Raw genomic sequence first — 144,179 nt, forward strand, 5'->3', positions numbered from 1 at the left:
TACGTACGTTACTGCGGCCAGCAAAGCCCACGGATAAAACGTACGAGGTGTGTAAGAAGGCATTAATGGCTCATTTCTCGCCAAAACCGCAAAGGGCATCCAGAGGCAAGGAGGCCTGAACTAAAGAGGGCAGGGAGTCCCTCAAAGGGCAAAAGGTCATGTGCAAAAGGACAAGGGTCAAGTCCAAAGGGACAAAGATCAAGTGCAAAGTGACATGGGTCAAGTGCAAAGGGACAAAGGTCAAGTGCAAAGGGACAAAGGTCAAGTGCAAAGGGACAAAGGTCAAGTGCAAATGGACACAGGTCAAGTGCAAATGGACAAAGGTCAAGTGCAAATGGACAAAGGTCAAGTGCAAATTGACAAAGGTCAAGTGCAAATGGACAAAGGTCAAGTGCAAATGGACAAAGGTCAAGTGCAAAAGGACAAAGGTCAAGTGCAAAGGGACAAAGGGAAAATGCAAAATGACAGAAGTCAAAGGAAAAGGGAAATTGCCATCCAGAGGGCAACCCTAGCTATTCAAGCTGCATTCAGGGGTATGAAGTTACAGAGAGAGATCCGGAACAAACAGAAGGCAGCAACCGTAATACAAGCAGCATTTAGAATGTACAGAGTATACCGTCAATACATGGCAATGAGATTGGCAGCTATAATAGTACAAACCCATTATAGGGCACACCTTCAAATGGAAAGTTATATGGTTATATGGAAAGTGATCGCAAAACTTACATGAAGGTACGCAGCAGCGTTGTGCTGCTTCAGACTACCTACCGAAGCTTATTTGAAAGCAATTGCGGTGCATGCACAAATCTGCCAAGTCATACAGACTTATTATCAGATGCATAAACGTCAGTATTTTAAGAAACTACGCTGGTCTGCCATTGCGGTACAGCAACGACACAGAGCATGCCAGATAAGAGATGTCCAAGTGAGACATTATAATAGTTTGAGAAAAGCAGTGGTTTGTATTCAGGCCTTATACCGCGGGGTCAAAGCCAGAGTATTGGTTGAGAAAATCAAGGCAGCACGCAATATTGTCATTCATAAGGATGTGCATTACAAGAAAGCATTTCTTGATGCAAAAGGCGGCTGTAGTCACTCTGCAAGCTGCATACTGTGTTTACTGATTAAGGGTACGCTACAGAGCTGTGCGACAAGCAGTCATTTTGATCCAGAGATGGTACAAAGCATGCAAAATAGGGCATTCCCAGTTTGTGCAATGTCAGTCAATGAGGGATGCAACTATTACCATTCAGGCTGCCTACAAGAGTATGGTGGTTAGGCAGTGGGTTAAGTTCAAGAGAGCTACTATAAAAGTGCAGTTAATACTCCGTATGAGTTGGTAAAGACTTAAGAAGACAAATAGAGGCACAACAGAAAAGGCTTAAACAATACAAAGACATCCTCAAACTGAAATATACAACAATTGTAGTGCAGTCTCACTACCGCGCTTATAAAACAAGAAAACTATACAGAGCACAAATCAAAGCCACTGTTGTATGGCAAAGACAATATAGATCTTACTTCATGATGAAGAACCAGAGACTTAAGTGGTCTTGTGCAAGTACGCATGTGCGGGGGAGACTCAAGGTGGCGTCCTGGAATTAAGAAGCTTGTTAGATTACTACCGTGTCCGAGCCTTATTAAAGTCTATTCCAAGCATCCAAAGACACAACAATCATACTGCTCCTCTGTCCTACGCAAGGCAATGTTGTTTTGCACAAAACATGATTTCCACCAGCTAGCTGTCTGACAACATGCCTGTTAGTTGCTATTCTTTGTCTTGATTTGGTGAATATTATGCCTAATAGTGACTTGTGGTCGGGTCATCTTGTCGACGTAGCTTCACTGACAGCTTACTTGTGATATTTGTTCTTGGCATGTCCAACTGCCTTTTCATTATGTTTATTCCATTTATTGAATAGCTGGTTGACAAACTGCCCAAGTGATTTCCTGTTGTTCACAACCAAGACACAAGGTAAGCAAAATACGCCATCCACATGATCGCTATATACAAACCAGGGGTATGCTCCACACCAGTCAGGGTTGAATCTTCGCCAGCATCCATACTTACAGAAGGCACAATATTTGTATGTTGGACCCGGTTTCAAGTGATTCTGTATGAGGTACAGCTTCTGAGCATCTGATAGATTGCCAATAGCTTTAGCAGCTTCTTCATTGGTTGTGGTAGAATTAAGGAGAGTACCAATGTCACTCTGTTGTTTGACAGAGGCGCAGGAGGTGCTGGCTGGCTACCTGTCGATGCAGGCATAGGAGGTGCTGCCTGGGTACATGACGATCCAGGCACAGGTGGTACTGGCTGGCTACCTGTCGATCCAGGCACAGGAGATGTGGTAGATATGGGTCCAGATGGCATATTGGCTGATGAGGGAGGCATGGCACTTGAGGTGGCTAGAGATGGCAGACAAGTAGGAGAGGATGAAGGAGTCGTCTTTAGAATTTCTTCATCAGTCAACCGTTTCCAATGGTACCTCCTTTGGTCCTGAAATAAAATTTAAAACAAAAACTTTAATCTAATTTAGAACCCATTATACGCATAATCTCTATAATCATACACATGACTCTTCATAAATAGGTCAGAGGTCATGGTCTTTCTTCTCAGGGCATATCCAGACTACTGTACACAAACTCCATCAGATTGCAAGCCACATATAACAGGACTTAAGACATCGCATGTATGCAAAAAATATTTTACTAATGTCTAATAGGCTACCCATTGACACCAAACTCTGCATATACGAGGAGTTTTCACAATTCTTGTAATAGCTTATGATGTAGAATCATAACACGTTTAGAAGACAGATTAACAGAGAGAGACAAAATTCGGCACAAATTGAGCCCACATTTGTCAAAGTTCAATATAAAGTACGCTCACAGGATCTTGTTTAATGCAAAATGATCAGTAATTTATAAAATTCGATAATTGAAAAATCAATATTTCTGATGAAAATTGGCAATGTTTTATCGAGAATTTTAATGGAAATGCTCATATTTTCATTAGTAATGCAATACATTACAAAGTATAAGGAATATAAGGTAAAAATAAAAATATGTTGCCAATTTGAATGATGAAAGGACTTTTTGGTTCCTCAAAAAAAACTAATGTCTATGGCATCAATGGGTTAGAATAAGTACAAATGTAATGTCATTTACCTTTTTAGAAATATGATGTAATTCGGCTGGGGATCCCCATGGCCTTTGGTGTTCGAAGTTTTCTTTCTTTAGAATGTTCCATTGCAGGATGCCGATGTACACTTTAGACCACCTGCTGTAATGAAATAATACAGGATAATGCTATGGATTTTTTTCATGTAATGATTAACATGTATTATATGATACGATACCTTGGCACTTTATTGTCAGACCGAGGTCTGAAATTTGTTTATGCATACAGCCATACAATAAAATAAAGAACACAACACACAATAGAGTCCAACATAAAACATCCCCACACAGCAGAATCAAAATGTTTCGCACTGTGAGGGAAGGCACCAAATTCAGTCATCCATATCTGGTGATCATGGATTTCAGCAGCTGTGATGGTTTCTGTAAAATATATATATTTGCATTTAAGGAAACTTACGTCAAAGGGAGACACAGCCACACACATTTATAACGTGCCAAGGTATACACGTGTATGCCTTGGCTGGAATGAAAAAGTTTACTTAAAAAGATAGACAAAGTACAACTTCTTAAGACCATACAAAGCTTTGATTTAACGTCTGACGGGTGTGGACTTAGAGACCCAGAGGCAACAGTTTCACGTCTGAATCTCCAGCAGCACACACACAGAAATACCAGAAAATCCGAGTTTAGATACGTACAGATATAAAACCAATTGCATGATGCAATGTACAAAAACCATCATCCACCTCCAAATATGGAGTTGTTTTTCACTCTTTGCCGAAAGCCAGTCATCCCAATGGCATCCTCTGGGCCCCTTCTTATCTGATTAACCTCTTCAACTTACATTAAAAAACTTGTAAGAGAGCTGTGAACTATTCAACTTAAGTTAAAAAAAACCCTTGTCATGATGGGAGTTGTCCAAATCCCATCATGCATTACAATTGGCCTTTTACAACAGGAAAGCTTAAATATGACAACAATCAATTAATAACTAACTCTTTCAGGAACATGTGATGTGATTGACGTACGTATGGGCGTGTCTCCCCAGACTACAAACGAAGCAATCGACGTAACAATGCACGATTTTCGTCGCAGGCCGTCGCGTCGTGATGAAACACAGTGTACGGTGCAGGCGGGCTTAATGCGTGATAAAGCTATTATGGCAGTGTATACGAGCTTGTTGTGTTCATAGTAAATAAAACACCATTAGCCAAGGGGAGGTTCTAGTATTAGTAGTGACTTGTTGGGGGTACCAAATCAAAATATATTGCGCCCCATTTTTTTTTTACTCGGGGGAAAAAAAGGTGGAGCAATCGCACCTATCGCCCATCGCCCCCCCCCCCCCCCCCTTCGGACGACCAGGTAAATGCACCTGTTTCTGCTAGTAAGAGACCTGTATTTGTCTTCACTAATCTTTTCCTTTTCACATCGAAATGTTTAAGGCGTTTTTTGTACTTCTGGCAAGCTTTCTTTCATGCTCTATTTTACCCTCTTAATTACCCCTTTGTCTTCCTGTGTTGAATTCTAAATTTCTTCCAGTCCTCTGAATTGAGGCTTCCTCTAGCCAATTTATTTGCCTTTTATTTGGATTTAACACTATCCCTACTTCCCCTCGTTAGGGTTGAGCCCCCTTCCCCCTTTTATTTTTTACGTCAGACAGGATGAACAATTGTTGTAATTCATCCATGTGATCTTTAAATCTTTGCCATTGCTTCTAATCTGTCAACCTTTTAAGTATCATTTGCCAGTCTATCCTAGCCAGTCCCATAATATCAAAGTTACCTTTCTTTACGTTCCCTCGTCTCTGAATGAATTGTTTCACTCTCATTTTAATGCAGAATTCCACCATGTTATGGTCACTGTTGCCCAGGGAGCTTTGCACAACAAGATTGCTAACTAATCACTCCTCATTACACAATACCCACTCTAGGATGGCCTGCCCTCTCGTTGGTTCCTCTAAATGTTGCCCTAGAAAACCATCCCGGAGATATACACTCCAGGAGATGCAGCACTGTTACCAATTTGGTTGGCCCAACCTATATGTAGATTAGTCGCCCGTGATAACTGCTGTACCTATACTCCACGCATCCCTAATTTCCTGTTTGATGCTATCCCCAACCTCAATACTGCTGTTTGGTGGTCTGTAGACAACACCAACAAACGCTTTCTGCCCATGACTATTTTGCAGCTCTACCCACGCAGCATTCAAGCTAATGTCTCTCCTTACTATTACATTAATCTCCTCTTTAACCAGCAGTGCTACCCTACTTCCGCTTCCTTTCTGTCTATCATTCCTGAATATTGAATATCTCCGCATATTGAACTCACAGCCTTGGTCACCCTGGAGCCACATCTCCATAATCCCAACTATATCATATCCGTTAACAACTAATTGTCCATTCAATTCACCTTATTACAAATGCTTCTCGCATTAGGGGACAAAGCTTTCAGGTCTGTTTTTCCTTTCTACCTTCTACACTTTGCTTCTGCCATCATTTTACAGCCCTTTATAACCATATAACAATTACAGCACGGAAACAGGCCATCTCGACCCTTCTAGTCTGTGCCGAACAAGTATTCTCCCCTAGTCCCATACACCTGCGTTCAGACTATAACCCTCCATACCTTTCCCGTCCATATAACTATCCAATTTATTTTTAAATGATAAAAACGAACCTGCCTCCACCACCTTCACTGGAAGCTCATTCCACACAGCCACCACTCTCTGAGTAAAGAAGTTCCCCCTCATGTTACCCCTAAACTTCTGTCCCTTAATTCTCAAGTCATGTCCCCTTGTTTGAATCTTCCCTACTCTCAGTGGGAAAAGCTTATCTCCCTGAATTGGTTCCATCCCCTTGCCATATTAGTTTAAACATGACCATTATTACATTCTCTTTCCCATTATGATAATAAGATTAGATATGTTAAGATTTAACCTGCAATTTGGGTAGGAGATAATAAAATCTGATGTGTGAGTATTACCGCTGAGCAAAGGGGACCACTGACGCTTGAGGGAGGAACTGGCCAAAGTTGACCAGAAAGTGACCCCAGTAGGAATGACAGTGGAACAGCAATGGCAGGAATTTCAGGGAATAATTCGGAAGATGCATACCAAAGAGGAAGAAAGATTCTAAGGGGCGAATTATGAGACCGTGGCTTCCAACAGGACAGTATAAAACTCAGAGAAGGCATATAACATTGCAAAGATTAGTGGGAAGCCAGAAGAATGGGAAGCTTTTAAAGAACAACAGAAGGTAACAAAAAAGGTAATACGGGGAGAAAAGATGTAATAGGAAGGTAAGCCAGTCAATAACATAAGAGTTTCTTCAGTTCTATAAAGAGTAGGAAAGAGAGAAGAGTGGACGTTGGACCGCAGGGAAATGATACAGAAATTATAATGGGAAATAAAGAAATGCAGAGGAATTAACAACTTTTTTGCACCAGTCTTCACAGTGGAAGAAACCAGCAACTTGCTTAAAATTCAAGAGAGTCAGGGGGTGGAAGTTAAAGAAGTGGCTATTACCAATAAGGAGCATGGGATGCCAAAAGGCTTTGTCAGACAAAAGGCAGAATATTTGAAATTACAAAGAAAAGGATATTGACGACTGGGAAAAAAACAAGGATGTAAGACTACAAACAGAAGTTGATCACCAATTAATTATCTCAAAAATGTAAAATCCGCATAGAACTATTGTGTTGCGAGTGTTTGGAAATTTTGCGGGCGATGTGAATCAGTGAAATACTTTGCGTTCTCTCGGATGTTTTTCACTACATTCTTAATATCACGACAAGTTTAAAAAATTCACCACCACTGTATGAGATATTCTTTGTGACTGTCCCGTACCGAGCATTAATTACAGAGAACAGCACAGCACAGGAGTGGACCCTTCGACCCACAATATTTGTGCATGAAAACAGTTGGGTATCGGCTCAGGTAATCCTGCCATCCATTCCTCTCCCAACCTTGTACTCTTGCTCACTGAAATAGCTCTTGTACGCTAGAATGAAGCCGATATTGGTGGTGAATCTCTGGAACTCTCTGCCGCAGAGGGTAGTCGAGGCCAGTTCATTGGCTATATTTAAGGGGGAGTTAGATGTGGCCCTTGTGGCTAAGGGTATCAGAGGGTATGGAGAGAAGGCAGGTACGGGATACTGAGTTGGATGATCAGCCATGATCATATTGAATGGCGGTGCAGGCTCGAAGGCACGAATGGCCCACTCCTGCACCTAATTTCTATGTTTCTATGTTTCTATATTCTCCACTGCCTCTTCAATCGCCTCTGCTTGTTTCGCATGGTAATAATTTGTTCAATCGACCAGCTGCGATTTAATTACTTCTTAAATATTGAGAAAGTTCCTGCCTCAGTTTGTTCTGTACATCTACCACCCTTTGCATGAAAACGGTATCTCTCAAATTCCTATTTAACATTTTCCCGTTCACCTTAAACCTATGTCTTCAGGTCCTCGATTCACCTACTCTGGGCAAGGGACTATGCATCTACCCGATCTATTCCTCTCATGTGCTGTGCTTTATACTCTATCTACCTTTGTTGATAAATGGATCAAATTGCCACATATTCTTTTCCTTTTGGCCTTGTTACTTCAAACATGTCTATTGCATGTCCCGTAATCCTGATGATATAATGCAATGTTATTTAAATGACCAATCTTAATTTTTCTTTTCCAAGGTAGGCGTTTCAATTATTTCTCGCTCACTACTTGTAAGAATCACAGAGGTCACACAACACAGACCGAGGTGCTTTTAACCAAACCCTGAGGTGTCAACCAAGGTGCCCAATCTATTTGTCAGTGTTTGCCATTATCGCTCCAACCATTTCTTGTCCATATCCCTGCCCAAATATCTCTAAAAATGGTCTTGCAAGTGCATCAACTGGCAGCTCATTCCATATATCCACCACCCTCTGTTTCCAAAGTCTTTTTTAAAGGGGAATTGAAGCAATAACTAGACGGCAGATTTCAGACGACAATGGAAGACCACGAGTTGCTGTATGAAAGATGAACCCTGGAATTCCAACCAAATATACTTTCTAAGCATAAAAGTGTAATTCCAATGCTGAGATTTCCCCCACCGTCATTTCCAGCTTTACGGAATATTACAAGGTGCAGCCTTCATAAAAAGTCAATATCAGGACGTATTTGACATCTGTGGGGAGGTGGGAGTGAGGGGGGTGGGAAGGCTGAAAGAAATACTGGCCACGCTGAAGGTCCCAGAGAAACCCCTAAATGCTCTTCCTTTGTTGAACTAAAATATTAAAAACGTTTCTCCAGAGTTTTATAACGATAGAGCGAATTGGCGATGGATGCTGCAGCTCAGTGGACCCGATATTTCTTTCCATCAACAATAAAATATTACAAGAATGATCGCAGGAATGAGTAGGTTAACCCATGATGCGCATTTGTCAGCACTGGGCCTGTACCTCGCTGGAGTTTAGAAGAATGAGCGGGGGACCTCATTGAAACATACAAAATAGTGAAAGGCTTGGATCGAGTAGATGTGGAGAGCATGTTTCCACTAGTGGGAGAGTCTCGGACGAGAGGTCACAGCCTTCGAATTAAAGGACATTATTTTAGGAAGCAGATGAGGACACATTTATTTAGTCAGAGGGTGGTGAATCTGTGGAAATCTTTGCCACAGACGGCTGTGAAGGCCATGTCAGTGGGTATTTTTGAGGCAGAGATAGATTCTTGATTAGTACAGGTCAGGCACGTGATTACTCAGGGTAGGCAGTCAGCCGGCTTTAAAAAAAAATTTAAACCGCACATGCGCAGATTGTTCACTCCGTAAAAATAAAAAATTAAATAGTAAGAAAATAATTCAATTTGCCCATGGCTTCCTAGTCTCCTTTATTGATAATTACTGAATGGGTGGGGGTGAAGGGTGTTGGCAGGTGGAGAGATAGTGGGAAAAATGGGAGTACAGGGTAAAATTGAATCAGTTGTCATCTTATTGAATGACAACACTTGTTCAAGGGTCCATTGGGGGGAGAGTTCCTTTCACAGCGTGTGTAGAGTCTGTGCCTGGGATAAAGTTGTGGGGAGGGCAGGAGTGTTGAGAAGGAGGGGGTCGGGGACAATGCCAGTAACTCACTCACTCACCGCTGCCGCAGCTCTCCGGGCGCCACCGCATTGTAGCTGGGGATAGAAGCAGCTCGGGTAGCTGCGAGTGGTCACGGGAACCCGTCTGAACACCTCTCACCTGCCGCTCACTCATGGCAACCGCTTTCTGCAAAACCTTAAATTCCCACAGTCGAGTAGCCAGTGTCGGAATTTAAGGATTTGCTGGACAAGAGGCCAGCGAGCGGCAGGTTGGGGTTTTTTTAGACGGAGAGCTGACAGAGGTGAGTGGGGGCCGGCAGAAGGCCACTGATTCTCCCCCTCCCCCGCACCCGCCTCAATACTGTGGCTCCGTGCAAGGAGCCTCGCGAGTGGCATTATCCTGATTCCCTCCATCACAACATTCGTGCCCTCCCCGCAACTTTCCCCCAGGCCAAACTCCCCAAAAGCTGTGAAAGGAGCTCTCCCCCCCCCACCCCACACCCTGGGGAATACGGTATTTGAAAACATCAACAAGATATGATATGATATGCCATTTATTGTCACTATACATGTACAGTGAAAATGAAAGCTGCTCGTACTCAGTGCATACATACAATTTAGCACAAAAAACAAGAAACAGAAAAAACAAAAAACAGAAGGGAGAAGGGGGGGGGGGGGATGGGGGCGTAGGTGCACAATTTCTGCGGCGCTATATACATATATACATATATACAGATGGAAGTCCGTGGTGTTGCGCAGTGAAGTCAGTGCATGTGTGAATTAGAATTAATAGTAGTTATAATTCTCGGAAAGCAACTATTCCTGAGTCTATTTGTCCTGGATTTGATGCACCTATAGCGCCTTCCAGAGGGCAGCAGGTCGAACAGTCCAAACGCAGGATGGGAGCTGTCTTTGATGATCTTCTTTGCCCTGCTAAGGCAGCGGGAGGTGTAGATGTCCATCAGGGAGGGGAGAGGGCAGCCAATGATCCTCTGCGCTGTCCTAGTTACCCTCTGAAGCCTCTCCCTGTACTTACCACATCATTGGTACACAAGCTCCATTCTTCTCTGCAGCAGCATCTCCATGGAGCGAAGGAGATAGGTAACGTTTCGGGCCGAAACCCTTCTTCAGACTGAAACGTTACCCATCTCCTTCGCTGCATAGATGCTGCTGCACCCGCTGAGTTTCTCCAGCATTTATGTGTACCTTCGATTTTCCAGCATCTGCAGTTCCTTCTTGAACACTCCATTCTTCTCTCTCCGTTTCCTAAGATACACTTAAAATATTGCCAATCCATATTTGAAAACCCCGCAAATAAACGTGCGGCGTATGTGCAGTAGGCTGCTGCGTCTGCGCAGTGCCGCAAAGGCAGAATTTCTGCTTGCCTTCAGCTCCCCTTGAAACTGACCGCTACCAGCAGCGCTGACGGCACGTGGGCTGCACAGAGCTTCCCGTGTTACAAGTACTGCGGCTGAAAGGCATGGAGAATTATGCCTCCCTAAGAGATCTATCTCTTAGATAGGCATAATTCTCCCATGCCTTGACTATTTATATTTAGTTATTACCATTTTATAATTTTAGTCAGGGTAGGCAGTGCCTACCATGCCTACCCTGACGGCACGTGCCTGGTACAGGTGTCAGCGGTTATGTAGAGAAGGCAGGAGAATGGGGTGAGGAGGGAGAGATAGATCAGCCATAATTGAATGGAGTAGACTGGATGGGCCGAATGGCCTAATTCTACTATGTCAATTATGACCTTATGAACATCTGCGGGCTAATGACTCACAAGAAACAAATGGGAAAGTGTAGGAAAGAACTGCAGTTGCTGGTATAAATCAAAGGAAAAGCCAAAACTCAACAGGACAGGCAGAATCTCTGGAGAGATGGAAATGGGTGACGTTTTGGGTCGAGACTGATGTCAGGGGAGTTGGTGGGACAGAAATAGACTGTAGTCAGAGACAGCAAGGCCAGTGGGAGAACTGGGAAGTGGGAGGGGATGGAGAGAGTGGTAGCCAGGGCTATTTGAAGGTAGAGATTCCGCTGGGGTGTAGGCTACCCAAGTGAAATATGAGGTGCTGTTCCTGCAATTTGCACAGGGCCTCACTTTGACAATGTAGGAGGTCCAGGACAGAAAGGTCAGATTGGGAATTGAAGAGGACATAAAAGTGCTGAGCAATCGGGAGATTAGGCAGGTTAAGGCAGCCTGCGCTTGGTCTCGCTGGAACAACGGATACAGTAGATGAGGTTGGAGGAGGTGCAAGTGAACCTCTGCCTCACCCAGAAAGTCTGTCGGGGTCCTTGGATGGAGTGGAGGGGAGAGGTAAAGGGACAGGTGTTGCATCTCCTGTGGTTGCTGAGATAAGTACCTGGGTAGGGGGTGGGAAGGGACTAGTTGACCAGGGAGTTGCAGAGGGAACGGTCTCTGCGGAAATCAGAAAGGTGTGGAGATGGGAAGATGGGGCCAGTAGTGGGATCCCATTGGTGGTGGCAAAAATGTTGGAGGATTATATGCTGTATGCGACAGCTGATGGGGTGGAAGGTGAGGACAATGGGGACTCTGACCTTGTTAAGATGGGGGGGAGGGGATCAAGAGTGGAGCTGCTGGATATCGTGGAGACCCCAATGAGAGCATCATCTATAATGGGACAGTGGAACCCGATTCCTAAAGAATTAGGAAATCTCCGATGCCCTGGTATGGAAAACCTCATCCTGGGCGCTGATGCAGTGTGGATGGAGGAAGGTAGAGTCTTTACAGGAAGCAAGGTGGGAAGATGTGTAGTCTAGATAGTTATGTGAATCAGTGGCTTTGTAGTGGATGTCGGTCAATAGTTTGTTTCTTGTGATGGAAGACGGTGAGATCCAGAAGTGGTAGGGAGATGTTGGAGAAGGTCCAAGTGAATTTGAGTGCAGGATGGAAATAGGTCGTGAAGTTGATGAAGTCAGTGAGTTCTGCATGGATGTAGGAGGTAGCACCAATGCAGTCATCACTGTAGCGGAGGAAAAGTTCGGGGATAGGGCTCCTTGAACATTGATTGTTCAACGTACCCGACAAAGAGGCAGCCATAGCTAGGGCCCATGCGAATGCCCAAAGCTACACCTTGGATTTGGAGGAAGTGGGAAGAATCGAAGGAGAAGTTGTTGATGGTAAGGACCAGCTCTGCTAGGGCAAGGACCAGCTATGCTAGGGCAAGGACCAGCTCTGCTAGGGCAAGGACCAGCTCTGCTAGGGCAAGGACCAGCTCTGCTAGGTGAAGGATAGTAATAGTAAAGGAGACTGGTTCTGCGGTTGAGAAGAAACGGCGGACTTTAAGACCTTCCTGATGGTGGATGGAGGTGTAGAGTGACTGGACATCCACAGTAAAGATGAGGGTGTGGGGGCCTGAAAAGGTGAAGTCATTGAAGAGACAAAGAGTGTGTGAGATGTCTTGGACATAAGTATTGAGAGATTGGACCAGGGGGATAGGATGGAATTGAGGTATGTGGAAATTAATTCAGTGGGACATGAACAGGCAGAAACAATGTCTGCCAGGACAGTTCTGTTTGTGGCTTTTGGGGAGAAGATAAAATCGGGCCGTGCGGTGCTAGGGAACGATAAGATTGGAGGCTCTCGAGGGCAGAGAGTCGGAAGTGATGAAATCAGAAATGGTGTGTGATATTAAGGTCTGGTGCTCGTCTGTGGAGTCATATTCCAAGGATAAGTAGGAGAGTTGTCGCCTGGCCTCAGCCCGTTTGGTCCATATCCCTCCAAACCTATCATATCCATGTTCATGCCAGTTTAAATGTTTCTTAAATGTTGCCATAGTACCTGCATCAACTACAGGTATAGAGGTCAGCGCACCAGACTACCACGGCACCTCCGTTGACTCCTTCCCATAGAAAAAGGCACGGAGGCGGAGAACTCTACATCGTGGCGGACCTAGAACTCGGTGAGGTGGGGGCAGAAGGGAACAAAGGTGAGGCCTCTGCTGACGACAGACCGTTCCGTATCCGAAAGGGGGAGGTCAGAGGGGATGGTGAACACACGGCAAGAGTGGGGGTTGGATACATTTTCTAAACGTGAAGCAGCAATTTCAATGTTTGTTTTCACCTGATTCAGACCTTGGTGCCTTCAGTAAATCTACTGTCAGTTGTAGTTTAAACTTTAACTGAATATTGAATTGTGCTGCATCAGCAAGTCAATTAAATCAACACAATGATCCAAATATACGTCAGGAATACATCAGGCACTATATACATCACCGAACATTGCATTTTATAATGAAAATTTTAAGTTTCTTCTTTCATTCAGTTAAATAATTGAAAATGTAGTTCATTCAAGTATGTGTAAAGTACAAGACAATGGCCAGAGTCACTCAGACCAGACTGTGCAAAGTCCACCACACAATCATCAGGGGACTCTTTCCTAAACGAGGATAAACCAAACATAGCTGAGTCCACCAAGAACCTTACACAACAGCATTCATCCAGAATCAAACTTCACATAAACACAAAAAGCTGGAATAACTCAGCAGCTCTGGAGAAAAGGAAGAGATGAACCCGAAACATCGTCTTTTCTTGTCTCCAGTGATGCCGTCTGGCCCGCTGAGTTACTCCAGCTTTCTGTTTCTATCTTCGGTTTAAAGGAGCGTCTACAATTCCTTCCCTCACAAACAGCAAGCTTGACTGTTCCATCACAATCCCTGGGTACATCCTGTGCCAGAGAGGGCACTCCCTGCAGTGGTCTACAGATAGGGGGTTGCAGTTTGGGGACAGGACCTTAAGTCTAGATAAAGCAAAACTTTTAGGGGCAGGCAGTGGCGACCAATATTCACGTCACAGTCAGTCAAAGAACATTTCCAACAGGACACAGTTGAACCACCCACAGTTGATTCTTAAAGGATTGACGGTGGTTATGCAATGGGAGGCATTTAAAGACTGCATGGATGACCTACAATTGTTCATTCCAGTTTGGCAAAATAATAAATCAGGGAAGGTAGTGCATCTGTGGATAACAAGGGAAATTATGGATAGTATCAAAACAAAAGATGAAGCATACAAATTTGCCAGAAAAAGCAGCCTACCAGGGGACTGGGAGAAATTCAGAATCCATCAGAGGAGGACAAAGGGCTTAATTAGGAAAGGGAAAATAGATTATGAAAGAAAACTGGCAGGGAACATAAAAACTGACTGCAAAAGTTTTTATAGATATGTGAAGATGAAAAGATTAGTTAAAGCAAATGTAGGTCCCTTGCAGTCAGAAACAAGCAAATTTACAATAGAAACATAGAAAATAGGTGCAGGAGTAGGCCATTCGTCCCATCGAGCTTGCACCTCCATTCAATATGATCATGGCTGATCATCCAACTTAGTATCCTGTACTTGGCTTCTCTCCGTACCCCCTGATACCTTTAGCCACAAGGGCCACATCTAACTCCCTCTTAAATATAGCCAATGAACTGACCTCAACTACCTTCTGTGGCAGAGAATTCCACAGATTCACCACTCTCTGTGTGAAAAATGTTTTTCTCATCTCGATCCTAAAAGATTTCCCCCTTATCCTTAACTGTAAACCCTTGTTCTGGACTTCCCCATCATCGGGAACAATCTTCCTGCATCTAGCCTGTCCAACCCCTTAAGAATTTTGTAAGTTTCTATAAGATCCCCCCTCAATCTTCTAAATTCTAGCGAGTACAAGCCGAGTCTATCCAGTCTTTCTTCATATGAAAGTCCTGACATCACAGGAACCAGTCTGGTGAACCGTCTCTGTACTCCCTCTATGGCAAGAATGCCTTTCCTCATATTAGACCAAAACTGTACGCAATACTCCAGGTGTGGTCTCACCAAGACCCTGCACAACTGCAATAGAACCTCCCTGCTCCTTTACTCAAATCCTTTTGCTATGAATGCTAACATACCATTCGCTTTCTTCACTGCCTGCTGCACCTGCATGCCTACTTTCAATGGCTGGTGTACCATGAGACCCAGGTCTCGTTAAATCTCTCCTTTTCCTAATCGGCCACCATTCAGATAATCGTCTACTTTCCTGTTTTTGCCACCAAAGTGGATAACCTCACATTTATCCACATTATACTGCATTTGCCATGCATTTTCCCACTCACCCAGCCTATCCAAGTCATCTTGCAGCCTCCTAACATCTTCCTCACAGCTAACACTGCCCCCCAGCTTCGTGTCATCCGCAAACTTGGAGATGATGCATTCAATTCCCTTGTCCAAATCATTAATATATATAGTAAATAGCTGGGGTCCCAACACTGAGCCTTGCGGTACCCCACTAGTCGCTGCCTGCCATTCTGAAAAGGACCCGTTTACTTCTACTCTTTGCTTCCTGTCTGCCAGCCAGTTCTCTATCCACATCAATACTGACCCTCCAATACAGTTTGTATACTAATCTCTTAAGTGGGACCTTGTGGGATCATGGGGAACAAGGACACGGCAGACCAATTGAATAACTACTTTGGTTCTGTCTTCACTAAGGAAGCCATAAATAATATGCCGGAAATAGCAGGGGACCAGGGATCAAATGAGATGGAGGAAGTGAGTGAAATCCAGGTTAGCCGGGAAGTGTTGTTAGGTAAATTTAATGGATTAAAGTCTTATAAATCCCCAGGGCCAGATAAGTTGCACCCCAGAGTACTTAAGGAAGTAGCACCAGAAATAGTGGATGCATTAGTGATAATTTTTCAAAACTCTTTAGATTTTGGAGTAGTTCCTACACCAGTCATTGAAAGTACGCATGCAGGTGCAACAGGCAGTGAAGAAAGCGAATGGTATGTTAGCATACATAGCAAAAGGATTTGAGTATAAGGGCAGGGAGTTTCTACTGCAGTTGTACAGGGTCTTTGTGAGACCACACCTGGAGTATTGCGTACAGTTTTGGTTCAGAGAAGGTTCATCAGACTGATTCCTGAGTTGGCAGGACTTCCATATGAAGAAAGGCTGGATAGAATCGGCTTGTTCTCGCTAGAATTTAGAAGATTGAGGGGGGATCTTATAGAAACTTACAAAATTCTTAAGGGGTTGGACAGGCTAGATGCAGGAAGATTGTTCCCGATGTTGGGGAAGTTCAGAACAAGGGGTCACAGTTTAAGGATAAGGGGGAAGTCTTTTAGGACCGAGATGGGAATATCATTTTTTACACAGAAAGTGGTGAATCTGTGGAATTCTCTGCCACAGAAGGTAGTTGAGGACAGTTCATTGGCTATATTTAAGAGGGAGTTAGATGCGGCCCTTGTGGCTAAAGGGATCAGAGGGTATGGAGAGAAGGCAGGTACAGGATACTGAGTTGGATGATCGGCCATGATCATATTTAATGGCGGTCCTACTCCCGCACCTATTTTCTATGTTTCTATCAATTTGAGACCAAGCACAGACTTGGTGGCCACATTGCTGAACACTTGCGTTGGTCCACCAAGGCCTACTGGGTCACAAGGTTGCTAACCACTAACTCCCCTTTCTATTCTCCTACTGCTCTTTCTGTACTGGACCTCCTCTATTGCATGAGTGACGACACATGCAAATGGGAGGAACAACACCTCATACATTGCGAGGGTCGCTTCCAACCCAACAAAATAAACATTGAATTTTCAAATTTTAGGTAGCTTCTAAAAGGTCCTCTCTTCCCCTATTTCTCTGCCCCCCCCCACACCTCCCCACCCCTAGTTTCCCCTGGACCTTTGCTGACCTTGCACCAGTTTCTTCCTTCCCCCCACTCCCCTCCCACACCCATTTCCCCTCCCTCTCCCTCACTAATGGTCAATTATCAAGCTTCTCAGCTCGCAACTATGTATCGCACTTTGGCTCACTCCTATTTCTACAAGCTAGTTTGGTATTCTGAAAAACGCAAGGAATCATGAGATTTGTGATTCACCATATAGAAAAAGAAACTGTGTATACATTCTTATCTTTATTCGTAATTTATGTGTAAAGGACCAGGTAGCGGAAGAGCGGGGTGTAACAGCGAAAGAGAGAGGGGGCAGATGCGAGACAGGGGAGAGCGCGCACACGGACCCGCGCCTCACACAGCCAGGATCGAACCCGTGTCCCCGGTGCCGCAAGAGCTACCGAACCACCACTGGACCGGCCCTCCTCCCCCCGCCCGCCCCCGGAGTGTCCCATCCCCGCCCGGGGGGTGGCCGGAGACGTGCTGCGTGTCCCCAGACCAATAACAACAGCGGTGCAAGGCCCTGTGCCAGCGCGGAGAAGCGCCAACCCAAACTCAATTACGCCTGTCCCGTCAGGCCAACCGACAGCCCGGAACGACGAGACACCAGGCCACAGCCAGTGCGGAGAAGAAGCACCAACTCTAGCCCAGGCCGGCACTGAGGGAGCCAGCCGACAGCCACTGGACAAGGAGAGAGGCGCAGCCGACGGTCCCCCAGGAGCCGGAGCCAGCGCCTTCTCCCTGCGCCGGCTGCAAGCCCTGCCCGACTCCTCCGGCCACCTCCAGACGGGGACACGACATCCGGGAGGGGACGAGGATGGCCCAGCAGCAATTCAATAGCGCCCGCAGAGCCGGAGACCCGGGCCCGACCCCAACCACAGACGAGCATGATATCGCTCACTCAGCAAAGCATAAAGCAATAAAAACAACAAAATAATGTTAGCTCTTAACAAAAGAACAATAAATACAACTAATTCATAGTTTGAAAGGAGTATTTTCTTACTTAGAAGAATCAAAGCTGGAAAAAATGGATGAAATGAAGGTCAATAAGTACACAGCTCCACTGCTTCCAGCAATGTTCATGCAGTGTGACCTTGACCTGGGCATGCGCAGTCAGAACACAGAAATTCTACAGGATGAAAAAAAAATGTCACATGCAGGTTGTCAAATAATTAGAAAAGCTAACATAAAGTCAGTGTTTATTTGCACCAGTTTGGAACATTAACATAAAGCTAGTTTTGCTGCAAATTTACAGGGTGCTGGTCAGACCACACCTGGGGAAGTGAGTGTAGAGCTTCACATTGAAGTCCGTGTAGAGAAGGTTGACTGGACCGATTCCTGGGATGAAGTGGGTGATGGTTGAAGATGTTGAGCCTATACTCACGTAACGTTTAAAGAAAGCCAATTTTATTGAAATGAAATAGAGGAGGAAAAACTTGATGGCAATGAGGACATTTCTCCTTCTGCAGGTCTATACAACTAGGGCATAATTTCAGAATCATGCATTCATTCTTTGTAACTCTCTGCCAGAGTTATGGGGTGGAGGACATTGAATATATTCAAGCCAGTGACACCAAGCATTTCAACTGAAAAAGGACCAATGGATAGCGAGAAAGTAATCTCAGTGAAGAGCTGCAATCTGAAGAGGTCAGTTAGCCTTCACCGCACATAAAGTACACAGTGAATAGCGAGACCCTTAAAAGCATTGATGATCAAGGGTATTAGGATAACAAGTCCACAGCTCCCTGAAAGTGCCAATACAAGTAGATAAAGTGGTAAAGAAGGTGGTAAAGCAGCCCTGTACAATTTTGGTTAGGCCATTTTTGGTGCATTGTGTGCAGTTCTGGCTGTCCTATTACTGGAAGGATGTGGAGGCTTTGGAGAAGTTGCAGAAGAGGTTACCAGAATGCTGCCTGGATTAAATTGTATAATCTATAGGGAGAGTTTGGACAAACCTGGATTAGTTCCTTAGTAACGTCAAAAGCTGACGGGAGATCTGATAAAAGTATATACAAGTATGAGAGGTACCACTGGTAGACAGAGTGAGGAAGGCAGAAACCCAAAGCACATTTACACTGGGTGGAGCTGGGCAGTCACTGGTTCACCATTCCTCAAAGTCAGAAATAGAGTCAGAGTCAGTCTGGACTCTTCACTCATGGGAAAAACCAGGAGTCAAGTTTTAAATCCTTACTTGCAGCTTAACAAAACAAAACCTCCAGCATACATCCAATATGGGGATGTTTCATTCAGGTCACCCCTCGTTCCACCAAGCATTAAAGAACAGAGGCTGAGCACTCGGTCTCCCCACACACGGCAGACCTGCAACACCAGTCTGATGAAACTTTATGCAATAGTTATTCCTCATTTAGATCGGGAGATCCGCGGATAAATCTCATGTCTGCACAGTAAAGAGTGAAAGGCGTGAATAGAGTAGCAATGTTACAAAATTTTGAGATTAAAAAAATCAAGTCTGCAAATTATCCCATCAGATAAAGCATAAAAAGAAGTTTAATTTGACACCTAATTCGCTTTCATATCTTTAGTATTAAAAAAGTTATGGCCATTTTCATACTCAGAAATTAGCACCTTCTTCCCTCTTTTCCATTGACTTTACACAAAAGCTGTGATCGAGGACGGTCAAAAGCCCATAACTTTCTTAAAAATTAAGAGAACTGAATGAAATTTTCAGTTATTATAGATCGAAGCATTCTGAAACAAATATGAAACATCTTACTTGGATGACCTGAAATTAAAGCATATAATTAGTTAGTCACCTAATTGTAGCTAATTGCAAAACTGACCATTATGACGGAAATAGTAATAAACACCCAGACTGCCTTGAAAATTCAAAAATGTGATATTCTCAAGATCAGAACTTTAATATTATTGTATTATATGCTGTAAGTCCGTAACAGATAGGTAAATACATTTCAATTTCTAGCAATTGAACAAGTCTTTATGGAGAAGATCAGTTGTGAGCTGGTACATTGGCATCATCATACTCCTCAGATTGTAACCAATAAGCAACTCTGTACATCTTGTTTTTCCTCAACTTTTCAATGTTGGCATTGTAAACTACAGGTTTTTGCTCTTCAAACCACATATGACATGCCTTTCTGCCTACTACTTTCCCACTAAGAATGTCCCGTAGATTCAATTTCTTAAGAAAAGGATATTTGTTTTAAATAGCCTAAGTATCCAAATAACAAACTAATCCCATTCGCACAAGAATTCGCAATATAACACGATTTTAAAATCTCACTGCCATGAATTTATATGCCAGATGGAAGGAATTTAATGTTTAATTCCCATAAATTAATCCAGAAACATCCACTCAAAATATAATCAAAATTATTGATTTTTGCATAATACATATGACTCAAACTGTTGTGAATATTGAGTTTAAAAATAATGATCATGGAGAGAGAATAACACAAAATATAGACAATTTAGACAGCTTATGACATGATTGTTCAAAAAAGAGCATTTTAATCATCTTGCAAGTGGGTAATTCTGGAACGCGATCGATTGGAACGTTGCATTGTGGTGAATTCGAACCCCATATCCGCAGGAGACACTGCCGGTTCGTATGGGGCCCAAATAACATTTTCGCAACGTAAAATTAGATTAAAGCCATCCCAAGAAGCAAGATTCTATGTAAAATACACGACATACCCCTTGTTTTGTCCCGTTCTTGCGATCCATCACATTGTCGGCGTTGAGGGCATTAGAAGTCGTCTTTTATTTTAATCCAATTATTAAATTGTCCTAGGAATTAAAAAAAAAAAAACAGGAACGGAGCGCGATAGATTTTGAAGAGAATGTTGCCACCATTGGGGGAGTCTAGGACCAGTGGCCATATCCTCAGATGTACCTTTATAAAGAAGAGGAATTTCCTTATCCAGAATCTGTGAAATTCATTCCTGTTGAAGCCAAGTCATTGGGTATGTACAAGGTGGATTCTGACAGATTCTTGATCAGTACGGGTATCACAGGTTACGTGGAGAAGGCAAAAGAATGGGATTGAGAGGGAAAGATAGATCAGCCATGATTGAATGAGTCATAATCACAGAGTGTAAAAAGAGGCTCTGGCCCAACTCCCCCACACCGGCCAACAATGTCCTAGCTACATTAGTCCCATTTGCCTGCGCTTGGTCCAGATCCCTCCAAACCTGGCCTATCCATGTACCTGTTTAAGAAGGAACTGCGGATGCTGAAAAATCGAAGGTAGACATAAGTGCTGGAGAAACTCAGTGGGTGCAGCGGCATCTATGGAGCGAAGGAAATAGGCAACCTTTCAGGCCAAAACCCTTGACTGATGAAGGGTTTCAGCCCGAAACGTTGCCTATTTATTCGCTCCATAGATGCTGCTGCACCCGCTGAGTTTCTCCAGCACTTTTGTCTACTATCCATGTACCTGTCCTATCCATGTACATTCACGAAGGTCTCCTCGATATCCCATAGCCCCGTTCTTACTCCCCCCACCTCATAACAAGGACATAAACCCCCTAGTCCTCACCTTCCAGCCCATCAGCCGTCGCATACAGCATATAATCTTCCAACATTTTTGCCAACTTTGCAAAGGGATCCCACTTCTGGACTGGCCACATCTTCCCATCACCACCACTTTCTGCTTTCCGCAGAGACTATTCCCTCTGTAACTCCCTGGTCAACTCGTTCCTTCCAACCCAAACCACCCCGTCTCCAGGTACTTTCCCCTGCAACCGCAGGAGATGCAACACCTGTCCTTTTACCTTCTCCCCTTCACTCCATCCAAGACCCAAACAGTCTTTCCAGGTGAGGCAGGTTCACTTGCACCTCCTCCAACTTCATCTACTGCAGCTGCTGTTCCGGGTGTCAACTTCTCTACATCGGCGACACCAAACGCAGCTCAGCGATCGTTTCGCTCAACACCTCCACTCAGTCTGCATTAACCAAGCTGATCTCCCGGTCGCCGAGCAGTTCAACTACCCCTCCCATTCTGACCATTGTCGGAGTGAGGCCCAGCAAAAATTGGAGGAACAGCACCTTATATTTTGCTTGGGTAGTTTACACCCCAGCGGTATGAACATTGACTTATCTAACTTCAGACACCCCCTGCTTTCTCTCTCCATCTCCTCCCCAGTTCTTCCACTAGTCTGAAGAAGGGTCTCGACCCGAAACATCGCCTATTCCTTCTCTCCATAGATGCTGCCTCACCTGCTGAGTTTCTCCAGCATTTTTTGTCTACCCCCGACCGGTCCTACTGTCTCCGCCTACATTCTTTCTTGGTCTTAAGGGGTTGGACAGGCTAGATGCAGGAAGATTGTTCCCGATGTTAGGGAAGTCCAGGACAAGGGGTCACAGCTTAAGGATAAAGGGGAAATCCTTTAAAACTGAGATGAGAAGAACTTTTTTCACACAGAGAGTGGTGAATCTCTGGAATTCTCTGCCACAGAGGGTAGTTGAGGCCAGTTCATTGGCTATATTTAAGAGGGAGTTAGATGTGGCCCTTGTGGCTAAGGGGATCAGGGGGTATGGAGAGAAGGCAGGTACGGGATACTGAGTTGGATGATCAGCCATGATCATATTGAATGGCGGTGCAGGCTCGAAGGGCCGAATGGCCTACTCCTGCACCTAATTTCTATGTTTCTATGTTTCTATGTTTGGTCGTGCCCCCTCCCCTGACATCAGTCTGAAAAAGGGGCTCAACCCAAAACTTCACCAATTCCTTCTGCATAGATGCTGCCTCACCCGCTGACTTACTACAGCATTTAGTGTCTACCTTCGATTTAACCAGCATCTGCAGTTTTTTCTTAAACATGTACTTGACTAACTGTTTCGTAAATGATGGGATAGTCCCAGCCTCAACTACCTCCTCTGGCAGCTTGTTCCTATGTATATATCCACCACCCCCGATGGGCCGAATTATGCTGCTACAGTTTATGAATTTATGAGCTTATGAACATTCCCGCTGCTGAAGCCTTCTGATTCTTCTTCTATGTAGTTTTTTTTGGCGGTTGGCAAACAACTTTTTAGTGCATTACCGCCACCAACTGGTATGGAGTGTGGATCAAATAACATTATTACTTATATACTAATAACCTATATCTTTCCGAACAAATTGGTTACCCTAAGAAAAAGCAGTAGCATTTGATAGCACTTATATGATTTCTTTTGTAAAATATCTATTAAATCAAATTGTACTTTTTCTTTTCTGAATCGTTCACTCATTTGTCTTCTTTCTGCCTCATACCTCTCACAATGTATAATGACATGCTCTATTGTCTCTTCTTGCCCACAGTATTCACATCTGCCTGTATTATGCTTGCCTATTATAAAAAGTGTACTGTTCAGACCAGTGTGTCCAAATCTAATTCTTGAAATTACTGTCTCCTCTTTTCTGTTTTTTTTTCTGCACATCTCATTTCTCCCACTTTCCTCTGGACTCTGTAGAACCACCATCCTTTCTGCTCTTCCTCCCATTGCTTTTGCCATCTTTCCTTCAGTCTTTGCTTAATAATGTCTTTGATTTCAGTTTTACCTATGTTAATACTTAAATCAATCTTACTTCTTTTTGTTACCTTTTTTGCTACCTTATCTGACATTTTGTTTCCTCTAATGCCAATGTGTGCTGGTACCCATAAAAATATGACTGTAAGCCACATGATTTGAATTCTGAATAGTCGCTGCTGAAGCCTCTCTGCACCGTGATCTATAAACTCGGGGCCCCTCAGGGAGGCTCAGCTGCGGCCACAGAAGCCGCTTCATTGATGAGAGGGTACCCGGTTCACAAACTGCCCCAGTCCAGCGCAAAGATATCTTTGGTCCAGCGCAAAGATCCTATAGCGGAGCAAGATAGGCTACTCCTGCTAAATGCAATGGACTGACGTGTAGAACGCTATGGAGGGGATCATGGGCATTTTTCCACGCCCATTTTAGCAACCTGAGCCTACCTAACCCGACCCGACTCGCACTGTAATCAATGTTGCGGGGCACCAGTTTGTGTGGGTCAGATTCATAAATCTGTCAGTTCAAACTTCTTGTCAAGAATAAAATTTGATTCTGGTAATTGTCTTTTTTAATGTTTTTTAAATAATTTCCTTTTAAATGGCTCACAAGCAGTGTTTGAGTTGATTTTGTAGTAACCGGAACCGACCCGACTCGCAGGGTGATTGACAGGGGGGGACTTTTTGTGCGTGATTATAGGGTTAGATTCAAAATTTTGTTAGTTCATAATTCTGTTGATTCTTGTTAAAGAATAAAATGTTTATAAACACACATACATGAAAATTATATAAATGTATATAACACACACAATTATATTTCTTCTAATCCAATAATTTATTTCAGACTAGACAAGGGACATTAAATAAGAAACATTGTAAATAAGAAACATTGTAAACCTCCCTGCAACTTCACACACACTAGGCCTTATCCCCCCGGCAGAGGGACGGGTGTGGCCTGCGCTGACGGTGGGAGGGTCAGTTGATCGGTGCCTATGCACGCGCGGCCGTGAAACCATCTCCACGCCATCCGAGCCGCGCCTGCGTGACGCGCACGCGCACGGGCGCGCTTTCGGGCGGTCACGCGCTGGATGGCGAAGATGAGTAAGTTGCCCTGTGATTGACAGCAAATAGGGGCGGGATCATTGATTCAGGACCGCCCTGAATCTACAGCGCCCTTCCCCAACTCAACTCATCCGGCGTCAGCGCTCCAGCGTCGCCCTAGTGAGGCAGGTTCGATTCCCAGACCCGACTACAGAGACATAACACATCCAATGCACATATAATAGATATTTTTTAATTAATGGAAACTGAAAGTCCTCTACTGGACCTTGAGAGGCCTCATTAAAAGTCCAGATAACGGCAAATATTCATATAATTCACTTAGAGTCAGTCATACAAGACGGAAAAGAGGTCCTTCTGAAGTTGCCCTAATGAGACCACATCTGGAGTATTGTGTGCAGTTTCGGTCTCCTAATTTGAGGAAGGACATTCTAGCTATTGAGGGAGTGCAGCCTAGGATTACAAGACTAATTTCCAGGATGGCAGGACTGTCATATGCTGAGAGAATGGAGCGGCTGGGTTTGTATTCTCTGGAATTTAGAAGGATGAGAGGGTATTTTATTGAAACATATAAGATTATTAAGAGTTTGGGTATGTTCCCGATGTTGGGCGAGTCCAGAACCAGGGGCCACAGTTTAAGTAATAAGGGGTAAGCCATTTAGAACGGAGATGAGGAAACACTTTTTCACACAGAGAGTTGTGAGTCTGTGTAATTCATTCTTCTACATTCCAGTGAATTTCATCATATGTCAGTCCTGCCATACCGGGAATTAACCTGGTGAACATATGCTGTATTCCCTCCTTCCGCAAGTTAGGAGACCAAAATTGAACACTATACTCCAGGTGCGGTCTTGCCAGGGCACTGAACAGCCGCAGTAGGACCTCCTTGCTCCTAAACTTAAATCCTCTTGCAATGAAGGCAAACATTACATTAGCTTTCTTCATTGCTTGCTGTACCTGCATGCTTCCTTTTAGTGACTGATGTACAAGCACACCCAGGTCTCATTGCACCTCCCCTCTTACTAATCTGACACCATTCCGAACGTCACCTATTCCTTTGCTCCATAGATGCTGCCTCACCCGCTTAGCTTCTCCAGCATTTTTATCTACCTTCGATTATTCCAGCATCTGCAGTTATTTCTTAACCATTCAGATAATGTGTGAGAAGGAGCTGCAGATGCCGGTTTAAACCGAAGATAGACATAAAAAGGTGGAGTAACTCAGCAGGACAGGCAGCATCTCTGGAGAGAAGGAACGGGTAACGTTTCGGGTCGAGACCCTTCTTCAGATTCAGAGTGAAGAAGGGTCTCAACCCGAAATGTCACCACACCACAGCACCGAGACGGCTCTTGTGAAGGTCTTCAATGACATTCACTTAAACACAGACAATGGCAAAATTTCAGTCTTAGTATTACTAGATCTCAGTGCTGCATTCCACACAGTCGATCACAACATATTGTTTCGGGCACAGCATTTAAATGGTTTGAATCCTACTTGAAGGACAGGGACTACTTTGTGTCTGTAGGTACTTACACATCTGAGCGTGCAAAAATTACATGTGGAGTTCCCCAGGGCTCCATTCTGGGGCCTCTTCTGTTTAACATCTACATGCTTCCACTGGCTCAGATCATGAAAAACATCAAAATATGTTACCATAGTTACGCAGACGACACACAAATCTACATAACAGTATCACCTGGAGACTATAGTCCAATACAAGCACTGAGTAAATGCATTGAGCAAATCAACGATTGGATGAACCAGAGTTTTCTCCAATTAAACAAAGATAAAACTGAAATAATTGTTTTTGGAGGCAAGGAAGAATGATTAAAAGTTAGCACCCAGCTTCAAATGGTAATGCTAAAAACACCAAACCAAGCCAGAAACTTAGGAGTAGTCATGGACTCAGACCTGAACTTCAACAGCCACATAAAAACAGTTGCAAAGTCAAACTACTATCACCTAAAGAATATATCAAGGATTAAAGGACTTATGTCTCAGCAGGATTTGGAAAAACTTGTGCATACATTTATCTTCAGCAGGATCGACTACTGTAACAGTGTCTTTACAGGTCTCAATAAAAAGTCGATCAGACAGCTGCAGTTAATTCAGAACGCTGCTGCTCGAGTCCTCACTAAGACCAAAAAAGTAGATCACATTACTCCAGTTCTGAGGTCTTTACACTGGCTTCCTGTCTGTCAAAGAATTGATTTCAAAATACTACTGTTGGTTTACAAAGCACTGAATGATTTAGGGCAAAAATACATTTCAGATCTTCTGCATAGCTATGAACCACCCAGACCTCTCAGATCGTCTGGGACAGGTCTGCTCTATGTCCCCAGAGTCAGAACTAAACACGGAGAGGCAGCATTTAGTTTTTATGCACCACATATCTGGAACAAACTCCCAGAAAACTGCAGGTCTGCTGCACCTCTCAGCTCTTTTAAATCTAGACTGAAGACTTTTCTGTTTGCCGCTGCCTTTCAGTAAACAATACAATTTATTAATTACCTATACTGCACTGTAACTTCTATTCCTGGTTTTATTCTATTTTAAATATTTTATTTGATTGCTTTTAATTTTGTAATGACTTTATCTGAATAATCTAATAATCGTTTTACATCTAAATGTCATTTTATATGTGATTCTTTCAAATGCTTTAAATGTTTTATGTAAAGCACTTTGAATTACCTTGTTGTTGAAAGTTGCTATACAAATAAACTTGTCTTGCCTTGCCTTGCCTCTCCCACTGAGTTATTCCAGATTTTGGGTGTATCTACCATTAAGATAATAATCTGCCTTCCTGTTCTTGGAACCAGTGGATAACCTAACATTTATCGACATTCTACTGCAACTACCATGCATGTGTCCACTCACCCAACCTATTCAAGTCACCCTGCAGCGTAATAGGATCCTCGTCGTAGCTCACTCTGTCACCCAACTTTGTGTCATCTGCAAACTTGGAGATGTCACATTTAATTCCCTCATCTAAACTTTGATATATATTATAAATAACTGGGGTCCCAGCACTGAGCCTTGCGGCACACCACGAGTCACTGCCTGCCATTGTGAAAAGGACCCGTTAATTCCTGCTCTTTCTTTCCGGTCTGCCAACCAGTTCTCTATCCATGTCAATACCCTACCCCCAATACCATATGCCCTACTTTTGCACGCTAATCTCTTGTGTGGGACCTTTTCAAAGGCTTTTTGAAAGTCCATATACACCACTTCCACTGGCTCTCCCTTATCCATTCTACTTGTTACATCCTCAACAAAATTCCTGAAGATTAGTCAAGCATGATGTCCCCTTCATAAATCCATGCTGACTTTTCCCGAACATGTCACTGCTTTCCAAATACTTTGCTATAACATATTTAACAATTGACTCAAGCATCTTCTAGCATCCCCCAACTACAGACCATTTACCCTCCTACCATCCGGGAGGTGCTACAGGTCTCTCCGTTGCCGGGCCAGGAACAGCTTCTACCCTGCGGCTGTTACACTACTCAACACTGTACCTCGGTGATTGCCAATCACCCCCCCCCCCCGGACACTCCTCCCACCCCAAAAAAAATATACTATGACTGTATGCACATAAATAGATTTATTTATTGCTCATATTTATGTCGCTCTTCAAGGGAGATGCTAACTGCATTTCGTTGTCTCTGTACTGTACACTGCACATTGACAATAAAGTTGAATCTGAATCTTCCCCATCGCAAGGCTAACTGGACAGCAAATCTCTGTTTTCTCTCTCCCACCTTTCTGAAAAAGTGGGTTTCCATTGGCTACCCTCCAGTTCACAGAACTAACACCTATGAGAGAGAAGCGAGTGTCACCAAACATCTGAATTCTCTGCGGTGGAACCCTCTCCAAGACAGACGTGAAGCTCACCGTTTGACCTGTTTTTACAAAATGTTAAATGGTCAGCTAGACATAGATCACAAGACCTACACCAACCCCAAACCAATTAGGAGCAGACGAGGGCATTCGATCCAATTTGTGATCCCAGCTACAAAGACAGATGTGTACAGCAATTCGTTCTTCCCACGCACAATTAAAGCATGGAATAATCTCCACCAAACTATAGTTACCCAACCAGATGCAACTAAATTTAAAGTAGCACTTTCTTCCCAATAACCCTTTCTGGCTTAATCCCTCCCTTCACCACCTCCAGTTTAAATTCCAGTTGGAATATTTTGGAGGACCAAGTAACCAAGAACCAAGAACCAAGAAGAACTGATCCAGTGCCGAGAGAACATTGGAAAATGATCACCAATGCATCCACGATTTCTCGAGCCTCCTCCTTCAGTATTCTGGGATGCAGACAATCAGGCCTTTGGGATTCATCTGGACCTTCAGAAGGCTTTCGACAAGGTCCCACATAAGAGATTAGTATACAAACTTAAAGCACACGGTATTGGGGGTTCAGTATTGATGTGGATAGAGAACTGGCTGGCAGACAGGAAACAAAGAGTAGGAGTAAACAGGTCCTTTTCACAATGGCAGGCAGTGACTAGTGGGGTACCGCAAGGCTCAGTGCTGGGACCCCAGCTATTTACAATATATATTAATGATTTGGACGAAGGAATTGAATGCAACATCTCCAAGTTTGCGGATGACATGAAGCTGGGGGGCACTGTTAGCTGTGAGGAGGATGCTAGGAGACTGCAAGGTGACTTGGATAGGCTGGGTGAGTGGGCAAATGCATGGCAGATGCAGTATAATGTGCATAAATGTGAGGTGCAACGAAACCAAAAACAGGAAAGTAGACTATTATCTGAATGGTGGCCGATTAGGAAAAGAGGAGATGCAACGAAACCTGGGTGTCATGGTACACCAGTCATTGAAAGTAGGCATGCAGGTGCAACAGGCAGTGAAGAAAGCGAATGGTATGTCAGCATTCATAGCAAAAGGATTTGAGGAGCAGGGAGGTTCTACTGCAGTTGTACAGGGTCTTGGTGAGACTACACCTGGAGTATTGCGTACAGTTTTGGTCTGCTAATCTGAGAAAAGACATTCTTGCCATAGAGGGAGTACAGAGAAGGTTCACCAGACTGATTCCTGGGATTCAGAACTTTCATATGAAGAAAGACTGGATAGACGCGGCTTGTACCCGCTAGAATTTAGAAGACAGAGGGGGGATCTTATAGAAACTTACAAAATTCTTAAGGGGTTTGACAGGCTGGATGCAGGAAGATTGTTCCCGATGTTGGGGAAGTCCAGAACAAGGGGTCACAGTTTAAGGATAAGGGGGAAATCTTTTAGGACCGACATGAGAAAATATATTTCACACAGATAGTGATGAATCTGTGGAATTCTCTGCCACAGAAGGTAGTTGAGGCCAGTTCGTTGGCTATATTTAAGAGGGAGTGAGATGTGGCCCTTGTGGCTAAAGGGATCAGGGGGTATGGAGAGAAGGCAGGTACAGGATACTGAGTTGGATGATCAGCCGTAATCATATTGAATGGCGGTGCAGGCTCAAGGGGCCGAATGGCCTACTCCTGCACCTATTTTCTATATTTCTATGTTTCAGTCCCAACAGTTTAGCAAACATAATTTCCTGACTATTGTGGATTCCCTTCAGTTCCTCCCTCCCACTAGATCTTCGTTTTCAGTTATTATAGATTGAAGCATTCTGAAACAAATATAAAACAATCTTACTTGGATGACCTGAAATTAAAGCATATAATTAGCTAGTTACCCAATTGTAGCTAATTAAAAAATTCAATTACTAGTTCTAAACAACTATCCATTTCTTAAGAAAAGATAAACATTTTTAAATAGCTTAAGTGTCCAAATAACATTCACACAAGAATTCACAATATAACATGAATTTTGAATCTCATTGTCATTAATTTATAGGCCAAAAGGTAGGAATTTAGTGTTTAATTCCTGTAAATTAATGGCCGTTTAAATCATCTTGCGAGTGGGATTTTGTGGAACGCGATGGTTTGGAATGTAGCAGTTACGGTGAATTTGAACCCCATGTCAGCAGGAAAAATACTGCCGGTTCGGATGGGCCCCAAGTCACCTTCTCGTAACTTACAATTTTGATTAACGGCATCTTAAGAAGCTCTTTTTAATGTAAAAATAAACGGCGTACCTTGCCTTGTCTCCTACGTGAGATCCATCCCGTTGTCGGCGTTCACGGCTTTAGAAGATGATTTTTAAATTACTCTAACAATTAAATTATCCAGCGATGTTTAAAAATAACTGCAGAGAACAAATGTCGGAGCGATTTTTCTTTAGCAACTAATCAGGCTGACCAACATCGATTTGAACAGCCTGGAGAAAACGGCATTTTAATCCTGCGCCCCTCACAAAGGCGCCAAAGTCGTGCACACGGGCAGTGACAGAACTGCAGCGCTGCTGAAGGTAAGTTTTGTAACATACCTAATTGTAAGGGACCTACAACTACACAGTCAACTTTCCAAGTTGACTGTGCCTGAACCCCTCTTCTGTCGTTGGTGGATCACCAGCTTCCTGACAGACAGAAAACAGCATGTGAGGCTGGGAAAGCACATCTCGGACCCGCAAACCCTCAGCGTAGGAGCACTGCAAGGCTAGTACTCTCCGCTCTCCTCTACTCTCTCTACACCAATGACTGCACCTTCATTGACTCCTCTGTCAAGCTTCTCAAGTTTGCGAACGACACAACCCTGATTGGACTGATCCAGGGTGGGAAGAAATCTGCCTACAGACAGGACATGTCACATCTGGCGTCCTGGTGCCATCGCAACAACCTGGAGCTCAATGCTCTTAAGGCAGTGGAATTGATTGTAGACTTTAGGAGAGCTCCCCCTTCCCTCACCCCACTCACCATCAACAACACCACAGTCACATCTGTGGAGTCTTTTAAGTTGCTGGGAACCATCATCTCCAATGACTTTAAGTGGGAGGCTACCATAGACTCCCCAGTCAAAAAGGCACAACAGAGGATGTACTTCCTGCAGCAGCTGAGGAAGCTCAATCTGCCACAGGCAATGATGGTCCAACTCGGAAGAGGAAAAAATTAGTTAAGACCAAAGTTGGACCCTTGAAGACCGAAAAAGGTGAAATTATTATGGGGAACAACGAAATGGCAGATGAGGTGAAATGGTACTTTGGATCCGTCTTCACTAAGGAGGACACAAACAATCTGCCTGGTATAGTAGTTGCCAGAGGATCTGGGGTGACAGTGGAACTGAAGGAAATCCACATTAGGCAGGAAATGGTGTTGGGTAGACTGATGGCTGATAAATCCCCAGGGCCTGATGGTCTGCATCCCAGGTTACTTAAGGAACGGTCTTGAGAAATCATGGATGCATTGGTGATAATTTTCCAATGTTCTATAGACTCAGGATCAGTTCCTGTGGATTGGAGGGGATCTAATGTTAACATAGAATCCCACTTTTTGTTATCCCACTTTTTAAGGCGGGAGAAAGAAAACAGGGAATTGTAGATGAGTTAGCCCGACATCGGTGGTGATGAGTATGCTGGAGTCAATTATAAAAGATGAAATAGCCGCACATTTGGATACCAGTAACAGAATCGGTCCGAGTCAGCATGGATTTACGAAGGGGAAATCATGCTTGACTATTCTTCTGGAGCGGCTGGGCTTGCACACTCTGGAGTTTAGAAGGATGAGAGGGAATCTTATTGAAACATATAAGATTGTTAAGGGTTTGGACAACATGTTCCCGATGTTGGGGGAGTCCAGAACCAGGAGAACAGTTTAAGAATAATGGGCAAGTCATTCAGAACGGAGACGAGGGAACACGTTTTCTCACAGAGAGTTGGGAGTCTGTGGAATTCTCTGCATCAGAGTACGGTGGAGGCCGGTTCTCTGGATACTTTCAAGAGAGAGCTAGATAGGGCTCTTAAAGATAGCGGAGTCAGGGGATATGGGAAGAAGGCAGGAACAGGGTACTGATTGGGGATGATCAGCCATGATCACATTGAATGGCGGTGCTGGCTCGAAGGCCCAAATGCCCTACTCCTGCACCTATTGTCTATTGTCTAATTCTATATGGCCATTGTAGAGTCTGTCGTCACTTCTCCATCATGGTCTTGTTTGGCTCAGCCATGAAGCACGACACCCAGAGGCTGAGAAGGTTATTGGCTGCAACCTTCCCTCCATTGACGAATTGTATACTGAAAGGGCCAGGAAGTGTGCGGGCAAGATCATCTTTGACCCTTCTCACCCTGGCCACAAACTCTTTGAATCACTTCCCCCTGGAAGACGACTCCAGACTGTCAAAGCTGCCACAGCCAGACATAAAAAACAGCTTTTTTTGCCCATCAGTAGTAGCTCTACTCAATAGCCAAAAATCTGTAGCTTCCTTTTGCTCTGATATTTTGTTTGGTTCACATCTTTGATCAATGGTGTTTTATTATTGTTTAATGTTTTATGTGACATTCGTAACTGTCACTGTATGTCATGTTGTCACTTGGGCGAGCACCAAGGCAAATTCCTTGTATGTGAATATTTGGCCAATAAACTTATATTCATTCATTCTTTCATTTATGTTCACTAATTTTTTTCTCTTTACATATCTAAAGAAGCTTTTACAGTCAGTTTTTATATTCCCTGCAAGATTTTTTTCATGATCTTTCTTCCCCTTTTAATTAACAACTTTGTCCTCCTCTGTTGTGTTCTAAATTTCTCCCAGGCGTCCGATTTGCTGCTTGCTCTGGCCAATTTAAATGCCTTTTCCGTGGATTTACCACTATCCTTGATTTCCCTCGTTCGCCACGGTTGAGCCGCCTTTGGAGTTCATCAATGCAGTCTTTAAATGTTTGCCATTGCATCTCCATTGTCAGCCCTTTTTAAGTATAATTTGCGAGTCTATCCTACAGAGTCATACCTTCAAAGTCTCCTTTCTTTAAGTTCAGGACCCTAGTCTCTGAATTAAATGTGTCACTTTCAATCATAATGCAGAATTCCACCATATGATCACTGTTGCCCAAGGGGCTTTGCACAACAAGATCGCTAACTAATCCTTCCTCATTACACAATACAATACTAGCAATGTTACAACATTTTGAGATTTTAAAAATCAAGTCTGCAATTTACCCCATCAGATAAAGCATTAAAAAAAGTTTAATTTGACACCTAATTCACTTTCATATCATCAGTATTAAAAAGGTTATGGCCATTTTCATACTCGGAAATTAGCATCTTGTTCCCTATTGCTTTTCCATTGAAATAAATTTTCAGTTATTAGATTGAAACATTCTGAAACAAATATGAAACAATCTTACTTGGATGACCTGAAATTAAAGCATATAATGAATTAGTTACCTAATTGTAGCTAATTGCAAAATTCAATTACTAGATCTAAACATTTATCCATTTTTTAAGAAAAGATTAACATTTTTAAATAGCCTAAGTGCCCAAATAACATTCACACAAGAATTCACAATATAACACAATTTGTAAATCTCATTGTCATGAATTTTTTAGGCCAAGTAGAGGGAATTTAGTGTTTAATTCCTGTAAATTAATGGTTATTTAAATCATATTATGAGTGGGATTTTGTAAAACGCGATTGATTGGAACGTTGCGGTTTGCAGTGAATTTAAACCCCATATCGGCAGGAAAAACATTGCCAGTTCGTATGGGGCCTAAATCATTTTTTCGCAATGTAAAATTTGGATTAAGACGATCCTAAGAAGCATGTTTATATGTAAAATAAACGGCTTACCTTTAGCTCTCCCGTCATGAGAACCGTCCCCTTTGTCGGCGTTGAGGGCGTTAGAAGTCGCTTTTTTATTTTACTCCAGCAATTAAATCCAGCGATGTTTTAAAAAAAATTAACATCACGGCAGCCGGAACAATTCTTCAGCATTAGCTAGTAGCCCGAGAAAATATATCTCAGACAGACGATAGAAAATGGCATTTTAACCCCGCCCCACCCGCTCAAAGCGCCAAAGTCATGCACACGGCCAGTGGCAAAACTGCAGCGCCGCTGAAGGTAAGTTTTGTAACATACCTACAATACCCAGTTTTGGATGGCCTATCCTCTAGTCGGTTCTTCTACATATTGGTTAAAAAACCCATCCCGTATACATTCCAGGAAAGCTTCTTCCTCAGCGCTGCTACCAATTTGGTTGGCCCAATCTATATGTAGATTAAAGTCGCCCATGATAACTGCTGTACCTTTGCTACACGCATCCCAAATTTCCTGCTTGATGCTATCCGCAACCTCCCTACTGCTGCATGGTGGTCTGTATACAATTATAACAAGCGTTTTCTGCCCTTGGTTAGTTTGCTATTCTACCCATGCCAATACTACATATTACAAGCTAATGTCTCCCCTCCCCTTAATCTGCTATTTAACCAGCAATGCCAACCTACCTCCTCTTCCTGTCTGTCTATCCTTCCTGAATATCGAAAACCGCTGCATGTTTAGCTCCCAGCCTTGGTCACCCTGGAATCATGTCTCTGTAATTCCAACTGTATCATACTAACTGTACATTCAATTCATCCACCTTATTACAAATGCTCCTTGCATTAAGGCACAAAGCTTTCGGGTTAGTCTTTCTTATCTCCCTTCTACCTTTTATGTCCCTCTGTCTCCTTGCCTTGGTTCCCATCCCCCTGCCCAATTAGCTTAAACGTGACCTTTCCCACACTCTCTTTCTCTGTAACTGCATGCATACGATTCCACTTACACCATAACGCCTAGCTGACTGGATCCTCTATTTCCGGGTACACGAGCGGAGACATACATCTTCAGCTCACTGCCAGTTGAACACGATCGAATCTTTGCCCCACACCCAAAAAACAGCCTGTGGTTACTCAGGACCGAATCAAGAACAATGCGTAGCGAGAAAGGTGGTCCCCGATTAACTACAACAGTTAATGTCCATAAGTTCTAGGAGCAGAATTAGGCCATTCGTCCCATCACGTCTACGCCATTCAATCGTGGCTGATCTATCTTTCCCTTTTAACCCAATTCTCCTGCACGTAACCCCTGACAATCATACCAATCAAGATTCTGCCAATCTCTGCCTTAGCCTCCACAACCATCTGTGGCAATGAATTCCACAGAATCGCCACCCTCTGACTAAAGAATTTCCTCCTCATCTCCTTACATATTATAATTCTGAGACTGCCTGAGGCTCTGGACCTAGACTCTCCCACTTGTGGAAACATCCTCTCCACATTCACTCTATCTAGGTGTTTCACTGTAATGTTTGCAGCTTTGGCTTGTATTAGAAGTGAATTCAGTGTATAATCGGAACTGTGATAGATTCACGGGAGCGAGACCATAACAAAAATATATCAGCGGGAAGGAAACCCGCTGAGACCTTGCCAGGAATGTAGCAGAGAGAATTTATACAGTGGACGTTTAAATTCGAATGGTGCATTCCCTATAGAAGAAAGGTTTAAATGGAATTTTAAACTAATTTTTTTCAGAATTGATCTTAATTGATTTCAGCAATGAGACCCCGCTCCCTGTTCTTAGGAATTTGTGTGTTGGCATCTATTCTGTGGACAAGCAGTTCCTTTTACACAGAGACGCAAACTTCTGCGTCTCACATAACAACAACCTACATCTCCCTTAAGTGATTGGCCGGAAACGTCACCTATTACTTTTATTCAGATGTTGCCTGTCCCACTGAGTTACTCCAGATTTTGGTGTCTATCTTCAGTTTAAACCAGCATCTGCAGTCCCTTCCTACACAATTCGTCTGTCTTTAAGTACAGGTCAGTTATATATACCGTATTACAAACAGCAGAGGTCAAGTCAAGTCAAGTTTATTTGTCACATACGCATACGAGAGTGCAGTGATATGAAAAGTGGCAATGCTTGCGGATTGTGCAAAAAAGCTACAAAACAGAATGGATCAAAATCAGTAATCACATATTTGTGGGAGAAAAAAACCTGAAAAAAAACAGCAATTTTAAAAAGACACCACACAACAGTAAATTGGTACAGTAAGTTAGTCCCTGGTGAGATAGGAGTTTACAGTCCTAATGGCCTCTGGGAAGAACCTCCTTCTCATCCTCTTTGTTTTCACAGCATGGCAACTGAGGCGTTTGCCTGACCGTAGCAGCTGGAACAGTCTGTTGCTCGGGTGGAAGGGGTCCCCTATGATCTTGTTCCCGTGGATCTCCACTGGTTCAGAGACCACCAGCATGAATATTGCCCAACCATCCGTCTTCTATCAGGAAGTCAGTTCTGAATCCATGTGACTATGTCACTGTTAATGCGTGCCCTGCCTTCCTTCCTTTAAATTTCTCAAAGGCCCTATCTGATTCTATGCGAGTGAATCTTGCACGCGCTTCCTTTTTCTTCTTTTTTTTAAAATATTTTAATTTTTTTATTAGAAGTACAGTAAATTACAGTAATACACATCACATATATCTGATTACATTTTGTTGTACCACTCCATTTTTCGAACTTTAAAAAAGATAGAAATAAAAGAAGTAACGAAAGTGAGCAAGAATCGTGAAGGTGCAGGAAACTGTTGGGAGAAGAAAGTCCCTTAGGGAGGAAGTTAGAGAAGGAAGTAAAGAAAGGAAATAAGACCCTAGAAAGAAAAGAAAAAAAAAGGAAAAACAATCGCTCTATTGTAACACAAAACTCCGCAAACAAGGATATACCAACCGTGTTTTGTTTTTTTTAATTTATTTTATACCCCCCGTTACCAGATCCTGGTACCATTTATATTTTAAATTACTATTGCACCTTATGCTTGTAATAGTTCCGTAAATGCAGACCACGTCTTTTGGAAATGTTCTGCTTTGCCTGCTAGGAGGAGTCTCATCTCTTCCAAGTGTAGTGTTTCGAACATGTTTGAAATCCACATTTTTATTGTTGGTATTGGAGATTTTTTCCAAAATTTGAGTATAAGCTTTTTTCCCCATTATTAGCCCGTTATTAAGTAAGTTCTTTTGAAACACATTTAATTCGGGGTTACCTTCCGATATTGCAAAAATGATCCATTCTGCTTTTGGTACAAGTTTTATTTTAAATCATTTTGTGAAGATTTCAAATATTTCGTTCCAGAATTTTTTTATTTTTATACAGAAAACAAAAGAGTGCGCTATGTTAGCTTCTTGTGACTGACATTTATCACAAATGGGTGAGACATTGGGGAAAAGTTTATTTATTTTAGTTTTTGAATAATATAGTCTATGTAATGTTTTATATTGAATTAGAGTATGTCGTACGTTGATCGAGCATTTATGCACATATAGTAAGTGTTTATCCCAGCTCTCTTTTGAAATGTTTATAGCTAGTTCTTGTTCCCAGTCTCTTCTAATACCATCGGTTGTAGGTATTTCTATATTTAAAATAATGTTGTATAAGTATGATATTAGATTTACTGATTCAGCCTTTGTCTTCATGGCTTCATCCAATAAGTCTGGGGGCATGTTATGATAGTCTTTTGTGTATTTTTTCAGATAGTCACAGATTTGAAGATATTTAAAATATTGATTATTTTTCAAATTATATTTCAGTTGTAATTGTTGAAATTATAATAATTTTCCTAATTCATACAAGTCTCCGAGCGTTTTGATTCCCATTCTTTCCCATTGTGTAAATGATTTATTTATAATTGAGGGTTTAAACGATGGGTTATTGACTATTGGCATTAAAAGAGATTGATTTCTTCATTTTAAATTCTGTTTTATTTGTTTTCAAGTTCTAATTGTACTATGTATCATTGGATTTTTATTATAATTTTTGTTATTCAGATTCATTGGTGAGAGGAGAGTCGCTCCTGTATTACACGGAGAGCAGTCCTCTCTCTCCATTACAATCCAGTCCACCTGCTGGGCAGAGTTGTCCAGCAGGTGAATCATATTTTTAATATTTACTGCCCAATTATAGTACATAAAGTTAGGGAGCGCTAGACCACCCATCTCTTTTGGTTTACTAAGGTGTGCTCTTTGTATTCTGTGGGATTTGTAATCCCATATAAAATTTGTAATGTCTGAGTAGTTTTTTGAAAAACTTTTTTGGAAGATATATTGGAATTGATTGAAATAAATATAGGATTTGTGGTATAAAGATCATTTTTATAGCATTTATTCGACCTATTAAAGACATCGGGAGCGTTTTCCAGAATTTGATTAGATTATTTAGTTTCTTAAGTAAGGGGCTATAATTGTCGTTAAACATAGCGTGATAATTTCTAGTGATTTCAATTCCTAAGTATTTAAATTTTTCTGTGGCTATTTTAAAGGGGAATTTCAAGAGATGTGTTGAATCTTTCGGTTTTATCGACATAATTTCACTTTTGTTCCAGTTTATTCTGTATCCTGAGTAAGATCCAAAGTCCTCAATTAGATATAATATGTTTGGTATACCTGTACTGTTTTGGGGTTTTGTGATATACAGTAGTACATCGTCTGCGTATAAGGATATTTTGTTATTTGAATATTTTGTATTATAACCGTAAATATCCAGACGTGTTCTAATTTTTTCAGCTAAAGGTTCAATTACCAGAGCAAATAACAGTGGTGATAATGAACATCCTTGTCTATTGCCCCTTGTTAATTGGAATTTCGTAGATAGTATATTATTAGTTAATATTCTAGCCGTGGGTTTGTTATATAATAATTTTATCCATGCGATGAAGTTCTCTCCCATTTGAAATTTTTGCAATACTTTAATCATATAATCCCATTCTACTTGATCAAACGCTTTTTCTGCGTCCAATGAAATGATAGATAACTCTTGTTCTTGAGGTTTGTTAGAGTGCATTATGTTAAGCAGACGTCTCAGGTGATGAAATGAATGTCTCTTAGGTATAAATCCCGTTTGATCCTCATTTATTAAGTTACTCACATATTGACTTAGTCTTCTAGCTAGTGTTTTCGCTAATATTTTTTGATCCGTATTTAACAAAGCAATAGCTCTATATGAGCCTGGTTCTTCTATATCTTTATCTTTTTTAAGTATTAATGTGATCGTTGATTCTGCTAGCGTTTCAGGTAACATTTGTTCTTTAAAAGCGTGTGTATACATTTTCTGTAGACGTGGTGTAACTATGTCGTAAAAACATTTATAAAATTCATTACTGAATCCGTCTGATCCTGGTGTTTTTCCATTTTTAAGTGTGTTTATTGTGTCTTCTATTTCCTTAGCTGTAATTTGTGCTCCCAGTTCCTCTTGTTCCTTCAATTCTAGTTTTGAAAGGTTACAATTGTCCAAAAATTCTGAAACTTTATTATTGTCTATTAGCGATTTCGATGTGTATAAATTCTTGTAATATTGAGAAAATCTTTTATTGATATCATTAGGTAGTATTAATAATTCCCCTCTATCTGATTTAATCTTTAAAATTGCATGATCTTTTACCTGTTTTTTCAGTTGGTGTGCCAAAAGTTTATGGGGTTTATCCCCAAATTCGAAATGTTCTTGTTTTGTAATTTGGAATAATCTTATAATCTTCTCTGATAATAATTTATTTAGTTTAAATTTCAATATTAAAATTTTATTATGTATATTCATAGTTGGGTCTTTAGCATTACCTATATCTAGTTGTCTGATTTGTTCTTCTAATTGTCTTTGTTCATTCTTATTCTTTTTGTTTTGAAAAGCTTGATACGAGATAATGATTTCTCTAATGAATGCTTTGAAGGATTCCCATAATAAAGTGGGCGATATATCTGGTGTATCGTTTGTCTCAAAAAATAGGTCCATCTGTTTTTTTAGATATATACTCCCTTGTGGGTCTTTCAGAACTTGCGAGTTAAACCTCCAGAACGATTTGTTCGTAGACATTCCTTCTAATTTTAGAACGAAAGTTAGCGGGGAGTGATCTGAAATCGTATTGGTGTGATATTTAGGGTTCATAGTATAAGGGATTAGTTTTGTATCCACTAGGAAGTAGTCTATACGTGAGTATGTTTTATGTACCATTGAATAGAACGAGTATTCCCTTCCAGTCGGATTCGCGATCCTCCAGACGTCTGCTATATTTGTATTTTTTATATATGTATTTAAGAGTTCACTAGTTTTAGATTTCATATTACCACTTTGTTTTTGCATCAATTTATCTAAGTACGGATCTAAAACACAGTTGAAGTCTCCTCCAATTAAAACATTTTGGTAGTTAAATTCTGCGATTGTATTCAGGATTATATTAAAAAATTGAGGATTATCAAAATTGGGCGCATATATGTTTACCAAAGTGATTGGCGTAGCATGGATCTCTCCTGTAACTATAAGATATCTCCCTTCCTTATCTGATATAATGTTCTTTGATTTGAATGGTATTCCTTTGAGAATAATAATTGCAGTGCCTCTGGATTTCGAAGTATATGAGGAGTGACATGTTTGGCCTATCCAATTCGCCCTCAATCTCATCTGATCTTGATGTTTAAGGTGCGTTTCTTGTAGCAAAGTAATGTCTATATGATTTCAACCGAGCTAGTATTTTGCCCCTTTTAATTGGTTCATTAATACCCCTTATATTCCAGCTACACAGTGTGATTCCTCCCATTTTCTTTTGTTTATCATCTTGCATTTTCTCTGATTTTAATACCCTTATTTATTACGGTGCATCCATACCTCAGGACTCTGGATATTTGGGGGGCGTTTATATTATTAACTTCCTTGGTAGATCCCTTTTGCGATTTTCCTTGAAAAAAAACCACATAATAGTGACATATTGTGATTTAAAAAAAATTGAACAAGTAAAATTACAGTGTCTGAAGTATTCAACACTGTAGTGTGTGTCCCACGCGTCTGTGGGGTTCGACATCTATTCAGTCAGACTTATCAGATCTGTGTTCAGCTACTGTGAAATTTATTTAACACTTTCATCTACTAATTATTTATAATTAGTTATATCTTTGATAATAGTAAGCTGTTAGCTGTAAGGGTTAACCAGAAACAGGCTCCTGGAATTATGCCAGGTGCCTGAGTCTCCTCCCTTCTCCACACGAACTACATAACCTTTCAGTATTATCTACTTTAATAGAGAGATTAAACGAGTACTTACCAGTACGAAGTTTGATCTGTATTTTATGAGGAGTTACGATGAGGGATTACGTGAAGAACCCACCCAGTGCGCAGGCGCGGCATACTTCCAAGCAGCGGTGTGGAATCACAGGTAGACACAATATATGAAGTAAAGATAGTAAAGATTAAAGAGACATCAGCTCGAGTTTGATCCATATACTGAGGGTGGGAGCGGAGGGCACGTAATCCCTCATCGTAACTCCTCATAAAATACAGATCAAACTTCGTACTGGTAAGTACTCGTTTAATCTCTCTATTTTACTTCGGAGTCACGTGAGTGACTACGTGAAGACTTCAAAGATCTGTGATTTCAAACCGTGTAACAGCTATATCACTCGCTGCCGAAGTTATCGAGGGAGGAAGTGGTATCTAAAGACCAACGAATCTGTTTGTTTTTTGAAAACAAAAATGTTTATTAAACAATAACAAAAATAGCTCCCTTGGGCTTAAAATTATAAGTTTGCAGTTTCTAAAATTTTCTCTGCAAACAAGTCTTTCTGCATCAGCGGTTTATGATAAAATATCCGGAACGTTGATTCCCTTGACCATCCTGCTGTGCTTAGGATGTGGTCGATGGGAACATCCATCCGTTCCGCAGCTGATGTAGATGCTGCCCTGATAGAATGGGATTTAAAAACATCAGTGTTAATCCCTGCAGCTTTCAGGACCTGTTTTAACCACCTGGATATAGTTTGGCTGGTTACCCGTCCAAAAGGCTTCTTGTGGCTGACCCATAAGGCTTTTTCACTCCCTCTAAGTGTATGGGTTGTGTCTACATAGTTGTATAAATGGGTCACTACACAGAGCCTAGGTTCTGGAGGGTAGGCCCGGAAGATTAATGGCGAGTTGGACATACCTGGCCTGCTTTGTTTAACTAACCCCGGCATAGTAAATCTGATGCAGTCTGGGGTAGTTACCATGTTGTCCAGTCGTAGTTGATGTAGTGACTGGACCCTTTGTGCAGAGACGAGCGCCATTAGCATGAGGGTCTTGAGTGTGGATTGCTCTAGACTGAGGGATCCCACCGGTGGCCATCCTCTGAGGTGTGATAGCACGACACTTATATCCCATACATGGGTATACCTGGGTGTAGGGGGTTTGATATTGTAAATCCCCTTGAGGAGTTTTATGACTAGCGGGTGGGACCCGATGCTATGGTGTCCTGTTGGCATAAGATAAGCAGACAGGGCACTTCGTGCTGCATTGACGGCACTGTAGCTAATCTTCTGGTCATGGTGTAAATGGGCCAGGAACTCCAACACGTCCGTGATTGTGGCTGTCTTATACGACGTCCCTGCATCCAAGCAGTACTGCTCCCATTTCTTGATGTATGTCAGGTACTGCTTCTTGGTTGAGTCTCGCAGGGATGCCGACATGGTGGTGATTGTTCTCTCTGATAAACCCAGTTCCTGGTAAGGCCTGGTTAAAACCTACAAACCAGGAGTTTTAATTTTTTATGGCATGGATGACTTATGCCGGATACTGGGTGAGTCAATAGCTGTGGGTGACTGTTAAAGACCATAGGTGACTCTACCACCATGTCGTGAAAGACTGGGAACCATGGTTGGGTAGGCCAGTCGGGTACGACCAAAATACCTGAAGCAGAGTCTGACTGTATTTTCTGGAGTACCCGGCTGATGAGGCAGAAGGGAGGGAAAGCATAGAAGAAGAAATTTCCCCAATCCAGCGTGAAGGCATCTACCGCTGCTGCCTCTGGGTCTGGTTCCCAAGCCACATACATGGGTAACTGGTGATTCAATCTAGACGCGAACAAATCTATATCTGGCGTTCCATATTGCTTAGTAATTTTTGCAAATATTTTTGGATGTAACATCCATTCGATGTTATCATTGAATTTTCGTGACCTGGTGTCTGCCACTGTGTTTAGCTTACCTGGTAGATAGGCAGCTGATAGCCAAATATGTCTCTCGACACACCATTGCCAGATTATATTAGCCAATTTGTCGCATGATACTGATTTTATGCCACCCATGTGCTTGATGTAGGCCACCACCGTTGTGTTGTCAATCATTAACCTAACATGCACGTGCTGCATATTGGATGAATATGCTTTTAGCCCATAAAAGGCGGCCAGCATTTCCAAATAATTTATGCCTAGTGAGTGTAGTAGCGATGTCTCGAGATTAGTCCATCTGCCACCTGTGCTGGATATAGAGTTAGTAGCTCCCCAGCCTAAAGCACTGGCATCGGTCGTGATGACTATGTTAGGATTAGTGATGGCAATGGGACTGTAACTGTGCCAAATATTTTCTGACCACCACTGAAGTTCTGATATGGCCTCAGTGGGTAAATACATTGTTCGGTCATAATGCCCCCTATTTTGGTGTAGTGCATGTGTCCTTGCTCTTTGTAAATTTTGGTAATGCAAGGGTCCATATTGTGCAGCTGGAAATGCTGCTACAATACTCCCAATGACTCTGGCAACATGCCGGATCCTTGGTTGTGTATTTGCGATTAAATTGTTGCATGCTTGCGCTAATGCAACCTTTTTATCCCTTGGCAGAGTAACAGTCATGTGGGTAGAATCGATGGTGAAGCCTAGATAGTCCATATTAGTTGACGGCTTCAATTTCGATTTATCTGGGTGTAGAACAAATCCCAACATTTCAAGGAGTTGTTTAGTAGCTGAAACTGCTGCGACAGCTAGTTCCTTGGTTCTCCCCATTATGAGAATATCGTCCAGATAAGCCATGACTAGGTATTTTTGTTCTCTCAATATTTTCATGGCTACTTTAAGAATTTTGGTAAATAATCTGGGAGCTGTTGTTAACCCATTGGGCAGTGCTCTATATTGCCATAGTTGCCCCATCCAGATAAATTTCAGGTATCTAAAATGATCCTTGTGAATGGGTACTAAATAGTAAGCATCTTTGATGTCTATGCTTGCCATGAAGTATCCCTTGGAGATCAGTTGTCTGGCAGTGACAAATGTCTCCATTTTGAAATGTTGATACTCAACAGATTGATTTAGTGATGTTAGATCAATGATGATGCGACATCCACCATCTTTTTTGGTTTTAATAAATATATTTGATACAAATTCCAATGGCTCATGTCTGGTCCTTTCAATGACTCCTTTAGACATGAGCCTATCTAGTTCAGCCTGTCCTTCCTCCTTCTCTAGTTCAGTGGGAAGGAATACCCTTTGGGGTATATGCTGAACCGGCGGTATTATGCCTGTTTTAAATTCAATTTTGTATCCACTAATACTGTTGAGTATGTATTGGTTGTTAGTGATAGTACACCAAACATGTTTAAATAATCGTAAACGCCCTCCTGTTAGTAAAACACCCTTGGTTATTGTATGTTGACAGGAACCAGACCCACCTACCTCCATGTTCATTTTTGGGAGCGTCTTCGTTGGTGGGTTTGGCTCGCGGGCGTTTTTGTTGGTGCTGTCACGGGGCGGCGTATCTTCCCACGGCTCCGCTCTGGGCCCCTCTCTAAAAAAGAGCTATGGGGGTAGTGAGGAGCGGTCGCCAGGCTTTCACCAGTCCGGTATCTGCTGGTGGATGCCGAGGGGTGCTGCCAACTGGGTGTCTTCGCCCTGCTCGGCGCTGGTCCTGCCCTCATGAGGCCTACTGGTTTGGCCGCCTCTTCAAGTTCTTTGAGCCTTTTTCCCAGGTCAGCCCCAAATAGCAGCGCCTCCTTCTCTGGCGCAGGAGCTTTGCAAAGCCCTGCATATTTGGGGTTGAGGGCAGGCCTGATGTTTTCCCGCCTTAAGTTGTTCATCTCAAAGTGGGTGTTACACATCAGAGCTAGGACATCCTGTTGAGGTGTAGTGAGGTCCGTGTGCTCTGCGGACCGAGCAAAGGCGGTGATGGCAGCGGTATGGAGCTTCAGGATGCGCTGCATTTTCAGCTCTTGGCTCCTAATATGTTGGCCTAGCTGGCTCCATATCTGGCCATTGACGGTCTTAACCCGCAGCGCCTCACAGTTCTCGGGTGCCGTGTATGTCTCGAGAGCCTCCTGGATTACTTTTTCCTGGAGAGGCTTGTTGGATAGCCGGTTTATGCTGGCCGCCATTTTTGGGGTCAGCATTCTCCCGGCCTTCGGGGGCGCCGCATACCTGTTGACCACACCCAGCAGCTCTTCTTCCTCCTGCTCCCCTGGCATACTTGTGCAGTCGTCCGCCTGCCCCTGCGATAAGCCAGCCCAGTCCTGGCCTCCCTTGCTGACCTCAAACAAGGAGGGAGCAGAGGGGTAAGGTGACGGTTTGGAGGAGGCCTCAGCCCGTCCTCCCTGGAGATGCCTTGCCTGCATCTCCTGCTCGAACATTTGTTCGAGGAGCTGCCTCATGCAGCTTAAGCGGCTGTCTCCCCGTTTAGCCGGTGGAGAATGTTCCCGTTCCTCCGACGAGTCAGAGACCACCGGCCGGTCCGTTTTACGGGTGGATTTCCTCCCTGTGCGAGGTGTTGAAGTCGGCAGCACAGGGAGCGGCTCGGGGTCGGGTGTACGGGAGCGCTGAAAATGCTCCTCTGCCGCCGGTGGCTGCCGCCCAGATGTTGACCCTTCCTCGGGGGGAGTTGGGCAGGCAGTCCGTTTGCTTTGTCGCTTGCGGGTAGCCATGCTAGCGACTCTGTAATACAAAAGACTCACTTACCTGAGGTCTTGTCTTTTATCCTGCAGCTGGAGAGCCTGGCTCCAGCTGCCGCCGCTGTTGCGCTGCTGGCGTAATGCCGCGCCTGCGCACTGGGTGGGTTCTTCACGTAGTCACTCACGTGACTCCGAAGTAAAATTCTAAAATTTGTTATCTCTATATATGAGTTAGTCAGTCTTATTAGCAGATTATTACATTTTGCCCATTATATAGTTCAGGTTAGTTTCCATTTATATTTCTATATTAGTATTGTTAATTATTATTAATTCTCTATATTTTGTAAAGCTGTTTTAAGATCTTAAACCGCCATTTGTCCTTGTAGTGTTTTCCACATTCGGCTCTGCTGTTCATCTCTGTGTTGCTTATCAGTCTTTCCTTCATTTTGAACTAAGAATGTCCTTGAGTTGAATTCCAAAGCATCCAAAGGAGATAAGGTGTCTAGACCAGCGCACGTGGAAATGCTCTTCCATTTTAAACTTTTAGAGAATGGTGTTTCTTCCCTTATCTTCAGGTGTTCTCTGTGAAGTAATAAAAGGAAAGAAATTGTCCATATCATCCCGCTGCCTTGATTAATCTTCTGTTTCTGCCACAATCTCTTGGGCATATTTATAAGATGCGTCCGAATTAGTGAAAGTTTTCTCTTTTCCCTTGAAAGTAACGCGTATCCTGGCCGGATAAAAAACGCCACATCTGACATCTTTAACTCCATGGAGAATCTGTCTTGTCTGTGCAAACTTTCTTCTCTTTTGCACGATCTCATAGGGATAATCCCGGAGGAGTTTGATAGAGTCGTTTCCAAAGGTCATCTTCACTCCATATTTGATTTTTTTCATCAGCTCTTCAAGTGCTGAAATGTCCCGAAGTTTGACTATGATCTGTCGTGGGTGGGCTGGATCTGCTTGTGATCTTGGCTTAAATCTAGGTATTCGATGTGCCAATTCAATTTCCGGTTCCACAGGTAAATTGAGTACATGTTTGATTAAGTTGGCAGTGAACTCACGGGCATTGTTCCCCTCTGTCCCCTTCTGTTACTCCCAGTATTCATAAATTTTGGCGTCGTGAGCGAGCTTCGAGATCAAGACATTTATCTGAGACTTTCGCCAGTTGACTCTTGAGACTGTCGAGTTCTAGCTTCATTCACTGCATATCTTCAGCCATTTGATCAACAACTGTTTCCATGTCTTTCATTTCAGTTACATGTGAAGAAACAATTACATGCACAGCCTCAAACTTCTTCTTAGATTCTTCTTCCCCTTTATTAATTCTCCCCATTAGCTCTTCATGCACATCCTCAATTCATTTTTGTATAATGCCAATGCAGTCAATAACTTTTTGATTACCAGCGTTAAAGTTCGACATATTTTCCATCAATTTAACATTAATATTTTCCATCATTTTTGAGTTTCCAGCCTCAATATCCTTTTTCAGTTCTCTTACCGAGTTCTTTATCTCCTCCATTTCATTTTTCTCCTTAGTAGCCATCTCAGTCTTGACCAGCCATTCCAGAATCCACTTCAGAGGTCTGTTCTTCAGTTTTCTGTGTTTTCAGCAGTTTTGAGATTGTTCTCTGAGGGCTCTGAGCTGAAGACGGTTTTTTCATTTAAAATCCTTTATCCACCGTTTTAAATCGCAGCGCTTACTGATGATGTCATCAGCGCGGCGTCCTGGGGCTCCGGTGAGTTTTTGAATTGGTCCCGACCTCCAGACCCGATTTTAACGCGAAAAATCGCGATTTTACAGCAGCGGAGCTAAAAGTTGCGACTGCTAGTCCAGCATGGCGCCACCTTTTTCTTCGTGAGTAAATTTGTAACCTGTTTGGTCATCCAAGGTTCCCTTACTCTGCCATCCTTATCCCTCCACCTCACAAGAACATGCCGATTCTGAACTTCTATAAAATGCTCTTTAAACAACTCTCAAATTTCAAATGTGAACTTACCTGGTAATAATTTCTCCCAGTCTGCCCTCTGGAGCTGCAGCCTAATAAATTTTCCATTTGCCTTCATCCAATTGCGTATTTTTTCTGCAAGGTCCAGGCTCCTCTCTATTTAAAACAATCTTAAATCCTATTGAGTTGTGATAAATAACCCCAAATGAAACAGCATCATCTGGCCAGGCTCATTTCCTAACATAAAGTCCAGTATGTCCCTTCACGGGTTGGCCTATCCACATAGTTTCAAGAAACGCTCTTGGTTACACCTCACAAATTCTTCCCTGTATAAGCTTTGAGGCTGAGCATTGAGTAGTAAAACATTGAATGGGTAGAACATTGGCTTAATGGAATGAAGCAGTGGGTGATGGTGGAAGGTTGTTTCTTGGACCGGAAGCATGTGACTAGTGGTGTGCCTCAAGGTTTGGTGCTGGACCCATTACTGTTTGTTATCTACATCAATGATTTGGATGAGAACATTCACGGCAAGACTAGCAAGTTTGCAGATGATACAAAGGTGGGAGGTTCTGCAGATAGTAAAGATCGTTGTGAAAAATTGCAACCGGATCGTAATCAATTGGCCAGGTGGGCTGAGGAATGATTGATAGAATTTAATACAGAGACATATGAGGTGTTGCAGTTTGGGAAGTCTAACATGGGCAGGACCTACACAGTGAATGGTAGGGATTTGAGGAGAGTTGTAGAGAAGCGGGATCTAGGAGTGCAGGTGCATGGTTCCTTGAAGGTGGAATAGCAGGTAGCAGGTGGTCATAAAGGCTTTTGACATATTGGCTTTCATCAGTCAGAGTATTGAGTATAGAAGTTGAAGGTCCTATGCAATTATATAAGATGTTGGTATGGCCACATTTAAAGTCTTGTGTTCAGTTCTGGGCACCATGTTATAGGAAAGAGGTTGTCAAGGTCAGAAATATACTGAGAAGACAGACACAAAATGCTGGAGTAACTCAGCGGGACAGGCTGCATCTCTGCAGAGAAGGAATGAGTGATGTTTTGGTTCGAGACACTTCTTCAGGCTGAAGGGTACAGAGAAGATTTGCGTGGATGTTTCCAGGCCTAGAGGTTCTGAACTATAGGGAGAGGTTGAGTAGGCTGGGACTCTATTCATTGGAGAGCAGGATGATGAGGTATGATCTTATTGAGGTGTATAAAATCATGTGAGGAATAGATCGGGTGAATTCACAGTCTGTTGCTCAGAGCAGTTGAAGCGAGGACCAGAGGACATAGGTTTTAGGTGAAGGGGAAAAGATTTAATGGGAATCTGAGGGATAACCTTTTCACACAAAGGGTGGTGGGTGTATGGAACAAGCTGCCAGAGGGGTTAGTTGAGGCAGGGAGTATCCTAACATTTATGAAACAGTTATAGACAGGTACATGGATAGAACATGGTTGGAGGGATATGGGCCAAATGCGGGCAGGTGAGACATATAGCTGGGACATGTTGGTTGGTGTGGGCAAGTTGGGCCAATGGGCCTGGTTGGAGGGATATGGGCCAAACGCAGACAGGTGGGAGTCATGTAGCTGGGACATGTTGGCCGGTGTGGGCAAGTTGGGATGAAGAGCCTGTTTCCACACTGTATGACTCTATGACTATGAGCAAGTCCTAGCCAATATTGAAGTCACCCAATAAGACCACCCTGTTGCTTTTCAATCTGTCTGCATATTTGTTACCCGATCTCCCGCATACTACTGGGGGGACTATAATATAATCTCATTAAAGTTTTCTCACCTTCCTTACTGGTAAACTCTGTCCATTCAGTCACAGCAGATGAACACTCCAGTATGTCCTCTGTGCGAGCCGCAGTGACAATCTCCCTGATTAGTAGCGTAACTTTACATTTTTTGTATCCCTTTCCATCATGTCTGAAACATTGAAAACCGGGAGCATTGAGCTGCCAGTCGTGTCATATCCCGACCATGTTTTTGCAATAGGGTGATTTCACGAAAGGTCACTGGAGCGTAGATCCGCACCCATGTGACAGAAAATCTCAAGTGGAGTACATGCGATACATCCGGTACGTTAGTGAATGGGAAAACACACACTTTCCCACCCGTTAAAAACATCGAAAACGGCCAGTTTTTGAGCTGCAATTTACTGTGCCAGTCAATAATGCCTTACTTTTGATGAAATTCAGCGAGCAAACGCGATAATTCCCGATATTTTGGACCTTTAAATGCATTTCGTTGTCTCTGTACTGTACACTGACAATGACAATTAAAATTGAATCTGAATCTGAATCTGAAAATGCTGGAGAAACTCAGCGGATGCAGCAGCATCTATGGAGCGAAGGAAATAGGCAACGTTTCCGGCCGAAACCCTTCTTCAGACTGATGGTGGTACCGGAGGAGATAGTTAAGGCAAGGACTATGCCAACATTTAAGAAACAGTTAGACAGGAACATGGGCAGGACAGGTTTAGAGCGATATGGACCAAATGTTCAAGAAGTAACTGCAGTTGCTGGAAAATCGAAGGAACACAAAAATGCTGGAGAAATTCAGCGCGTGCAGCAGCATCTATGGAGCGCAGGAAATATCACCGATTTACTTCGCTCCATAGATGCTGCTGCACCCGCTGAGTTTCTCCAGCATTTTTGTGTACCTTGGACCAAATGTTGGCCGGTGTGGGTAAGTTGGGCCGATGGGGCTGTTTCCACTGTGTGTTACTTATGTAACGCCTCCCAACCTCTGACATACTACTGTGGGTTCCACACGCTGCCTTCCACAGGTTAAACCAATGATCGTAGAAGAAGCAACCCATACCCAGCCACTGACACTCTCCTCCGCCTAGCGGAGCTGGTCCTTACCCTCAATAACTTCACGTTCGACTCCTCCCACTTCCTCCAAATACAAGGCGTAGCTATGGGCACACGCATGGGCCCCAGCTATGCCTGCTTATTTGTAGGTTACGTCGAGCAATCCTTGTTCAATACATACCAGGGCCCCACGGTCACCCGACCTCTACCTCCGCTACATCGACGACTGCTTTTGTGCCACCACCTGCACCCACACACAACTGACTGACTTCATCCACTTCACCACTACTTCCATCCGGCACTCAAATACACCTGGACCATTTCCGACACTTCCCTACCATTCCTTGACCTCACTATCTCCATTGCAGGTGATAGACTTCTGACCGACATACACTATAAACCCACTGACTCCCATGGCTATCTGGACTACACTTCTTCCCACCCTGCTTCCTGTAAGGACTCCATCCCCTACTCCCAATTCCTCCGTCTACGCCGCATCTGCTCCACGGATGAGGCGTTCCACACCAGGACATCTGAAATGTCCTCACTATTCAGGGAACGGGGGTTCCCCATCTCCACCATAAACGAGGCTCGCACCAGGGTCTCTTCCATACCCCGCAACACTGCTCTCTCTCCCCATCCCCGCACTCGCAACAAGGGCCGAGTCCCCCTAGTCCTCACCTTTCACCCCACCAGCCGTCACATACAAAAAGTAATCCTCCGTCAGTTTCGCCACCTCCAACGTGACCCCACTACTCGCCACATCTTCCCATCTCCCCCCATATCTGCCTTCCGCAAAGACCGCTCCCTCCATAACTCCCTTGTCAATTCTTCCCTTCCCTCTCGGTCCACCCCCTCCCCGGGCACTTTCCATTGCAACCGCAAGAGATGCAACGCTTGTCCCTTTACCTCCCCCCTCGACTCCGTTCAAGGACCCAAGCAATCGTTCCAGGTGCGACAGAGGTTTACCTGCATCTCTTCCAACCTCATCTATTGCGTCCGCTGCTCTAGATGTCAGCAGATCTATATCAGTGAGACCAAGCGGAGGTTGGGCGATCGGTTTAGAGGAACACCTCCGCTCGGTTCAAGAATAACCAAGCTGACCTCCCGGTGGCTCAGCACTTCAACTCCCCCTCCCACTTCCGCCTCCGACCTCTCTGTCCTGGGTCTCCTCCATGGCCACAGCGAGCAGCACCGGAAATTGGAGGAACAGCACCTCATATTCCGTTTGGGGAGTCTGCACCCCGGGGGCATGAACATCGAATTCTCCCAATTTTGTTAGTCCTTGCTGTCTCCTCCCCTTCCTCAGCCCCCCTGCTGTCTCCTCCCATCCCCCCAGCCTTCGTGGCTACTCCTGTTTCCCTTAAGTTGTCCCGATGGGGCCCCGCCCCCGATGTGTGTTAAAAAGGGTTTCGGCCTCCCAACCTCTGACATATTTCTGTGCAAAACTATAAGATCTTTGCTACTGTGGGTTCCACACGCTGCCTTCCACAGGTTAAACCAATGATCGTAGAAGTATATTTGGGTTAAACCCTCCCTTGCAGCGAACCTCCCTCCGGGTCACACGAAGAAGAAGAGGTGGGTCCGATATACAGTTTGGGATTGGCTGAACTAAGCTAGAACACCCGCCCTTTCAGTTGGGATGGAATAACACGGAAGGAGGTTGTGCTGTCTACCCGGAAATCCAAGCCAAAACTATATGCGAGTGCCACGTATGGGGTAAGGCAGCCTTTCATTTTCCTGTCTGTTTTTCCTCCGCTTGTCCCTCCTCCCGCTCTCTGGCCCGTCCGCGGGCGAGTGAGTGTCCGGTGGTTCAGTGAGGGTGGGTGGAAACAGGACTGTTGCAGCCCACCTTTATCATGACCGACCACTTCAATGTTCAGCTCCGTACAGGTGTCCCTCCGATCCCAAACACACACACACACACTTCTGTTGAGTCCAAAGATCCATAAGCAGAGCAAGATGGGTTACTCTCACGCAAACGCGTAGTACGGTCATGGGCAGTTACATGGGTGATTATAGGGCCCATTTTAGCGACCAGCCTCCGCCATCTTGCTTCCGGCCAAAGATCGGATCTTTGCTTCCGCCTCCGCTCCCGTATCTTCTTTGACTTTGGCGGGGAGAGGGAGTGCGCGGTCCGGTGCCAGCGGGGAGGCCTGAGGCCTTGGGGAGAAGGGGTGTGCGGCCTGGGGCAGCGGGGAGGCCTGAGGCCTTGGCGGGGTGAGGGGGGTGCGCGGCCCGGCCCAGCGGGGAGGGGGTGTGCGCGGGGAGAGGGGGGTGCCGCGGGGGGAGAGGGGGGTGCGCGGCCCGGGGAGAGGGGGGTGCGCGGCCCGGGGAGAGGGGGCTGCGCGGCCCGGGGAGAGGGGGGTGCGCGGCCCCGGTTGAGGGGGGTGCGCGGCCCCGGTTGAGGGGGGTGCGCGGCCCGGCACAGCGGGGAGAGGGACATAGGAGGGAGGGAGACATTGGTTGGGGGGGGGGGGATGGGGGAGATGGGGCCTAGTGTTTGTGAAGCTGCGGGCAGGTTTACAATGTTTATTATTTAACGTCCCTTGTCTGATTTGAAATAAAACTCTTCATTGGATATAAAAATCAGAAGAAATATAATTGTATGTGTTATATGATTATATACATCTATATCACATTCATGTATGTGTGTTCTTTCCAGCACAATCTAGTCAGTTGTATGCTCATGGAATAAAACCATCCTTTTGTAAATCTTGCTCAAAACAAAGTTACTTTTGTGAATTTTTTCAATTGGGTAACCCCACAGGCAGATCTCATTCCACTCTCTGGCTATTGGGAAGACCAGACACCTTTTTATTTTGTGGAGAAACAACTCCATAAAAAATAGAAAATAAGCACAAAAACATAAAGTAACATTCCAGGGCGAGAGCAACTGTAATCTTCATGTTGCTATTATTTTCCCAAATACTGCAGATGTGAACAGTGTGATTTCATTAATGTGATTAGATGAATGAATTACAGAGTGCAAGTGTAATACAAAATCAACTCAAACATTTAAAAATAATTGATTTTAAAAACATTAAAAAAGAAAATTACCAGAGGCAAAATTTATAAACATTTTATTCTTTAACAAGAATTAACTGCATCTCCCTATATCACACACACCTCTTCCTCCCGCAAATTACCCTGCGAGACCGGGTAATCGCGGTTAATACAAAATCAGCTCAGGTGTGGCCCAAAAAGAAAGAAAAAATCAAACACAGAACCATTTAAAAAAATGATTACGACTGCAGTGGGAGTCAAATTTGCTCCCAAGGATTAACAGAAGTCTTGCAATGAAGGCCAACCAAAGATCCTTAGCTCTGCTATAAGATCTGCCTTACTGCGAGTCGGGTGGGTACTTTCCGGTGACTAAAATGGGCGAAGGACAAATGCCAGATCCCCTCCGTAGCGTAATACTCGTCCGCCCATTGCATAAGGAGAGACCATCTTGCTCTGATATAGGATCTTTGCATTCCGTTGTTCTGTACTGTACACCAAGTGGAAATTGAATCTGAATCCTGACATTTGAGTCTCCACAACTCAGTGGTACCTGCAACTGGGATTTCAACCCATGCGGGCCACAATTTTCCACTCCCCCACACCTAGCTGACCAGAGTTCACTTTGCAGAACACGTGCGGAGAATCAAGCACAATGCCTCGTGAGAACGGTGGTCCCCGATTAACTACAACAGTTAATGCTCATAAGTTCGAGGAGCAGAATTGGCCATTCGGCCCATCACGTCTACTCTGACATTTAATCATGACTCAATCTTTCCCTCGCGACCGTATTCTCCCGCCTGTCTATTACGTAACCCCCGACGAGGCCAATTCTGCTTCTCGAACTTATGAGCATTAACTGTTGTAGTTAATCGGGGACCACCGTTCTCACGAGGCATTGTGCTTGATTCTCCGCACGTGTTCCGGAAAGTGAAGTATCTGGTCAGCTGGGTGTCCTTCTACATCAGTCACTGAAAGTAAGCAGGTACAGCAGGCAGTTAATAAAGCTAATGGCATGTTGGCCTTCATTGCAAGAGGATTTGAGTTTGGGAGCAAGGAGATCCCACTGCAGTCGTACAGGGCCCTGGTGAGGCCACACCTGGAGTATTGTGTGCGATTTGGTCTCCTAATTTGAGGAAGGGTATTGTCATTGAGGGAGTGCAGCATAGGTTCACCCGGTCAATTCCCGGGATGGTGGGATTGAAATACGAGGAAAGAATGGGTCGACTGGCCTTATATTCACTGGAATTTAGAAGGATGAGGGGGAATCTTATAGAAACATGTAACATTCTTAAGGGAATGGACAGGCTAGATGCAGGAAAAATGTGTCTTATGTTGGGGGAATCCAGAACCAAGGGTCACAGTTTAAGGATAAGGGGTAGGCCATTTATGACTGAGATGAGGAAAAACCTTTTCACCCAGAAAGTTGTGAATCTGTGGAATTCTCTGCCACAGTGGAGGCTGATTCTGCGGATGTTTTTAAGAGAGAGTTAGATTTAGTTCTTGGGGCTAACGGAATCAAGGGTTATGAGGGAAAAGCAGGACGGGGAAACTGATTTTTGGCTGATCAGCCATGATCATATTGAATGGCAGTGCTGGCTCGAAGGGCCGAATGGCCTTTTCCTGCACCTATTTTCCATGTTTCTACTCGTGGTAGCAGTGGGCAGGAATCCCGCCGAGACTTTGCCATGAATGCAGCAGAGAATCTATAAAATGGATGTTTAAATCCAGATTGTACATTCTCTATAGCAGAAAGGGCTAAACAGAATTTTAAGCTAATGTTGTTCAAAGTTTTCTGACAGTGGGTTGCAGAACCAGTTTGAATTGATTTCCAGAGCGTGACCAACTACTTCCTGTTCTTAGGTATGTGAGGCAGGCAGTAAATGCTGGAGTAACTCAGCGGCGGCATCTCTGGAGAGAAGGAATGGGTGAAGTTTCGGGTCGAGACCCTTCTTCAGACTGCGTATGTGTGTTTTGGCATCCATTGTGTGGACAGGCTGCTGCTTGCACGCAGAGTTCTGAGTCTCACACTACAGCAACCAGCACATTTCCTTCGCTTGAAGAAGGGTTTCGGCCCGATATCAATCCTTGTGTCGGTAGGAATGCAGATGCTGGTTTAAACCGAAGATGGACACAAAAAGCTAGAGTAACTTAGCGGCTCAGACAGCATCTCTGGAGAGATGGAATGGGTGAAGTTTCGGGTCGAGACTGAAGAAGGGCCTCGATTCGAAACGTCACCCATTCTTTCTCTCCAGAGATGCTACTTGTCCCGCTGAGTTACGCCAGCTCTTTGTGTCTATCTTCAATCCTCTACTTGATCGGCTGGATTGAAGCATGAATAAATTCCACAGAGACAGCAGATCCTTTTGGTTTTCAAAGGAGGCTATCGCAGGTGATATTTATTTCTGGTCTTTGTTTACAATCCGCCTTTAAATGGTGGAAGGACATTTAGATCAGCGCCTCAGGAAACCTTGACTTTGGTTTAATCCTGTGCTTGCAGTGGTGATATCTGTACTCCTGCTATTGTCTGTTACAGAGGTTGAGTTTTCCACACCTGTGATAGAAATTAAATCCACTGTCAAGAGTGTTTTATTGTCATATATCCCAGATAGAACCATGAAATTCAAACTTGCAACATCGCAACAGAATATGTAAAACATAGTCTATATATATGTATGTATATATGATCATATTGAATGGCATGTATATATGTATATCTGTTTATATATGTATATATGTGTGTGTGTGTGTGTGTGTATATATATATATATATATATACATACACACACACACGCACACATACACATACATATACATATAAATATACACACACACACAATGTTTTACATATTCTGTTGCTATGTTGCAAGTTTGAATTTATGTATGTATATATACTTGCAACATCGAAACTGAATATGTAAAACATAGTGCACTGTTAAATATATGTGTGTGTGTGTGTATATATATATGTATGTATATGTGTATGTATATATATATATATATGTGTGTATATATGTGTGTATATATGTATATATACTGTTTTACATATTCTGTTTCGGTGTTGCAAGTATATATACATACATGGGTACAAATGCACGCACGCATCAACGGGGCAGTAAGAGTATGAATTCTAGACTTTGCAGGAAGTGGGAACACTGTAAAGTGTTTCGGAAATTAAGAACAAATTGTAATTTTGTACCCCATCAGTTAGTAATGTTCTGTCAAAGTGGATGTAAATATCATCTAATTGCTGTGCATCAGATGTCACCGGTCAACACAGCTATTCTGCCTCTTCTTCACTGTAGCTTCCTTTGACATTCCAACAGCCAGATCCCTCTAACATTATGAAAAGGTACATGTGAAAAGTTTTCTGCTGCGTGCTGTCCAGTCAGCGAAAAAACGATATATGATCATTATTAACCCATCCACAGTGCACCAATGCAGGGTAAAGGGTCCAACGTTTAGTGCAAGATAAAGTCCAGTAAAGTACAGTTAAATATAGTTCGAAGGTCTTCAATGAGGTAGATGGAAGATCAGTACCACTCTTTAATTGGTGGTAGGATGGCTCAGTTGCCTGATAACAGCATAAATAGACAGTCGTTGAGCCTGGAAGTGTGCGTTTCCAATCTTCTGTACTTCTTCCCAGATGGGCAAGGTGAGAAGAGGAAGTGACCAGGATGAGACTGGTGTTCAAGAAGGAACTGCAGATGCTGGAAGATCGAAGGTACACAAAAATGCTGGAGAAACTCAGCGGGTGCAGCAGCATCTATGGAGCAAAGGAAATAGGCGACGTTTCGGGCCGATACCCTTCTATAGTCTGAAGAAGTGTTTCGGCCCGAAACGTCGCCTATTTCCTTCGTTCCATAGATGCTGCTGTACCCGCTGAGTTTCTCCAGCATTTTTGTGTACCTAGGATGAGACTGGTCCTTGATTATGCTGGAGGCAGTGTTAAGTGAGATGGAGTCAATAGAAGGGAGGTTGGTCTGTGTGGTGGTCTGGACTGTGATGGTCTGGGCTTCACACCTCGCTGAAATGTCTTGGATGGGGCTGTTCCCATGCTGCGATGCTTCCTGATAAAATGCTTTCTGAGGCACATCTGTAGATGTTAGTGAGGTTTGTTCAGCACATGTCAAACCTTTCATGACTTCTAAGGACCTTCATCCTTCTGAACTCCAGTGAATACAAGCCTAGTCTTTTCAATCTTTCCTCGTATGACAGTCCTGCCATCCCAGGGATCAATCTCGTGAACCTACGCTGCACTGCCTCAATCACAAGGATGTCCTTCCTCAAATTAGGAGACCAAAACTGTACACAATATTCCAGATGTGGTCTCACCAGAACCCTATACAACTGCAGAAGAACCTGTTTACTCCTAGGACCATGCTTGACCTAAAATGGCCCCAAGGGTCAGAGGCATGTGTGACCCGGGGACGATGGTACTTGACGATGTGAGATTGTTTGTTCCCTAAGTAGAATTGAGTTTACTTGTGGCTTCTCTCTAACTGTTGTAGTTGGTGTGTTTGCTACAGATTTGTCTTCAAATTCAATTGGACCTTCTTTGGCTCCTCCTGACGAGACAGTCCATCGTCAGAGACCTATGACAAACACAATAATTCTCACATTGACCAATTCAGCGACTCCTCACACCTTGTGTCTTGCATGGACGGCTTCATTAACGGTAAATGACCCTGCCTATGGATAGGGCATCACCTGAAATGAAGCGAAATATCCAGGGGTATGAAAGGTGGTCCGAGTGGGGCTGAGGGACAATTAACAACAAATGCTCCCCCTTTCACCTCCACACAGGCAGTATGTAGCCACACACAAACGGGAAATACAGCACCTAATTTCTGCTGAGGTGGCTTGCAGCCTATTGCAGATACTGCAGAGATTAATAGTCCATTAATCTGAAACTCACTGTGAATTTATGGATCTGAAGGGGGAACGTTGGAATTTGAGTCAAAAATTCAACAACAGCTGAAAGTTCAGGGTACATTTTTGGTTTAATGATACTCAGACATTGTGCTTGTGTTTGTTATTTCTTTTTTCAGTTATTTTTGGTGAGCCACTACCTCCGATATCAGAGTAACAGCTAATTTGGGCTGTAACGAGTGTTTCATACTTTTATCGCTATCTAGTCACTGGTTCTCAGCGGACAGTGATTGACCACAGCAGCACTGCCAAAGATTCAAACAACTACAAGTTTGAAGGAATCAGAATGGACACAGGTAAGCCCAAAACGATCTTTAAAGTTATTTGTCTGTCCGCTCGTCCTGCTGGTTCAAATCTCGCCAAACGAACAACAGTTCGGAGGAAGGAGCACTGACCCAGTCGCGTAGTAGTCGTAGAGAGATGTCATCTATTTGGGATGTTAGCCTCACCTGTGAAGAGGCCCTGAGTGCTGGAAGTGTCCAACAGTTGCAGTGTAGGGTTCTGACACCAGGAACTGCATGCTGAGGGACTGACTCAGCCGTGTGTTCTTCTGAGAATTGGGAGCAGGGACTCCACGGACAGCGCGGGGTGCTTAGTAATAGATAGAATATTATAGTACAGGAACAGGGCCTTCAGGCCATAATGTCTATGTTGGATTTAATGGTGTTAAACCTCTCCCTCATACCAGTCCATTCCCCGCATATCCACATGCCAACCTGGAAACCTCTTCAATGCCACTGCGGTATTTGTGTCCACCACCACCACTGGTAACGCATTCCCTGCACCCGCCGCTTCTATCAAGTCTACCCTGAACCTGCAGAGCTCCATACAACACCATCCAAGATTGTCCAGCCTCCCCTGTTAGCTAATACCCCCTAATCCAGGCATCGCTCGTGTAAATCTCTTCTGCATCCTCTCTGAAGCTGCACATGCTTACTGCAAAAGGGCAACGAGAACTGCATGCAATATTCCAAACTGTCAGCCAAGGGAATGCGAAGTGTCTATTTTATCCTTGGGCAGACCTGGATGTGGAAGATGCCTCCCAACAAACAGTGGAAAACTCAGCTGTTATGTTTGATAAATAAAGCACAGCACTAGAAGATAGGAACATTTCCAGAAGCACAGATTAGTGGTACAGGTGCACAACCTTTTATCCGAAAGCCTTGGGACCAGACACTTGTCGGATTTCGAACATTTTCGGATTTCCGAATGGAAGATTTTTAGCGTAGATTAGGTAGGTAGCGCGGGCGGCTTGAAAAGTCTGGAGCGGCTGCCTCCTCCCCGGAGACCGGGGAATCATTGTAAATCATTGCATAAATGTTAGTCAGTTAGTTTGGAGGGATTTTATGTGGTGGGGTGGGTGGGTGAAGGGGGAAACTTTAATTCTTAGTCCCCTACCTGGTCGGCGACTCCCAACATCGCGGAGCTGGGGGCTCCGTCCGGCCGCGGGCGGCGCCGGTTGTAGCTCCGACCCCGGCAACTCTACCCCTGGCTGCGAGGCGCTCCAAATCCAGCGCCGCCCGCGGTCGGATGCCCCCCACCCCAGCTCCGCGAATGTTGGGAGAAGGCGGCCTCTGCGCCCTGGAGCTTACCGCATGGCGACCCGGTAAGGCATTGCCCGCTTCCCGCTGGTATCCCAGTGCTGCGACGCCGCCGACTCCCAACATTGGAGCGCCTCGCAGCCAGGGGTAGAGTTGCCGGGGTCGGAGCTACAACCGGCGCCGCCAGCGGCCACAGCGCTGCGGAGCTTACTGCACGGCGACCCGGTAAGGCATTGACCGCTCCCCGTCTCTCCGACCAGGTAGGGGACTAAGAATTAAAGTTTACCCCTTTAACCCCCCCTTCACATAAAAGCCCTCCAAACTAACTGACTAACATTTAAGCAATGATTTACAGATGTTTAAGTGTCTCCCCGGTCTCCGAGGAGGAGGCAGCCGCTACAGTAGTACAGACCTGGCTTGACCGTGGGTCGTTTCGGGTCAAGTTTGGCGCCAAACGCGAGCTTTGGTGTGTAGACGACATCCTGGAAAAAATGGCCGGTTTTCGGAGTTTTTCGGTTTCCGGAACACCGGATAAAAGGTTGTGCACCTGTATTAGTCCACATCTAACAATGGCCTGTTTCCTTTATCATTGTAACTTTTTTTGCATATCTTTCATTCATTTGTTCCATATCACCGTCTATGTTCCTTGTTTCCCTTTCACCTGACTCTCCGTGTGAATAAAGGTCTCTACCCAAAACCTATTCGTTCTCTCCAGAGATGCCGCCTGACCCGCTGAGTTACACCAGCTTTTTATGTCTATATTGGTACATTAAATTGGAAGGCCAAGATAAATTCAATTCTGGCCTTTTTTGGTTACTACGGAGATAACAGGACTTTCCTTGAATCTATTTCCCCATGCCCAGTTAGAGTCATCGATTCCTAGAGTGATACACTAATGGCTGTGTGTGCAGAGGACCAATGGTGAGTGTGGGTTTCTCTGAAGGTATTGACCATCCCCTCCTGTGTTTACAGATCTGAACTCTGTTAACTCCACCTTCTTGTCACATTGTGATGATCACAAGCTGTTCCAGTTGACGAGATTCTACCGGGACCGACTGGAGCAGGCGATTGAAGAGGGTGTGGATGGACTCGGCTTGATGTTAATGGGCGCGGATCACTTCAGTGGACTAGAGTACCATGTAAGTGGATGGGACGCAGATTGAATGTATAACCTATTTCATCACTGACTGTCGGAACAGATGCAAAGGAACCGATGGGCTATGAAAAGGCAAAGGTGTGTGTGGACCAAAGGCTTGGGAGTGGATGTGGAGAGGATGTGTCCCCAGTGCGAGAGACTAGGACAAGAGGTCATAGCCTCAGAATTAAAGGACATTCCTTTAGGAAGTGATGAGGAGGAATTTTTCTAGTCAGAGTGGTGAATCTGGAATTCTTTGCCACAGAAGGCTGTGGAGGCCGTCAATGTCTATTTTTGAGGCAGAGTTTGATAGAATCTTGATTAGTACGAGAGTCGGGGTTTATGGGGACAAGACAGAAGAAAGGGGTTTGGAGGGAGAGATACATTCTCTTATAACTTGTGAACGTAAACACCTGACTGTCTTGATTTGGGGATATTTCATCATCACTCATGTTTGAGTTGGCTTCTTATACTGACCACCGTTTCGTAGCTTTGTAGTTGCTGCAGTGTGCACAAGATTAGCTGTGCAACTTGAAGAATTAGCAACAATAAAGACATTGAAAGCAGCCGCCAAATTAATCAATGACTGGTGTTCAAGAACCTAGTGGCTGATCCCCGACCTGGGTGAGAAGAAGAAGAATACAAATCGTACATAATCGTAACTTTCCCCATTTGCCAGTTGACTGCAAACCCATTTCCCTGTGTTATTATGAATTTACCTCTATCTCCCTCCTGTGTGAACAAGTTTTGAACTCAATGCCCGCTCCGTGCTGCTGTTTCTGCACCGGCCTTTCATTGAGGTTTAGTTTAGGCACACAGTGTGGGGCCCACCGAGACCGCACCAACCAGCAATCCCCAGACAGTAATGCATTCATACACACTAGGGACAATTTACATTGATATCAAGCCAATTAACCAACAAACCTGTAGGTCTTTGGCATGTAGGAGGAAACCAAAGTACTCGGAGAAAGATCATGTGGTTACAGGGAGAACGTACAAACTCCGTATAGACAGCACACATAGGCTGGATTGAACCTGGGACTCTGGTACTGTCATGCAGCAACTCTACCGTGCCTCCTTCATTACATTAGCAGACTAAAGGTTCTTGCATTTCTTCAGCATCCTGGAGTAGATCAACACTGATCCTCCCGTAGTCAGACCTGGTGCTGGGTCAGTAATGCCTAATGACAGTACCTGATCCCAGTGCCACTGACTGTCCTATCCCAAAATCGACCCTTTCCTCCAGACTGCTCCTTGCTTCCCTCCACACCTTATCATATGCCTTAACATATTGGAAAATTGCCAATATTACCCGACTGTAAAGAGGACATTACTTTAGGAAGGAAATGAGGAGGAATTTCTTGTTTCAGAGGGTGGTGAATCTGTGGAATTCCTTGCCACAGAAGGCTATGGAGGCCAAGTAAATGGATGTTTTTAAGGCAGAGATTCTTGAATAGTATCAGTGTCAGGTGTTTATGGGGAGAAGGCAGGGTAATGGGGTTAGGAGGAGGGATAGAGCTGCCATGATTAAATGGGCCAAATGGTCTGATTCTGCTACCATTATGACTTTATGTACCATTATTCATGACAGAGTGTGACTGACCTCGCGGAGAAGGGAAACCGAGCGGCCAGTTCCAAATTCCTAGTGGATCTGGTAATGGAGAAGGGCTCTGGGGCTCAAAGGGTGATGTGGGAATCCTTTGTGAAAACACGTCACACGTTACCAAAGCTGGACAGAATATTGAAAGACATACAGGAACGTGGTACGATCAACAGCATATTTTACATTACATTTCAGCTATACTGACTGCTAATGTGAGGATGTTACACATAAATGCATTCATGCAAGCTACTCTGTTTGAACAGGTGATGGTCATTTCGCCTACATGGACACAGAACGGTGTTTATCTCAAGTGCCCACTCACCTGAAAGGTAAGCAATGGAATGGAAATCGCAAAGCCTTCCACTAGTCCCACCTGCCCGCGTTTGGCACATATCCCTCTAAACCTGTCTATCTATGTACCTGTCTAACTGCTTCTTAGTGGGGTAGTTCCTGCTTCAACTACCTCCTCTGGAGGCTTGTTTCATACACCCACCACTCTTTGTATGAAAAAGATACTGCTCAGATTCCTATTAAATCTTTCCCCTTCACCGTAAACCGATGTCATCTGGTCCTCAATTCACCTACTGTGGCTGTGCATCTACCCAATCTATTCCTCTCATGATTTTATACGCATCTATAAGATCACTCCTCATCCACCTGCGTTCCAAGGAATAGAGTTCCAGCCTACTCAACCTCTCCCTGTAGCTCAGACCCTCTAGTCCTGGTAACATCCTCATAAATCTTATCTGTACCCTTTCCATCTTGACAACATCTTTCCTATTGCATGGTGCCCAGAACTAAACACAATTTTCTGAATGCAGTCTTACTAGCGTCTTATACAACTGCAACATGACCCCCCCAACTTCTATACTCTGACCAATGGCTAATGTGCAAATTCCCTTTTGACCAGCCTATGTACCTGCGAGCCCACCTTCAAGGAACCTTGCACTTGCACTCCTAGATCCCTCAGCTTTACGACAACCCAAAGCCTGACAATTCACTCTATAGGTCCTGCCCATGTTCGACTTTCCAAAATGCAACACATCACATTTCACTGTTTCCATCAACCATTCCTCAGCCGATCTGGCCAATTGATCAATATCCAGCTGTAATTTTTCACATGAGCTGCCTTCTTGAATCATTTCTGTGTCTTGTATGATGTTGTGCTTAATTGGAGCGTGCTCCATCACATTCCTGACTTGGTCCTTGCAAATGTTGGAGAGGATTTACAGAGAAAGTCTCTGCAGGATTCCTAGCATTGGCCCTGTGCTTGTAGCCCCATTGAGTGCTTGGCTACTCCATGCTGTCACATCCTGTGGATTCTTCAAGGGCCCAGCAACGGACCACATAAACTGTTCCATGCTGTTTAGTCATCAGTAATTTTCTACATTACGTATCGCCAGCAGAGAATCCAGCAAATTGCCAAACCCTCAACAACTGAAGTCTGACAATTCTAATTGGAGCCGCCAACTCCAGCCAGGAAATCTCGCACTGTGGGCTCTGACACGGGAACCCTCATTTGGTGGGATATTTTAGTACAGTAATGGTTTATCGCCACAGTTCGCTTACGAGGTCTGATACGGGCTATAAATTCTGCTCTCGTTGGTTGAAGGCCGACCTTGATGTGAATGTAGCTAGTGGCGACAGCCAGAAATTATTTCCCTTGGTAGAAAGGTCCAATACTAGAGGGCATAGCTATAAGGTTAGTGGGGATTTAATGGAGATTAGTTTAATTTACAGATATAGCGCAGAAACTGGCCCTTTCGCCCACTGAGCCTGCACCAACCAGCAATTCCTGCACATTAACACTATCCTACACACTAGGGACAATTTACACTTCTACCGAGCCAATTAACCTGCAAACCTGTACATCTTTGAAGTGTGGGAGGAAATGGAAGATCTCGGAGAAAACCCACACTTTCACTGGGAGAATGTACAAACTCTGAACAGACAGCACCTGTAGTCGGGATTGAACCTGGGTCTCTGGTGCTGTAAGGCAGCAATTTTACCACTGCGCCATGTGAGATGTGGCAGTTTTTTTGCACAGCACGTAGCGGGGGCAGGTTTGGTGGTGGAGGAAAATGCGATAGTGGCTGTTAAGCGGCATTTCGATCGACACATAGAAGTGAATGGAAAATAAGGATATTAATCTTGTATAGGCACATGAGTTTAAATTGATATAATTTCTGGTAGAAATGGCATGGGCCGAATGGCCCCGTGCTGTGCTCTACTATTCTGTGTTCTATGTTACATAGGTATATTTGATTTCATATATCTTATTCTTGATATGTGGTTCGATGTTTTAATTAAGTTAGAATGATTTATTATGACTTTATTTTGCCTTTAATAATTAAACTTCCATTCAACAGTTTTCATGCGACTGCGATTATATCTGCATAACCCACAGTAATACAAGAGATAGACTGTAAATTGAATTAAATAGGTCGTGAACACTTAGTGTGAACACAGGCGGTTTATATCAGCTATCTTGTTGAACCACAACTGGTACGTTGCCATGTTCGTAGTTATCTCTGGGCAAGACAAGAACTTGAGAGGGCAGAGGTTTAATGACTGTCAGCCAAAAAAATGCCCACTGAGAGTTATTTAGCATGTTTTTCAGTCATTGCTCACTTTCATGCACATTACATTTCATGTCTTTGATTCAATCTAAGATTGTTAAGGGCTTGGACACTAGAGGCAGGAAACATGTTCCCCATGTTGGGGGAGTCCAGAGCCAGGGGCCACAGTTTAAGAATAAGGAGTAAGCCATTTAGAACCGAAACGAGGATACACTTTTTCTCACAGAGAGTGGTGAGTCTGTGGAATTCTCTGCCTCAGCGGTGGTGGCAAGTTCTCTGGATGCTTTCAAGAGAGAGCGAGATAGGGCTCTTAAAAATAGCGGAGTCGGGATATGGGGAGAAGGCACGAACAGGGTACTGATTGGGGATGATCAGCCATGATCACATTGAATGGTGGTGCTGGCTCAAAGGGCCGAATGGCCTGCTCCTGCGTCTATTGTCTATTGTCTATTGTCTATTGTTAATCTTTAGAATTAACATTGTCTCAACCATTGCCTGTATTTCCAAAATAAAGATCTTCAAAAGAAACACAAGGAGACTCACCGGACACGAACTGAAAAATTGAGCGTGAACACGATCCTGATGAAGGAAAAGGTGAAGGATTTTCAGTTGGTTGATCGATACGCTGCGCTCACGGTCATCTCTACTGTTCGAGATCGGAGCCTGGTGGAACATGAGTTGCTGGCAAGAGGCCGGGACCATGAGAAGTGCATAGTGAAATGCCTCAGGAGAGACTTGGAAAAAATCCGGATTGATCAATTGTTTCAGAGCTGCTTTTTCCATAACGTGACTTATTGGGGGCAATTCATGCGTTTCTTCGGATACGAATCTAGAAGCTTGGCGTCAGCGACCAGAGAGAACTTTGGGAGTTTTACAGTAGTGGCTGGAGTTCCGGGGATTGGAAAAACAACAATGGTGCAAAAGATCGTTTATGATTGGGCCACGGGGAAAATTTACCAACACTTCCAGTTTGTCTTCAGTTTCAGATTCCGGGATTTAAACACCATTAACTGTCAAATAACCCTGAAGGAATTGATTCTGGATCAGTACCCTTACTTTGGGAATATTCTGGGAGCGATCTGGAAGAACCCAGAGGGACTGCTGTTTATATTTGATGGTTTCGATGAATTCAAGGACATGATAGATTTTGATGATAGTCAGAGACACACAGAACCTCAGCATATGTGCCCAGATCCCGAGTTCCGGTGTAAAGTGCCTGATATTGTGTACAGTTTAATCCAGCAAATACTGCTCCCAGGGTGTTCAGTGTTAGTGACCACCCGTCCCAATGCACTACATTTATTGGAAAAGGCAAAGGTTAGTATGTGTGCTGAAATCCTGGGATTTGTTGGTGAGCAACGGAAGGAATATTTCACCAGGCATTTTGAAGATCAGACAGTGGCAGGAGCTGTTTTCAAACACGTGGAAGAGAACGTGATCCTGTACACAATGAGCTACAACCCCTCCTACTGCTCGATCCTTGGCCTGACACTGGGTCCGTTCTTTACAAAAGGACATAAGGACCCTAACCGAGTTCCCAAGACCATCACCCAATTATATTCCTACTATATTTACAACATCCTGCAAAACCACGGCCGTGAGACTGAGAGCCCTCGTGAGGTGTTACTGAGGCTTGGTCAGATGGCCTTTACAGGTGTATCAGAGAAGAAAATTGTGTTTACAGATGGAGATTTGGACAAGTACAATCTGAAGCCTTCCCAGTTCCTGTCTGGCTTCCTGATGGAATTATTGGACAGAGATGATTCTGTTCAGAACGTGGTGTACACATTCCCTCACCTCACCATCCAAGAGTTTGTAGCTGCACTCGCTCAATTCCTGTGTCCATATTCTGAGGATCTTCGGAGACTGCTCACCGAATCCCACAGCACGACAGACGGGCGATTTGAGATATTTCTCCGGTTTGTGGCTGGTCTCTCCTACTCTTTGTCAGCTCGAAGCCTGGAGGAGTTTCTGGGTCCATTTCCTTATGAAACTACCTGCCAGGTGATTGATTGGGTGAAGGAGGAGGTTGAACGCCAGGCTGGAAATACAGAGTGTGAAGCTGGAAAAAGGAGCCTCCTGAACACAATGCACTACCTGTTTGAGTCTCATAATAGTGGACTGGCTCAGAACGCACTGGGATCTGTGGAAACACTTTCATTCAGTGGATTGCGACTGACACCGATTGACTGTTCAGTCCTGTCTCATGTCATTGGCTGCTGCGATACAATAAAACACCTCGATTTGGACAGCTGCCACATTCAATGTGAAGGACTCCAGCGGCTGGGACCCAGGCTGCACAAGTGTCAGCACTTGGGGTAACTAAATATTTTGATTGTCTACTTGTTACTCTATAGGTTTGGGGATCAAACTGGTGACATTGATATTCAAGCTAACTATGTTTTTATGTCTAAAGTAGGTTTTTAAATTTAATTATAGTGCTTAGAAAGACTAATAACATCAACCGCCTCCCAGAGAGATAGGCCACTTGTGGGGAACAGAGGGATTTGGGAGTAGTTATACATAGTTCTTTGAGAAACGAAGATTGGGTGGTGAAAACGGCGTTTGGCAAGTTGCCAGTCGTCAGTCAGGGGAATGAGTATACAGGTTTCGATGTTACCTTGGAGTTATACAAGACTTTGGTGAGGCAGAACTTGAAGTATTACATTCTGTTCTGGTGGGCCTGCTATCAAATCCATGGACTTTATTCCATGGAGCGCAGGTGGCTGAGGACTGGTGTATAAAACCATGAGGGGAATGGAAGGGCTGAATACACACTTTTGTCCCCAGGGTAAGGGAATCAAAAGCTAGAGCTCAGAGGTTTAAGTTGAGAAGGGAATGATTTGACATAAATCTCTGGGATATATTTACATTCACAAGGTGGTTAACAAATGAAACAAACTGCCTCCCGGAATTTCCAAAAGATCCTCAAATGAATGAATTTTAAAACAAATTATTTTTAACCAGATAAATAGGTCAATATTAATTTATTTCATAATTCATCCATTTCATTGATATTCCGCAATTAAGACAATAATATCACAGCAAAAATCAAACAATTGTTGCATATATGATTTAAACCCCAGGAGGAAATTGGGAAATGAGACTGCACAGAGAAACATTCATAAATCAATGATTTATGAAAAACTTTAACATAAATGGATTTGGACTCAAAAGACTATATGCTGTCAGTTGTGAAATCTGGTTACTGAATGCTTAAATGCATTGATATGTTTAATGAGTAATTTGAATGAGAGAAATTATATCGCATCAGTCATCTGGTTCAACTTGTTTAAGAGAGGAGAACTTCTTTTGAAGAAGGGTTTCGGCCCGAAACATTGGCTATTTCCTTCGCTCCATAGATGCTGCTGCACCCGCTGAGTTTCTCCAGCTTTTTTGTGTACCATTTGGTTCAACTTGTTCCTCAATGTTGTCTGGTTTGGTTTAGATTGGGAAATAATGACCTGGGAGATTCGACCATGAAGCTGGTGTCTGACGCTCTGAGGGATCCGAACTGTAAAATCCAGAGACTGGGGTAAGTCACATAATTTGTGATGTATAAGACTATTGAGGTTGTGGTGTTTAATAGCCTGATAGCTGTAGGAAAGAAACTGTTCCTGGATCTGGACGTTACAGTTCTCAGGCTCCTCTACCTTCTTCCCGATGGCCACGGTGAGATGAATGTGTGGTGTGGGTCATTGATGATGTTGGCTGCTCTTTTGAGGCAGCGACTACGATACAGTCCTTCAATGATGGGGAAGTCGGAGATGGCCTGGACAGAGTTTACAACTTTTTGCAAACTTTTCCGTTCCTGGAAGAAATAAAGTATTTATTCCTTCCAAACACAGTCGGACGTAATAAAGCATTTATTCCTTCCAAACACAGTAGGACCTAATAAAGCAATTATTCCTTCAAACACAGTAGGACCTAATAAAGCATTGTAGTTTCAAGCACAGGCAGGACAGCAGGCTAAACAACTAATGGCATTGTCAGCAGGCTAAACAACTAATGGCATTGTCAATTCATTTCATTTAATTTCCACTTAAGCATTGCACTTTCCAAGCACAAGCAGGGCAGCAGAGAAAATAAGTCATTACTAGAGCCAGGATTTTTCCATAAATGCCATGTGCTTCATGCCTTTTTTGATGATTTCACCAGGATAATGCTTTTTTCACGACCGAGTGCCTACATTTTTTTGCCGTTTTGCTCAAAGGTCGTGCTATTTTCTCTAATTGTACTGTGATTTCATGGATCTTGGAAACTTTATTGTCTGAACAGTCTGAACGAAATTTTGTTGCCTCGCAGTCATACATATAATAAAGTAACAAAACACACAATAAACACAAATTTAACATCCACCACAGTGAGTTCACCAAACACCTCCACACTGTGATGGAAGGCAAAAATCTTAAGTCTTTGTCTCTTCCCTCCTTGTTCTCCCTATGCGCTGATGCCTCCGATGTTGTGACCCCCACCGGGTGATGGTGCTTTAGTCCCGCGGCTCAACCGTGCTTCGCAAACGGGCCGGTTCAATCTCCGCGGCCCGGGGTGGTCGAAGCTGCCGCCCTCCAGTCCAGCGGAAGAAGCTGTTGCCGCGGGAGCTCCAGAAAAACAGGTCACCAACCTGTGACCTGCGAGCTCCCGACGATGTCGTCTACTGGGCCCGCGGCCGAACATCCAAAGTCGGGTCGCTGCCGCCGTAAATTTCAATGACGTTTTCTACGTTAACACATTGACGAGTTAACATAGTATAACTTGCAAGAAAATTTCCACCACCGGGGGCGCCACCGTCAGCCATTCATTCGTTTATTCCGCTGCCCGCTGGTTCAGCCTTCTCCAAGATCTATTTAAGAGTTAACATAGTATAACTTGCAAGGAAATTTCCACCACCTGATGTGGGGGGGGGGGGGGGGGGTTGGGAAAAAGAAAGGAAGCGGCAAAGACCGTAGAACTAGAAGGAGAGCTGGAAAGGGTGAGGGGGAGGAGGGAGAAATCAAGGGCTATCTAAAATTAGAGAAATCAATGTTGATATCGCTGGGGTGTAGACTACACAAGCAAAATACCCAAGCTGGTCTCCTCACTACATTTACTGCTGGCTCCAGTCGCAAATCGGAGTTTTCGAGTGGTCTGTGCAAGGCATTCGTTGATGCTGGAATTCCATTTGGAAATTGGGAAAACAAATCTCTCAGTTTTTTTTAGAGAAATACACAGAGGAACATATACCAAGCGAGTCATAATTACGGAAAAATTATGTTGACATCAACTTCAACATTGTTGTGCAGAAAATTATAGTTGAAGTTGCATGCAACATAATATGGATCTCAATAGACGAAACAATCGATGTTGTGAGGAGATATGTTGCCAATGTGGTCATCGGTACACTGGAGGCAGGTCAACCATCAAAGGAGTATTTGTTGACATTGGAATTATTGGAGAAGTCAAACAGCTCAACTATTACTCAGTTGTTTACATCTTCACTTGCTGATCTTTGGCCAGAAGATATAAAACACGAGAATGTTCTTCTGTTTGTGACTGATGCAGCTTCGAACATGAAAAAAGCTGCTCGTGCTCTTAAAGTTTTATTCCCCCAAAATGTTGCATTCGGCATGCTGAGCTCAAGGACTTCATAGAATTGTCAAGCACATACACAGTTGTTTCCAAATGTCGATCCCCTAGTTTCCAATGTCAAGAAAATCTTCCTCAAAGCATGTTCAAGGAAATGGCACCCGAGATTCCGCTACCTCCTCAGCCCGTTTTGACTAGGTGGGGTACATTGACTCTCTGCTGTACTCTACTATGCTGCAGATTTTGGAAACATAAAATAATTTGTCAACTGTTTTGAAGAAGAATCTGCTGCTGTCAGGATTGTCAGTGAAATCATGCAGAACAAGTTCCTCCCTTGCCTTCACTTCCCTTGAGAAATGTGGCAAAACATTAGTGAATAACTTGCAGGTTTTCAACAAAGTAACTGACGATAAGGCATAATTCCTGACGATGGAGGTAAAGATATACAAGCAAAATGTGCGAGAGTGATTTTAACTAACAAAGATCTCGAAGAAATACAAAACATAGCTAAAGTTCTCAAAGGTAGTTGTAATGAACAAGATATCTACATGAATATAGAGTCTGTAGCTTGTTTTGGGTATGCACCAGTGACCTCAGCTGAGGTAGAAATACGTTTTTCACAACTGAAGCATATTCTGTCTGAGAGGTGGCAAAATTTAACACCAGATAATTTGAAAAAATTGCTTGTAATTATGTGCAACCAGGCAACTTTGGTCATTTAATGTAGAATACCTGTATACAGGTGCACAACCTTTTATCCGAAAGCCTTGGGACCAGACACTTTCGTAATTCAGAATTTTTCGGCTTTCGGAATGGAAGATTTTTAGAGTAGATTTTAACGGCTGGCTCAGTGATAGAGTGCTCGGCTCGTATCCGCAAGGTCGCGAGTTTGCGCCTCGATCCCGGCAGTTACTCGATCGCGAGTTTGAGTCTTCAATGTAGTTTTTTCTTGCAGAATAGGAGAGAATAGGGAGGGTTAGGCTGGGATCATTCTCTGCGAGATGATCTTAGTGTGGGAGACAAGTGTAGGAGAGGTGTACTGACTGTGTGGGCAGAACTTTGGAAGTGATTGCCCACCCTTCTCAAAAGCCGCTGTGTCTCCCTGTCCCTCCAACTCCAGAGGAATCCGCTCCCCGATGGGCCGCTACGGCGACAAGTGGCAGTTCGCCCACAGCCCGAGCTGCGCCCCCTCATCCGCAACCCGGGTTCCTCTGGAGTTGGAGCGGGGCTGGGCTAGAGTTGTTGCTGGCTGTGAGTCTCTGGGATCTCCGTGCTTGCAGTGGGCCTGGGGGTCGGTGTCCCGATGAGGGGGCGCAGCTCGGGCTGTGGGCGAACTGCCACTTGTCGCTGTAGCGGCGCATCAGGAGCGGCTTCTGGTGGTCCTGACGTCTCTCAGCTCCTGTCCAGGGGGGTGGCCGGAGACGTCAGGACCAACAAGAACCAGCTCCCCGATGCGCCGCTACAGCGACAAGTGGCAGTTCGCCCACAGCCCGAGCTGCACCCCCTCATCTGCAACCCGGGTTCCTCTGGAGTTGGAGCGGGGCTGGGCTAGAGTTGCTGCTGGCTGTGAGTCTCTGGGATCTCCGTGCTTGCAGTCGGTGTCCCGTTGGTCCTGACGTCTCCGGTCACCCCCCTGGAATGGAGCTGAGACTGGGAACTGTACCGCCCTTGCCCCCTCCCTCTGCAACTGCAAACAACCCCACAGTTCCCAGTCTCAGCTCCTGTACAGGGGGGTGGCCGGAGACGTCACAGCCTGAGCCATCAGCTTCTGTCCCTACGGGGACTGCGGAGAGCGTGTTCCTCTGTAATTGGAACGGCGCTGGGCTGCTGCTGGCTGTGGGTCTCTGGGTTCTCCGTGCTTGCAGTGGGCCTGGGGGTCGGTGTCCCGTTGGTCCTGACGTCTCCAGTGACTGGCACTGGCTCCAACGTGAAGACAGTGCAAAGCCCCCGCGCCGGTGCAATGCGCGGGGAGCTGGAGAGGGGAGGGAAGGGGTCACACACATGGCCGGGAAGCAGAGGGGTGTAGGTGGGGTGAAACTGAAGGGAGCGACAATTTGCTGCTGCCTGCCCCTTGAGTTTAAAAAGTCCCCACGCAAGACTCATGATACACTGTGTATCGTGAGTCTACCGTGGGAACTTTTTAACTCAGCGGGCAGGCAGCAGCAGATTGTCAATTATTAACCCTCCCGCGCAATATACCCTCACCTTCTCTTTTATGAATGGGGATTTAGTTCCCCTTTCTTCGAGGACCGACCGGAGGTTCCGCTGTCACCTCTGCGGGCCGCCCTCGGTGAACGTTTTCAAGGACCTTTCTTCAAGGACCGAAAATAATGTCCGCTATTCGGAGGTTTTCGTTATTTGGATCTTCGGATAAAAGGTTGTATTATCATTTTTAACCATATTTTGGGGGTGGAAATACATGCCTTTTTTGTCAATGTGCCTTTTTCATGCCTTTTTTGCAATTTTTTTATGCCTTTTTGCCTGCCAGGAGTTTTTTAGCACCTAAACATCCTGGCTCTAGTCATTACATTGTCATTAAGGGCTAACAAATCATTTAATGCAAGTGCATTGCAGACTCGCAGTTCGGTTGATTCACAGCGCAGAATGACAGTCGTGGCCTCTCCCTCACGATCTTGCAGAGTGACTGACTCGCGTCCAGGCATCTGGGGTTTTATAGTCCTGCCCCCCCCCCCCCCCCCCCCACCTCTCCCCGGAAGGGGCATTACCTTCATCGTGGTGATTGACAGGCGAGACCACCAATCAGCTGATCTCAAGGTTTTTTAAACACTCATAACGTTTTTGTTTTTTATCGATGGGAAAAATCCTCAGGGCTGGCTTAGCGGAGGAGGACTGTGAGTAAGATGGTCAAAAATCACAGTGATACAGGGTAGCATTTTTTCTAAAAGCAATATACAGCGTAGACTGGAAGTGGTCAAGATGAGACTTTTAATTATGTAGATGCTCTCTACTGTGCATCTGTAGAAGTTCAAGAGAATCCTATTTGACATACTGAATCTCCGTAATCTTCTCAGGAAGTAGAGGTACTGATGTGCTTTATGATTGCACTACAGGTGCACAACCTTTTATCCGAAAGCCTTGGGACCAGACACTTTTCGTAATTCAGAATTTGTCGGTCTTTGGAATGGAAATTTTTTTGCGTAGATTTTAATGGCTGGCTCAGTGGTAGTGTGTTCGGCTCATATCCGCAAGGTCGCGAGTTTGCGCCTCGATCCCGGCAGTTACTCGGTCGCGAGCTTGAGTCTTCAATGTGTTTTTTTTTTTGCAGAATAAATGTTTGTATGAAATGCAGTGTAGGAGAGGTGTACTGACTGTGTGGGCAGAACTTTGGAAGTGATTGCCCACCAGTCTAAAAAGCCGCTGTGTCTCCCTGTCCCTGGGATAGCAGGGGGCGATCAAACAGCACAATACTCCCCTCCCCCTCCAACTCCAGAGGAATTCGCTCCCCGATGGGCCGCTACGGCGACAAGTGGCAGTTTGCCCACAGCCCGAGCTGCGCCACCCCAAGAACACCTTGCACACCATCAGCTTCTGCCCCTACGTGTTCCTCTGGAGTTGGAGCGGGGCTGGGCTGGATTTGGTGCTGGTTGTGGGTCTCTGAGATCTCCGTGCTTGCAGTGGGCCTGGGGGTCGCTGTCCCGTTGGTCCTGACATCTGCGGCCACCGCCCTGGACTGGAGCTGAGACTGGGAACTGTAGCGCCCTTGCCCCCTCCCTCTGCAACTGCAAACAACCCCACTCTCCTGCAAGGGCGATACAGTTCCCGGAGGATAGCAGGTGGCCGGAGACGTCAGGACCAACAGGAACCCGCTCCCCGATGGGCCCCTACGACGCCCCGAGCTGCGCCCCGTCATCCGCAACCCAGGTTCCCCTGTAGTTGGAGCGGGGCTGGGCTGGGCTGCTGCTGGCTGTGGGTCTCTGGGTTCTCCGTGCTTGCGGTGGGCCGGGTGGTCGACGTCCAATTGGACCTGACGTCTCCGGTGACTGCACTGACCTGCAGCCATCGCCGACTTGAAGACAGTGCAAAGCCCCCGCGCCGGTGCAATGAGCGGGGAGCTGGAGAGGGGAAGGAAGGGTCACACACATGGCCGGGGAGCAGAGGGGTGTAGGTGGGGTGAAACTGAAGGGAGCGACAATCTGCTGCTGCCTACACTGTGTATCGTGTCTACCGTGGGAACTTTTAACTCAGCGGGCAGACAGCAGCATATTGTCAATTATTAACCCTCCCGCGCAATATACCCTCGCCTCTTTTATGAATGGGGATTTAGTTCCCCTTTCTTCGAGGACCGACCGGAGGTTCTGCTGTCACCTCTGCGGGCCGCCCTCGGTGAACGTCCTGTCTCCCTGTCCCTGGAATAGTAGGGGGCGATCAAACAGCACAATACCCCCCTTCAACTCCAGAGGAATCCGCTCCCCGATGGGCCGCTATGGCGACAAGTGGCAATTCGCCCACAGCCCGAGCTGCGCGACCCAAGAACAAGACGTTATTCTTGCACACCATCAGCTTCTGCCCATACGGGGAGCGTGTTCTTCTGGAGTTGGAACGGGGCTGGGCTGGAGTTGCTGATCTGGGATCTCCGTGCTTGCAGTGGGCCTGGGGGGTCGGTGTTCCGTTGGTCCTGACGTCTCCGGTGACTGCACTGTGCTGCTAGCATCGCGACGTGAAGACAGTACAAAGCCCCCGCGCCGGTGCAATGAGCGGGGAGCTGGAGAGGGGAGGGAAGGGTCACACACATGGCCGGGAAGCAGAGGGGTGTAGGTGGGGTGAAACTGAAGGGAGCGACAATCTACTGCTGCCTGCACCCTGAGTTAAAAAGTTACCACGCAAGACTCACGATACACTGTGTATCGTGAGTCTACCGTGGGAACTTTTTAACGCAGCTGGCAGGTAGCAGCATATTGTCAATTATTAACCCTCCCGCGCAATATACCCTCATCTTCTCTTTTATGAATGGGGATTTAGTTCCCCTTTCTTCGAGGACCGACCAGAGGTTCCGCTGTCACCTCTGCGGGCCGCCCTCGGTGAACGTTTTCAAGGACCTTTCTTCAAGGACCGAAAAAATGTCGCTATTCGGAGGTTTTCGTTATTTGGATCGTCGGATAAAAGGTTGTGCACCTGTAGTGTGCTGTGTCCAGGAAAGATTGTCGGAAATATGCACGCCCAGGAATTTGAAGTTTTTGACTCTCTCCACCATAGTCCCTTTGATGTAAACAGGATTGTGAGTCCTGAACCTTCCTCTTTCAAAGTCCACAATCAGTTCTTTGGTCTTACTGATATTGATAGCCAGGTTGTTGTGCTGGCACCTTATGGTTAGTTGGTCCAGGTTGTTGTGCTGGCACCTTATGGTTAGTTGGTCGATCTCAGTTCAGTGGGTCAGACAACATATCTGGGGGAAAAGGAATAAGTGACGTTTCGGGTCATGACCCCCTGATAACATGTTTATTGCAATAAGCGTGTTTGGTTTTCTTAAACGCAAGAAATCATAGGATTTGTCAAAGGTCACTCGCGATAAAGATTCTCGGCAACTCGGGTGTCCGGTGTTGGAAGTGCTGTTTAATTGCTACTGGACCGAACCCCTCCCCTCCTGCGTGTCCCATTGCTGTATGGGGGGGCGGTCAGAGATGTCCGGGGTGACCCTTGACTGACGGAGCACTGGCCCGGAGCAGTGATGGCCCAGGCATCCAGCCAGCGTGGAGAAGAAGAGCTAACTCCCGCTCAACTCTGCCTGTCCCGCCTGGTTAACCGACAGCCCTGGACTGACGGGACACTGGCGCAGAGCAGTGGAGTTAGCGTTTCTTCTCCATGGTGCCACTGCTCTGGGCCGGTGTCCTATCAGTCCAGGGTTATCCCGCACATCTCGGGAGGGTACCGGGACGGTCCAGTAGCAATTCAACAGCGTTTACAGTGCCAGAGATCTGGGCACGATCCTGACTATAGATGAAACGCAGGTCTGTGTACATGCAGTAGCATAGCTGCCAAGAATGTTTATCGCGAGTGACCGAGGACCTGGGCATACTCAATCGGAATACCGAACTCGCTTATTAGAACGCTTATGATGAAACGCAATGCAATTCAAAGAATTACTGGTGAAATGTCACAATGTTCTGAACCCATGCTTTTTATTTTGGTTATGTTGCTCAGATTGGGAAATAATGGTCTTACCGCTTCTCCAATTGCCAAATTTACCACTGCTCTTTCCGCAAACCGTTCGTTGATGGAGCTTGATATTAAGGATAACAAACTGGGAGATTTGGGGGTGAATCGTCTATCCGAGTCTCTGAAGAACGTGGAAAATAAAATACAGAAATTGGAGTAAGTAAAATACTCTAATAGATTGTTTCTATAATTACATGGTATGAGAAACGTTATTCATAGGTCGTCAGTGAATACTGGCAATTTGAACGGTTTATTGACTCTCTCTGCTTTTGTCACATCTTATTCATCACAAGGCTGAAAAATAACAGTTTTACAGCATCTTGCATGAAGAAACTCGGCTCTGCACTCAGTGGCTCGCTGATAGAACTGGGACTAGATAACAATAAACTGGGAGATTCGGGAGTGAAATTGCTGTGTGCGGCTCTGAGGAACACAGATTGCAAAATACAAACTCTACGGTAAGTACTGGAGTGAGAGAAATTGTATTCACTACGGGATGCCTGATATTGAAAAATGTTGATGGCAGTAATTGGTTCAATTATGTGCACTCATGTTTGTTGTATCAACGGAATTGAGATGAGGAACAGAGAAATATTCCCACGGATTTGAAATGGTTTTTTTCTCTGAACTTCAGGTTGTGTACAAAGGAACTGCACAAGCTGGTTTATACTTTCAGTCGTTAGTCTATTGCCTGTGATGGTTCCATGGCAGGAAATGTGTGTTTCCATCGCAGCAGATAAACAATCGACCGACGTCTATCATAGACCTACTGATTCCCATAGTTATATGGACAACACTTCTTCCCACCCTGGCTCTTTCTTTATCTACTCCGAAGAGGAGGTGTTCCATGCTCGGACATCCGAGATGCCCTCATTCATTCGGGAAAGGGAATATCACACTTTCATCATAGATAAGGGCCTCACACAATCTTCCATTTTGTTGTTTCACTCTTGCTCCCCCTCTTTCCCCCCCCCCCCCCCCCCCAGTCGCAACAGGGACAGAATCCCCCTACTCCTCAACTTTCACCCCATCAGGCATCGCACACAGCACATCATGCAATATTTTCATCAACTCAACCGGGATCCTCCCACTTGTCACATCTTCCCATCTCCGCCTTTTTCTGCTTTCTGCACAGACCGTTCCCTCTGCAACTCCCTGGTTTACTCATCCCTTCCCAGGTATATTTCCCTGCAATCGCAGGAGATGCAATGCTGGTCCTTGCACCGCCTCCCGTGACTCCATCCATCAACGCCGATTGTAATTTCAGGCGAGGTCAAAGTTTACACGCACCACCTCCAATCTCATCTACTGTATCCAGTGCTCCTGGTGTGAGCTCATATTTATCGGTGACTTGCCGATCGTTTCGCTGAACACTGACGCTCAGTTAACCATATAACATATAACCATATAACAATTACAGCACGGAAACAGGCCATCTCGGCCCTACAAGTCCTTGCCGAACAACTTTTTTCCCTTAGTCCCTCCCACCTGCCTGCACTCATACCATAACCCTCCATTCCCTTCTCATCCATATGCCTATCCAATATGATCCTATCCAAGTTGCCTCGGCCTACGCAATCTCCCAGTTGCCAAATATTGTAACTCCCCATCGATTCCCAAAATCTCTTTTCGTGCAGGGCCTCCTCCACTGTCACAGTGAGGTCACACGCAAATTAGAGAAACTATGAAATTGGATTCTCTAATCCCAAGTAACTCCTGGAATCACCCCCCGCCCCCATCCCAAATTCTAGTCAAGACTGGATAGACTCAGCTTGTACTCACTAGAATTTAGAAGATTGAGGGGGGATCTTATAGTAACTTACAAAATTCTTAAGGGGTTGGACAGGCTAGATGCAGGAAGATTGTTCGGCACGGACTTGTAGGGCCGAGATGGCCTGTTTCCGTGCTGTAAATGTTATATGGTTATATGGTTAAGATTGTTTGCGATGTCAGCCATGATCATATTGAATGGCGGTGCAGGCTTGAAGGGCCGAATGGTCTACTCCTGCACCTATTTTCTATGTAACCTACTCGTTCCACTATTTGCATCCTTGTATCACTGATGACAGCACATCTTCCCCAGCCAACAATGGGCCTTTGAAGGACTCCACCCTTCCGAACGTCATATGTTGGCAGCTCTGTGTCCTGTCCTTTTCTTTTCCACCCGAAACATTACCTATCCATTTTCTCTAGATATGCAGCCTGACCCGTGAGTTACTCCAGCATTTTGTGTCCATCCAGGCTATGTAGTATCGGTCTGACGGCTTCTGGTGCCCAGGATCTCGTCTCCGCTCTCAGCACAAACTGTTCTCTGATAAATGTTTCTCTGAGTTCTAATACACTGGGAACATCTGGAGTGAAGTTGGTATCTGAGGCTTTGAAGAATCCAGACTGTAAAATACAGAAACTGCAGTAAGTACCAAATTATTGTTTTATTCAAAAAGAAATAGAGACAAATGATATTATATTGAAGTGGTTATATATACGTCCATATGAATAACTATATGATCAATAACAATGACTGAAAATTGGAGTGGGGTGGGAGCATAACAAATTATTTTTAAATATTCAAATATCTCCGGTGTTTAATCTGATCAAGTCTGTGGTGTTGCATTTTGATCAAATGTGAGAGAAAATATGCAATTAATGACATGACCTTTAACAGCATTGATGTGCATGGGATCTTGGGGTGCAAGTCCACATCTCCCTGATAGTTGAAACAGAATTAAACAGAGTGGTCAAGAGAGCACAAGTTATGTTTGCTTTCATAGGTGGGGCATTCAGTACAAGAGTCAGGAAGTCATGATAGAAACATAGAAAATAGGTGCAGGAATAGGCCATTCGGCCCTTCGAGCCTGCACCGCCATTCAATATGATCATGGCTGATCATCCAACTCAGTATCGTGTACCTGCCTTCTCTCCATACCCCCTGATCCCTTTAGCCACAAGGGCCACATCTAACTCCCTCTTAAATATAGCCAATGAACTGGCCTCAACTACCTTCTGTGGCAGAGAATTACACAGATTCACCACTGTGTGAAAAATGTTTTTCTCATCTCGGTCCTAAAACATTTCTCCCTTATCCTTAATCTGTGACCACTTGTTCTGGACTTCCCCAACATCGGGAACAATCTTCCTGCATCTAGCCTGTCCGACCCCTTAAGAATTTTGTAAGTTTCTATAAGATCCCCCCTCAATCTTCTAAATTCTAGCGAGTACAAGCCGATGCAGCTTGAATGGACGTTTGATAGGCCACATTTGGAGTTTTACATGCCGTTCTGGTCATCACATTACTGGATGGATGTGGAAGCTTTGGAAAGGTTGCAGAGGAGGTTGATTAATGCCTAGATTAAGCAATTATGCCTAGATTATCAGTTACAGGCGGGATTGTTTTCACTCGAACGCACAAACTTATGGGAGGTCCGACATGCAACATTACGAGATGCATCGATAGGATAGACAGCCATAAAAAAATTTGCATGATTGAAAATCAAATACCAGAGGGCATAGCTTTCAGGTGAGGCAGACAAAGTTTAACGAAGATGTGCTTAGAAAGGTTTTTTAAACAGTGGGTGGTGGTTGTGGTCGATGTGATATTGGCAATTTAGATACTTTTGGAAAGGCATAGCAATGAGCATGAAATGGAGGGGTATGAATTACATGCAAGTAGATGAGTTGATCTTGGGGAAGTCCAGAACAAGGGGTCACAGTTTAAGGATAAGGGGGAAAGTCTTTTTGGACCGAGATGAGAAAAACATATTTCACACAGAGTGTGAATTCTCTGCCACAGAAGGTAGTTGAGGCCAGTTCATTGGCTATAGTTAAGAGGGAGTTAGATGTGGCCCTTGTGGCAAAAGGGATCAGGGGGTATGGAGAGAAGGCAGGTACAGGATACTGAGTTGGATAATCAGCCATGATCATATTGAATGGCGGTGCAGACTCCAAGGGCCGAATGGCCTACTCCTGCACCTATTTTCTATATTTCTATGTTTCACCACACATTGTGGGCCAAACGGACTGTTCGGGTGCTGTACTATATTAACTCGTGCTGTCAATGTCTCTCTCTTACATTCTTGTCTTATGTCCTCAGTTTATGGGACGTCGGTCTCACAGAGTCGTGCAGTGAGGATCTGGCCTCTGCTCTTTTCACAAACTGCTCACTGAAAGTTCTGTCACTGGGTGATAACCAACTTGGAGATCTGGGGGTGAAACGTTTTTCTGTGGCCCTGGGAAATCAACAATGCAAACTGCAGGAACTGGAGTAAGTATCAGTACCGTTGGCAACCCAATGATGTAAACATTATATTCTGAATGTTAAGTAACGTCCCGTTCCTATTTCCCCCTTCTCTTATAACCATATAACCATATAACAATTACAGCACGGGAAACAGGCCATCTCGGCCCTTCAGGTCCGTGCCGAACACTTATTATCGCCTAGTCCCATCTACCTGCACTCGGACCATAACCCTCCATTCCTTTCCCGTCCATATACCTATCCAATTACTCTCTTCCTTCTGCCCCAGACGGGTTTCACAGATGTCAACACAATGTCGTCCCCTTTCCCACTGTCCCCTGCAAGTTGCATTTCTTCTTCTAGATTCACTTCATTCCTGTTCTCTCCTTCGCTTATACCTTTTTGTCTCCATTTCATCTCTAGCCTTCGCCCACTCATCTGCCAATTAACACGCCCTCCCCCCCCCCCCTTATCTTTATCCACTTCACTTGCCAAGCCTTCAGACGCTGAACATTACCTACGTGCTCCAGAGATGTTGCCTCACTTACTAAGTTACCAGTATTAGAGGCATACAGCACAGGCAGAGGCGATCGTCCCAACACTTGCAAGGCCCATGTGCCTTTAAAAATGTCCTATACATGCACCTGTCAGTGTCATTTGTAATAGTAGTGGCCTCAACTACATCATCCTTGCAACGCGTTCCACATTCACGCAAACTTCTTAGTGCAAATGCTGCTCCCCCCCCCGCACTGCAGTTTGGATCAGTATTTCCCCTCTCTAGACTTATTTCCACTGGTTCGTGATTACTATACCCAAGGTAAAATACTCTATTCACTCTCCCTATTCCCCTTGTTATTTTATATATCTACACACATATATCGGATCACACTTCTGCTTCTTGTGCTCCAACAAATAATGTCCTGGCCTGCCTATCCTATCTATCTCAGTCCCTCACGTCCTGGCACCATTCTTGTAAATATTCTCTACATTGTTCCTAGAATAATGACATAATTTCTATAACAGGGTGAACATAAAATAACATAGTACTCCAAGTAAGGTCTCGCCAATGTCTTGTAGAACTGTAACATAAAGTTCTGATTACCATACTCACTACCCAGGTCGATTAAGGTCATTGTACCACAAACCTTCTTGACCTCCCAATCTACCTGTAATGTCACTGTGAAGGAACAATGTACCTATACTCTAGGGTAGACCAAAATGCCGGAGAAACTCAGCGGGTGCGGCAGCATCTATGGAGCGAAGGAAATGGGCAACGTTTCGGGGCTGCCACACCCGCTGAGTTTCTCCAGCATTTTTGTCTACCTTCGATTTTCCAGCATCTGCAGTTCCTTCGTGCACATGTTCTCTAGTTCCATTTGCTCCACAACACTCCACGAAGCCCTTCCATTCACAGTGAAGGTTCTGCCTTGGTTTAACTTTCCAAAATGCAGCATCTCACAGTTATCTGCATTAAACTCCATTTGCCACTCCTCAGCCCACTTTCCCAGCTGATCAATTGGCTGCTGTAGGTTTGATCACTATCTACACTATCTATGATACTTCTGTGTCATCTGCAAACTTAATAATAATGCCTTGTACATTTTTCAACCAAATCATTGATATTAACCACGAACAACAATGCATCCAGTACCGATCTCTGAGACATGCCGTTCGTCGCTGGCCTCCTTTCTGAAACAAAAACCCTTCCGACACGACCATCTACTTCCTTGAAGTCAATTCTGTATACAGTGTGCTAGCTCTGCCTGGATATCAAAGCAAACCTTTGAACTTTTTTCGTTGGACATTACTAGACTTTATCGTACACTAAACATTATACCCTTTGCCCTATGTCTGTACACTGCGGATGTCCTGATTATAATCATGTATAGTTCTTTTCTCCAACCAGATAGCATGCACCAAGAAAATCACTATCTCAGTACATGTGTCAATAATAAACTAAACTGAACTAAAGAAATGCATTTTTACCCGATCCCTCCCTGGCTTACAGGTACAGCAGGCAGTGAAGAAAGCTAATGGAATGTTGGGCTTCATAACAAGAGGATTTCAGTATAGGAGTAAAGAGGTTCTTCTGCAGTTATATAGGGCTTTGGTGAGACCACATCTGGAGTATTGTGTACTGTTTTGGTCTAATTTGAGGAAGGACATCATTGTGATTGAGGCAGTGCAGCGTAGGTTCACAAGATTGATCCCTGGGATAGCGGGACTGCCATATGAGGAAAGATTTAAACGACTAGGCTTGTATTCACTGGAGTTTAGAAGGATGAGGGGGATCTTATAGAAACATATAAAATTATAAAAGGACTGGACAAGTTAGATGCAGGAAAAATGTTCCCAATGTTGGGTGAGTCCAAAACCAGGGGCCACAGTCTTAGATTAAAGGGGAGGTCATTTAATACTGAGATGAGAAAAAACTTTTTCACCCAGAGAGTTGTGAATTTATGGAATTCCCTGCCACAGAGGACAGTGGAGGCCAAATCACTGGATGGATTTAAGAGAGTTAGATAGAGTTCTAGGGGCTAGTGGAGTCAAGGAATATGGGGAGAAGACAGGCACGGGTTATTGATATGGGACGATCAGTCATGATCACAATGAATGGCCGTGCTGGCTCGAAGGGCCGAATGGCCTTCTCCTGCACCTATTTTCTATGTTTCCATATCCTCTCCATTTACTTACCTGCCACGGATGTTGGGTTCACTGGTCTATAGTTTCCTTGCAGCCCTACTTAAACAGAGGAACAACATTAGACTAGGGTCCTGTACTTAAAGAAAGGAGACTTTGAAGGTATGAGACCGGAATTGGCTAGCATAAACTGGCAAATTATACTGACAGTGGAGATGCAATGGCAAAGATTTAAAGACCTCGTGCATGAACTCCAAAAATTGTTCATCCTTGTCTGGCGAAAAAATAGAACGGGGAAAGCAGCTCAACCGTGGCTAACGAGGGAAATTAAAGATGGTGTTAAATCCAAGGAAGAGGCATATAAATTAGCCAGAGGAAACAGCAAACTGGAGGACTGGGAGATTTAGAACTTAACAGAGGGGGACAAAGGGGTTAATTAAGTGGGTGGGGGGGGAGGGGGGGAGAGCATGAAAGAAAGCTTGTGGGAATATAAAAACTGACTAAAAACTTCTTTAGATATGTAAAAAGGAAGAGATTAGTGAAGACAAATGTCGGTCCCTTACATTCAGAGAGGGGTGAATTGTAATGGGAAACAAGGAACTAGCAGAACAGTTAAACAATACTTTGAAGATAGACACAAAGTGCTAGAGTAACTCAAGGCAGCATCTGTGGAGAGAAGGCAAGCGTGACGTTTCAGTTCGAGACCCTCCTTCAGACGCGACCCGACTAGTCTCGAACCGAAACGTCGCCCTTTTCTTCGCTCCAGGGATGCTGTCTGTCCCGCTGAACTACTCCAGCTTTTTGTGTCCATCTTCAGTTTAAATCAACATCTGCAGTTCCTTCTTACACAAACAAGTACTTTGTTTAGACAGAACCAATTTCCTAGAAATACTAGGCGATTGAGGACCTAGTAGGAGTGAGGAACTGAAGGGAATCCACATTATTCAGAAAATGGTATTAGGTAGACTGTTGGGACTGAAGGCAGATAAATCCCCAGGACCTGATGGGCTGCATCCCAGAGTACTGAAAGATGTGGGAGGAGTACTGAAGGATGGAATCATAGACCAGTTATCCTTACGTCGGTAGTGGGGAAGATGCTTGAGTCGATTATCAAAGATATTTTAGCAGTGCATTCGGAAATCAGTGACAGGATCGGTCAAAGTCAGCATGGATTTGTGAAGAGGAAATCATACTTGACTAACCTTCTAGATTTTTTGAGGATGTAACAAGTAATGGATAAGGGGGAGCCAGTGGATGTGGTGTATCTGGACTTTCAAATCGCCTTTGACAAGGTCGCACACGAGATTAGTGTGCAAATTTAGAGCACATAGTATTGGGGGTATGGTATTGACATGGATAGAGAACAGGTTGACAGACAGGAAACAAAGAGTGGCAATTAATGTGTCCTTTTCAGAATGGCAGGCTGTGATGAGTTGGGTGCCGCGAGGCTCAGTGCTGGAAACAATGTTATTTACAATATAAACGATTTAGACGAGCGAATTAAAAGTGACATCTCTAAGTTTGCAGATGCCACAAAGCTGGGTGGCAGTATGAGCTGCGATGAGGATGCTAAGAGGCTGCAGGTTGATTTGGATTGTTGGGTGGGTGGGCAGATGCATGCCAGATACAGTATAATAATGTGGATAAATGTGAGGTTATCCACTTTGCTAGCAAGAACAGAAATGCAGATTATTATCTGAATGGTGTCAGATTTGGAAAAGTGGAGGTGCTACGAGACCTGGGTGTGCTTGTACATCAACCACTGAAGGTAAGCATGCAGGTACAGCAGGCAGAGAAGAAAGCGAATGGCATGTTGGTCTTCATTGCAAGAGGATTTGAGTTTAGGAGCAAGGAGGTCCTACTGCAGTTGTGCAGGGCCCTGATGAGACCGCACCTGGAGTATTGTGTGTAATTTTGGTCTCCTAATTTGAGGAAGGTCATTATTGCTATGGAGGGAGCGTAGGATCACCAGGTTAATTCTCGGGATGGCGGGACTGAGAGATGATGAAAGAATGGGTCAACTGGGCTTGTATTCACTGGAATTTAAAAGGATGAGAGGAGATCTTAAAAAACATATAACATTCTAACAGCATTGGATTGGCTAGATGCAGGAAAAATATTCATGATGTTGGGGGAAATCCAGAACCACAGTTTAAGAATAAGGGGTAGGCCATTTTGGACTGAGATTAGGTCATTTTTTTTCACCCAGAGTTGTGTATCTGTGGACTGCTCCATCACAGGCAGTGGAGGCCAATTTGCGGGATGTTTTCAAGAGTTAGATTTAGCTCTTAGAGCTATTGGAATAAAGGGAGATGGGGGGGAAACGCAGGAATGGGGTACTGATTTTAGATGATCAGTCATGATCATATTGAATGGCTGTGCTGGTTCGAAGGGCCAAAAGGCCTACTCCTGCACTTATTTTTCTATGTCTCTATGGAAGTTTGAGCTGCACTTAGGACATTTGGACATTTCAATCTCTTGCCTTTCCCAATGTTGTGAAGAGTAGGTCAACTGGCCTCTTTCCTTACTATCATTTTCTGTTTCTTTGTGTCATGGTGATAGGTTGTGTTGCTGATGGTGAAGAGACAGGGAACAACATTCTTAAAGGTCTTAAAATGGACAATAAGTTACTGATCTTTACTTGTCAGGCATATGTGGAAAAAAAAGGCAGAATATGGTGATCTAACCATACAAAATATAGGTCAGGCACCAGCTGAAGTATGTCAAATGAAGGTAGAGTAGATGACATGAGCTTTTCCCTCGATCAGATGTAGTAAAATTGGGGATATCAAATTTCAGTGATGAGTGAGAGGTTTACAGGGGTCTGAGGCAAACCTTTTTCACCCATTGAGTTGTATCTGCAATGTCCTGCCAGAAAGATTGCTGGAAGCTGAGTTTTTGGCAACAATTCACAACTGTCTTGACGAATCATGACATAGAAGGCAGTACTCAGTACTGGCAGGTGAGACAAGTGTAGCTGGGACATGCCCCAGAAATAGTGGATGTATTAGTGATAATTTTTCAAATCTCTTTAGATTCTGGAGTAGTTCCTGAGGATTGGAGGGTAGCTAATGTAACCCCACTTTTTAAAAATAGAGGGAGAGAGAAAACGGGGAATTACAGACCAGTTAGTCTAACATTGGTAGTGGGGAAAATGCTAGAGTCAGTTATTAAAGATGGGATAGCAGCACATTTGGAAAGTGGTGAATTCATTGGACAAAGTCGGGATGGATTTATGAAAGGTAAATCATGTCTGACGAATCTTATAGAATTTTTCGAGGATGTAATTAGTAGAGTGGATAAGGGAGAATCAGTGGATGTGTTATATCTGGGCTTTCAGAAGGCTTTCGACAAGGTCCCACATAAGAGATTAGTATGCAAACTTAAAGCACACGGTATTGGGGGTTCAGTATTGATAGAGAACTGGCTGTCAGACAGGAAGCAAAGTGTAGGAGTAAACGTGTCCTTTTCAGAATGGCAGGCAATGACTAGTGGGGTACCGCAAGGCTCAGTGCTGGGACCCCAGCTATTTACAATATGTATTAATGATCTGGATGAGGGAATTGAATGCAACATCTCCAAGTTTGCGGATGACACAAAGCTGGGGGGCAGCGTTAGCTGTGAGGAGGATGCTAGGAGGCTACAAGGTGACTTGGATAGAGTGGGTGAGTGGGCAAATGCATGGCCGATGCAGTATAATGTGAGGTTATCCACTTTGGTGGCAAAAACAGGAAAGTAGACTATTATCTGAATGGTGGCCGATTAGGAAAAAGGGAGATGCAACGAGACCTGGGCATCAGTCATTGAAAGTAGGCATGCAGGTGCAGCAAGCAGTGAAGAAAATGAATGGTATGTTAGCATTCATAGCAAAAGGATTTGAGTATAAGAGCAGGGATGTTCTACTGCAGTTGTATAGGGTGTTGGTGAGACCACACCTGGAGTATTGCATACAGTTTTGGTCTCCTAATCTGAGGAAATACATTATTGCCATAGAGGGAGTACAGCGAAGGTTCACCAGACTGATTCCTGGGATGTCAGGACTTTCATATGAAGAAAGACTGGATAGACTCGGCTTGTACTCGCTAGAATTTCGAAGATTGAGGGGGGATCTTATAGAAACTTACACAATTCTTAAGGGGTTGGACAGGCTAGTCCAGAACAAGGGGTCACAGTTTAAGGATGAGGGGGAAGTCTTTTAGGACCGAGATGAGAAAATTATTTTTTACACAGAGAGTGGTGAATCTGTGGAATTCTCTGCCACTGAAGGTAGTTGAGGCCAGTGCATTGGCTATATTTAAGAGGGAGTTCGATGTGGCCCTTGTGGCTAAAGGGGTCAGGAGGTATGGAGAGAAGGCAGGTTCAGAATACTGTTGGATGATCAGCCATGATCATATTGAATGGCTGTGCAGGCTCGAAGTGCCGAATGGCCTACTCCTGCACCTATTTTCTATGTTGGCTGGGACGGGCATGTTGGGTCAAAGGGCTTGTTTCCACAGTCTATCTGACTCCTGTTATTTCTCTGTCTGATCCTCAGGCTGTATAAAAATGGCCTGACAGATTCTTGCACGGAGGATCTCTCTTCGTGCCTCAGGAAAATGCATTCACTGAAAGTTGTGGACCTGGGAGCAAACTCTTTCACAGACGTATCTGTTCCCTCTCTCCGCCACCTCATTGAGAAACGCAAGAATTTGAAGCAGATCGTGTAAGTGTGTTACAATTTAAAGTATCTGTGGGTTTGATGCTTTTCTGGTGATATTTGACTGTAAATGTGGTTGATATATTAACTTAATTCCGTGTTATTGACACTGATGTTCAATCTCCTTATTCTCTTTACTCTTCGGTAGACAAAAATGCTGGAGAAACTCAGTGGGTGCAGCAGCATCTATGGAGCGAAAGAAATAGGCAACGTTTCGGGCAGAAACCTGAAACATTGCCTATTTCCTTCGCTCCATAGATGCTGCTGCAGCCGCTGAGTTACTCCAGCACTTTTGTCTACCTTCGATTTTCCAGCTTCTGCAGTTCCTTCTTAATCTCTTTACTCTTCAATCTGTTTCAGACTCCAGGGGAATCCGATCAGTTCAGATGGACAGAATCAACTGAAGTCTCTGCGCGGACTCAGAAAAGGATTAAAAATTGAACTGTGACAATTCCAAGAAGAAATATTTCCATCCTCGGGATGGTTATATTTTTGACCAATTTCCTGAATCCTTGCCATCCTGGTCAAAGGGCTACGCTGCAGATGAACCCCCATCCACCCCCACCTCGAGGTGAGCATGTGCTGCCACCCGTGTAGACAAGCTGGGCCCAATTCATACTGATGTATCTTGAGCGCCCTCGCCTTGTCGATTGATCTGCGGGACATCTCAGCATGCATGCCTCCAGGTTGAGCCCTGTGCAAATGCAGAGACAGGAATGGCTCAGGAGAAGCTCGGTTTGGGCAGCAGTTGGAGAATGAGAATCTTATTCACTAAGCTTAGGGTTGATTTGATCGGGTAAATGATGTACTTGATTAAGTTGTTGAAGACGGTGCAGCGGTGACTTTGGAGTAGGAATGTTTACCCAAGTACTTTTTGAAGTACAGCTACATATTATGTTGTGACATTCCTGCCTGTTTCTTACATGTGACTTTATTAATTGGATGCTATTGTGATTAATTTGTCAAATGTTCTGTAACTTTTCATTCACCGTCTATTATTTTCTGAAATTCGAATAAAAGTATTTTAAACTTTGAACTCTGATCTGCCTTGTGGTTCGCATCAGCGTATGACTGATTCTGTAAACCCTCCCGCTGTATACAAACCTGACGTCCTCGGTCAGGAAAGAATAACTTGTGAAAGAATTGCCAATGCTATGAACTGAAGATGTGACCTGAACTCCAGGGGCAGATGGTACAGGATAAACCAAGAAATTCATTCATTCTCAATCCACAATGCTAACATTGGTCGCTCTGAGGAGTGAGGTCAGCACTCGTCTTGCGATCACTGTAGCCAACTTCCCTCCAGTGCGTGACCTGAGATGTTTGGTGCCTCACAGAGAACTGGTCACTCATCCACTATATAATTGTCAGTCTGAAGAAGGGTTTTGGCCCGAAACGTCGCATATTTCCTTCGCTCCATAGATGCTGCTGCACCCACTGAGTTTCTCCAGCAATTTTGTGTACCTTCGATCTTCCAGCATCTGCAGTTCCTTCTTGAACACTATATAATTGACCTGATTTAACCTGCACATATTTCTGCTGACGAGTGTAGTATAGTTTAGAGATACAGTGCCGAAATGGGGCCTTTGGCCCACCGAGTCCGCGCCCCCCAGCAATACCTACATATTAACTATCCTACATGCACGGGGAGGATGTACAAACTCCCTGGTCTCAGACGCTGTGAGCACTGTAGGCAGCAACTCTACCGCTGAGTTGGCTCTAATTTTGCTGCTGTTCCCTTTGGTGTTACCTTTACCTAACCAATGATCAACTCTCTTCAGCATTGAATCTTATGATTTCAATCCCGTGTTAAGTGTGCTGGTCCCTCAGTTGCATTATAGTTCATGAGTGATCATGTGAAATATTTTTATTTTGCACGACAATAAGTTTATAGGAAGAACAATAAAATCAAACTGGTGATCATATTTTATAGCAGGTGAAATGCTTTTTTGCCTTTCGTCCACCGAGTCCGCGCTGTCCAGCTATCACCTCACATACGTCTTTGGATCCTTATCATTGTGTAAGGCTTCAGTTATTACCACAGCCGTAACACAACATGATGTCAGAGACATGATGTCAGAGTGTACGTACTCACTCCTTGATTAATTCTATTGCTTTTATTTTAGTTTATTGTTTTTCAACTGTTTTGCATTGGCTTCTGCTCTCAGAAAACCAGAGATCTTGGTGTTTGATGAAGACCTCGCAGAACAATGGCGTGTATTTGAAGAGGATTTTTTCAATCTACATTGATGCGGCACACCCCTAATGCTGATCCTGGTGTTCGCGCGTCAATCCTTGTTAATTTGGCAGGCACAGAAGCTGCTTGTCGTGCCAGAAGATTTCACTATGAACCCGCTAGACTTGATGCGGCAGGTGTCTAGATTGCTACAAAATCCATCCGTGACCCTGAATGCCCCCTGCGTAAATTCTGACAATTGCATGAGTTACGGACATTAGTTAATTAATTAGTTAATACAATAAATTATCAATTATACCAGCTAGGTTGACCATAGTAATACAAAACCACATGACGTAGTGGAATCTATAATATGTCCAAAGTTGATCGTTGCTGAGATAGTGTTGTGCAATGTGGATCAAGGGGCTGGTGTTTGCAGAATGAAGGTGTTCTGGAAGCTGAGGTCGCGGCTCTCGGTCTCCTGCACCTTCTTCTCGAAATGGGAGTGTGGCCACAGTGCAGGTTTTTGATTAAATTTGCTGCCTTGAGGCATTGGAAATATCAAGAATAGCCTAAATTTTAGCCGTAGATTATTTTCTAAATGGGCGAGAAAATGCAAAAATCGGAGGTGCATTGCTAGTGCAGGATTCTAAACAAATTAATCTAAAAGTCGAATCGGTCGTAAAGAAAGCAAACGCAATGCTAGCATTTATTTCGAGAGGGCTCGTATAAAAAAACCGGGAAGTAATGATGAGGCTCTAGTATATAAGGCTCTGGTCAGACCACATTTGGAATATTGCGAGCACTTCTGGGCACCATATCTGATCACAGGATATTCTGGCTCCGGATGGGTCCAGATGAGATTTACAAGAATGATCCCTGAAATGAATGGGTTAACAAATTAATGTCGTTTTAGCCACTGGACCTATACTCGCTGGAGTTTAGAAGAATGACGTGGATCCTCATTGAAACGTACAGAATAGTGAAAGGCTTGGGTAGAGTGGAGGTGGTGAGATGTTTCCACCATTGGGAGAGTCTTGGACCACGGGCCTTCCACATATCTTTGTATCATCCGCAAGCCTTCAATCCCCTCGTACAAATCATCAATATACAACGTGAAGAGTAGCGGCCCCAACATCGATCCTTGCATGAATTATGCATTCCCGCAGTCACTGCCCGGGTCATTTGCACCCACTCAAAACCATAGAGGCGTTCTTTATCTTCTTATTCCGGAAAGGAGAGCTTAGTGTGTGTAAATATGATCACATTAATTCCCATCGATAGTTTCCACCTTTAGGACGCATCGTTCAAAACATTTCTTGACAATCCCACACCAGAGTTAAAAGCAGAACGGCGGTTCGGCGTGAGGAAGGAAGACGAGTGTAAAGGGGCAGGGTAGGCGGGAGAGGAATGATAAGGAGAGGACGGGACAGGAGGGAATAGGAGTGGAGTGAAGAGGAGACCCTCAGACCACCAGGGGAGCCGGGGAGATGGCCAGCCCTGCCGGCAGTCTGTTCGTTTTTTTACCTTTTTGTTATTTTTAGCGTCTGTTTAAAGTTTGTTTTTATGTTCTTCAGTTTGTTTAATGTGGGGGGCGGGGGGAGGGGTTCGGGGAAGAATATTTTCAAGTCCTTACCTTCCCGGAGATATGATCATTTTTTGGATCACATTCTCTGGGCTCTGCGGCCTACCAACGCTGGAGTTGGGAGCCGCCTCGGACTGTCATGAGCCCCACCGCGGGCGCGAACTTACCATCGGAGCGGATCCCTTGCCTGGGATCGCTCCCACCACGACCACCGTGGACTTACCATCAAGGGCTCGCAGTCGCGGGTGAGGCAAGTTGGGAGCTCCAACGCCGCAGAAGGTTCGACCGGCTCCGACGCGAGGTTCGATCGCCCGGCGCGGGGAACCGACATCCCCCCGATGCAGGAACTGAACGCCTCGACGCGGAGGGCCCAAACACCGCCGGCTACGGGAGTTAAGACCGTCCCGTCATTGGAGGGCTCGAGGCCCCAGACCAAGGAAGAGACTTGAACTTTATTTCGCCTTCAATCACAGCGGGGAATGTGTAGGAGTCACTGTGGTGGGTGTTCATGTTAAATATGTTTTTGCATCTGTTGCTTTTAATTGTATGACTGACCTGGCCAATGAAATTCCTCATATGTTGCAAAACATGCTTGGCGAATAAAATCTGATTCTGATTCTGGTTTGGACTTTGCTGGCTTTACCTTGCACTAAATATTATGCCCTTATCGTGTATATATATACTGTAATGGATCGATTGTAATATTGTATTGTCTTTCTGCTGACTGGTTAGCATGCAATAAAAAGCTTTTCACTGTACCTCGGTAACCGTGACAAAAACTGAACCGACCAGCGCCCCAGAAAGACAGTGGTCCTCTCCGGTTGTTGTCAGGGCGCCGATTTATTAATGGCCCGAAGCACCGAGGTCAGCGGATATTTCACCGCGCTCATCACCTGCTCCCTGAACTTGGACTGAGTCACCGTGTAAATAAATGTGTTGGTGCAGCAGCTGACATTTGCTAGCAAGTACGCGACATCGAGGAAGATCCATTCGGAATAGTTACGACCCGTTGCGTGTGATGCGATCTGATAATAGACGAATTCAAGAACATATGTCAGCCACAAGAGGATGAAGCTGCCTGAGAGGGTGAAGAGTAAAACCACAGACCTCCTCCTGCTCTCCATCTCCGGGTCGCTGCGGTTCTCCCCCTTGCTCTGACCTCTCAGCCCCTTGCGGACCCGACTGGCCACTAAAATGTGCCGGACTGTAAGAGCGTTGAGCAGCAGGATTACAGCGAATGGGAGGAGGGGCGTTAAAACAGCATCGAACCAGCCATATCCCACCCACGCGGGCTCAGTGTAATAACTGTCCATTTCCACACAAAACCGCGGGACGTTGTCGATGATCACTCTGGCTTTATATATGAAGTAGCGTGGAATGTTTTTCAGGCAGAATAAGACGGCGGTTGTTGAGAGGAGCACAGTCGCGGTTTTCCCGGTGCAATATTTTGTTTTCAACTTCTGGCAACAAATGGCGACAAACCGATCAAAGGTGAAAGTGACGGTGAACCACACAGAGCAGTCTGCAGCTGCATAAGTCAGAACACGGATAACTCTACACACAGGGGCGATGTCCAGAAACAGCCATGGGAAGTAATAATAACTGATCCGATACAAAATGACTTCGGTCGTCAGGAGCAGTAGATCGGCCGCCGACATGCTCACAAGGTAGCGAGTGGTGCAGGCGGCGAGGCCACACTTTCCCCGGGACAGGATCACCATCGCAATTAGATTGGCTGCAGAAAGGAAAGGGAAAGGACACTGGATATTATTGAACACATTCTCGGGGACTGAACGCTGACTGGACTTTCAGCTAAATATCATGAGACTTTTCAGTTGCTGCATGGCTACAAATTTCACAGCGTCAGAGACGGCCTCGACCCTGCCGAATCTGCCTGCTTCCGGGGAAACGAGATAATGAGATGAGTGGGGTAACGAGTTGGAAACAAATGGGTTGTACGGTGGCGCAGCGGTAGAGTTGCTGCCTTACAGCGCCAGAAACCCGGGTTCGATCCTGAGTACAGGCGCTGTCTGTACGGAGTTTGCATGTTATCCGCGTGAACGCGTGAGCTTTCTACAGGTGCTTCGATTTCCCCCCACACTCCAAAACCGTACATGTCTGTAGGTTAATTGGCTTCGGTAAATATTGTAAATATCGAAGCTCCGATGGCCTGGAGCACCCGATGTGGGTCACTAACCAGGAACCGCGTGCTCCATCATGTTAGGTCCGTAGGCTCCCGCGGTTGGAGCTCGCGAAATCGGTCCCCAGCAAGAGGCCGCAGTTATGTTAGGTGAAACGAAACGAAAAAAGTCGCATCTCCGCCTGCTCTCCCCCCCCCCCCCCCCCCCCCCCACACACACACACGCATAAAACAAGCAAAAGAATACGAAAGGATATTTTTAACATATACTAAAAACAACAAAGATGGAAGGGACGAGACAGACTGTCGGCGAGGAAGCCACTGCGAATGGACGATGATGTAGAGGGATATAGAACAATGAATGAACTATAGGCAAAAAAGTAATGACGGTAAAGGATACGGGCCTTTGTTCGTTGTTTGGTTGATGAGAACAAGAAGCTGACGTGACTTGGGTGGGGGAGGGATGGGGCGCGAGGGAATGCAAGGATGTCTTGAAGTTAGATCATCTGTGTGATTTCACCTAGCAAATAGCGATCAATGGCCCGTTTCCTTTATCATTGTTACTTGTTTTGCAAATCTAGACGGCTGCCTCGCCAACAGTCTGTCTCGTTATTTCTCCCTTTGTTGTGTTTTAGTCTTGTAGTTAAATGTTGTTTTAGTTTATCTTTAGTTCTGGATTATGTCGGGATTGGAAGAGGGGGCGGGGGTGGGTGGGGGTGGGGGGGGGGGGGGGGGGGGGGGGACATGTTTTAGCTCTTTCCTCGATGGAGATCCAACTTTTTCTTCGTTGTGTCTCCGTCTGCACTGCTGCCTAACACCGTGGAGCTGGCGGCCTCTTGCTGGGGATTGTCCTTGGGACCGCCAACCGCGGGAATCTGAGGATTTAACATCTCGGAGCCCGCGGTCGCTATGCCAGGGATCTACATCGGAATCTCCAAGCCGCAGGAGCTGCGGCCGCCGGCCGCCCAGATCACGGGAGGTTCGATCGCCCCGTCGTGGTAGCTTCGATCGCCTTCTGCGGGAGCTTCAATCGCCTCGACTACGGATGGTTCGACTCCTCCGACCGCGGGAGGAAAAGGAGGAAGGAAGATAAGACTTTATTGGGAAATCAAATTCCTTGTATTATTTACTTTAATTGTATAAGGGGTAAGAGAGTTGTAAAAATTAGCCTTAAGGCGTTGTGTCTCAATGCAAGGAGCATTCGTAATAAGGTGGATGAGTTCAATGTGCAGATAGCTATTAGTGAATATGATATTGTTGGGATCACAGAGACATGGCTCCAGGGTGACCAAGGCTGGGAGCTGAACATCCAGGGATATTCAATATTCAGGAAAGACAGAAAGGAAAATTAGGTGGGGTAACGTTGGTTAGAGAGGAGATTAACGAAATAGAAAGGAAGGACATTAACTTGGAGGATGTGGAATAAATATGGGTATAGCTGCGAAACACTAAGGGGCTGAAAACGCTAGTGGGAGTTGTGTACAAGCCACGTAACAGTAGTAGTGGAGTTGGGGGTGGCATCAAACAGGAAACTAGAAATGCGTGCAACAAAGGTAAAACCGTTATAATGGGTGACTCCAATCTACATATAGATTGGGTGAATCAAATTGGCAGGGGTGCTGAGGAAGAGGATTTCTTGGAATGTATGCGGGATAGTTTTCTAAACCAACATGTATAGGAACCAACGAGAGACTGGGTATTGAGTAATGAGGAAGGGTTAGTTAGCAGTCTTGTTGTGTGTGACCCCCTTGGTCAAGAGTGGCCATAATATGGTTGAGTTCTTCATTAGGATAGAGAGTGACATAATTAATTCAGAAACAAGGGTTCTGAACTTAAAGAAATGTAACTTTGAGGGTATGAGACGTGAATTGGCCAAGATAGACTGGCAATTGATTCTTAAAGGGTTGACGGTGGATATGCAATATAAGGCATTTAAAGGCTACATGGATGAACTACAACAATTGTTCATCCCAGTTTGGCAAAATAATAAATCAGGGAAGAGGAGTGCATCCGTGGATAACAAGTAAAATCAGGGATAGTATCAAAACAAAAGATGAAGCATACAAATTAGCCAGAAAAAGCAGCCTACCAGAGGACTGGGAGAAATATAGAATTGTGAAGGGAAAAAGATTAGTTAAAACAAATGTAGGTCCCTTGCAGTCAGAAACAGGTGAATTGATCATGGGGAACAAGGACATGGCAGACCAATTGAATAACTACATTGGTTCTGTCTTCACCAAGAAAGACTTAAATAATCTGCCGGAAATAGCAGGGGACTTGGGGTCAAATCAGATGGAGGAACTGAGTGAAATCCAGGTTAGCCGGAAAGTGGTATTAGGTAAATTGAATGGATTAAAGGCTGATAAATACCCTGGGCTAGATAGGCTGCATCCCAGAGTACATAAGGAAGTAGCCACAGAAATAGTGGATGCATTAGTGATAATTTTTCATAACACTTTAGATTCTGTAGTAGTTCCTGAGTATTGGAAGGAAGCTAATGTAACCAAACTTTTTAAAAATGTGAGGGAGAGAGAAACGGGGAATTACAGACCAATTAATCTAACATCGGTAGTGGGGAAACTGCTAGTTAGTTATAAAAGATGGGATAGCAGAGTGGATAAGGGAGAACCAGTGGATGTGTTATATCTTGACTTTCAGAAGGCTTTCGCCAAGGTCCCACATAAGAGGTTAGTATACAAACTTAAAGCTCACAGTATTGGGGGTTCAGTATTCATGTGGATAAAGAACTGGCTGGCAGACAGGAAGCAAAAATTAAACGGGTCAGAATGGCAGGCAGTGACTAGTGGGGTACCACAAGGCTCAGTGCTCGGACTACAGCTATTTACAATATATATTAATGATTTGGACGAGGGAATTGAATGCCACATCTCCAAATTTGCGGATGACACGAAGCTGGGGGGCAGCGTTTGCTGTGAGGATGATGCTAGGAGGCTGCAAGGTGCCTTGGATAGGCTGGGTGAGTGGGCGAATGCAAGGCAGATGCAGAATAATGTGGATACATGTGAGATTATAAAAACATAGAAAATAGGTGCAGGAGTAGGCCATTCGGCCCTTCGAGCCTGCACCGCCATTCAATGTGATCATGGCTGATCATCCAACTCAGTATCCCGTACCTGCCTTCTCTCCATACCCCCTGATCCCTTTAGCTACAAGGGCCATATCTAACTCCCTCTTAAATATAGCCAATGAACTGGCCTCAACTACCTTCTGTGGCAGAGAGTTCCAGAGATTTACCACTCTCTATGTGAAAATCCACTTTGATGGCAAAAACAGGAAGGTAGACTATTATCTGAATGGTGGCCGATTAGGAAAAGGGGAGATGCAACGAGACCTGGGTGTCATGGTACACCAGTCATTGAAAGTAGGCATGCAGGCAGTGAAGAAAGCGAATGGTATGTGAGCATTCATTGCAAAAGGATTTGAGTATAGGAGCAGGGAGGTTCTACTACAGTTGTACAGGGTCTGAGACCACACCTGGAGTATTGCGCACAGTTTTGGTCTCCTAATCTGAGGAAAGAAATCTTTTAGGGCTGAACATTTTTTACAGAGAGTGGTGAATCTCTGGAATTCTCTGCCACAGAATGTAATTGAGGCCAGTTCATTGGCTATATTTAAGAGGGAGTTAGATGTGGCCCTTATGGCTAAAGGGATCAGGGGGTATGGAGAGAAGGCAGGTACAGGACATTGAATGACCGTGCAGGCTCGAGGGGCCGAATGGCCTACTCCTGCACTTATTTTCTATGTTTCTATGTTTACATACATATTTTGTTTTCATACTTGGCTAATAGAAATCAATTACAATTGCAATTACAATTCGTTAATTTGTTCGATATCGCTCTACATCCCCGTCTACATCTATCGTTTCCCTTTCCCTTTCATCTCATTCTGAAGAAGCGTCGCGTCCAGAAACGGCGCCAATTCCTTCTCTCCAGAGATGCTCACTGTCCCGCTTAGTTCGCTCCAGCATTTTGTGTCAATCTTCGGTTTAAACCAGCATCTGCAGTTCCTTCCTCCACAGATAACTTTGTTCACTCTAATCAGACACGGTGAAATCCTGGATGAAAACTATCTCATGCACATTTTAAGTGAGAGCCACCTATCTGAAACATCTCTGGGCAAGTTCCCAATAAAGGCAAGAACACCATTCTAGTGAATCTTGGAGTAAAAGAAAGCAAGTTTAGATTCGGCTGTTTGAAAATAAGAACATATCGCAACGGTAATTTAGAACATTCAACTGAGAGATATCACTGACCCATCCATGTAGCCTGATGATATGCAAATCGAAACCGCATAACGTAGTTCTGAAAATATCTGGTTTGTTAACTTACCAGGAACTCCAATGGTAGCAATGATTACGTATAATATTTTCTCGACGTTGGCATACGTTTCCCACATTTTATACCTGCCCAGAATTTTGTCCTCGTGTTCTACGGGTAATCTCTGGGAAATAAGGGTGGTAGATTTTTCCCAGTGATTTTTATACCATTCGCTAACTCCACGGGGACAACGAGGTTCCACCAATGTCGAAAATAGAGATGTTATAATTATTCACAAACCGATTGCATCAGCCAGACGACATTCGCCCTGAGACCTATTGTCATCCATGTTGGGAATTGTTTGCAATTCTCAAAAGAACTGCGATTTTGGTGACGCTGAATGATGGAAATTGGGAGCGGCAACAATGGAGATGTTATTTCAAACTTCAGGTCAAAACATTTCCAGCTAATCAGTCATAAGATTAATTGTTGTTTGTAGAAGTTTGGAGGTCATGTTGCGGTTGTAGAAGACATTGGTGAGGTCGCATTTAGAGTATTGTGTTCAGTTTTACACCCCGTGTTATAGAAAATACATTGTCAAGCTGGGACGTGTACCGAGAAGAGTTACGAGGACTTTGCCAAGAGGGTCTGAGCTGCAGGCAACGATTGAGTAGGCTGGGACTCTATTCCGTGCAGCATAGGAGGATGAGGGGTGATCTTATACAATTGTATAAAATCACGAGAGGAATAGATCGGGTAGATGCAAGGTGGCTCTTGCCCAGAGTTGGGGAATCGGGGACCAGAGGCCATTGGTTTAAAAGTGAAGGGGAGATTTAATTGAAATCTGTTGGGTAGTTTTTTACACAAAGGGTGGTGGGTGTATGGAACAAGCTGCCAGATGACGTCGTTGAGGCTGGGACTATCTCAACATTAAAGAAACACGTAGACAGGTGCATGGATAGGACAGATTTGGAGTGATATGGGTCAAACGTAGGACGGTGAGATTAGTGTATCTGGGGCATGTTGGGCGGTGTAGGCAAGTTGGGCCGAAAGGCCTCTTTGCATGCTATATCACTCTACCGCTCTGCCTTCGTGAGTCTCTTCATCTTTGACGTGTTTCCTTCGATCATTTTGTTCGACTAAGTAATCCCAAACTACAAGGGGCCCGTTCTGGGCTTCTAGCTGACCGGTTTCGAGATGGAGTAGGTAGACAAAAATGCTGGAGAAACTCAGCGGGTGAGACAGCATCTATGGAGGGAAGGAAATAGGCAACGTTTCGGGTCAAAACCCTTCTTCCGCGATGGACTTTACGGCATTTGCTCACAGTTTGAGGAATTATTTTAATACTTCATCAATGCATGCAAAATGCTGCAGTAACTCAGCGGCTCACGAGATATCTGTAGAGTAATGCATACGTTTCCAGTAACATAGTGAATTGCAGTAAAGTTCGATAACAGATTCTCTGAGGGTCTTCATGAAGGTAGATGGTAATTAAAGACCGCACTATAGTTGGTGAGAGGAAGGAATAGTTGTCTGATATCAGCTGGGCCGAAACTGTTTCTGAATCTTGAGGTGTGCACTTTTCACAGGTCTGCCCCTATTGCCTGTTGGGAGAAGGGAAAGGAGGAGGAATCCTGGATGAGATTCGTCTTTAATTATGTTAGTGGTCTCACCGAGGCAGCGTGGTCTGGATGGATTCGATGGAAGGGAAGTTGGTTTACGCGGTTGTCTGGGCTACGTCACCAACTGTCTGCAATTTCTTGCAGTCTTAGATTTTGCTTTTCAAAACAAAAACATTAACTGATGCCTCCAAATAAGATGTTTTCTGTGGCAGGGGGGGAGGGATGGGGAGAGAGTAACAAGAGGAATGATGGATTGTAATGTCTGATCCAGTATCCCGTACCTACCGCAGTTTCTGCAATTTGAACTTGGATTCTTCGAAGCCAGATACAACTGTTTTCTCCCTGATTCCCCCTGTTCATTGTCGCGCAGATTCAACTCAATCAGCGAGCGATTTGTATTGAGAGCGCGGGCGAGATAATCGGCTCAAGAATTCGTGAGACTGTTCATGAATAGTCGGTCAACCAAAATACTGTGTAGACTTGCTGTAACGGACCACGGGGCGGTCCCGGTACCTAATGCATTGATGCGGCACATCGAGACCTGGGTTGGATTCTATCCTCGGATGCTGTGTGTACATATTGTGCACGTTCTGCCTGTGACCGCGCGAGTCTCTTATGGGTGTATCTGTTCCTCCCACCACCACCCGAAAGAAGTGCAGTTTTGTAGATTACAATGCAGGACAGAGCTAATGCATGGCCTGTCGCTGGTCGGCGCTGACTCGCTAGGTCTGTTTACTAAGCTATTCAGTGCTGTTTGACTCTATGACATTGATAGCTAAGGTTTACAGGCATATGAGCGAAAGACAGGCAGGTGGGACTAGCGTAAACCTGACATATTGGTTGACATGGTCATGTTGCGCCAATGAGCTTGTTTATGTGCTGCATGGTTCCATCACTATGACATTATGAATTATAAGAATAAACTGATTACATTGGAACTATTTGCCCTGTTTTGGAGACGATTGAGTGGTAAACCTATGGAGGTTGTGAAATCAAGGTTGGTCTTATGACAGGGCAGTCTGAAACTGGAGGGCGTAAGTTTAAGTCGGGGACTGTAATGATTTATAGAAAGCAACAAGTTGCCAGATGAGGTAGCAAACGCAGATACTATCACAGCATTTAAAGACCATTTAAAGATAGAGAAGCTTTAGAGGGATATGGGCAGACGCTGGGCCGGTGGGATTCGGATAAGTGGGGCCTGGTGGTAGTCATGGACAAGTTGGGCCGACGTGCGTGTTTTCGATGACGAGATGGCGCAGACCTACAGCACGTGTTGTTAACGGCTTGTTGATAACATTTTGTGGATTACACCTCATCGGTATTAAAGGTGGCGGCACAAGTGGCTCACCGGGTAGAGGCGCAGCGCCAGCGACCCAAGTATGAACCTGACCTCTTTCAAGAGAAAGTTTGATTTAGCTGTTAGGGCGAAGGGAATTAAGGGTTATGTGGAAAAAGCCGGAACGGGGTACTGAATTTGGATGATCAGCCATGACCATATTGAATGGCGGTGCTGGCTCGAAGGGCCGAATGGCCTAATCCTGCACCTGTTTTCTATGTATCGACCTCATGTGTCGTCTTTCTGGAGATTGCGTGATCTCCCCGTGACCATGTGGGATTCAGTTTAATTTAATTATGTTTGGATAGTATTGTTTAGTTTTGTTAATTATTATCACGTGAACCGAGGTAGAGTGAAAATCTTTTTGTTGCTATCCGTACTGTGAAAAAGAGAACATATTATTACACCCAAGTTGTCTATCGTGTACAGATACAGACTAAAGGGTATAACGTTTACAGCTAGATAACTTCCAGTAAAGTCCGATTAAATATATTTCGAAGTGCTCCAATGGGGTAGATGAAAGTCAGGTCCTCTCTCTAGTTGGTGACAAGTCGGTGCAGGTGCCTGATAACGCTGGGAAGAAACTGTTCCTGAATATGGAGACGTGCGTATTTAAACGTTTATTCTTTATGCCCGATGAGTGAGGGGAGGAGATAGTGACAATGTTGAAACTGGTCCTTGATCATACTGGTAGACAAAAGTGCTGGAGAAACTCAGCGAGTGCGGCAGCATTTATGGAGCGAAGGAAATAGGCAACGTTTCGTGCCTATTTCCTTCGCTCCATAGATGCTGCAGCGCCCGCTGAGTTTCTCCAGCTCTTTTGTCTACCTTCGATTTTCCAGCATCTGCATTTCCTTCTTGAACAACCCTTGATCATACTGTTGACCTTGAGAACGAACCGTGAAGTGTAGATATACATTTCTCTGGGTGCCAGATTAATCACACATCCCAATGAAGTGCTAGATCTGTACGTTAATTTGGCTAAAACTGTATGTCCTTGACGGTATGCAATGGATGAGAAAGTGGGATAAAGTAGAACCAGAATGAACGGGAGATCGAAGGTCGGCATGGAGTCATTGGTTGATTCCAAGATGCATATCTAAAATTAGAACGCTTCACAGTCTGGCAGGTACCAGAGTGTACGTAATTGGCATCGCGGCCTTATGAGAATTTCAGATAATAATTTTACCCCTGAGTCGCCTCACCGATTGCAGCTCAGTGCGCACACACAAAACAAACGAGTAAGATTAATCGAAATTCAATACAAGGTGTCAATGTGCATAGCCCTTTAGTCCACTGATATGGAAATTAACAATGCAAGGCCATAGGTTTAAGGTGAGAATCGAAATATTTTAAATGAAACTTAGCGGCAACGTTCTCACACGGAAGGAACTGGGTACAAGGAACGGGCTGCGAGAGGAGGTAGTTGGGGTAGGTACTATCATAACAGTTAAAATACAATTGTTCATATACACGGATAGGAAAGGTTTAGATGGATACTAGACCAAGGGGAACCCGTTGGGTCTCGTACCTTCAACGGGGGTGGCCTGCCGCGTCACACATACACTGACCTTTCGGTCGCCTTAGCTACTTTTGATCTGGCCATTGCAAAGGAGCCCAACTCAGCAGCGCCAAATGTAGAGATGACGGTGGTGGATGTACATGTAAACATCTGTGTCATCGGAAGGGCTATTGGGACTTCTGGATGGATGATCCTATCCAAACAAGCCCCTCCACGGGTACTTACCCTTGTAACAGCAGGAACGTTAACAACGTTAATTCCTCACACAAACACCCCATAACAACAAACACTAACCCCGCTCTGAATTAATTTACAAAATATTTACCCGTATTCAGATGAATGCCATCTGCTATTCCTTCGTCTAGTTCATCGAAGGGGGGCGTGGGGGGGGGGGGGGGGGGGAAGGGCACTCTTCCTCTCTCCCCCCTATCCTCCTCCCTCTCCTCCCCCCCTCCAACCCTAGTTTCTAGTAGAAAGAATGGACTGTGAACAAGAGGAAGATTAATGAGAGATGGAGCGGAGGGTGACGTTAGAAGGGCGAATTGAAAGAGTCAAGCAGGGGTCACGGGACTGGGGTCTTGGACAGACAGAAGAGAAGCTTGAAAGAGTTCAAAAAAGATTTACGAAGGTGTTGCCAGGACTAGAGGGTGTGAGCTAGCGGGAGAGGTTGGGTAGGCTTGGTCTCTATTCCGTAGAGTGTATGAGGATGAAAGGACATCTTATTAACGTAAACAAAATCATGGGGGGTATAAAAATTCATGAGTGATCCAAGGAGAGATAGCTGAATGGATAGCACATTAGCTCAATGGAAGGAAGCAGAGGGTGATGGTGGAAGGCTGCCTCTCAGAATGGATGCCTGTGACTAGAGGTGTGCCACAGGGTTCGGTGCTGGGCCCGTTACTGTTTGTCATCTTCATCAATGAATTAGGCATACAGACTTCTACATCAATGAAATGCATACAGTGGAAGATTAGCGTGTATGATGCAAAATGTAGTGGTTTTGCAGATAGTAAAGAAGATTGTGAACAATTGCAGCAGGGTCATGATCGATTGGTCAGGTGGGTGAAATGTAATGCAGATAAGTGTGAGGTGTTGCATTTTGGGACGTCGAACAAGGGCAAGGCCTACAAAGTAAATGATAGGCCTCTGGGTAGTGCTGTAGAGCAGAGGGGATCTAGGAGTTCAAGTACATGGTTCCTTGTCGCTGATGTGTGTTCTTGGCTGTCTCTTCAATACAGTTAGCCCATGACAGACTGTTGGCCATCTTAACGCCAAGGTACTTGAACCGATCAATCGTTTTCACTTTAGCACCATTGTTGCGGACTGGGGTATGTTTTCCACCATCCCCGAAGTCGGTGACTAACGCTGAGCCTACCACATTCTATGCCCCCTTTGAGCAGATGTTCGCTGGAGGAACGTCATCGACCCCACCAGTCCCACGTGCACATGTACCAATCGATTACTGTGGCGGACAAAAGATTGGCCTTCCAAATAATTAATCCACTAGAGCAACTGATCCGAGTGGATTTCCCGTCCCCCGGCAGCTGGCAGAGGTACATTTCTATCTCCGAGTACTCCATTCCGAGTTCCACACCTGCTTCACGAAGACATCTATTATCGCAACGCCTAAGAAAATTAAAATAGCTTTACTTTAATGGCCACTGTGCATGGCTCTGGCGTCCAACGTTATGAAGTGTTTCGAGGGTCTGGTGATGGTGCACATTTTCCTCCCAGTCAGCCTTGATCCACTGCGGTTTGTTCACCATCCCTACAGGTCTATAGCAGACGCCAACTTACTAAAGTCTAACCTCATTGTGGACAACCTAAACAACCGGTACTTCTCCGATAGACTTCTATTGATCGCCGAGACCTTAGCTTTCAACGCTATAATCATTTTCCAAACTCATCGTCGGACATCAGGGCATTGGAATAAGCACCGCAGTCCGCATGACCACGAATCTTCAACTTTTTGGCTCACAGACCACAATCGGTGGGAACCCCCTTCCCCAATAGTATGGAACACTTATGCCCCTCAATGATACGTCACATATGCCTCTCACTTATGAATCGATCGATACACTTACGACTATGCGGCCAAATTCAGATCTACCTCCATATAATTTACAGATAACACACATGTGCTGGGGCTTATTACAACAAATGACTCGACGAAGTCAGGTTAGTTGTATGGTTTCAGGTCAGCAATCTCCCCCTCAATGTCAGCAAGACGAAAGATGGGCAAGCGCATGTTGTATTTTTGCCTGTAATGGAATGTACGGCGGCAGGCGCGGGCACACCGCGACGCCCTGTGTCTCCCTTTCAAGGGAGATGCTAAAAATGCATTTCGTTGTCTCTGTACTGTACACTGACAATGACAATAAATTGAATCATTTCATCATTTTTTTTTTTTTTTGTAATCCTGTCGTAATCTATGCGTTTCCATGGAATTGGCTCTGGACTGCAGCATAGCCTCGATTCCCTCTTGGAATCCTTGAGTGTTTTATGAATATTCGAATAGACTTCACGTAATCCACGCATTTCGCTTGAACACTGCAGACTTGAACTTCATCTGGGAGTGTTCATTCATCCCTTGAGGTTGGAGAACACGGCTGTCGCCTTGTTTGATACATAATCCTCTGCACATGTACTGATAAAGTCTGTGACAGGAGTTGAATGTTCATCGGTAACCGCAGAACCCCTGAATATGGACCAGTCGCAAAGGATTCACCAGTTTCCACAGACAAGCGCTGTGCCCCCCCCCCCCCCCCCCCCCCCACCCCTCCGTTGTTTTGTTTGTTTAGGTAAGGAGTAGAACCATAGCCACGTGATACGTTCTTTACCAAAATGCGGTCTGAAAATGTATTATGGTTATGTAGCAGTTGTCGAGTATGTTTGGGACTCGGGGTGGGCGGGATTATGTTAGTATTTTGGCAGTAGACTGTTGAAGTTAGCTTGATCGAAATCTCTGACTCTTCTGTATGTGCTTTCAAGATACTTTATTTCCAGACAGTTGGTGAGGATATATATTCCAATGCAAGCTTAGCATCGGCCTGGGGTGAAATGTAGACTTGCTTCAGGATAGCCGAAGAGAATTCCGGCGGAAAATAGGAGGGACGGGATACAAATGTAATATTTGCCAGTCCGGAAAGCGAGAGGTCGCCAGCATGGTTGTGCCCCAGCGGAATGCAGGGTGAATAAGACAGCAGGTCCTTCCATCGTTGAATTGGGACGTTTTGACAGAGTCATACAGATGTGTGTATAATGAGGACAATGATCCCAACAAAATGTACGTAAATAAACGTAAGGCCCAACTGCTCCGATTAGGACAAGAGTCAGGACAGGCTGCTTTTTGTTGGGGTATGCGTGTGGGGGGGGGGGGGGGGGGTAACTTTAAAATCTTTCCCCTGCACGGGAGACCTGACCTTTTCTTTGTCGGGTCTCCGTGTTGTTGGGGCTGCAATGTGGAGCGGCCTCCAAGAGGAACGACCTGGGGTTCCAGCTGCGGAGCTGCCGACTACTCACCGTCATGGGGCTGGCCGAGTCCGGAGCGGGTGGAGCGGTGGTGGAGCGCTGCTGCTGCTGCCACCCGACCTTCGGAGATTCGGAGGCTGCAACTGCGGGTCTGGCGGACGGCGGCACCGGGAGCCCGCGGGTCCCTGCTGGGAGACCGCTTTTCGGGGCTTCCGCAACGGCGACTTCTCCCGCCCGAGTGGCGGGGTTGAAGATCACCTGAGCGGGGCCTTACAGCATCGCCCCGCGTGGCTTAATGGCCGCGGGACAATCGCCATCGCCAGCCGGGGCTTTGACTTTGACTTTGACTCTGACATGGGGGGGGGGGGGGGGGGGGGGAGGGGGGGGGAGGAATGCAGTGGAGAGATAAGTTTTTTTGCCTTGCATCACAGCGATGTGATGAATGTTTGTGTTACTGTGTTGTGTCTCGGGTCTTTTTTGTTTTGTAATGTATGGCTGCAGAAACGACATTTCGTTTGGACCTCAAGGGGTCCAAATGACAAATAAATTGTATTGTATTGTATTGTATTGTATTGTATTGTATTGGTCGAATCCGAGTGTATGGGGTACTTCAGTCCGAGGCGACGTGTTGACCTAATTCCTAAACCTGTGAACAAAGGTCGCAAAATGTATTTTTTAACCGAGCACGAGAAACGTTGAGAGGCTCCCTAGAATTTGTAATTGTCTTGCTGAGCGAAGCGGGTTGAAGGAATTCAGATCAACATCGTAAAGTGTAGAATTGGGTCTGATGGAGTTTGAAACAATGTCCCATTTTATGGAATAACTCTGTTCTCAATTGGCAATCCTCATAATCGCCACAATTCGCAGTCTATCGAGATTATCAATCAATGCCCTGAATTAAACATATCTTTTCACACCGTGAATTGTATCTGTTTAATGTAACCTGCTTGCGAATAATCACATCTCTAGTTTTATTGTAACCGCATAATTCCGGTTTTGATGGGGATGGAATAAAATCTCCAAGGATGTCTACCCCATTATTTAAATCCATCAACGGTAGCACACGGGACACGTGGTTGGACAGAGAAAACGCATGGGGTTTATGAAAATGTGGAGACAATCCAGTACGTGATTATTGCTGTCATTGGAGTTCCTGGTGGTGAGCACCGCAATAGAAAATGATATAACGACGTATGATAACCGGTGTTGACCTGATTCTAACCATGTCATAGATCCACACAGCGCGAAACAGGCCCTACGGCCCAACGTGCCCATGCCGAACAACGTGCTACGTTATATATGCGCTCTTCCCACCTGCTTACGTACGGTCTATATCCCGTTAAACCTAACTTATACCCGGCTAAAAGTGTCTTAAACGTTGTGATAGTACCTGCCTCAAATACCTCCGACATAGACTTATAAGCCTTTGAAGTTAGCCTCTCGCGTTCCCATACAAATGTTCTTCCATCACCATAAAACTATGGTCTCTGGTTTTATTTCCCCCTACTTCGGATAAACCACTCTGGTCATTTACTCAATCTATCTATCTTGCTATTGCACACGACTATAAGATCACTCCTCATCCGCCTAGGCTTCAAGGAATAAACCCATAGTCCGCTCCACCCATACCTCGAGCTGATGCCCGTTTCCCAACCAATCAACATCCTGTTGCAATTCTTTACAACAATCTACACTGTGTACAATACCACTCACTTTAGTGTAACCTTCAAACTTACTAACCATGTCTTGTGCGACAAGCAGCATGTCTGCCCAGCACCAAACCCTGAGCCACACCACACGTCACAGTCCTCCAGTCCGATAAAAACAACCTTCCACCATCACCCACTGCTTCCTTCCATGAAGGAAACTTTCCATTCAATCAGCGAGGTCCTGTCAAATGCATGATTGAAATCAATATATACAACGCTGCAGCTCTGCCCTGGTCAGCGTTTATATGCATATCTTCAAATAAGTCTGATTCGTGACACATGATCCGCACGTACAAAACCATGCTGTCCATCCTTAATCAACCGCTGTCCATTTAAATGCATTTAAATATTTTCCTTCAGAACACTTTAGTAACTTTCCGACCACATAGGTGAGATTCAATGGCCGGTAGTTAACAGCCTTTTTCACGCACCCCTTCCGAAACAGAGGCACGACATTTGCATCCTCCAGTCTTCCGGCACCTTTAGTGATGACATAAATCTCAGCCAGGGCACCTACAATTTCATTTCCAGCTTCATTCAATGTCCGTGGATATATTTGATCATGCTCGGGAGATCTGTCCATTCCCATACGCCTTTGCGCCGTCGATAGCTTCTCGACCGTAAGGTTGAATGATCTCAAGACGCTGCCATTGACTGCCCCAGCATCGCGAGTACGCATGGATTTCTCCACGTCTAAAAACAAAGGCGGAAACTAATTGAGAACCGCTGCCTCCTCGCAGAGTTGACCGTTTTCATACATGCGGAACCCCATTCTCTCTCTGTTTGTTGCTTTTCCATTAATGCACATAATATCTCTTGGGATGACCCTTAATATTGTCTGCCGGAGCTATCTTCCGTCCCCCTTTTCTTTTTCATCGTGCTCCTTGCTACCCGAAACTCCTGCAAGGATACACGATCCCAGATGCTCAAAGTCTCTTTCTATTTCTTGACCAGAGCTTCAATTTCTCTAATTATCAAAATCTCCGAAAGCCCACCTGCTTGCACCGCACTCTAACATACACATGCAGGTCCTGGACTTTTATCAGCACACTTTAAAAAATATCTTCATAGTTGACTGTGCTCAATTTTAAACGTCAATACGTGGATCCGCTCTGTCTATCCATAACAATCATAAACCTAATGGAAGAGTGGCTGCTGGTCCTAAAGGTTACACCCACAAACATTGTCCCTAACATCCTTATATTCTTCTGTGAAGTGTTGCCTTCTGTGGAACAGGCGGCTCTCCGGAACGGTGTGACTGGAATGGGTTTACATTGCGAAATACACGGCTTCTGAAATGTAGATTAGAATGAACATTATAATTTGGAAGATATGTGGACAGGTACTTGGGTAGGAACGTTTTGGTGGATATTGGCCAAATGCCGGCAAATGTGAATATGGGGCATGGGCGTGTTCGGCCGAAACACAGGATCCCGCGCAGTAGATTCCAGTGCGGTACAATGCATCATCTTTATTGTCTCTAGAGATCCCCAGTATTCCTCAACTACCAGGTCAGGGCTTAGCCTGCAACACACGCATTTTTTCCGACTCCATTACCAGCCTCTATGGACTTGTTGTGTCACGTCAATTGTATTCAAGAGAGTAAGCTAAAGATCTTAGGGCTAATGGAATCAAGGGGTATGGGAAGAAAGAAGGTCCTGCTTCTGGATGACCAGTCATGATAATGAATGACGGTGCTGGCTCGAACGGCTGAATGGCCTACTCCGGCACATATTTTCCATGTTCCCTTCATTCGATCTATCTATCTATCTATCTATCTATCTATCTATCTATCTATCTATCTATCTATCTATCTATCTATCTATCTATCTATCTATCTATCTATCTATCTATCTATCTATCTATCTATCTATCTATCTATCTATCTATCTATCTATCTATCTATCTATCTATCTATCTATCTATCTATCTATCTATCTATCCTATCTATCAAACTCTCGTCCCATCCGACCGCCTGCCGTACGGCGCCCTTCCTGCCTTTCGATTCGTTCCCGCCGTGCGATGTCACAATGACCGACGCTCGTAGACGTCCAATCGGAATGGAAGCATTTGCATGTACGGCTTCCGGCCGCGTTTCTTCCTTTGATTCCCTGCAACTCCGAAACCAGACGCAGAATCGCCGACATCTTTTCCATTTCGGTAGAGATTTCACTTTTCTTTCAAAGTATCCGCTCCTCATTACATTTCGTCGTGTTCAAGTACACGTTTTTAATCAAATCCTTCACCCCCCCCCCCCCCCCCCCCAAGTATTTCAAAAATAAACTGGCTTCTCACCCATAGAAGCAGCACCAGCCCCAGCCCCTGGTGAACGTTCCATCGTGTGATGTAACAATGCCCAATGTTGACAAATGTCCAATCGGAATGGAATCATTTACATATGCCTTTGGAGGAGCCCAAGCCAAAGATGAACGTTCCATCGTGTGATGTCACAATGTCCAATGCTCAAAGACATTGTTGCCATAGAGGTAGTACAGAGAATAGGCTGTGGGCCGAGGAGCTTTATTCTGCAGTTTCGTGACCCAAGTCACCAAACTACATGAAATTTTCACATATTGTGTAAAAATATTTATATAAATCACCCCTGAAACTCGATATGAAGAAGACTTGCACATTTTTATTAAATTAGAGAAAAACGGGAAAAATGTCGGGAATTTTTTAGTCCAATGAAAGCACGTTTGACATTGAGTTGTCTGCCAGTTGGCCAATCACGTGCTTTGTTTCAGGCAAGCACACAAAATGGCCGAGGGGGCTTCACAGATGCCTGTTTTACTGGAGATTCCGATGTGTTGTTCTGTAGAATAAATGTAATGGAAACTTGCAGCAGGTTCATTGTATTTAGTGGGAAAAGCATAAAAAAGGCTGAAGAAAGTGCTGCTAACTGGATGGAAGTGGAAGAAAGCAAATTCCCTACTGATGTGCTGGAACACAAAGAAGGACCCCATGAATCAACTAACTGAAAGGTAAGACTAAAGTCTGAATTTATGAACATCTATCTGTATGGACTTAAATTAATTTAATTGCACCCTTTATAATGTGAATACAATCATTCATTCATTCAATCATTCATTCATTCCTTATTCACTCACTATTCACTCACTCACTCACTCACTCACTCACTCACTCACTCACTCACTCACTCACTCACTCACTCACTCACTCACTCACTCACTCACCCCTCTCCCCCTCCCATCCCACTCTCCCCCTCCCTCCACACTTTCCCCCCTCTCCCTTCTAATTCCCTTACCGTGCACAGTCTCTGTCTTTAAGAAGGAACTACAGATGCTGGAAAATCGAAGGTAGACATAAAAAAAGCTGAATAAAACTCAGCGGGTGCGGCAGCATCTATGGAGCGAATTGAATGGCCACCGTTGGCCGAAACTCGGAAGAAGGCACCCGCTGAGTTTATCCAGCTTTTTTGTTCTTGTACCAGCCTCTCTCTCTCTCTCTCTCTCTCTCTGCCCTTCTCTCTTCTCTCGACTCATGCACGCCCGCTCCAACCCTCCCCCCCCTTCACCTCTCTCCCCCATCCTCTCCCTCCCCCTCTTCTTCACCTCCCCCTCCCCCCTCCCCCTCCCCCTCCCCCTCTCCACTCCACCCTCCACCCTCCCTTCCCCTCACACAAATATTTTTGTGGGGGCGGGTCCACAGTGTGTGCGACTGTTTGTGGAGGCGGCCACGCGCTCTCCATTCAATATGACGCTCATCTGTTTGTTGAGGCGCGAGCTTAGTGTGTGACCAAAGATCTTATAGCGGAGCACTCCACTACAAGATCTTTGTGTGTGACGACACATGCCCCCCCCCCCCCCCCCCCCCTTTGGTGCAGGAGGCGAGCGCAGCATCTGAACGCTCAGCGATTGTTTGAATTCTTCACTAACCGTCATTCTGACTTTGCTTGTGAAGAGAAAAGTCCTGGATTGCATTTGTCTGACGATAATAATCAGCTTTATTTTTATTGGATTGAATTTATTTGTTTCTCATTTACCTGATCATTATAAATCTAAAAAAGTGCATTTAATTTAAAAGATTATTTTTTTTAATTAACATTTTATTGCATTTCATTGTTATTTTCTTTATTTTTATTACATTGAATTTTCTCATTTAACTGTCCATTATAAATCTTCAAGAGTGCATTCCGTTTTTAACATTAACATTTTATTGTTAAATTCTTTATTTGTTTTTCATTGAATTGAATTATTTCTCACTTAACATTACTTTTTAACACTAATAAGTTCAACTCACCTCCCTCCCTATCTCCTCCCCTTCCCTACCCCCTCTTCCTCCCCCATCTCTCAAAAAACTTTTTTCTAACGTTAAATATTCCCCGTTTGTAACATCATTACCATCTTGACATTTCTAAATTCTATACGATTGTCTTTGAAAACTAAAATCATTGTTATTTCGCTTTGTCATCGTTGACTTTTTTTAAACAAGATAAGTTGTGGTGTCGGGTGCTTAGTGTCTGTCATGGTTTGCGAAGACGCTCTGATCTGTGTGTGGGGGCGCGTGCTTAGTGAAGAGTGTATTTCATTTAAACGATTAATTTTATAACATTAACATTTGATTGCATTTCATTGTTAAATTCTTTATTTGTTTTTCATTGAATTGATTTATTTCTCACTTAATATTACTACTTTTTAACACAAACTTTTAATTTCAAATACTGTTTTAAAAAAAATAAATTTGCTGTCTTTTCATTGACAACTTAAATTCAAAATCATTGTTTTTTCACTGTCATCGTTGACTTCTTTAATTAAAAAAAAAAATAGTTTAGAAATAAACTTTTTTAACTTTAAATTTACCCCATTTGATAAATCTTTAAAATTTTGAAAATACAAAATTCATAACTATTTCAAAAACAGCATTTTTTTGATTTTTGATTGACGTTTTTAAAAATAAATTTTCTGTCTTTTCATTGACAGGTTAGATTCTAAATCATTGCTTTTTCACTTTGTCAACGTTTAATTTTTTTTGATTTTTTAAAATATAGTTTAAAAAAAACTTTTCTAACATTAAATTTTCCCCATTTGTTACATCTTTACAATTTTGAAATTTCTAAATTCTTAACGATTGTCTTTAATTCGTAAAGCCAACATTTCATTTCATAGCATTTTTTTGGTTTTTAATTGACGTTTAAATTAACAACATATTTAAAAAAACATTTCATTGTAATTGACAACAGGTTTCATTGTGATTGATTTCATAGAAGAAAGGCTGAATTTTCAAGAAATTGATCTGTTTTCGTTGACAAATGAGATTTCAAAACTATTTCTTTGTGATTTATTTCATTTGATCTGAAAGCTACCATTTTGAATACATTCATCTGTCATCATTGATAACTGAGAGTGTGTTTGGGCTTTTTTAATTCGGAAAAATTCCATCTTGAAAAACTTAATCCAGTCTTCATTGCCAACTGAGATTCTGTTTTCAAATCATGCCAAGAGGAAGGAATAAACATACAGGGCGGTCGTGTGATGAGAAAATGAGACATCGAGAAGTAATGAGGAGGAGAAAAGAACAACAGACTCAGCAAGAGAGAACACAACATCTCCGAGGTAATCCAGAAATAAACAAGGAGAGAATGGCACAACAGATACAGCCAGAAACATCTCACTGTCTCCAAGATAGTCAGGATACACAGCGGGAGAGAAGTGCACATGAGACGAACCAGGAGAGAAGGGCACAAGAGACGCAGCCTGAAACATCTCAGTGTCTACAAGATAGACAGGGGAGACAGCGGGAGAGAAGTGCACATGAGATGCAGCAAAAAACAACTCAACGTCTCAGAGAAAAATGTGAGAGGAAGGATGAGAGAAGGGATAAAGAGACACAGCCAGAAATAACTCAACGTCTCAGAAATAAACGAGAGAGGGAGCAGGAGAGAAGAACTCAAGAGACAGAGCCAGAAAGAAGACAACGTCTCAGAAATAGACGAGAGAGGGAGCAGGAGAGAAGGACTCGAGAGACAGAGCCAGAAAGAAGTCAACGTCTCAGAAATAAACGAGAGAGGGAGCAGGAGAGAAGAACTCAAGAAATGCATCAAGAAACAACTCAACATCTTGAGGAACATCAAGAAAGAATACAAATGAGAAGGGATTCAGAGATGGGAGATGAAAGAACTAGAAGGCTGGATGAACAACGAAATGCACGACATATAAGGAGAAATATTAACGCTGATGTTGGTCAAATGACCAATGTTTGCCTTCATTGTCGAGCTAAACACTACTCAGCAGAAACGACCAACTTTTGCTGCATGAAGAGCAAGGTCAACATTGCTCCTCTGAAAACACTCCCGAATGCACTCATTAATTTGTATACAGGTGACACGCCACAAGCACATGCAGCAGTACCATACTTCCAAAAGAATATTAGACAATACAATTGTCTCTTTCAATTCACGTTATTTGGTGCCAAGGAAGTGGTGTCACATGGATGGAATCCTTCAGTGATCATTCAAGGCCAGATTCATAATTTCATTGGTTCTTTGATGCCTGACCAAGATCAACAAAGTAAATTCTTACAAATCTATTTCATGGACCCGCAAGATAGCATTGGGTTGCGAATGAGTGTATTCCAAGATGCTGGTATTCAAAGGGACACTGTTGAAATGCTTGAAAACACGATAAGACTAAACAACCCTTACATTCATTCACTTGTGATGGCAATGGAGAGAATTAGTGATTTACCGGAGGCATCAATCGTTATTGATCCCAATTATCGGCCACCTTTCCAACATGAACGGAGGTTTAACACGCAAACTGCAAATGCAAGGACTGCTCTCACCCCAACCATGGACTGTTTACCCTCCTACCATCCGGGAGGCGCTACAGGTCTCTCCATTGCCGAACCAGCAGGTCGAGGAACAGCTTCTTTCCGGCGGCTGTCATTCTACTCAACAACGTACCTCGGTGACTGCCAATCACCACCCCCCCCCCCGGACACTTATTATTATTTATTCAAATCGTTTGCTATGTCGCTCTTCCAGGGAGATGCTAAATGCATTTCGTTGTCTCTGTACTGTACACTGACAATGACAATTAAAATTGAATCTGAATCTGAATCTGAATCTGAATCTGAAGTTGCCGTCCTCATAGCAAACAGTAATGAGCCTGTGGCAACATCACGCCACATTGTCTTGAGAAGAAGAGGAAGAGGAGGAGCAGAAGGAGGACTGCAAATCATTTCAGAGTCCCATAGGTCTTATGACAGTTTTCAATAATCCTTTTCTTTCCACTTGGTGATGACGGATGGCATTCACAACTCCAAATGAGTACCGGCAGAAAATTGACACTAATGCGATATTATGCATATAGGATCGTGAATCGTGACAATGAATTCAACCAGCTTTTGAGAGGAGGACGACTCTTCCAACAATATCTTGTAGATATGGCAGCTAAAATGGAAGGTGATAGACTGAATTATATTCTCATGAATCAGGTATCGTTGAGCTCAACGACATACAAAGGACTGACGGATGCATTACATGATGATGATGACTTGGAAAACATTGGAAGGCGCGTCATCCTCTCTTCAACATTTGTCGGTGGTCCCAGATATATGATGGGACGATGCCAGGACGCCATGATGTATGTTCGGAAGTATGGTACTGCTGCATTCTTCATTACAATGACCTGCAATCCAAATTGGAGCGAGATCCGATAGTGCCTCTTTCCAAATCAGCAGCCGTCTGATAGACCGGAATTAATAGCAAGAGTATTCGAGCTGAAAAGAAAAATATTCATGAAGACCGTCACTGGACCAGATGGCTTCTTTGGAAACTGTGTTGCTTTCATCTTGACTATGGAATATCAGAAGAGAGGCCTGCCTCATTTCCATTGTCTGCTTTGGCTTGATGAAGCGAGTAAGCCAAGACCTCAACAATATGAAAGATTTGTGCAAGCTGAAATTCCAGACCCACAAGCAGATCCTGAGCTGCACAAATTGGTACTCAAGCACATGATCCATGGACCGTTCTGCAAGGCCACATCTCGATGTTGGAAGGAAGGAAGAGGCACCAAGAGATTCCCAAAGCCATTTGTCGAAAGCACAATGTATGGAGATGATTCGTATCCTCTGTACAGGAGAAGATCTCCCGCAATGGGAGGATTTCAGGGACATCAAGAAGGACGTTCGTTACAGACTATTACTTCTAATTGGGTTGTGCCCTATAATGCAGAACTATTGAAGGCTTTCAAATGTCACCTCAACGTCGAAATATGCTGCTCTGTACAGTCAATCAAATACGTCATCAAGTACACCTTGAAGGGATGTGATCAGGCAGCTTTTGGAATTAACGTAAATGACGAGATTAAACAGTACCAGACTGGCAGATACATTGGTCCTTCAGAGGCAGGGGCATCAGTCCTTGGATTTCTTACTCATGAGAGACACCCCCCTGTCATTCGACTTGATGTACATCTACCAGACCAACAACAAGTATTTTTTGATGCTGCTCAGCAAGGGATGAATGATGGAATTGCGAGAACCACTTTGACTGAATTTGTTCGATTGAGTTCTGAAGATCCGTTTGCAAGAACACTATTGTACGTTGATGTACCTCGATTTTATACATGGAGCAGCAAGAGATGGCAAAGAAGGAAGGTTGGGAAGAGAGTGGATAACTTCCCAGGTATTTTTGAAGTCAACGTCCTTGGACGAATACATGTCATTTCTCCAAAACAAGGTGACCTCTTCTACATGAGACTGCTTCTGCATCACGTGAAAGGACCAGTGTCTTTCGAGTCCTTGAAGACACATAATGGAGTAATTCTTCCTTCCTTCAAAGACGTCTGCAGAGAAAGAGGTTTGTTGGAAGCTGACGACCATTGGCAACACACAATGGAAGATGCTGAAATGACAAGACTCCCCAGGGCAATCAGGGATTTGTTTGTTGTTCTGCTGACAAATACTGACATCAACGATCCTCTACAATTATGGGATCGCTTCAAGAATTGCATGTCTGAGGATTACCTTGAAAGCGAGCGAAGAAGAAAAAGTGATCAGAATATCACAATTAATGACAGACATCATGATCAGGCTCTGTTTTATATTCAGGACAAGCTTGAGAATTGCAACACCACACTGGAAAATGTTTCCTTGCCCCGACCAAGAAATGAAAGGATGGACATTGATGGTGAAAATGTTGATTTACTTAATGAATTGAATTACAATAGATCAGAACAACAGCGATTTGTTGATGAGAATGAGCCTCTGCTGAATGCTGAGCAGAGAGAAGTTTATGACCATGTGTGCGACTGCTTGCAAAGGGATCTATCTTCAATGATTTTCATTGACTCACCAGGAGGAACAGGAAAAGCATTTATCATAAATTTGATCCTCTCCACGGTTAGAGCTCAAGGTCAAATTGCCATTGCTGTAGCATCGTCTGGTATCGCAGCCACGTTAATGCCTGGTGGAAGAACTGCACATTCTCGATTCAAGATACCTATCCATGTGACGGAGGATTCAACGTGCAACATCAACAGCAACTCTAAAACGGGAGATTTCTTCAGGAGAGTGAAGCTCATTGTTTGGGATGAGTGTCCAATGATTAGGAGGGAGTGCTTTGAAGCGGTGGACAGAACTCTTCAAGATGTATGCCGCAAAAAGGATAATTTTGGCGGAATTCTTACCATTTGTTGTGGTGATTTTAGACAACTCCTTCCTGTAGTGAAGATGGGAAGTGATATTGATGTTCAAAACGCCTGCATCAAGACATCGTACTTGTGGCGGACTTTCACAAAGTTTGAATTGAAGAGAAATATGCGATTGAGCGAAGGAAAGGGTGAGTATTCTAAATTTTTGTTGGATGTAGGAGAGGACAAGATTGCAAAGAATGAAGATAATGAAATTAACATTCCAGAAGACATGGTTCTCTCAGCAAGAACACTGGATGACTGCATTGATTATATCTATCCAGCATTTGACCACCCTGCAACATTATTCTCTAACAATTGTATCTTGGTTCCTCACAATGATACGATGAGAAGAATCAATTCTGCGTGTGTCAGACGCTTCCCTGGAACCATGAGGGAGTACTATTCTTTCAATTCTGTCACTGACGGAACAAATTCAACTCACTTCCCAACGGAATTCTTCGATTCAGTCGAGATCTGTGGATTACCACCACACAAATTGGAGTTGAAGAAAGGATCTCCAATTGTTTTAACCAGAAACTTGCAACCCCCAAAGCTATGCAATGGAACGAGGTTGATTGTAGAACAGCTACACAATAATCTCATAGTTGCTAGAATCAACATGGGGGCCCACAAAGAAGAGATTGTTCTAATTCCTAGGATGAAGATCAATTTGTCAGAAGATGAAAACATTCCCATTAGGCGGAGCCAATTCCCTATTCTGTTGAGTTTTGCGATGACAATTCATAAGGCACAAGGACAAACCATGGAGAAGGTCTTGATATACCTTGAGAAACCAGTATTTCAACATGGCCAACTATATGTAGCTCTTAGCAGAGGAAAGGTGAAGGGACAAGTAAAAATGTTCCTGAAGGATGGGACATCAACCAGGAATGTTGTAATTAAACAAATGCTTTGTTGAGAAATGACTGCTGCATTAAGTGCTCAAATTTTCCTAAAGTCAATGAAAGAACGCAAAACTGAAGGCAAAAAGCGATGCAGGAAGGGACCGAATGTCCAGAGTTTCGACACTTTCAATTATTGCTCCTCAGTTCAACAAGAGATGTTTAACACAGGAATCACATTTCTGCACACAAAAGTTTAAAATGCTGCCTCAGAAAAAGCTTCAAGGACACATTAAGTGACATGTAAAATCTTACCAGTTGTATTTGATTTTTGGATAGAAAGTTGCTGGAGCTGTTCTCATGCTTCGCGATAAAGCTTGCAGATGGATTATTTGCTGCAGGATATAAAACTACAGGTTTGCACATCTAGGGTATATGTATCAGGTACAGTTCAATTGTTGAGTCAATTATTGAGTAAATGATGATTGCCGAGATATTGATGTTTGAGGATTTGGTGTTGGTAAAGGCATTGCGTATCAAGGTTATGTGGTTAATTTCTGCCGTGTAAGAAATTATCGTTACCTTTTCTGTTGTTTGACATGAGTGTTACTTTCCACTTTGGTCTATTGTCGAGTTATTTTGTTTGTAAGCATTGACTGCATTTTCTCAGGAGTTGCAGTGGAATTGAAAATTCTGTAACCATCAGTGAAAATCAACTTCAGATCTTAAGGTCAGTATTTGAAATTATTTCGGACCTGTGGATTGTTTTTGTTTTATCCTTGATACAAATTTACTTTAGTTTTATCAGAATGCCCTAACACCATTCAAATGCTGCCTTTTTGTCTAGAGCTGTCACTGTCGCCTCATTTCTGGATCCGAGATATTTAGACTGAACGTCTTTGGGATCTGTGAGAAATAAATGAAGGACAGTAGGGAACAAGCAACACAACAAGAAATTGATAGAAAACACCGACATTGGTATATGATACAAAATCTCTTTTTTATTTGTATGTTGATGGATAGAATTTTATAAATATCTACATTGTAATAAATATCTCCTTTTTTAAAATTCATGCCCAGAAGCAGGAGCTAACAAGTTGCATGATGGTCAATGGACACTGTAAAAGATGTTGAGAAGCAGTATGGAGCAGAAGTGAACAAGAGACAGAACAAGAAAGGACTGAACCTCTTGAGGAGCTTCAAAAAATAATGGAAGTTTGCATGGAACAAGAGACACAACAATAACCTTCCAAATTACATACAAAATGGTACATAATTGTGTAATGTGTTTTATTTTTAAATTATAGTTAAATTCATTTATATATATAATTGTCTTAAGAAGTTTATAAATGTCTACAATAACCATATAACCATATAACCATATAACCATATAACCATATAACAATTACAGTACGGAAACAGGCCATCTCGACCCTTCTAGTCCGTGCCGAACACATAATCTCCCCTAGTCCCATATACCTGCGCTCAGACCATAACCCTCCATTTCCTTCCCATCCAATAGATGAAATTACCTTTACAAGTTTACGAATATCTACATCGTGATGAATATCTTTCTCTTTTTTTTACATCATGCAAAGAGATGGGAGCAATCGAGTTGCTGGATGTTCAAGGAACAACACAAAGCAACGTTGAGAAGCAGTAATGAGCAGAACGGCACAAGAGACGAGAGGAAGTTGCCAAAATACAGCCAGATCGGTATATGGTAGCACAATGTTTATAGACATTTTTCACACAGAGAGTGGTGAATCTCTGGAATTCACTGGCACAGAAGGTAGTTGAGGCCAGTTCATTGGCTATATTTCAGAGGGAGTTAGATGTGGTCCTTGTGGCTAAATGGATCAGGGGGTATGGAGAGAAGGCAGGTACAAGATACTGAGTTGGATGATCAGCCATGATCATATTGAAAGGTGGTGCAGGCTCAAAGGGCCGAATGGCATACTCCTGCACTTAATTTCTATGTTTTTATGTTTCCCTCTCCTCATGAAATGAAATGAAATGATTCAATTTATTGTCATTGTCAGTGTACAGTACAGAGACAACGAAATGCATTAAATGCTCATCACTCTCCATCTCCCACCCATCCCACTCTCCCCCACCCTCTTCCCTCTCTATGCCAGCCCTTTTCCTCTCTCCCCCCGCCCCCCTTCCCCCTACCCCCCCTGTCTTCAACCACTCCCCCTACCCCTCCCTCCCCTCTTCCACTTCTCTCCCTCCCTTACCCCACCCCCCTCTCTTCCTCCCCCACCCCTCTCTATTCCCCACCCTCATCCACCCCTTCCCCTCTGTTCCTCTTCCACAACTCCCCCGTCCCTCTTCCACTCCGCTACCCTCCTTCCCTCCCCCCTCCCCTCCCTCCCTCCCTCCCTCCCTCTCCCTCCCTCCCTCCCCCTATCCCCTCCCTCCCTCCCTCCCTCCCTCCCTCCCCCTCTCCCTCCACCTCTCCCCTCTCCTTCCTCTCCCCTCTCCCACCCCTCTCTCCCCACCCCCCTTCCCTCTCTACCCCCCCCCCTTCCCCCTCTCTCTCCCCCCCCCCCTTCGGCCTACCCCTCAGTCCCTCTTCCATCACTCCCCCTACCCCTTTCTTTCCTCCCTCCCAACTTCCACTTCTCTCCACCCTTCCCCCTCCACTCTCCCTCCCCACTCTTTCCCTTCTCTCCCCGCCACCCCTCTCCCCTCCCCTCCCCCCCCCCATCCCCCTCTCTCACCACCTACCCCGCTCTCCTTTCCCTCGCAAATCTGTCCTGTTTCCTCCTCCTCCTCTCTCCCCCTCCCTCCCCTCCTCTCTCACCCCCCTCCCCCCCAACCTGTGTGTTTGGGGTTTGGTTAATGTGAGTGTGATGCAGCAGCCCCCCCCCCCCCCCCCCCCCCCCGCAAACGCCGTAGGGAAACAGACCCACGGGTCTGCACTTGGTCTAGTTATTATATAAAACTCTGTGGCTGCCGCCTGCCGTCCGTCCGTCCGGCTGCCGGCTGCATTTCTTCTTCTTTGATTCCCTGCAACTCCGAAACCAGACGCAGAATCGCCGACATCTTTTCCATTTCGGTAGAGATTTCACTTTTCTTTCTAAGTATCCGCTCCTCATTACATTTCGTCGTGTTTAAGTACACATATTTAATCAAATCCTTCTCCTTCCCCCCAAATATTTCAAAAATAAACTGGCTTCTCACCCATAGAAGCAGCCCGAGCCCCAGCCCCTGGTGAACGTTCCATCGTGTGATGTCACAATGCCTGATGCTCACATATGTCCAATCGGAATGGATTCATTTACATATGCCTTTGCAGGAGCCCCAGCCCATGGTGAACGTTTCATTGTGTGATGTCACAATGCCCAATGCTCAAATACATTGTTGCCATAGAGGGAGTACAGAGAAGGTTCACCAGACTGATTCCTGGGATGTCAGGACTTTCATATGAAGAAAGACTGGATAGACTCGGCTTGTACTCGCTAGATTTTTAGAAGATTGAGGTGGTATCTAATAGAAACTTACAGAATTCTTAAGTGGTTGGATAGGCTAGATGCATGAAGATTGTTCCAGATGTTGGGGAAGTCCAGAACAAGGGGTCACAGTTTAAGGTTAAGGGGTAAATCTTTTATGACCGAGATGAGAAAAACATTTTTCACACATTGCTATTTTTCTATGTTTCCCTCTCCTCAACCCCTCTCCCTCTCCCACCCATCCCTCTCTCCCCCACCCACTTCCCTCTCTACCACCACCCCTTCCTCCTACCCCTCTGTCCCTCTTCCCACCACTCCCCCTACCCCTCCCTCCCCACTCTTCCACCACTTCCATCCCCTTACCCCCACCCCTCTCCCTCCCCCCCCACCCCTCTCTCTTCCCCTCCCTTCCCCTCTCTCTCCCAACCCCTTCCCCTACCTCTCTGTCCCTCTTCCATCACTCCCCCGTCCCTCTTCCATCACTCCCGCTACCCCTCCCTCCCTCCCTCCCCACTCTTCCACTTCTCTCCCCCTCTCTCCTCCCCCCTCTCCCACCCCTCTCTCCACACACCCCCCTTCCCTTTCTACCCCCCCCCTTCCCGCTCTACCCCGCCCCCTTCGACGTACCCCTCTGTCCCTCTTCCATCACTCCCCCTACCCCTTCTCTTCCTCCCTCCCCACTCTTTCCACTTCTCTCCACCCTCCCCCCCTCCACCTCCCTCCCCCGTCTCTCCCTCCCTCCGCCATCCCGCCACCCCTCCCCCCTTCCCTCCCTCCCTCCCCATCCCCTCTCTCACACCCCTACCCCGCTCTCCTTTCCCGCGCAAATCTGTCCTGTTTCCTCCTCCTCCTCCTCCTGCCCCACCCCTCCCCCCCCCCCCACCCCTCTCTTCCCCTCACTCCCTCTCTTCCCCTCTCTCCCCACCCCTTCCCCTACCTCTCTGTCCCCCCCCTCCCATCACCTGGTCCCCCCGTCCCTCTTCCACCACTCCCCGCTACCCCTGTACCGCTCTCTCCCCTCCCCACTCTTCCACTTCTCTCCCCTTCTCCTCCTCCCCCTCTCCCTCTCCTCACCCCTCTCCCTCTCCCACCCCTCTGTCCCTCACCCCCCTTCCCTCTCTACACCACCCCCTTCCCTCTCTCCCCTTCCCCCCCCCCCTAGCCCTGTGCCCCTCTTCCATCACTCCCCCTACCCCTCTCCACCTCCCTCCCCACTCTTCCACTCTCTCCCCCTCCCCCTCCCCTCCCTCCACTCCCCCTCCCCACTCTTTCCCCTCTCTCCCCCCCCACCCCCCCCCCCCCTCCCTCCTCCCTCCTCTCCTCCTGCCCCATCCCCCCCTCCCCCACATCTCCTCTCCCCATCTCTCACCCCCTACCCCGCTCTCCTTTTTCTCCCAAATCTATCCCGTTTCCTCCTACTCTCTCCCCCCCCCCTCCCCTCTTCTCAACCCCCCCCCCCCCCCCCCCGCAAACGCCGTTGGGGAAATAGACCCAACGGGTCTGCACTTGGTCTAGTAACATATATATGTGTATCACACATGTATATATAATGAATATATATTTTTCACATGTATTTTCATTATATGCATACATGTGTATATATATGTTTTCAATATATATATTATATATATTCAATTATATATATTTAATTAATAAATAATTGCATTGATGGCTTATGTCCATCATGGGAAATAAGTTAAAGAGAACAAGAGAACAAGAATGGTCTGCAAAATTCGCCAGTACAATTTTCCTTTTGTTTTAAACCAACCTTGATGAAGCTGCCAGGATATTTCATCCAAGTCCCCATTTTGCCAGAGAAACATATACAACCATCTGAATTTATTGATAGATGGATAAGTACAATGGCTAAAACAGCTATGCCTCATCCTTTCACATCAGTTGTCAAATTTATGGCACCTTGACGAAAAGCAAAAGGACATAGAAAATGGCAACGTTCTGAAATTGGAGCTCTGAAGATGGTTAAGTTTAACTATATCAAATTCTCCCTCAACACTTGTATATGGTTGCAATTTAGAATTGATCAACCCAATAAATTAGGAGAAACACAACTGGAGAGGCAACATCTCTGTATAGTGGGAATGGGTGACGTTTCGGGTCGAGGCCCTTCTTCAGTATTACTCCTGCATTTTGTATCTACCTTTGAACTACGTACATACATCAGCAGTACTTACCTACCCAATCTAAGGTTGTATGGTCGCTGAATAAAATCAGCCTTAGGTGAAACATCCATTGTTAATCTTGCTCAGAACAAATGTTAGCTTGTTAAATACTTCATTTAGATAACCCCACGATTACAGACAGATCTCATTCCAGTCTCTGGCTATTGGGAAGATCAAACCCATTTTATTGTTGCAAAACAATTCCATAAACACAAAAAAACATTAAGGAACACTCCAAGAGTAGAGCAACTGGCATCTTCATATTGCTATTATTTTATCAAATAAAACACAAATCATCATTTTTCTCTAAGCTGCAGGTGATCATTTGGTATTCCTGCCTAGTCTTTTTTTATTTAACTTTGAGCATACAAAGTACTGTCATTTTGGAAGGAGCTCCAGAAAATCCTGAATCCACTTCCCTCTGCATTGTCATTCCTCGAAGAGGTTTTAACATTTTCCTTTGAAGGGCGTATGCTGTTGTGAACAATGAGATTAGATGAATTACAGAGTGCAAGTTTAATACAAAATTCAATTCCAACACATTTCAAATTTTACATCTCAAGAAAATAACTAAGTCTTAAATAAAACTCAAGAACTAATTTCCATCACTCGGTATATTAGGACAATCTTGAATCTGAAGCTAACAACGGCAACATCAAAAGGTAAGACACAAATTGTTTAGTGTTAGTTTGGTTGGTTAATATCTCAAGCAAGAGGAAAAAGTCAGAAAATGGAGAGTCAACAAAAGCCAAGACTGAAGCTTAAACATTCCTTTGTTTAAAATTTTATTTCTTGCTCACACTATATGCTCACACACACATATATCATGATGGACTGGCAGCTCTATCACTCAGGCCTGGTGGGCTGGCAGCTCTGTCACTCAGACCTGGTGGGCTGGCAGTGCGCTCACTGCTGCTCCTTGAAATTCCATTTCAAGCAGAGTGCAGGCCACCAAATCCAATGCCATACCATTTCAAGCCGTGTGCAGGCCTCCAACTGCAAATGCAATTCCATACCATTTCTATCAGAGTGCAGGCCACCAAATCCAATGCCATACCATTTCAAGCCGTGTGCAGGCCACCAAATCCAAATGCAATTTCATGCCATTTCAAGCAGAGTGCAGGCCACCAAATCATAGTGCAGGCCACCAAATCCAAATGCAATTTCATGCCATTTCAAGCAGAGTCCAGACCACCAAATTCAAATGCAAATTCATACCGTTTCAAGCAGAGTGCAGGCCACCAAGTTCAAATGCAATTTCATACCATTTCATACAGAACGCAGGCCACCAAATTCAAATGCAATTTCATACAATTTGGGCTTTATACTCCATGTCCCCGGAAGGGGAGTTACCTTCACCATGGTGATTGACAGGCGAGAGGACCAATCAGCTGACCTCAAGATTTTAAAAATATTCATAACTTTCTTATTTTATTTCGATCGGAAGCTCTCCCCCCCTCTCTCCTCCACATTTCTGCCCCCCCTCCCCCCATCATCCCGCTCTCTCACCCTCTCTCCCCTCCCCCATCCTCTCCCCCCCTTTCCCATTCCCTCCTCGCCCCCTCTCCCCTCTCCCGGCCTCTCTCCTCTCTCTTCCCCTCTCTGCCCCCGCTCTTCCCCTTTCTCTATCCGCACCTCTCCCCCCTCTCCCTCCCCATCTCTCGCCCCCTCTCTCTGCTCCCTCTCTCTTCCCGCACTCTTCCCACTCCCCCTCTCTCTCCTACTCTCTCTCTCCACTCACCCTTTCTCCCCTCTCTCGCCCCTCTCTGCATCAGTGTCAGTACCTTCCCGCCTCTTTCTGTCTCTGCCCCCTCTCTCTATCTCTGCCGCTCTCCCTCTGTCTCTGCCCCACTCTTTCTGTCTCTGCCCTCTCTCACTCTCACTGCCCCCTCTCTCTCTACCCTCTCTCTCTACCCCTCCACAACCATCTCCCTCTCTAGACGCGCGCGAGGGTCTATGCATGAATAGCTAGGACGGGGATGGGGTAATAGTCCAGTCACGTCACATTTATTTATATAGCACATTTAAAAGACAACTTTCGTTGGCCAAAGTGCTGTACATTTGTTATAAGAATAGCTCAACAAAACAAACTACATACATATATACATGTAGCCCTCACTCAGAGGACGTCAGGAAAGGCTTGGGAGTATAGATAAGTCTTTAGTCTTGACTTAAAAGAGTCGATGGAGGGGGAAGTTCTGATGGGAAAGGGGGATGCTGTTCCGCACTCTACGGGCTGCAACCGCAAAGGCGCGGTCGCCCCTGAGCTTATGCCTAGACCGTGGGATATTCAGCAAACCCAAGTCGGACGATCTGAGGGGCCTGGAGGTGGAGTGGTGGGTGAGAAGACTTTTTATGTAGGTGGGGGCAAGCCCATTGAGGGCTTTGTAGACATGGAGGAGGATCTTGAAGTTTATACGGAACCGCACAGGGAGCCAGTGGAGAGAGGCCAGGATCGGGGTGATGTGGTCCCTTTTTCGGGTGCCCGTCAAGAGTCTCGCTGCGGCGTTTTGGACCAGTTGCAGGCGGGACAGGAAAGATTGGCTGATGCCAGTGTAATTGTGTGTAGTGTAGTGTAGTTGCAGTAATCTAGGCGGGAGGAGATGAATGTGTGGATGATCTTTTCCAGGTCATCAAACTGGAGGAATTGTTTTATTTTAGCTATCGTCCGAGGCTGGAAGAGACTAACTTTTACCACGGCATTGACTTGTTTGTCAAATTTCAACGCTGAGTCAAATATCACGCCAAGGTTTTTGACGTGAGTTTTGAGTAGTGGGGTAAGGCTTCCAAGGCTGCCTGCTATCATTTTGATTGAGTCCAAGGGGCCGAGAAGGATGACCTCAGACTTACTCTCGTTTAGTTGGTGGAGGTTCTGGGCCATCCAACACTTTATATCCTCGAGGCAGCGGATGAGGTTAAGCAGATTTGATTGTTTTTTGGGCTTCAGGGGGAGATAGAGTTGGGTATCGTCTGCGTAGCAATGGAAGGAAATGCCGTGCCTTTCAATGACTTGGCCTAAGGGGAGTGTAAAGGGACAGTCTGACGCACTGTAGCCTTTACTAGAGCCTTTATTATAGCACATGGCACACACGTCCCAGCACTGGCTGCATCCAGCCTTCAGGCGTACCAGGACAAAATGGGAGGAAATAAGGGGAGGAGATCATAGTTATACTGATATGATGGGGCGTGTTAATGGTGATGAGGTAGCTACATTATAGGTTGCATGCATATACCACCTACATCCTTTCCCATACAATTTAAACAAGGTTGCAAGAATAGCAGGTTAATTATACAGGGCCCGCAAAACTAAGCGAAGTCACCGTAGCGATCCGGAGCTTTGACAATCCGACCCAAGCGAGTGCGCACAGCACCCTCACCCTCCCCACCCGAAAGAAGAGAGGGCGGAAGGGGAACAGGAACAGGGGGGAGGGAGAAGGCCGGCGGGGACCCCAGCTGCAAGGGGGAACCGGCAGGCACCGGGGAACCAGGTGAGAGAGAAGGGGAGGAACGAGCGGCAGGTGGAGAGAGAGAGAGACGGGCAGGAGGCGAGCGGACCGGAGAGCGGAAACAGGGAAGGGCAGAGGGAGGAAGGCGAGGGACGCGAACCGACCGAGGCATGTTACGGGCAGAGGGCATGTTAGTGGAGGGGGGCACAGCAGGCGGAGGAGAATAAGGAGCAGCAGGAGGAGGTTTCGGCTCTTTGACCGCCAACAGGTGCTGGCGGCTGCGCCGGTAGATAGTGCCCTCATAGTCCACCAAGTAGGAACGCGGCGAATCGCCGACCCCCACCACGGTAGCGAGCCTGGAGAAACCGGTAGACGTCTGCAACTGGACGACCTGGCCTGGCAGTAGTGGGGAGAGAGGACGGCTGGACTTGTCGTGCGAGCGGCGCTGGATTTCGTGCTTCTGAGCAATCTGTTGCTGGACGGCAGAAGGCTGCAAGACCCTGGGCACCAGAGACTGCTGGGCAATCGGCATCGGAGGGCGAATAACGCGGGACATGAGCCGTTGGGCAGGCGATTTCATGGTACTGTCTCTGGATATATTCCGAAGGTTCAACAACCCCTGGTAGAAATCACCATTGGAGAGATAGGACTGTTCAAGCAGGTGCTTTGCACTGCGCACAGCGCGCTCAGCCAGGCCATTGCTCTGCGGGTACTCTGGACTGCTGGTGTAATGATCGAAGTTCCACCGCAGCGAAGGCTTTAAACTCAGCGCTAGTGCGAACTGCCGGCCGTTGTCAGTCTGTAAACGGACAGGAGATCCAAACATTGCGAAGTGGCGACGGAGCTTGCTGATGACCAGCTCCGAAGTGATGGCAGGGAGAAGGTCCACCTCGAACCAGCTTGAGTAAGAATCTACCAAAACGAGGTACTGCTTTCCTCGCCATTCAAAAATGTCGGCAGCCAGCGATGACCATGGCATGTCAGGGGCAGGCTGTTGTAGCAGCGGCTGACGCTGCTGATGCGGGGCAAGAGAGTTGCAGTCCGGGCAGGAGGCCACTCTGGCCTTGATGTACTTCGCCATGCCAGGCCAATAGTACTGTTCCTGGGCATGCAAGATAGTGGCGTCAGCCCCCAGATGCCCCATGTGGGCAGCATTGAAGTACAGGTCGTATAGTGAGGCAGGGACGACTACTTTGTGGCCCTTGATGATAATGCCATCGATGAGCACCAGCTCATCACGAACCAGGAAGAAGGGTTGAACGCCAGCAGGTAAAGAGGTGCGTTTGACAGGCCATCCACGCCTGATGACAGCGGCAAGCTGCTGTAGATCGGGGTCGTCGGCGGTGTGTGCAGCCAGGCATTGGAGCTGCTTGGAAGGGACGAAATTCACGTTCAGCACCTGTCGGTCATCCTGCTCGAAGGGGTGCTGGACACATGAGGTCCGGGGGGCCCGGGACAGCCACATGCATCTCGGTGCCCCTTTTGTAGACGATTTTAAAGTCAAAGCGCTGCAGCTGCAGCATCATCCGCTGCAGCCTGGCGGGAGCAACGTGGATAGGTTTGTTTAGGATCGTCACCAGAGGTTGGTGATCCGTCTCGACAGTGAAACTGTTGCCAAAAAGGAAGTCTCGAAACTTTGAACAAGCGAACACAACTGCCAGCAGCTCCTTCTCAATCTGCGCGTAGCGCTGCTCCGTGTCCGTCATGGTCCTAGAGGCATAGGAGACCGGCTGTACAGAACCATCATCATTCGGCTGCAGACAAGCAGCACCCAGACCAAAACGTGAGTCGTCACACGTTACCACCACAGGACGCTGCAAATCAAAGAACCTCAGAGTGGGTGTGCTGATCAGCTTTTTCTTCAGCAGGTCGAAAGCTTGCTGGTGGTGTGGGAACCAGGACCAGGCAATGTCTTTTTAGTAAGCTGTCTTAGAGGTGCGCTCAGCTCGCTGAGGTCAGGAATGAACTTGCCCAGGTAGTTGAGCATGCCCAGGAAGCGCTGTAGACCGGCAATATCCGTGGGGGCAGGCAGTTCGGAGATGGTGTTCGTCTTTTGCGGGTCGGGCTTCAACCCGTTGGCCGTGAAAATGTGGCCAACGTACGGGACCTCAGGTACTCGGAAACGACATTTGGATGGGTTCAGCTTGAGATTTACCTGCCTGGCGCGGTCCAGGATTCTGCGGAGGTGGCGGTCATGCTCAGCCACATCTCTGCCGTAGACCAGAATGTCGTCCACAATAATCGCACAGGGCAGACCTGCAAACAGTTGCTCCATAGAGCGCTGGAATACCTCACTAGCGGAGTTGATGCCGAACGGCATCCATAAGAATTTAAACCTGCCGAAGGGTGTACCGAAGGTTGTTAAGTCAGAGGAGCGTTTGTCCAGGGATATTTGCCAAAATGAACTCCTGGCGTCGAGGACGGAAAACACCGTTGCTTGTCCGACTTGGGCGGCGACGTCTTCATTGGGTAGTGGGGCCGCTTGATTGCCAAGTTCAAGTCCTTGGGGTTGATGCACACCCGTATCTCATCCTTTCCTTTTTTCATCGTGGCGACCATGATGGAGACCCACTTGGTGGGCTCGCTGACTGACGCCAGAACTCCCATATCGACCATGTCCTTTAGCATAGCCTCTACCTTGTCCTTCATGGCGAATGACAGGCATCACGGAGGGGTCAGTTGCAATCTTGTACACTAGCGGCAGCTTTCCTAGCTTACCGCCAAAAAGGTCTGGATACTCGGATAGCGGATCCATCACAGCTTGTACCTCGTGAACTGTCCGGTCGAAAGACACCAGACCGAGATCCTGGCAGGTCTGGTTGCTCAGCAAGGTGACACAGTCGCAATCCAGAATAAAGAACGACAGGTAACAGGACGATTTCTGCAGCACACAGTGGAAAGTGGCCCTCCCCACAGGTGTTAGTTCCTCTCCCCCATAGGCACGCAAAACAGAGCGATCGGCAGCCAACAGCTCATTATTTCTTATCTTGTTGAAAAGCGATGTTGACATAACATTGACTTTTGCACCAGAATCGAGTTTAGCAGAGAATGACTTGTTATTCACCGTAATGAGCACATAAGGATCAGGGAGGCGAGAATGGCTGTGAAGGAGAGTGTAAACACTTGACTCTCCCATGGAATATTCGATCACAGAGTCGTGGGCAGTGTCTGCAGTAGACTGAGAGTCCATCTCACTATCAAGTTGCTGAAGGTTGTTTAGGATTTGCCTAGTAGCTGGTGGCACTTTCCCACGGGAACGGCATGCGGCAGCAAAATGATTCATTTTCTTACAGAAATTGCAGGATTTTCCGAAAGCCGGGCACGGAGACTGCACGGGGTGTGCATAGTTACAATTAGGACACTTAGGTGCCAGCGGGTCCCGAGACGTACGGGCGGGCCGCGGTGGAGGGCGAGAGTTGTCCTGCAAACGTCGTGGCCCTGTAACGCCAGTCAGATGGACAGCGCGGCTGTCAGATCCCCTCACCCCATGCGTAGGGGCTACCACCTCTGCGATGCGACATGCATGCATTGCCTGAGTCAGGGTCAGGTCAGGTCGTTGCAGCAAATCAGCACGTAACTTCTGGTCTAACATGCCAGTAACTAGAATGTCCCTGGTGAGCTGGTCACGCATATTCCCAAAACGGCACCGCTGAGCAAGATAGCGCAGGTCAGCGATGAAACACTCGACAGGTTCATCTGGCTGTTGCTTCCGCGAGAAAAACCTAGCCCGCTCCAATATGCGGTTGGAGGGCAGGTCGCAAATTTCGGCAAATTTACGCAAAAGACATACCGGGTCGTCGGCAGATTCAGCTGGCAGGACGGGCTGGCCGTTGTCATCCAGGACCGCTGGATCCTAGACGAAAGCCCGAGCTCTCTTCATGGCATCGGGACCTGCTAGATTAAGCAGGAGGGAGGCACGGACCGCAGCTGCGTCATTTCTGTGCACAATATTGACGAAGTGGGTGTAGTCCATTACAAACGTAGCCCATCGCTCCGCAATGTCTGCATCAAAGACAAGGGGAGAAGGTTTCCTGCACGAGGAGGCCATTAAAACTGACAGGGAATACCGGGCAAGAATAAAAAGAAAACCGGCAAACGGGAGGCGCGAGTCTAACTATCTGACACCATGTAAAGGGACTCAATCTGTCGCACTGTAGCCTTTACTAGAGCCTTTATTATAGCACATGGCACACACGCCCCAGCACTGGCTGCATCCAGCCTTCAGGCGTACCAGGACAAAATGGGAGGAAGGAAGGGGAGGAGATCATAGTTATACTGATATGATGGGCCGTGTTAATGGTGATGAGGTAGCTACATAATAGGTTGCATGCATAAACCATCTACAGGGAGCATATACAGGGAGAAGAGAATGGGGCCAAGGATGGAACCTTGTGGAACTCCACAGCAGAGATTAGCTGGGGAGGAGAATGAGTTGCCTATGTTAGTCGAGAAACTCCTACCTTTGAGGTAGGTAATGAACCAGCTCAGGGCAGTGCCATCAATACCAACCCCATACCGGAGACGGTCAATTAGGATGGTGTGGTCGACAGTATCAAATGCTGCACTGAGGTCAAGAAGGAGCAGGCTTGCACAGTCGCTGGAGCCAACAGTGAGCAGTAGGTCATTGTGTATCTTCAACAAGACAGATTCTGTGCTATGGTGAGCCGTGAAACCTGATTGGAAAGTTTCCAAGATAGTGTTTTGGTGAAGGTAAGGTATAAGTCGACTTAAAATTACCTTTTCAAGGGCTTTTGAAAGGAAAGGCAGGTTAGAAATGGGTCTGTAGTTGCTTGGCAAGGTGGGGTCGATGTTAGGTGTTTTCAGGAGTGGTTAGACCACCGCATGCTTGAAGCAGGTAGGTACAGTGCCAGTGGCCAGAGAGCTGTTGAAGATGGCAAGGATGCTGGGACCAGCTGTTGCAATGACGTCCTTTAGTAGGGCAGAGGGGGCAGTGTCGAGGGGGCAGGTAGTAGGTTTCATGGTGGTGATCAGTTTTACAAGGGAGGGTAGTGTAACGGGTTGGAAACTGTCTAATGTTGAAGAGCAGACCAATGAGACAGCCAGGTCACGGGTGGGAGGGGAAATATTCGTTCTTATATTCTTTACCTTGCTGGTGAAAAATGTGGTAAATTTCTCGCACTTAGCAGGGGCCCAGTTAGGCTGGTGCTGGTGGCAGGACAGATGATGGAGGTGATGGTGCTAAAAAGGTCCTGGGAATTTTGCGCGATTTTGGAGATAGGGGTGGAAAAATATTTAGTTCTTGCAGATTTTACTGGTTCCTGGTATTTGTCAAGATTAGTTTTCAGGAGTTCAAAGGAAATTTGAAGCTTATCAGATTTGTACTTCCGTTCAGATTTTCTGCATTCTCTTCTTAGGGCTCTGGTGGTGTCATTGAGCCACGGCTCGCCTTTAGGCTTAGGCTTTTTCATTTTAAGAGGAGCAACATAATCCAGGACGGAAGAGCAGGTATTATTGAATAATGAAATTAGGTTGTCGGTACTGAGATGAGGGGTGAACGCCTCAATAGTGCAGGCATCAATAATATCTATGTTACAAGTTGGGAGACCAGACGAAAGCACTAGGTCTAGTGTGTGGCCAAGCTTGTGCGTGGGACCAGTGGTGAGTAGAGACAGATTGAAGGACTCAACCAGGTTCATAAATTCACCCACAAGAGGCTTCGTGGGACAAACGTGAATGTTAAAGTCACCAAAAAATCAGGAGCTGGTCAAATTTGGGCAACAAGCTAGCGATAAGATCACCAAATTGTGAGACAAAGTCCTTATGCATCTTTGGTGGGCGATACACAAGAACAGTTAATAGCGAACAGATTAGACCAACTGTGATTAGTTGATGTTCAAAACTGGAAACCTCATCAGAGTTCAGAAGGCGACAGTTGAAAATTTTCTTAAATACAGTGACTAGGCCCCCTCCGCGACCTGAGAGCCTGGGCGAGCTGAAAAAGTTACAGGTATCAGGGCAGAGTTCCACGAGTTGAGCAAGATCACCAGGATTAAGCCAGGTTTCAGTGGTCAGTAGGAAATTCAATCCACGTGCGGTGAAGAACTCATTGAGAACGAAGGTTTTATAGAGCACTAATCTCGCATTGATCAGGGCCACTTTTGCAGGGACTGCAGGTGAGTTGAGGGCCGGTAGCGGCTCCCACGCCAGCGGGCGGATGTTCAGGGAGACCACGCCGCTGCGCTTCACACAGGGCCTGGCTGGGAGCCCGCGTACCGACAGACCTGGGACCGGGAGGATCGACCGGAGAGAAACATACATCGGCTCGAGGGCCGACCAGGTCCGTCCTCACAGCTCTGGGCGAGGTGAGCAGATGTTAAACGGGCGCGGGCCGCCACAAGACCGAGCCCATACATCCATCGGCAGCCGAGCAAGGAGCGAACGGTAAGTGAAACCTTGTCCGGGGTCTGTTGGGGGTTCGGTCGGGGGCCCAGCCCGGGGCTCAGTAGGGGGCTCAGTCCGGGGTCTAGTCCGGGGTCACGGATGGAGTTCTCGACGACAGAGGCTCGGCTCGGTGCGGGGCTTCGGCCGGGGCTCGGTGCGGGACCTCGGGTGAAGACCTCGACGACCGAGGCTTGTATATTTTAATAATGTTTACCGATCGTACGCCAGCTTTGACTGCAGGCCATATGAACGGTAGAGATTACCTTTAACGGGTCTTTGTTCAGACGAAGGGCAGCCAAACACAACGGCGCGGCCATCGTGATAATCAGTAATATAATATCAAGGGGGTTGTTAGTGTGTGTGTGTGTGTGTGTGTTAGTGTGTGTATGTGGGTGGTTAGTGTACGTGTGCGCGTGTGTGTGTGGGGGGGGGGGGGGGGTAGTGTTTGTGTCACGCCGCAGCCTACCCCCGCAACCGCGCGTTGAGGGAACGGTACCCAACAGGTCCCACTTGGTCTAGTATATAGTCTATAAATAGTCTGTAAATAGTATAGAGGAGTCAGTGGGCGGTTTGGCCAGCTTCCAGCTTAGGTACTGAAGGACGGCACATTGGCGTGACTGCCACACAGCGACAGAGCCAAGTCCACAATTTACAAGAGTAGAATTGGGACATTCGGCCCATCGGATGATATCTAATCCCGTTGTCAAGCCTTCTCCCTATAATCCTTGACACCTGTTCTTATCAATAATTTGTTTATCCCTGCGTTAAAACATGTCCACTAACTTGAGGCCAAGTGGCAATACGTTCCACAGATTAACTACCATCTGACTGAAGAAGATGTTCCTCACCTTCTTTCTCAAAGAGCGCCCTTTATTTCTGAGAGTGTGACCTCTGGTCCTAGACTCTCTCACCAGTGGAAGTGCACTATCTACAACTACTCTATATATTAATTTCATCTTTCTGCAATTTTCAATGAGGTCCTCTCTCAACCTAAACTCCAGCGAGTAGAGGCCCAGTGCTGTCAAGTGCTCATCATATGCTAACCCCCCAATCCTGGTATCATTCTTGTAAACCTCTTCTGTATCCTCTTCAGAACCACCACATACTTCCTCAGATATGGGGCCCACATTTGCACACAGTACTCCAAATGTGGCCGGACTAGCGCCTTATACAGCCTCAGTATTACATATCTTTTGTATTCCAGTTCTCGTGATATAAACGCTAGCGCTGAATTTGCCGTCCTCACTACCGATTCGACTTGCAAATTAACTTTTTGGGACTCCTACACCAGCACTCACAAGTCCCTTTTGCTCTACGATTTCTGGAATCTCTCTCCATTCAGAAAATAATATACGCATTTATTCATATTCCCAAAATACTAAATTGCTCACTTTGCTACATTGAATTTCATCTGCCACTTCTCTGGCCACTTTCGTAGACTGTCCAAGCCTTTCTGCAGAGTCCTTGCTTCATCTACACAGCCTGCCCCTCCACCTATCTTAGCGTCATCTGCAAACTTGGCCACATAGCCTTCAATCCCTTTATTTAAATCATTAATAATCAATGTACATAGAAGCGGTCCAATCACCGACCCTTGCGCAACTCCACTAGTCACTGGCAGACAACCTGGAAAAGCTCATTTTATTGCAACTCTTTGATTCTGCTATCCAGCCAACCCACTATCCATGCTATATGGTCGGTGAGACCAAGCGGAGGCTTGACGATCGTTTCGCCGAACACCTCCGCTCGGTCCGCATTAACCTACCTGACTTCCCGGTGGCTCTGCACTTCAACTCCCCATCCTATTCTGTATCCGACCTCTCTGTCCTGGGTCTCCTCCATGGCCAGAGCGAGCACCACCGGAAACTGGAGGAACAGCACCTCATATTCCGCTTAGGGAGTCTGCATCCTGGGGGCATCAACATTGAATCCAACATAGCCCCCCCCCCTCCCCCTCCTGCTGCTGCACCCGCTGAGTTTCCCCAGCATTTTTGTGTACCTTCGATTTTCCAGCATCTGTAGTTCTTAAACACATGTTCTTCCATGCTATGTTCTTCCCTTCTGAAAATCTAGGAAAACCACATCCACAGCGTCCCCTCTGTCTTTCCTGCTATTAATTTCCTCAAAGAACTCCAGCAGATTCTTCAGGCAATATCTCCCATTCACAACACCATGCTGAGTTAGAAACATAGAACCTTAGAAAATAGGTATTGGAGTAGGCCATTCGGCCCTTCGAGCCTGCGCCGCCACTCAATATGATCATGGCTGAACATCCAACTCAGTATCCCGTACCTGCCATCTCTCCATACCCCCTGATCCCCTTAGCCACAAGGGCCACATCTAACTCCCTCTTAAATATAGCAAATGGACTGGCCTCAACTATCTTCTGTGGCAGAGAGTTCCAGAGATTCACCACTCTCTGTGTGAAAGATATTTTTCTCATCTCGATCCTAAAAGACTTCCCCTTTATCCTTAAAATGTGACCCCTTGTCCTAGACTTCCCCAACAACGGGAACAATCTTCCTGGTCTAGCCTGTCCAACCCCTTAAGAATTTTGTAAGTTTCTATAAGATCCCCCCTCAATCTTCTAAATTCTAGCGAGTACAAGCCGAGTCTATCCAATCTTTCTCCATATGAAAGTCCTGACATCCCAGGAATCAGTCTGGTGAACATTCTCTGTACTCCCTCTATGGCAAGAATGTATTTCCGCTGATTAGGAGACCTAAACTGTACGCAATATTCCAGTACGACTGTAGTAGAACCACCTTCGGCCTATTTTATCGAGAACTTAAAAGTAATTTCATCCTTTTATAATTGACTCTCAAATCTTACCAGCCACCGAAATCAGGCTAACCTGTTTATATTTTCCGCTTGTCTGCCTTGCTCCCTTCTTGTACAGCGGGGTGATATTCGCAATTTTCCAATTTTCAGTAACCACTCCGCACACTACTGATTCTTGAAATATCACAACTATTGTCTCCACAATCTCTGAGGTCACTTCCTTCAGAACCCGGGGGCGCAGTCCATCTGCTCCAGGTGGCCTATTCATCCTCAGACCTTTCAGTTTACCTAGCATCTTCTCGTTAGTAATCGCCACTTCACCAACTTCCACCCCTGACACGCTCGAATTACAGGAACATTGCTGGTGTCTCCCTCTGTGAAAACTGACGTTAAAAAAATTCCTTTGCATCTCTGCCATTTCTGATTTCCCGTTATTACTTCTCCTGCATCATTCTCCAGCGGTCCAATGCCCACTCTTGCCTTTTTACTCTTTATATATCCGTAGAAACGGTTGCGATCGCCTTTCATAATATTGGCAGGCTTACATTCCTACTTCATCTTTTCTCTCCGTATTGCCCTTTTAGTAACTTTTTATGTTCGTTAAACACATCAAAATCCTCTGGGCTTTCCACTAACCTTTGCAATGTTATTTACTTCTATTTATCTTTTACATAGTCCTTAACCTAAGTTGTCAGCCATTGGCGTCTTATTTTCGTCAAGGAATCTTTTATCCTCTTTGGAATAAAATAAATCTGCACCTTCCGTGTTAGCCGCAGACATTCCTACCATTACTCCATTCCCGTCATCTATCCAATGGCGGGCTGGGTCTAAAAATATTGGTTGCCAGGAGACAAAGGGGGCCCACTTCATCAGGAGCCCACTTGCCATCGGGCAAGCTGACACCATGGCCAGTCCGCCACTGTATATATATATATATCTGTCTCTATCTCTCTCTCTCTCTCGTAGGCTACCATGTCCTCCGCATGGATTGATCTGCTCAGTGCGCCCTTGAACCGATGACCTTCCGTGCAACCCCCCCCCCCCCCCGTCCACCCCCCCCCCCCCCCCCCCCCCCCCCCCCCCCCCCCCCCCCCCCCCCCCCCAGTAAAGCAACAGTGAGCTACTGGGTTTTCTCATTTCGACAAGAATGCGACCTGATTCACCGTTGGGCATTCACTCGTGTGACCATGATCAATGAGTCTATGAAGAGACGGACCTGAGTCAGTGTGACAGCGGCGCCGGCGTCATTGGGTGGCAGATTGGGAAAGGGGGAGATGCAGCGAGACCTGGGTGTCATGGTACACCAGTCATTGAAGGTAGGCATGCAGGTGCAGCAGGCAGTAAAGAAAGCGAATGGTATGTTAGCTTTCATTGCAAAAGGATTTGAGTATAGGAGCAGGGAGGTTCTACTGCAGTTGTACAGGGTCTTGGTGAGACCACACCTGGAGTATTGCGTACAGTTTTGGTCTCCAAATCTGAGGAAGGACATTATTGCCATAGAGGGAGTGCAGAGCAGGTTCACCAGACTGATTCCTGGGTTGTCAGGACTGTCTTATGAAGAAAGACTGGATAGACTTAGTTTATACTCTCTAGAATTTAGGAGATTGGGAGGGGATCTTATAGACACTTACAAAATTCTTAAGGGGTTGGACAGGCTAGATGCAGGAAGATTGTTCCCGATGTTGGGGAAGTCCAGGACAAGGGGTCACAGCTTAAGGATAAGGGGGAAATCCTTTAAAACCGAGATGAGAAGAACTTTTTTTCACACAGAGAGTGGTGAATCTCTGGAACTCTCTGCCACAGAGGGTAGTCGAGGCCAGTTCATAGGCTATATTTAAGAGGGAGTTAGATGTGGCCCTTCTGGCTAAGGGGATCGGGGGGTATGGAGAGAAGGCAGGTACGGGATACTGAGTTGGATGATCAGCCATGATCATATTGAATGGCGGTGCAGGCTCGAAGGGCCGAATGGCCTACTCCTGCACCTAATTTCTATGTTTCTATGTTTCTATGTCATCCCGCTCAACATAGAGACGCAGCGGCAGACAGACCGCTCCCCCTGGCGGCTGCCGCGGGGAACGGCAGCTCTGCGCCGGCAGTGGCTGCGGCAGCGAGCGGAGGCGGTGGAATCGCCTCTCCTTCTTTAAAGAATCAGAGGGCAATGTGAACAAATGAAATTGGTGGATAAAAACAGGAACTGGGATTAAAAGATCCGGTGGAATATGATTATAATCACATTTATTAGCATTTTTACAATGATCAATTGTTTTTTACTGTATTGCTGTTTCTGTCTGGGTCTAATAGGAGGCAATTTAATGAGTTGAAGGCCCATTCGACGAGCGGGTACGGGGAGAGACAGTGCAGCGACATCAACCACCTTCTCTGCTCCGCTACCCACTCCAGCCTCACCCCCTCTGAACGTACTCAGTACCAAACACAACATTGTTAAAAACTCAGCACTGACTCAGCAACAAACCCAACACAAGGGATGTGCGGTTGTACTCCGGCAGGCGTGAACCTCTGGGCGGTCACGGTGGCGGTAGAGTTGCTGTCTTTGCACGAATGTAGCGCCGAGACCAGGGATCGATCCCGAATACGGGTGCTACTGCATCTCTTTGTTGACTTAGTGAACTTATCCTCGTCTTTAACGTTCAGTGATCCCGATGAAGTTGGACATAGCTTTGTATTTTATCTGTTTTATCTGTTAGATTCTTTTGAGGTGATGTATTGATTTGGGGTGAACCGTCGATATGAAATTGTCTATGAAAGTATATGAAGACAGTATATGCCGCATTGCCTTTGGGCTTCATAATTATTGATACAATTTGCAATTAAGCCTGAGTGTCTAAGATAGTTCGGAATGGTTCCTAGTTCTGAGAAACTCTGTATTTAGCCGCATTATTGTCGCAGTGAGAGGGGAGCTATATTTTTCCGCCGCTCCGTTGTGAGTCAAAGATGTTCCTGCAAGAAGAGGATTGAATCCGTCGAGTCATTCTTTGTCTTCGTGGAAACAAAGATACTAGAGGAGCTCCTCTAGGATTTTTGAGTGGAATAACGTGGCGCTGCTGTTGGTGATAGTGTGGTGATGGTGCTGGTTCTTGTGGGAGGGCGGTATTGGGTCCAAAAACTGTCGGAGATTCGGTGGGGCTGAAGAGGAAATCCTCGTGGCGGAATCGGAGGACATAGCAGGGTCACAAGCGTCATCTGTGGATCAGGTCCGGGCCTGCCCCACTTTCACGACCTAATTCACGACCTTTTTTACTGGTGGACATTTTTCATCAGGCTAGAAAAACGCCCCGGCCTACCTAATGCCACGGATACCTACGGATAGCATCACATCCCCAGACCCAAAAATTCCGTCAGCCATTGTGAAGATTCCCTTCTCCATCGCGGTAACATCCCACTCTACCGTTATCAGAGACCGATCCATTTGTGTAACACCGGATTGTTCCTCGATTGTTCCTCGATTGCACTCGGTAACATTCACTTCTAATATTCCCGGATTCCTAAACACCCATCTAACATCCCACTTTATTGTACACAGATTCCCAATGGTTTTCTCCCTCTGTGGAGCTGCTGCTCCGTGTCGGTGATGGACGGGATGCTCTCACTGATACTCTCATATCCCATTAACGGGAATCGTTTTTATTGGAACTGGGAAACCTCCGGAGACACAACCGGGCTCCGTGCGGACTGACGTCAATTACACTCACTGAACAAACATCTGCTGTTAACTCTTGTGTGTCATGGCACATGAGACATCCACAACAGCTGCGGGACACAAACTTCAGATGTGCATTTGTGGTTGGGAGAAAATAACATCAGTGAAGGGCTTGAAGATCCACCAAGGGAAGAAAATGTGCTTGAGGGAGCAGAGACATGGGCCTCGCATTGACCAGTACTTCTTACGAAGCAACCAGTCAAAACAGTCGAGTGAAGAACAGCGACGGGACTCAACCCAAAGTTCGCAGAGCATCAGCACCCATGTCACTGAAGATGGTGATACAAGCACAGAAATGCCGGTGGAGGAGCCCACGCAACAACTACAAAGACCTCCATTGGAGGGAAAGATCAAAGGGTACAAACCTGGAGTGAAATGGCCCAAAGCTGTTGAAAAGAAAGAGTGGGAGACTGTCAACAGTGACCTTGTACATATCTTGGAGCAACAAGCGGGCACAGCAGTGGAAAAGCTTGAAAGGATGGGCAACACAATCTACAGCTACGGAGAAGAACGGCTTGGGGTGAGTAAAGGGAGAGGTGGAAAGAAATGACCAACACCAATCAAGTCCAGGAGGCAGCAGGAGATCGAGAGGCTAATCAGAGAGAGGAGACAGTTGAAAAGGCAAAGGAAAAAAGCAACTGGGCCGAGAGAGAAGATCTCATGCTACTCCAAGAGGACATCAAGAGCCGATTGGCAACCTTGCGAAAAGCAGAGAACTTGAGGAAACTTCGCAAGAAGAAAGAACACACAAGAACACGGTTCTACAAAGACCCTTTGAAGTTCATCAAAGACCTCTTCGCAAAGGAAAAAAGTGGAACTTTGAAAACATCAAAACGGGAATTGGAGGAACACCTGGAAAAGGCCCACCAAGACACGAAAAGGCATGAGCAGTTAGTCATCACACATGACATCCCGCCTATTCAACCACCTGAATTCAACCTGGACACCAGCCCTCCGAGATGGAAAGAGGTAGAGAACACTAATCGGCGAGCAAGAGCAGCATCAGCTCCGGGGCCAAACGGAGTACCATACAAGCTCTCCAAGAACGCAGCGGATGTTACGCTTTCTATGGAAGCTCATGAGGGTGGTGTGGAAGAAGCAAACAATACCTAAGGCATGGCGAAGGGCCGGGGGTGTGCTATTATCTAAAGAAAAGGATGCGTCAAACATCAGCCAATTCCGGCCAATATGTCTCCTCAACGTCGAGGGAAAAATCTTTTTCAGCATTGTATCACAAAGGCTGTCCACCTATCTGGTAACAAACAAGTACATTGATACATCCGTACAGAAAGCAGGAATTCCAGGATTTTCGGGTTGCGCGGAGCATACAAGCATGATCTGGCACGAGATCCAAGCAGCTAAGAAGGAGAAGAGAGACCTACATGTGATCTTCCTCGATCTGGCCAATGCATTTGGTTCAGTTCCCCATGAACTCCTTTGGGAATCTTTTGCCTTTTTCCATGAACCAGAGCTCATCACCACACTGGTCAAGAGCTATTTCCAAGACCTGCAGCTGTGCTTCACAACAGCTGACTTCAGTACAACATGGCAGCGCTTGGAAGTAGGCATCGTTGCAAGCTGCACAGTCTCACCCTTGGCCTTTACAATGGCCATGGCAGTCATCATCAGGGCCTCAAAATGGGTGGTGGGCTATGAACGAACCAGGGCTGGGCTCCGTCTGTCACCCATCAGGGCATACATGGACGACATGACAACACTAACCACTACTGCAGCATGCACCAAGCGGCTACTTGGAAAGCTGCACGAGAACACAAAGTGGGCCCGAATGAAAATCAAACCAAGTAAATCTCGAAGCATTTCCATAGTCAAGGGGGTGCTTAGAGACACAAGGTTCTGCATCGGTGACGACCCAATACCAACAGTGTCTGAGCAGCCAGTTAAAAGCCTGGGCAGATGGTACAATGCAAGTCTCAAGGAAAAAGAGCAGGTGCAAAAACCAAGGCAAGAAATTGTCAATGGCCTGGAGAACATCAATCAAACCCTACTGCCTGGAAAACTGAAGCTCTGGTGCTTACAGTTTGGACTCCTTCCTCGGACAATGTGGCCACTGACCGTTTATGAAGCCCCAATAACAACTGTGGAGAAGATGGATCGAACCATAGCTTCATACGCGAAGAAATGGCTCGGGGTCCCACAATGTCTAACTAACATCGGCCTATATGTCAAAGGGGTCCTGGAACTACCTCTCACTAGTCTAACAGAGGAATACAAGTGTTCTAAAGTAAGACTCCAGATGACACTGAGGAACTCTAGAGACAAGACCATCAGTGCTGTTGCGCCAGCCCCTAGTAACTGGCCGGTAGTGGACACCATCTGAGGCAGTATAGCAAGCTTCATCAGCCCTGAGGCACAAAGACATCGTAGGGCAAATTCAGCAGGAAAGAGGAGGCTTTGGCCTTACGACAAGTAAATCAACTTGGCAAAAGGCCACAACATCAGAGCGGAGGACATTGGTGGTCGAGGAGGTGCGGCGACAGGAAGAGGGCGCAAGAAGTGCAAAGACGGTCTCTCTTGCCAAACTGGGGCAATGGATGCAGTGGGAAGGTGTGGAGCAGAGGAAGATCAGCTGGAAATAACTACGGGAAATGGAAGCAAGCAAGATCCGCTTCATCATCAGAGCGACGTATCACAAAAGAACCTCCATCGTTGGTGCTTCCATCAGTGGTACGGCGAGGATCCAACATATGCCATCTGCCCAACTCCAGCGACCGTCAAACACATCATGGTAGGCTGCAAGACCAGCCTCGCGTAAGGGAGATGCACGTGGCGGCATAATCAGGTACTAAAAACCTGGCATCAGCCCTTGAGAACAGGCGGTGTGCGACCAACTCCTTGCCTCCGAGAGCAAGCAACCCCCGCTCCCCCCCCCCCCCCCCCCCCCCCCCCCCCCCCCCCCCCCCCCCCCCCCCCCCCCCCCCCCCCCCCCCCCCCCCCCCCCCCCCCCCCCCCCCCCCCCCCCCCCCCCCCCCCCCCCCCCCCCCCCCCCCCCCCCCACCCCCCAGGGCAACAACCTTTGTCCGAGAAGGACAGAAAAC

General features: G+C 45.3%; 2 protein-coding genes across 2 annotated transcripts; both read left to right on the plus strand.

The window, feature by feature from the left end:
* Positions 1–52,301: 52,301 nt before the first annotated feature.
* Positions 52,302–89,838, plus strand: LOC129710487 (NACHT, LRR and PYD domains-containing protein 3-like). Its single transcript, XM_055657443.1, has 13 exons — positions 52,302–52,419; positions 58,755–58,931; positions 61,149–61,315; positions 62,903–63,074; positions 63,178–63,243; positions 66,008–67,811; positions 68,942–69,028; positions 77,218–77,388; positions 77,526–77,690; positions 79,474–79,644; positions 81,323–81,493; positions 88,641–88,808; positions 89,163–89,838. The coding sequence occupies exons 2-13, from the start codon at positions 58,922–58,924 to the stop codon at positions 89,248–89,250; spliced, it is 3,240 nt and encodes a 1,079-aa protein (XP_055513418.1). The 5' UTR covers positions 52,302–52,419; positions 58,755–58,921; the 3' UTR covers positions 89,251–89,838.
* A 26,560-nt stretch (positions 89,839–116,398) lies between these two features.
* Positions 116,399–120,428, plus strand: LOC129710439 (uncharacterized). The gene has a single exon (XM_055657394.1). The coding sequence runs from the start codon at positions 116,399–116,401 to the stop codon at positions 119,213–119,215; it is 2,817 nt and encodes a 938-aa protein (XP_055513369.1). The 3' UTR covers positions 119,216–120,428.
* Positions 120,429–144,179: the final 23,751 nt, after the last annotated feature.

The sequence above is a fragment of the Leucoraja erinacea genome, chromosome 28 (assembly GCF_028641065.1).
Source record: "Leucoraja erinacea ecotype New England chromosome 28, Leri_hhj_1, whole genome shotgun sequence".
Taxonomy (NCBI): Eukaryota; Metazoa; Chordata; class Chondrichthyes; order Rajiformes; family Rajidae; genus Leucoraja; species Leucoraja erinaceus.

Coding starts and splice junctions, on each gene's coding strand:
- LOC129710439 (XM_055657394.1), top strand. CDS start 116,399: ATGAAGACCGTCACTGGACCAGATGGCTTCTTTGGAAACTGTGTTGCT.
- LOC129710487 (XM_055657443.1), top strand. Junction 63,075..63,177: donor GAAAGACATACAGGAACGTG/GTACGATCAACA, acceptor CTGTTTGAACAG/GTGATGGTCATTTCGCCTAC. Junction 81,494..88,640: donor TGCAAACTGCAGGAACTGGA/GTAAGTATCAGT, acceptor TCTGATCCTCAG/GCTGTATAAAAATGGCCTGA.